General features: G+C 42.1%; 6 protein-coding genes and 1 pseudogene across 6 annotated transcripts; 6 read left to right on the top strand and 1 right to left on the bottom strand.

The window, feature by feature from the left end:
• Positions 1 to 19,647: 19,647 nt before the first annotated feature.
• Positions 19,648 to 32,798, top strand: Vnn1 (vanin 1). Its single transcript, XM_052169394.1, has 7 exons — positions 19,648 to 20,032; positions 22,112 to 22,242; positions 23,187 to 23,379; positions 24,643 to 24,934; positions 26,119 to 26,477; positions 30,068 to 30,238; positions 31,912 to 32,798. The coding sequence occupies exons 1-7, from the start codon at positions 19,817 to 19,819 to the stop codon at positions 32,086 to 32,088; spliced, it is 1,539 nt and encodes a 512-aa protein (XP_052025354.1). The 5' UTR covers positions 19,648 to 19,816; the 3' UTR covers positions 32,089 to 32,798.
• A 141-nt stretch (positions 32,799 to 32,939) lies between these two features.
• On the bottom strand, positions 32,940 to 36,915 carry LOC127673482 (voltage-dependent anion-selective channel protein 1-like; annotated as a pseudogene).
• A 9,198-nt stretch (positions 36,916 to 46,113) lies between these two features.
• Taar1 (trace amine associated receptor 1) lies at positions 46,114 to 47,112 on the top strand. The gene has a single exon (XM_052169214.1). It carries the CDS (start codon positions 46,114 to 46,116, stop codon positions 47,110 to 47,112), a length of 999 nt encoding a protein of 332 aa, XP_052025174.1.
• A 17,839-nt stretch (positions 47,113 to 64,951) lies between these two features.
• On the top strand, positions 64,952 to 67,982 carry LOC127674114 (trace amine-associated receptor 2). The gene is made up of 2 exons (XM_052169977.1): positions 64,952 to 64,975; positions 66,987 to 67,982. Exons 1-2 carry the CDS (start codon positions 64,952 to 64,954, stop codon positions 67,980 to 67,982), a joined length of 1,020 nt encoding a protein of 339 aa, XP_052025937.1.
• A 7,217-nt stretch (positions 67,983 to 75,199) lies between these two features.
• LOC127674056 (trace amine-associated receptor 3) lies at positions 75,200 to 76,231 on the top strand. Its single transcript, XM_052169896.1, has one exon. The coding sequence runs from the start codon at positions 75,200 to 75,202 to the stop codon at positions 76,229 to 76,231; it is 1,032 nt and encodes a 343-aa protein (XP_052025856.1).
• Positions 76,232 to 86,179: 9,948 nt separating this feature from the next.
• On the top strand, positions 86,180 to 87,223 carry LOC127674245 (trace amine-associated receptor 4). The gene has a single exon (XM_052170056.1). The coding sequence runs from the start codon at positions 86,180 to 86,182 to the stop codon at positions 87,221 to 87,223; it is 1,044 nt and encodes a 347-aa protein (XP_052026016.1).
• Positions 87,224 to 97,474: 10,251 nt separating this feature from the next.
• Taar5 (trace amine associated receptor 5) lies at positions 97,475 to 98,488 on the top strand. The gene has a single exon (XM_052169232.1). The coding sequence runs from the start codon at positions 97,475 to 97,477 to the stop codon at positions 98,486 to 98,488; it is 1,014 nt and encodes a 337-aa protein (XP_052025192.1).
• Positions 98,489 to 103,453: the final 4,965 nt, after the last annotated feature.

Raw genomic sequence — 103,453 nt, 5'->3', positions numbered from 1 at the left:
AATATGAGATTGCCTTGAAGGAGGGGCATGGGGAAGGCCCCTACAAATTTATTTATTATTTATTTATTTATTCTCTTTATATCCTGATCAGTGCTCCCCTTCCAGGTTACCCCCTCCCCTTCTCCTCTGAGAGAGTGGAAGACCCCGCCCCCCAGGTATCTCTCCCATCCTGACACATCAAATCTCTGCAAGGCTAGACGAATCCTCCCACACTGAGGACAGACAAGGCAGCGCAGTTAGAAGAACATATCCCATGTACAGACAATGGCTTTTGGGATAGACCCCCGCTCCAGTTGTTGGGGGGACCCCCATGAAGAGCTAGCAGCACATCTGCTATGTATGTTCAAGGGGCCTAGGTCCCGCCTGTGTGTGTTCTTTGGTTGGTGGTTCAGTCCCTGAGAGCCCCCCAGGGGACAGATTAGTTGACTCTGTTGCTCTTCCTGTGAAGCCCCTGTCCCCTTCAGGGCCCTCAGTCCTGCGGAAGAACTTTTCAAAGGGAAAAACCACAGGAAGACCTTCGATATCAGCAAGCAAAAACTGTTCTGTTCTGCTAAGTGGTTAGGCAACTCAAAACAATCTTTGGTTATATGCGTAAGCAAGTTACAGAAACAAAAAATCAGTTAGTCGTATCATCACAAGTAGATGGTCATCGTTGTACATCTGGGGCCGGTGTCACTGAATCAGGGTTACTGGGGACTTATCTTCCAGGGACTGGAGTCACAGACACAGGGCTGGTGGGAGCCAAGATGGACATCTAGCATAAAATGGAGCATCTTTAGCCATAAGAGTAGTCCCTTGTCTTCCACCTAGAACCATGAGCCAAAGTCAATATTTTCTTTATACTGTACCCAGTATACAACACTGTGTTGTGAGAAATGAAGGTGGGATACCATAGGCTAGGTGTCTACTCAGGATAGCATGAATTTGTTAATTGGAACTGCATTTGGCTTTTGTGTATGTATTCAGGTATATGTCAATATAGAACGTGGACTGCGTATTTAAGAAGAGGATTTCTTTTGTGGGAACTGCTCTGTTGTATACAAATAAGGATTCCATCAGGTGGAGGTTAAGTTCATGTTACCTTGATTAGACATCGATGCTCGGTGGGCTGATTAAACATTTCTGAGTATGTGATAGGGACCTTTCTGAAAGATAGTAGCATTAAAACCCGGTTGGTTGGTGCTGGAGAGATGGCTCAATGGTTAGGAACACTAAGTGCTCTTTTAAAGGGCACAGGTTCAATTTCCAGAACCCACATGGCAGCTCACAACCCCTTGTAACTCCTGTTCCTGGGGACCCGGCTCCCTCTCACATGCAGGCAAAATGCCAATGTACGTAAAACAAATGAATTACTTTTTAAAAATTGATGTATTAATCCTGGGTGAGGAAGTGCCCAGAGAGGCAGACACAGAGAGCAGGCGGCCCAGACACTCATGGGGCAAAGGTGCAGAGCCTAAGAAGAGTGCACACAAACCAGGCGTGCGATGGCTTTGCACCCGAGCCTGGAAGATGGACCTAGCTGTCCATTACTTACCTCTTGAGAGCCCAAGGATGCTGATGTTCCAAGCATTACACCCACAGCTCTATCCTTCCTTCTGGTTGGTTAGTTCTCAGAAGGCCTTGAACATATGAAGATAGAACTCTGCCTGTTCCGACGGGAGTGCTTGCTACAGTTGCTTCCCACTCTCCTGGCACCCTTGAGAGACACCCCTAACTAAAACAATTATTCCCAGTATGGGGTATGGGTGTGGGGGGCTCTGATCCAGGATTATCTTCTACACCATAGAATGCAAAACCAAATGTGGCCAGCAGAGGGCCCTAATACGCAAAGAAGTATAATGGTCTAGCAGATGTTAGATAAGTAGTGCTCAACCTGTGGGTCCCAACCCTTTTGGGGGTGTCATATCAGATATCCTGCACATCAGATATTTACATTATGGTTCATAATACAGCAAAGTTACAGTTTTGAAGTAGCAACCTTATCTTGTACCTGTCCTTGCCTGCATATAGACAGCAATCCTCAGGATGGGAGGCAGATTCGGTCAAACAAACACATTATGTGAAAGTATAAAATCCTCAAACAGTAAAAAAATATGAGAATCATCTTAAGAAAAAAATAGATCCAGTCTTCTATACCTCCATCTAGAGAACACCTACAGACTAAGAATCAATGGACAGAAAACAATCTATGAGGTAACCAGAAATTGAAAACAAGCTGTTAATGATGTTCTGTTGTATGATGAAATACACTAAAGCCAAAAGTACTTAGAAGACAATAAGAAAGCCAGTACATATAAACAAAGGCTTGTAACAATTGTAAATTGAAAAAAAACACCAATAATAAATAATGTCAGATAGGTCTGCATACAGTAATAGAGGGCTATTTTAATTCCAACTCTCATCTCTAGATATACATGCAAACTAAAAATCGAAAAAGAAAACTTAGAGCTAAACTGCATTGTACACTACAGAACCTTAATGATAGTTACATAATACATATGGATTATTTGTTATAGGCTATTCCATCCAATAGATACAGACTATGAATCTTCTCAGCAGCCCATGGAGTCTTCTTCAGAACAGAGAACATTTGAACTGACATTTTTTTGTTTTGTTTTTTTGTTTTTTGTTTTTTGTTTTTCGAGACAGGGTTTCTCTGTGTAGTCCTGGCTGTCCTGGAACTCACTTGTAGACTAGACTGGTCTCTAACTCAGAAATCCGCCTGCTTCTGCCTTCCAAGTGCTGGGATTACAGGCGTGCACCACCATGCCCAGCGACAAGTCAAGTCTTATCAGATACAGAAGAACTGAAATCACCACCTATTTTTATCAGATCACAGTACAATAGAACTAGAAATTATCATCAAAGCTACAGAAACTACACCTACACACAGAGGCTGAACAGTGGACCTTTAAAATAGATTTTTAAAGCAATTTAATGTGCTTGAATGTTTCTCCTGCATGTGTATATGGGTACCACGTGTATGCCTGGTGCCTTCAATGGCCAGAAGAGGGCATCAGATCCCCTGGAACTGGAATTAAGGATGGTTGTAAGCCACCATGTAGGTGCTGGGAACTGAACCTGGATCCTTGGCAAGAGAAGCAAGTGTTCTTAACAGCTGAGGCATCTCTCTAGTCCATGAGTGTCCGATGACCTCTTGAACGGCACTTGAGTCACTCAACATACAGGGAAGAAATTTTAAAGTTCTGTGACTCAAAATTACATGGCAGCCTAACCTACTGGCACTGTTGGAGAACATTAAGCTGTCCTCAGATGCTTACATTGAAACAATGGTGAAATCTCATATAAATAGCAATGCACTCCAAGGGCTAAACAAACAAGAACAGGGTAAAAGATGACAAGAAACAATAAAGATCAGCACAAAAATTAAATAAAGGCTTAAAAAAATAATACATGAAATTCATCAAAGACTGTGTTCTGTGTGAACAAAATTAACCAGTATCTGGTCAATAGACAAAAGAAACAGAGAAAAGATCCAAATTAATACAATTAGAGATGAAAAACAGTGAGATTACTATGGAAACCAGAGAAATACAGAAAAATGTTAGGCAGTACTGAAAGAAAGTATATATACATATATATTTTCTCACAGCAATGCAAAATATAAGAGTGCAATATGAATTATATGAGGGGCTTCACAGACCTAAAAGAACAGAGGCAGCTGCACTATGAGCCAGTTTTTTAAAAAGATACAAAGGCAGGCAGATTCTTGATTCAAGGTCAGCCTGGGACAGAGTGAATTTAGGCCTGGAGTGGTGGGAGTGATGATCTCAGAGCCAGATTCCACCCAGCTAGTTTATTGTCTGTGCTTACAAAGACAGGCAGATCTCTGAATCCATTCACAAGGGTAAGAAAAATATACTTGCTGTCTTTTCCTAGGAGGGGCTAAGGTCAAAAGATGATGACTTGTCCATGATCAGAAGAGAACCTGGAGTGAACAATTGAATTGATATGTAAATAAAAGACTGGGCTTTGGTCTTTGACATGTCTGGAGATCTCCAGAAAGATCAGCCTTGAGCAGAACACAGGCTGTCAGCTTGCACACACTATTTGACTTTGAGTCATTCCTTTTGCTCTCCCTGAACATCCCTTCCTCAGAACCTCTCTTCAAGCAGAGACTGGTCCTTGGCAGGTTGGATTCACTGTCAACACTTATCAAGATGTTTCATAAAATAGAAAGACTCATTCTGTGACACTTGACATGTGACACTCCATACTCAAACTGAGTAAGGGCAAAATAGGAAAGAAAACTGTAGACTATTTCCCCGATGAACATAGATGTTAATGTTCTCAATAAAACTCTAAGAAATTCAATTTAAGAACACATCAATAAACTCATATTATCATGATCAAGTTGGTTTCACTCAGGGAAACAAGATTAGCTCAATTCATATGCATTGCCACACAAATATAATTCAGCACATAAAACATGTAGGAACAGAAATCATGTGATCATTTCTCTAGTAGTGAGGAAAGGCCTTTGACATAATTACACAAACATCTGAAAAATACTAGGAATAAGCCGGGCGGTGGTGGCACACACGCCTTTAATCCCAGCACTCTGGGAGGCAGAGGCAGGCGGATTTCTGAGTTCAAGGCCAGCCTGGTCTACAGAGTGAGTTCCAGGACAGCCAGGGGCTATACAGAGAAACCCTGTCTCAAAAAAACCCAAATCCAACACCCCATTCCAAAAAATACTAGGAATAACAGGAACATATCTGAACATAATAAAAGGCTGTGTGTGGAAAACTCATAGTTGACATTATATACTAAGTGGGAGTAAGACTGAGAGAATTCCTTCTAAAATCTAGAATAAGATATGTTCCCCTTGTCTCAATTATTATTCAATATAGTGCTCTAGTCTTATCTGGATCAATAAAGGCAGAGGAATAAATAAAAGGGATATGAGTAGCTAAGGAAGACATTGAAATGCTCCTGTTTACAGATGGAATGTTCCTTTACTTAAAGAGCATAAGGGCTCCACCAGGAAACTCATGGACCTGATAAATACTTCCAGCAAAGAAGCAGATACAAAATCAATATACAAAAAAATAAGTAATTGGGTTTGGAGAGATGGCCCGGTGGACAAAGGGCTTGTGATGCAAGCATGAGAACCTGGTTTCACATCCCCAGCACCCAAGTAAAAGCCACACATGGCGATGTATGTCTGTAACCTTAGTGGAGGTGGGGGTGGGGGTGGGGGTGGGGTGGGGTGAAGACAGACAGATCCCAGAGGCTCACTGGCCAGTGGGCCTAGTCAAAGTGGTATAAGAGCAAATAAGACCATTATCAATGAGACTTCAATAATAGGTAGCACATGAAACTATCCCAAGAATGGGAAAATGGAACCATACAAAGTTATAAGAATTCTCCAAAGCAAAAGCCACAGTTGATAGGGTGACTAAAACAAACACAGAGATACAATCTCTGTATGTGACAGGGAGTAAATACCAGAGATATATAAAGAATTACAAAAGTCAAATACCCAAACCCCCAAATTATCCAATCAATAAATGGGCTAATGAATGGAATAGACAGCTCTCAGAAGAAGAAGAAACACAGGTAGCCAATACACTGGTAGTGTATTGAATATTGTTAGCCCTCAGTAGAAATTAAAACTGTTTGGAAAGGTAGGAAGGTTGGCATATGCCTTTAATCTTGTTGGGAAGGCAAAGGGGTCTTATGTAGTCATAAAGAAAAATGAGATCATGGCATTTGCAGGGAAACAGATGGATCTCTGGAAAGCAGATCCTGAGCAAAATTAGGCAAACTCAGAAAGACAAATACCACATGTTCTTTCATATATGTAGGTATATTTTTAAAAGTGAATGTTTTTCCTCTATTGTGTCTAGCTCCCAAATAAATGAGAAAGAGACTATAAGATTTATTTAATCAAGCTTTATGGTACAATATCTTTAAGGCACAGTTATTAATCTATTCCAATCCTCTGAATGAATCTGGCTACCTCCCAGCCAAAATTCCCAAGATACTTGAATTTTTATATTAATCTGGCGTTCTCTGTTCCAGGTGTGTTGTGGTGTGTCTTAGTCAGGGTTTCTATTCCTGCACAAACGCCATGACCAAGAAGCAAGTTGAGGAGGAAAGGGTTTATTGAGCTTACACTTCCACTTTGCAGTTCATCACCAAAGGAAGTCAGGACTGGAACTCAAGCAGGTCACGAAACAGGAGCTGATGCAGAGGCCAAGGAGGGATGTTTCTTACTGGCTTGCTTCCCCTGACTTGCTCAGCCTGCTCTTTTATAGAACCCAAGAGCACCAGCCCAAAGGTGGTACCACCCACAAGGGGCCCTCACCACTTGATCACTAACTGAGAAAATGCCCCCCAGCTGGATCTCATGGAGGCACTTCCCCAACTGAAGCTCCTTTCTCTGTGATAACTCCAGCCTGTGTCAAGTTGTCACACAAAACTAGCCAGTACATGGTGTTTCCTTGATTCTTACCTCAAGATGAATCTTCTCTTCCTCTCTTTCTCTTTTTCCTTCTCCTGATTGGACTGGAAATCCAGTCCTCTCTCCCCTAGCCAATGGCCAATCAACTCTTATTAACAAATCAGAGAATAAATGAGAAACAAATGTTTACACAACATTTGAGATGGGGCATTTTTTGTTGTTGTTGTTGTTGTTGTTGTTTTGGCTTTCTGAGACAGGGTTTCTCTGTGTAGCCCTGGTTGTTCTGGAACTCACACTGTAGACCAGGCTGGCCTTAAACTCAGAAATCCTTCTGCCTCTGCCTCCCAAGTGCTGGGATTAAAGGTGTTCGCCACCACTACCTGGTGAGACATTCTTAAAATAAGTATTACAATGCCATGTCTGGATTGCAACCAGATAGGGGCAGAGACATCATCATTTAAATAATAGAAGGATAATCCTTACACAGTGCACAATAACATTATGTCTACACATATTCATGTACTAAATTAAAAGGTGTCTGTGGGCTTGTGTACAGTTACAAAATTGTAAAGGGGATCGTGGAAGGGGAAAAAGATCTTAAGGAAAGGAGGGGTGTGATGAAAACTGGAGACTTGTAAAAAAAAAAAAAAGGAAGAGGGAGGGGCCAGTGGGGAAAGCCAGTGAACCAGGTTGAAGTAGGTAAGAGGGATTGGAGAGGAGAATGATTGAGGGCAAAGTATGGTGCTGCACACCAAGGAATATGCCCTTATGAAACCCAATAGAATCAGTGGGCTCACAAGTTCTAGCACTGGGAGGTAGGGGTAAGAGGATAAAGAGTTCAAGGGCATCCTCAGCTACATGGAGTAAGTTTGGGGCTGAGTAAGTTGAAGAACTGATAGGCTGAGTTAAGCAAGGGTCTACTTTAGGTAGATGCTGCGTTTGGGGTGTAAAATGCACCCCACCCCACCTTGTGTGTTTTAACTCAGTTCTCAGCAGGTGGCGATGTTTCGAGTGGTCATGGCACCATTAGGAGACAGGACGAGGATAACTGGGCTCCAGGATAGCACATTGGAAATGGGTGAGCCTGGAGGGTTACAGCCTTGGGGTGCATTTCTAGCCTGAGCCATCTTTGCTTTCTCGTCTGATGAGATGTGAGCAAAGTGGCCTCATGGTCCTGTCTTCCCAGCTATGATAGCTTCTAAACAGTGAGCGCAGGTAAACCTGGTCAACTAACAGTCAATCACAAATCAGTAGCTGGCATCCAGCCTCTGGAAGGCAGAGGAGTTGAAAACAGGTTTTTCTGCCTGTGTGAGCTGGTGCTTAGGCCTTCATATCTGGATTGAAGTCAACACCATGAACCTTACAGTTGCTAGGCCTTCAGACTGTGTCTTTGTCCTTCATTATCTCTAGCTGTCAGTAGATCATGATCCTTCAGAGTAGCCATAATTGTGTGTGCTACTATTTTATAATTAGGTCCCCTTCTCTTCCTTCCTTCCTTCCTTCCTTCCTTCCTTCCTTCCTTCCTTCCTTCCTTCCTTCCTTCCTTCTTTGCTTGCTTTCTTTTTCTTTCTTCCATCCTTTTGACTTATGACTGTCTTAATTAGGGTTTCTATTGTGGTTAAGAGGCACTGTGACCAAGGCAACTCTTACAAAGGACAATTAACTGGGGCTGGCTTACATTTCAGAGGTTCAGTCCATTATCCATGGTGGGAAGCATGGTAGCATTCAGGCAGACATAGTGCTGGAGAAGGAGATGAGAGGTCTACATCCACAGGTAGCAAGCAGGAAGAGAGAGTGAACCACTGGGCCTGGCCTGAGCTTCTGAGACCTCAAAGTCCACCCACTGTGACACACTTCCTCCAACAAGGCCACACCTGCAATAATGCCCCCCCTTGTAAGCCTGTGGGGGCCATTTTCATTTAAACCACCACAATTACCTCTCCTTTCCCCCTCCTTTCTTCCTTCCTTCCTTCCCACCTTCCTTCCTCCCTTCTTTCCCTCTCATGAATCCTAATAACCATCATTTATAAATATACAAGGTGAGTTTTGTATACACAAAGAGGCATTGACCTTAAAGAACAAGGCTATCTATCAGGTAACCATGAATACTTTACGGTTATACAAATGGTTCCAGTGTCTTGCTATTGTAGTCTATAAGTTAGTAATAAAGAAACAAATTGTCCCTTTCAGGACCCTTTCTTTTACTTTCTTTCTTTCTTTTTCTTCTGAAGCTACTGTAGTCCAAATGTACTGAATCCACCTTGAGCACTCAGGAATGTATTGTGACTTGTGTTCATCCAGAGCTTCCTGAAGGCCACCTCACCTTTCCTCTAGTTACCTTTAGCCAGTTTCACTTGGTCCTGAGAGTCCTTTTCCAGGTTGATCATTGATTAACTTAGAGAAGAATTATTGGTTTTGTTTTGGTTTTGGTTTTTTTTGTTTGTTTGTTTGTTTTTTTGTTTTTTGTTTTTTGTTTTTTTTTTTCAGCTGAGAACAGATGACTTCTCTGGGTTGTAGGACAACAGTTGAGGTTCATTGAATATAGAGACGGCTCTGATCCCTACAGAAAGTGACACACAATTTCTAGACTTTCTTAAGTGTTTTTTTTTTTCCTAATCCACTATAACTTACTTCAGTAACTAGAAGTCAGCAACAATCTGGGAAATAGACAATGCTTTCTGGTATGTCAAGTCCCATTATTCTTGAATTCTTTTTGCAGGAGATGTAGGATCCTCAGTTCTAAACATGGAAGGAAACTAAGTCTTTGGTTCCTTTGTCCATGTGAGTTATGGTCAAATTCCCTTCGTGTGGACTCATGGGAGTTCCTTCTAGACTCCTTTGGCTCCTAGACAATTAGCTGGAGTGCATCATGGTGACCTTAGCTTCCTCAATATTGTGTATCTTGTCACATACACAATTGTGCAGTATTTTATTAAAGAAGGCTTTAACCTCAGACTATAGAATCATTTCTCAGCTCTTTTTTAAATTTTTTTGGTGTGTAGGTTTGAATAAAAAAATGGTCTCCATAAGCCCACAGAGTAGGTGTAGCATTGTTGGAGGAGATGTGGTCTTATTGGAAAAGGTGTGGCCTTGTTGGAGGAGGTGTGGCATTGGAGGAGGTGTGGTTTTGTTGGAGGAGGCGTGGTCTTGGAGGAGGTGTGGGTTTGTTGAAGAAGGCGTGGTCTTGCTGGAGGAGGTGTGGCCTTATTGGAGGAGGCATGGCCTTGTTGGAGGAAGTAGCTTGCTGGGTGTGGGCTTTCTGCTTTCAAAAGCTGAAGCCAGGCCCAGTGTCACTCTCTTCTTTTTGCCTGTGGAACCAGATATACAACTCTCAGCTACTTCTCCAGCACCAGGTCTACCTGCATGACACCATGCCTTCTGCCATGATGACAATGGACTAAGTAAATCTCTGAAGTGCAAGCCTGCCTTAACTGTTTTCTTTTATATGAGTTGCATGGTCTCTTCACAGCAATAGAAACCCCAAGAGAGTTGATTATATTTTAGAAACAGAGTCTCACTACATAGCCTTAGATGGCTTGGAACTCACTATGTAGACCACCCAGGCCTTGAACTCATAGAAACCAGCCTACCTCTGTCTCCCAAACACTGGGAATAAAAGTGAGCGCCGCCATGCCTTGCCTCATTTCTTAGCTCTTGCTCTTCATGACAAAACAACTGAAATCTTGAAACTGCCTTGCTCCTTTCCCGTATGTTAAAAGCTGTAACCCATGCTTTTAATTATCTTTTACCTCTGCATCTCTACCAACACACCTCATCATACACACACACACACACACACACACACATACACACACTTGTGCCACTGTTAGGATTACCTCTGCAACTCCACCCCACCCCACCTCCAACACAGGCACGTATACCACAGTGAGGTTCACCTTTGCTCAGTACCCTACCCCACTACCAACACAGACCACAGTGAGGTTCACCTCTGCACTGCCACCCCACCCCCCTGCCCACACACACCACACCCAGCACGGTTAGGCCTTTCACTTTCTTTATCATGACTTACAAAGGAAGAGCTCTGCCAGGAGTGGTGGTTTATGCTTTGCATGCCATCACCAGAAAGGCAGCGCTGGTTGGATTTCTGTGAGTTCAAGGCCAGCCCGATCTGTACACTGAGTTCCAGAACAGCCAGAAGTACATACTGAGGGCCAGTTTCATCCGCTGTACCTATCCCCCCAAGTCAAGGAAAACAAACGAAAAGCAAATTGTCAGGCCTAGAGGAAACTACCATTCCCAATACTCCAAAAGGTGGTTCAAATATCCAGAAATGGGCTCAACAAAGACCATGGAGGATTTCTGGAGGTGAGACAAAAACCAGCGTTTCCCCTGGAACTGCAAGGCTGGTTCCACTCTACCAAAGAGTCATTTCCCTTATCTCTGGCAGTAGGGACCTATGGCTATCTTTGGTGCCTATTAGCCTGTCAGACCTCATGCTGGTCTCCAGGCTCCCTCAGTATCTCAAGTACCTGTTACTCATCTTGAACTCTATATTTTTTCTCACCTCCTCCCTAACTCTAAACTCCCTCCAGCTCAGAAGCTTCCTTTCCCCCCAGTTACCCATTCTTCACATGCCCTGCTTGCTCTCTCTGTCTCTCTGTATCTTTGTCTGTCTCCGTCTCTGTCTGTCTCTGTCTGTCTCTGCCTCTCTCTCTTTCTCTCTCCTATTGTGTTCTCTGTCTCATGTTATTCTCCCCCTCTCTCACAGATAGCTCTGGCCATGTTCAGTCTGCTGGCCATATTCAGTCCACTTCTTTCTCTCTTTGCTCTGAACTCTTCCAGATGCCCCAGATGTTGCCTTCCTCATATCTACAATAAAACCTTCTCCCTTGTGCTGGTTTGAATAGGAAAGGCCCCCATAGACTCATGTGTTTGAAGGCATGGCCCATAGGGAGTGGCATTATTTGTTGGTCTGACCTTCGCAGAGTAGGTGTGGCCTTGTTGGAGGAAATGTGTCACCGTGTGGGCGGGCTTTGAGGTATCACATGATCAAGCTATGCCTGGTGTGGCACACAGTGCCCTGCTGCCCACAGATTAGGATGTAGGACTCCCACCTCTCCAGCATCATGTCTACACATTGCCACACTCCTTGTTTCTTGACAAGATGATAAAGGAATAAACCTCTGAACTGTAGGCCAGCCCCAATTAAATGTCTTCCTTTATAAGAATTGCGGTGGTCAGGCTATCTCTTTGCAGCAATAAAACCCTACCTAAGACACTCTTTACTGTACCATGGAACACTCGATTCTCAGTTTGTATGCAAACGATGAGCTTTGAAACCGTCTGTTCACACAGTTGTGCCTCTCTCTCTTTCAGACCCTGTGAAGAACCAAAACCCATGACATCATCTACTATGCAGAATGTAACTTGCTAGTTAGAAGTTTTTATTTTTCCCTCATGCGAGCTAATTCAAGGTGTTAAATATAAAACCAATAGGACATTATTATCTGGGGATGAGGTTCTCTGCTCTGGGCTCCAATGAAATAAGACTGAAATCTTCCCTACAGAAGAGTCAGCCACCAAGGAGAAATTCCTCAGCTTTTCCTACAGATCCTTTGAAAGACAGAGTTATCGAGGTGACACCACTCATTGCTGGGTGTCAAACCCAGGAAAAGCGGCTGAGGTGCCCATTAACTATCAAAACGGATGGTGGCCTTCAGGATCTCCCTGCATCCCTCAGTCCCTACCTGTTATGGGGTGTGGCTGGCATACCCCACCCTCTACCCTAGATTCCTCCAGCCCAGGCTCAGGGCTGCCTTCTTCCACCTGTGCTTCCCTATACAATCCAGCCATTTTGGTCACCTGGTCTCTTTTGTCTATCCTCTTGGTCAATCTCCTTGTCCAGGCTACCCTCTTGGTTGACAGCTATTGTTCCCTCTCCTCTCACAAGGCACAGCTCAGTCTGGTCATGCTCACTGTATTAGTTTGGGTTTTCTAGAGTCACAGAATGTATGGGCAGTCTATATAGTTAGGGAATTTGTCGATGACTTACAGTCTATAGTCCAACTCCCCAACAATGGGCAGCAGCAGCTGTGGATGGCAGTCCAAGGATCTAGCAGTTGCTCACTCCCACGAGGCAAGGAAGAGTGAGTAAATCTTCCTTCTTCCAATGTCCTTATATATCTCCAGCAGAGGGTGTGGCCCAGATTAAAGGTGTGCCTCCATGCCTTTAATCCCAGATGATCTTGAACTCGGAGATCTCCTTGTCTTAATCTTCTGGAATTCATAGCCACTATGCTTCAAGATCTCCATGCCAAGATCCAGGTCAGAAACTTATATCTCTGAGCCTCCAAATTAGGATCATAGGTGAGCCTTCCAATTCTAGAGTGTAGTTCATTCCAGATATAGTCAAGTTAACAACCAGGAATAGCCACTACACTCACTCTGGACTCTCCCAGATGATCCTCTGATTATAATCTGCCACGTATAAATAAACCTCCTCCTCGTCCACCACACCTTGGAGCAGTTATGTCCTTCCCTTTGCAATTTCTGTTTTCATTCAGCAGGCCAGTTTCTCTTAACTCAGCAGGGACCAGTCCTCTGCTTTTACCCTTCTCTGAGAAGTCAATGGGGAGCAATCTCTGTTGGTTGAGCCCTTTCTCCTCCTCATTGCCTGTGTGCGTACCTATACCTCACGAGGAAAGCGACTCAGAAGGATTCCCTTTCTGATCTGATTTGCTCCATTTTGGCTAAGACTCCCCCCCTTCCCCCCCCCAGTTTTTTGAGACAGGGTTTTTCTGTATAGCCCTGGCTGTCCTGGAACTCACTTGGTAAACCAGGGTGGCCTCGAATTTAGAAATCCACCTACCTCTGCCTCCCAAGTGCTGGGATTAAAGGCGTGCACCACCACCGGCCTACTTGGCTAAAGACTCTTACTCGTGCTTTTGGATATGTTCCTTTCTCCTGAGCGACTTTCTCTTTTAACTCTCATGCTTAAATCTGTGAAAACCTGTTTTATTAAAGCCAGGCCTGGTGGCTCACACCGCTAATCCCAGCACTCAGGAGGCAGAGACATGATCTCTGTGAGTTTGAGGCCAACCTGGTCTACAGAGAGAATTTCAGAGCAGCCAGAACTACACAGAGAAACCATATCTCCGAAAAATAAAAACCAAACAAACACCAAAACCAAAAAGACATCTTTTATTAGTCTCCCAAACTGAGTGTTTGTACTCAGTCCACGAGAAGGTAAGTTTGGTTCATGAGATGAAGTTTTGACCAATTCTAGAACTGAAAATGCAATCAGCAAAGATCTTTAAACCAAACTTTGATTTTTGTCCCATGACAAAAACATTTAATTCTTAGTGGCAACACTAAAAATTATAAAGGTAGCCAGAGATGCAGATGAGTGGTTAGAAGACTTATAGAGTGTTCACGAGGCTCTGAGTTTGCTACACATCATCATTATAAAAGCAAAAATATGTTCTTCTATGACAAACAACTTTGTGGACTATAATAAAGTTAATCAGAGAATTGCTCTGAAGTTATGGCTAACATCTGTACATATTTAGCAGAAACGCAGAGGCCAACATCTAATCTTTCATCACGATCCTGTACACACCTGTACACATTGCTCCAAGTTCAGAGTGCAAGAGGCAGTGATAACCTATGTGGTTCTCATTCTCAACTTCTTTTCCCTAGTGTACGGTTTTGTCTGCTTACATGGTCAGAAATAATCGTTTTTCATGGGATCTCCTGCCTGGGTAAACACCATCACTGTTCTCTCAGCAAAGACCAGAGGAGTCTAAGTCTCTCCCTTTCCCTCTCCCTTTTTTCTCCCTCCCCTCTTTCTTTCTTAAAATTAATTAATTTTTATCAAACACTGCTCCCATGCCCTCAAAATGGAGATCCTCCATCTTTCCTCCCCTTCTCCTCTGAGAGGGTGGGGTACCCCTGGGCATTTCCTACTTTGGTGCATCAATTTCTGCCAGGGTAGGCACATCTCTCTCTCTCTCTCTCTCTCTCTCTCTCTCTCTCTCTCTCTCTCTCTCTCTCTGTCTTTCTGTTTTGTTTGTTTGTTTTGTTTTGTTTTGTTTTATTTTTGTATTTTATGCTTTTTGGACTTGGCTTTTTTGGAGACAGGGTTTCTCTGTGTAGCTCCGGCTGTTCTGGAGCTCACTCTGTAGACCAGGCTGGCCTCGAACTCAGAAATCTGCCTGCCTCTGCCTCCCAGAGTGCTAGGATTACAGGTGTGCGCCACCACCGCCGGCTTGTCTGTCTTTCTAAGTGGAGTTTGACCATGTACTTTAGATCATTCTCAAATTTTTGAGCCTCCTGCCTAAGTGCCTGGATGATTGGTGTCTGCCACTACTCCCTGACTAATGTGATCTTATCCCTTTTCTAGGGAGAGTTATGTCCATTTTCTCCTCAAAAATGAATGCACTCCATCCTTGTGAGTCAGTCTGGTAAAATCTGAAGGTTTCTATGAACACTTCTCAGCATTTAGAGCCTTTTTACTGGAGATACCACACCTAGAATGGTCTCTAAGAGCAAAGTGCCTATGTATTGCTACACATAGCTTAATAGGCTACAGAAGGATATATCCGAGAGGGTATCACAGACGTCACAGATCTGAAGACCCAGCAGACCAGTTCAGAAGAAGCTACCGGTGCCTCTGGTATTCAGGTCCAGCACGTGACATCCAAGAGTTGCAGCCTTTGAAGTCTAGTTATGTGTAGTAGTCCAGGAATGTTGGATGTTGGAGCGTAAGCTGGGGGCATGCAGGGCTGTGGGAAGCATTCTCTAGTCCTGTGGCGGGGCCTCAGCCTTTCACCAAGTCTCTCCTCAGCCTGCTGTGCTCTATATGAGCCTCCATTTTCCTTCTGTGGCTGAGACAAAAACCAGGCAGTGGAGGTGAGAGTCAGCATCCTCTTGCCACATTTAGAGGAGCTAGAGTTGTTTCCCCTCCCCCATGAGGATTAGGCTCTCGAGAAACATTATGTAGCCCTGACTGTTCTAGAATTTACTATATATTCCAGGCTGGCCTGACTCAAAGATCATCTTGCCTCTGCTCCCAAGTGCTTTGATTCAGGGCTTGTGTTTGGTTTTAGACCCCAGGACAAGGGACTGAGGTGCATATTTTATATATCAGAGAGGACGTGGCCTCCAGGTTCTCCCAGAATCCCTCAGTTCCTGCCTGGCACACACTGGTCCTAACCCTAAACTTTCCAGCCCATGGGCTGGGCTGCCCTTCCCCCAGAGGCTCTTCCCTATAGAGTCTAGACATCCCCCGTCCTCTGTCCTTTGTGCCTCTCTCCTCCCTCCCCCCCTCCCTCCTTCTCTCCCTCCCTTCTTTCCTCCCTCCCTCCTTCCCTTCCTCCCTTCCTCTCTCCCTGTTCTTCTCTCTTTGGGCTTGAGTCTTTTCTCTCTTTCTCTTCCTCCTTCACCCCCTGCTTCCTCCTGCTTCATTCTCTCCATGGTGACTTCCCTGCACAAGGTCCTTGGGGTCAGCGAAGTGTCACCAAAGAGCAGCTTCCCAATAAACCTGCCTTCCATAGATTCTATTCTGGCTCGAATTGGCTTATTTTACTGGTGGAGAAATAACCTATCAGAATGCGCCACCACACCAGGCTTTGCTGTTTTTGTTACGGAGAATAAAAATGGAAGATTCTGGGCTTTTTTGAAGGATGAGTTTATTACACCTTCTCGTCTCAGATCCCTATGGTGGGATTTTTAGGGATTTTTAGGGATTTTTAAAATCCATGTGTCACGAAAACCTAGTAGGGCTCCTCGGGATAAAATTCACACTGACAAAGGGATGAGACTCTTTAAGTCCCTGCAGAATTTTCACTCGTGAGAAAGTCCACAGCGTACTTTTGCCTGCTCACCCAACCTCCGGCAGTGCTGTTCCTGGAGGGGCCAGCTCCAGCATCCTGCTCTGTCCGGGTGGCTTTTGTCTCCTTTGTCTCTCTCCAGTTCAGGGGGTTACAGACTGTTCTATGACTGCATTCTCAAGTCACGTAGGGAGTTCTTTCTTGTGGTGAGATCCTTGGTAAACATCATACACTTTAGGAATTCAATGCGAGAGTCTCTGTAAAATATTTTGAGCCAGGTATGGTGGCGATAACCTTTGATCGCAGAGCTTGGGAGACAGAGGCAGGTGGATCACTGAATTTCAGGCCAGCCAAGGCTTGCTACATAGCGACACCATGCCTCAAAAAAAAAAAAAAAAAAAGCACATTTTTTTTTTAAACTTAGTATGTCTAGGAATCATCCTGGTTTAAAATTTTACCCCAGAGAATCCACTCAAACTGCTATGCAACAACTACTTGTAATATTTGCATGGTTTTCCACCTTCTGCCACTTCTCTGGGTCTCTCAGGAGGAGTGGTCGTGGCTATGCCCATGTGTTGGCTGTTTTTCTCCTCTCTCTTGCCTGGTGTGTAGTCTCCGGTCCACTGAGAAGGAGGGTATGCTGCAGAAGGTCACCACTTACTGAGCTGGCATTTAACTGCGACCAAAATTCATGCAAGCGTTCACATGGAGATAGTTTAATAACTTCAAAATTGTAAAGCTAGTTACTCTTTACACTACTTAGACATGTTGAAATTCTAAAACACAGGAGTTGCCAAAAAAAAAAAAAAGTCCTGTGTTGAAAGTCCTGTTCCTCAATATGTGACCACGTGCTCTGTTAAGCAATAGGATTCAGGATATCATTAGTTAAGATGAGGTCATCTTACTGGAGTAGCACATCTTCTATGTGGTGACTTTATTTTTTATTATTTATTTGTTTATTTATTTATTTGAGACAGGGTTTCTCTGTGTAGTCCTGGCTGTCCTGGAACTCACTCTGTAGACCAGAGTGGCCTCCAACTCAGAAATCCACCTGCCTCTGCCTACCAAGTCCTGGGATTAAAGTGATGTGCGCCACCACTGCCTGGCGTTTGGTGACTTTATGAAAAGAAGAAATCTGAACACACACATACTTATCATTTGGAGACACAGGAAGAAAGCAGTCAGGTACATGAGAGAGAGAAAGAGAGAGAGAGAGAGAGAGAGAGGAGCATGCCCCCTCTCACGGACTCCGCTAGATGGGCACTTTGCTACCAGGATCTCATGATGTTCTTCACATTGCTAACAGCAGGTAGCCAGGCAGCAGTCCTGAGTACTGCACACAGGGCTCCTCACTTGGTCCTCACCTGAGAGAGAAGCTCTTTTGTTCTCTTGGAACAATACGAGGATTCAATGTTGTCCTTCTTTCTTCTTTGGTTTTGCAGACAGATCTCACTGTGCAGCTCTGGCTGTTTCAAATCCTGAAACCCACTGTGTAGACCAGGCTGGCCTTGAACTCACAGAGCTCTGCCAGCCAGTGACTGCTGAGTGCTGGGATTAAAGATCTGCATCACTTGTTTATTTTGAGCTTTTGGGCCAACATGTGCTTATTAGTGAGTGCATACCATGTGTGTTCTTTTGTGATTGGGTTGCCTCGCTCAGGATGACACTTTCTAGCTCCATCCATTTGCCTAAGAATTTCATGAATTCATTGTTTTTAATAGCTGAGAAGTATTCCATTGTGTATATATACCATAATTTCTGTATCCATTCCTCTGTTGAGGGACATCTGGATTCTTTCCAGCTTCTGGCTATTATAAATAAGGCATCTATGAGCATAGTGGAGCATATATCCTTATTACATGTAGGAGCCCAGGAGTGGTATAGCTGGGTCCACAGGTCTAATTTTCTGAGGAATTGCCAAACTGATTTCCAGAGTGGTCTTACCAGCTTGCAATTCCACCAACAATGGAGAAGTGTTCCTTTTTCCCCACATCCTCTCCAGCATCTGCTGTCCCCTGAGTTTTTCATCTTAGCCATTCTTACTGGTGTAGGGTATAATCTCAGTGTTGTTTTGATTTGCATTTCCCTGATGGGGTCCCCAATGAAGGAGCTGGAGGATGGTTCAGAGGAGCTGAAGGTGTTTACAGCCCCATGGGAAGAACAATGATTTCGGCCACCCAGACGCCCCAAGACTCCCAGGGACTAAACCATCAACCAAGGAGCACACATGGTTCCAGCCAAAAATGTGGCAGAGGAAGGCCTTGTTGGGCATCAGTGGGAGGAGTGGTCTTTGGTCAGGTAAAGGTCCAACAGAGGCCCCAACAAAGGGAAACGAGGGGGGGGGCGAGGGAGTGTATTGGGTGGAGGGGCATAAACTTGGAGGCAGGGGCAAGGAGGAGGGGGAAGGGTTGGGCGTCTTAGGGAAGGGGGGAAATCGGGAAAGGTTTTACCATTGGCAATGTAAATGAAGACGATATTCAATTAAAAAGAGAGAGAGAGAGAGAGAGAGAGAGAGAGAGAGAGAGAGAGAGAGAGAGAAAAGGCCTGCATCATTACACCCAGTCTCAAAATGCTTTCTCACCTTTCTAAAACAAACAGAAAACCAAAACACAAAGACAGTTTTATTTGATTTTAAAGAAAACCCAGGGACAGGCAAACTGTAAATGTCAGAAGCTGCCTGGAGGAGACAAAACAACGAAGAAGCCAAAGAAGCCCTGTTGTTTTGAGTTAGGATTGGAGGTTGGATACAAATTGCCTCTGGCCAGGATCTGAAAGCAAGAGGAGGAGGAGGAGGAGGAGAAAGAGGAGGAGGAGGAGGAGGGGGAAGGGGAGGAGGAGGAGGAGGGGGAAGGGGAGGAGGAGAAAACAGAGAGACAGACAGAAAGACAGAGAATCTGAGAGAGAGACCTTTCTGAGCCAACAGAACCTTAAGATGGCTTAGGAGCAACTGCCCTCAGGGACAGGGGTGGGGGGCTCCGCATACTATTTTTTTAAGGGATGATTGTTCTCCCCGTCTCTTTAGCTTGGCTTGAAGTGAATTCACCTTTCTGAGGGGTGGCGCTTTGGCTAGGTGACTAACCTTCCCACGCCCAGATGCACTCTTAACTCTTATCTCTTGGGTAGTTTGGAATGTTAGGTATCCACCAAGCCAAAGAAATAGCTTTCCACAGAGGGCTTCCACAGAGCCCTAATCAAAGCTTCTGTAAGATTCCCCTCTGAGGGGATCATCATAAAATCTGTTCGGAGGTGGGCTGAAACTGGGAGATAGCTATAACACACCTTTACCCTGAAAATCTAAGGTCCCGAATCTTTCGCCAGACAGGGACTGGTCTTCTGTCCCACCCTCAGGTGTGGCCTCCAGGCCCTGGGTGGGGGCTGACTTAGGAGGAGTTAAGTAACCTCCCTTCCCTTCTGCGTTCCCGACCGGAGAACCAAGGACATTTCTGAAACTGTTGCTTTCAGGGACAAAGTTTTCTTAAAATTAACCTTTTAAATTTATTTTGAAGACACCAAGGTCTGGGAGCCACGTGACTCGAGCCTTGTTTATAAAAGTACCAAGCGAGGTTTTGGTTTTCCGCAGTCTTTGGACTTCAGCATGAGCACGTCTAGGTGGCTGGCGTGTGTCGCGGTGTTTTCTGTCTTCTGTGTCTTAAAAGCCAGCTCTCTGGACACTTTCCTCGCGGCTGTTTACGAGCATGCGGTGATCCAACCTAATGACACCCTGTTGCCGGTGTCTCACAGCGAGGCTCTGGCATTAATGAACCAGAATCTGGACATTCTGGAAGTAGCGATCGTGTCGGCGGCAAAGCTGGTATCCTCTCTCCTTCCTCCGCAGCACGGAGTCCCGAGGGTGGGGGAGGGGCCGGGTGGCAGGGGTAGGGGTGGCTCTCCGGGAAACCTGGTTCTTGTCTGGGTCAGTTCTGCTCACTGCATTAGCATAGCCAAGCTCTTGTTTTACAATCAGAATCCTTTCACCTTAAAAAGCTAGGGGAGGGGGGGGGTGGGGTGGGATAGGGGTCTTTTGGAGGGGAAACGAGGAAAAGGGATAACATTTGAAATGTAAATAAAAAAGTATCTAATAAAAATTATTAAACACTATTATTACACATCCTAACAAAGGGAGGGAACAGAGTTTGAAAATAACATCCTGCTCATTATTTCAGCAGGACTTTGAAAAACTAAATAGTCAGTATTTTGTTTTTTTCCCTTTCTGCTGTACATAAAGGGAACGCTATAAACACCACAGAGACCGTTTGCTATTCTCTTTTTGAAAAATGGTTATTTTATGTGTATGAGTGTTTTGCCTGAGAGTACATACCATAGGTGTGACTGGTACCCACAGAGGACAGAAGAAGGTATTGGATCTCCCGGAACTGTGCCAGGCCGTGTGGGTGCTGGGACTTGAATCTGTGTCCTCTGGAAGGGCAGCCAGTGATCTCAGTCAGGGAACCATCTCTCCAGTCATGCCCTTCCCCCTCCCCCTTCAGCTGCTTTTTTTTTTTTTTAAGACTGCAATAACTTCAGCATACTGTGTTTGGGTGAGTTTACCATTTGGCAAGATCTGGGGTGTTCAGAGTGTAAGACCACAGACATCCCTTACTGCCTGAAACACACTGGTTACACACTCCTTCCTTACACTATGTTTCGTAGTCAACCGTTCATTTTAATTGCACTATGTCTGCTAATGTCCGTGAGTTGGATGAAGTGTGAAGTTCAAAGCAAATTTTGCAATGTGAGTGTGGTTTAGATAGATGGGTTTAAGTAAGAACTCACAGGTCAATTATACACCAGGGACATGCAAAGTATGGTTAACAGTAACAAATATAAACCCGCCAGTATGGTCGGTATAGTAGCATATGCTTTTACTCCCAGGGCCTCAAAAGCAGGTGTGAGCCCAGGCCAACCAGGGTTATATACACAGTGAGACCCAGTCTCCAAGTAATATATATAAATATATATATATAATATTATATATTATATATATACATATACATATATATATGTATATACATATATATTATATTGTATATTATATATTATATATAATATTATTATATATATAATATTATATATTATATATATACATATACATATATATATATATACTATTACATGTTGATATTTCACCCTTAGTCCTACTGTTTCTTTAAAGGCCACAGCAATTTTCAATTTCCAATCCCCAAGAGCCTGCTGCCTCTAGGCAAGGCTAAGTGACCAGTGTATGGTGTCCTTCCTCCTGAGGAGCAGGAGAATTCTGAGGTACTAAATAGGGATAGAGTGATGCATCAATCCAGTTGAGCCAGGCACAACTGACCAAAGTTCAAAGAGGGGTTGATTTGGGGGGGGAACAAATGGGTTTATAATTAAGAGGAGGATGGGATTGCAGAGCTCTGAATGGCGTAGACAGCTGTTAGTGTGCATTAACAAGTCGCCGGTGTGGTAATGGTAGGATTAGAAAATGAAAGTGCTTGGGAGAGGCAGATGTACACACGTAATCTCAGCACTTGGAAGGTGGAGGCAGAAAGAGGAAGATCAGGACTGTAAGATAAGGAAGCTGTACTGTGGGTTTGAGGCCAGGGTGGACAACAAGAAATGCTGTCTCACAGCACAGCACAACAATACAAAACACAAGCAAACAGCTTGGGAAAAGAAAAAATGGAGAAAACTGAAGAATAAGATTGAAAAATACCCATCTCCCCCAACCTTGTCTTTTGCGACCTCTCTATGTCATCATGGCTGTCCTAGAGCTTGCTGTGTATTCTAGGCTAGCCTCGACTCACAGAGCTCCTCTACTATGCCCGTCCAACCACTTACTTAGTTTCTCAACTCTTGCAGCACACCTCTGAGAGTTAGTCTACCTGAGAAATGGTTTAACTCCTGTTTCTAACAGGGTGCGCACATCATTGTGACTCCAGAAGATGGTATATACGGCGTGCGTTTCACCAGGGATACTATCTACCCATATCTGGAGGATATCCCAGCCCCTGAAGTAAACTGGATACCCTGTGATAACCCGAAAAGGTAAACTAACAGTATACAGAGGGTATCAAGTGGGGCGGGGGGAACATGAGGAGGAGTTGTGGTGAGGGGGAGAGTAGACAGATATGGTCACATTACACTGTAGACATATAAGAAATTCTCAAGGACACAACAATAAAGAACAAACCCATGACCCCGTTCAGCTATGAACCTCTTCTGGTTTTACCGGGAAAAGGAATTGAAGACACTGAGCAGGTCCTGTATTGGTCAGGTCTCTGCTTCTATCATTGGATAGCAGAGATAACAGACTTCAAAGGGGATTCGGAGTCTCAGAAGTTTTAATCTGTGCTCATCTGTCCTAGTTCTTTAGACTTAGGGCAGCGTCATACATAATGGTGGTGAGATGTGGCAGAAAGAGCAGTCTTACTACAGGGTAGCTGGGGCTGGGAGGTGGGTAGCCACTGCTAATCAGAACAGAGTTGATGACTTGGGCCATTGACTGGGCAACAGATTTGCAGACCAGTCAGGACAGGTTCTGCAGTGCAGTCGGGTCTAGGAGACAGATTCCGGAGGGTTCTTTATTCTGCTATCTTCTGGCTTCCCTCCAGTTCTGAATTTTGAGTCATGAATTTGTTGCCTAGGATTTCCTAGTGTGTCTCCTATCAGGCCTTATTTCATGAACAGACCACAGAAGGATTCGCTTTAAATATTCAGAGTATGCTGCAGACATTCTAAAACAAACATACAATATGTATAATTACAAATTCGATACATATTGTGATTCGGAAATAAGTATGGATAGATTAACCCCAGAATATATCCCTACAGCCAAATTCCCACTCTTGGCTTCCTCTGAAGCCTTTTGTTGTCTTTTTCTTCCTACCCACCATTTTGAATTGTTATATATACCAAACCATAGATTTTTTTTTGTTAAAATCTAATCTAGATTTTTAAAAAAATTCTCTCCCAATGGAAATATGGACCAGATTTGGCTCTACCCCAGTGCAGGAGAGACTCAGCTGCTTGGCCAAGAACAACTTCATTTATGTCGTGGCGAACATGGGGGACAAGAAACCATGCAACACCAGTGACTCTAACTGTCCGCCTGATGGCCGATTCCAGTACAACACTAATGTGGTGTTTGATTCCCAGGGTAAACTGGTTGCGCGATACCATAAGGTACAGTTAATTAATTGATTAATTAACACTCATCAATATACATTAATATGCATCAGTGTAGATATTCATCAATATTAATTAGTCAAAATCAATCAACATACTAATTAATAACAATCAACATTAATGAATATTAATTAATCAATAGTTGTTAATAGTAATTAATATTCACTAATTAATCAAATAATTATTTACAATAATAAACATGTTTTATAGAGGAGTGGTGACAGCAGAGAGGGCAGTATTAAGATGTGATGAGTTCCTGTAAGGAGACCTAAGTCATTCCCAGTGTGTTCAGCAACCCAGGAGCAGGTCATCTGGGGTCGGTGACAGTCACCTGAAGCCACCTTCACTGAGCTACTCTGTTACCTTTTAGGCTTTGACTTTTAAAACTGTGCCTAGGTAATGGGTCAAAGGTGAGCTAAAAAGACCTTATGGAACAGATTTTGGCCTGAGAAAGGAGAGAAGGAAGGTCTTTGCACACTGCGAGGGTGAGGTGTGTCGTCAATAGTTGTCTGTTTCACTGTTACTTTTAAGATCGGAGACCGCATGTGTACACAAGTGCACGGTCCCACACCATCTGTACTGAGAAGGGAGTCATTGGTTCTGTTCTACTGGAGCCGTTCTGATGCTCTAAGGGGCTGCTGTTCCACAAAGACAGCGGCCATACATGAAGTGTTGAATGAATGTGGTTTATGTGTACAGAAACGTCTCAGGAAGTGACCAAACCAAGCCCGCTCAGTCAGTCAACAGGGTCTCCAGCACAGGAGTGAGGATTGAAAAGAAAGAGACAATTAGATAAAATTGCAGCACGACCCCGGTCAATTCTGAGACTGAAGGCAGGTTTAATAATTTCCAATCCACCTTTATACCAATTTAATTACATGCAGGAATTAAGATCAATAGTAGTACAATAAGGAGCAAGCAAGACAGTAAACACAAAATTGTCAAGGCAGTAAGCAAAGTCCCACATTCACTTTAGTGACAGTTGTTTCCAAGGGTGTGTAAGGATGTCCAAAACACCTGAGCCTGCTTCCTTGTCCAAGCCCAGAATCTCGCCTGAAGCTTGCTTCTCTTGTTCCACTCTAAGTTAAACATTCCTGCCATAACCTACGTCCCTATTATGCCCTAATGTCAGATTCCTGCCTGAAGCCCATGTCCTTGGTCAATGTCAAGTTCCTGCCAGACAGTGCAGGACCCCTTATTGGGCTCTCTACAAGGAAGCTTCCCAGACTTTGATTCCCCTGAATTGTTTGTTCATTACAGCAAAACCTCTTCATGGGAGAAGAGCAATTCAATGCCCCCGTGGAGCCTGAGACTGTGACTTTTGACACACCCTTTGGAAAGTTTGGCATCTTCACCTGTTTCGACATTCTCTTCCATGATCCTGCTGTCGCCCTGGTGACAGACTTCCACGTGGACACCATCATCTTCCCAACTGCCTGGATGGATGTTCTTCCTCACCTGGCAGCCATTGAGTTCCACTCTGCTTGGGCGATGGGCATGGGGGTCAATTTCCTAGCGGCTAACCTGCATAACCCCTTGAATAGGATGACAGGTGGGTAATACGGGGCCTTTAAACTTCAGTTAGAAAGGGCACCTGAAAAAAACAGGATGTGCGTCTTTTATTTTCTAACTCCTAAATTTTTAAAGCTAATGTAGTCTTTTAATAGAAACGATTTGTTCAACTATATATATATGTATATATATATATATATATATATATATATATATATATAATATGTTGTATGTAGTAAAGATATATATAGTATGTAATAAAGATATATGTGTATATATATATGTATGTATATATATATATATATATACTATGTAGTAAAGACATATATTAATCCAATATACTTATATATATGGATATGTGTGTGTGTGTATGTGTGTGTATTTTGCCTGCAAGTATATCTATGCAACAGATGTGTGCAGTAGCCTTTGAGTGCATCAGGTTTCTTGAAAGTGGAGTCACAAACAGTTGTGAGCCACCGTGTGAATGCTGGGACTCTAACTTAGGTCCTTAGGGCCTCTCAGTGGAAGAGCAGCCAGTGCTCTTAAACTGAGTCACCTCTGTAGCCCAACTCCTAGTTTTGAATATTTAGTTGGTGATATGCTGTCCATTCAGTCTCTAGGTAAACTATTTTTTGTCTCTGGGTAGGATACTGCACAGTTGTAATCCTAGGATTCAGAAGAATAAAGTAGGCCCTTTAGCCAGCCTGGGCTAAATAGTAAATTGAAGGCCAGCTTGAACTACATAGAGAGACCCTATCTCAAAAAGGAAAAAATAATCCAAAGGGAATAAAATAATAAGCATCAAAATAATACATACCTCCATTTGCTGGATTTATTTAATATTACTCAATTGGAAAGTGCACCTTTTCTTTATTGTCAAAATTCCAATGTATGTAAAATTCTTGCTTTAAAGGTGTTTTTATTGTCATGTCCTATTGGGTTTCATCTTGTCTATGTCCCTGGTCAGTATATTTTAAGGGAATTAATAAAATATACTGCTTAGAGGGAATGAAACCATGAGTTTTAGATTCCAGTGATGATCATGAAGTCTCTTTTTTGTTTGTTTGTTTGTTTGTTTTTTCGAGACAGGGTTTCGAGACCAGGCTGGCCTCGAGCTCAGAAATCAGCCTGCCTCTGCCTCCCAAGTGCTGGGATTAAAGGTGTGCACCACCACCACCCCGATATGAAGTCTCTTTATTTTCTCGTTTCCTACCGTATTTCCAGGAAGTGGAATCTATGCCCCTGATTCTCCAAGGGCCTTTCACTATGACAGGAAAACCCAGGAAGGAAAACTCCTCTTCACGCAGCTGGAGTCTCACCCGCGTCATTCCCCGGTGAACTGGACTTCCTATGCCAGCAGTGTAGAAGCGTCCCCAACCGAAAACCAGGAATTTCAGAGCACTGTCTTTTTTGATGAGTTTACCTTCGTGGAGCTGAGAGGGATCTCAGGAAATTACACCGTTTGCCAGAACGATCTCTGCTGTCACCTAAGCTACCAGATGTCTGAGAAGAGAGCCGACGAGGTCTATGCCCTTGGGGCATTTGACGGGCTGCACACGGTGGAGGGGCAGTATTATCTGCAGGTAATGTCAGCGCCAGAAGACGCCACACTGAGCAGGACTAAGTGTCGATGATAATCAATGGAGTTGGTCTTTAGTGTTGGATATGTACATCTTGCTTCAGGAAGTTAGGGTTTCTACTGATGAGACAAAACAGGTTGGTGCTGTCTTGGTCACTATTGCCATGAAGAGTCAGCACAACAATGGCAACTCATATAAAAGAAAGCTACAGTTGGTGCTTTCGTAGGGTCTCGGAGGTGTTGTCCTTTATCATTATGGTGGGGACAGTCAGCTCGCAGACAGACAGACAGACATGGTGCTGGAAGGGCAGCTGAGAGTTCCACATCTGGATCTGTGGGCAGCAGGAAAGGGGTCACTGCGCCTGGTTTGGGCTTTTGAAACCTCAAAGCTTGTAGGGGTAAATAATTAATACTGAGTACCCCGCCCCGCCAGGCCTCTGCACCAAGTCCAGGCGGGTTCAGCTCAGGGCGACTCTCACTGTCTGTCGCTTTCTGACAATCTCTTTCTGCTAGCTCTCACAGCATCCCAGCTGTGTTTCCTCTCTGCCATAGATTCTGTAAATGGTGGGAATCCCGCACTCCCGCCCCACACTCAAATACCCGGTAAAGCATGACTCTTAATCTTAATAGTTAACCAAATGTATTTATGTATATAAAACTCCCAATTACATAATGCCAATTTACAATGATAAAGGTCTTATCCCAATTTTCTAACCTCTACAAAACACCAGAAATATGTCTGAAGCCACCTGGATATCCGCATCTCCCTCTCTGCTCCGCTCCTCTAGTCCTCCCTCCACCACCCCCTCTGTCTCTCTGTCTCTGTCTGTCTGTCTGTCTGTCTGTCTGTCTCCCTTTCTCTCTCTCTGTCTCTCTCTCTGTCTGTCTCCCTTCTCTCTCTCTGTCTCTCTCTGTCTCTTTGTCTCTCTGTCTCTCTTTCCCCATACCTCACTTCCCTTAGCTCCTCCTCCCCCTCTCTCCCCTCCAATCACTGGCCTCTCACTGCCTCAATGTGAATGGAAAGGAAATATGTTGCAACAAAAGCTCACCCCCAGTGACACACTTCCTCCAAAAAGGCCACAACGCCTAAACCTTTCAAATAGTGTTTCTCCCTGGTGACCAAGCATCCAAAATCTACGAGCCTGTGTGGGGTATTTTTATTCAGACCACCTTGGGGAGGAAAGGTTTCTTGTTTTCCTTTGTTTTGTTTTATTTTGTTTTGTTTTCTGTTTTGTTTTTTTGGATTTTGCTATTTTTGCTCACACTTCCACATCAGTGCACATCATCTAAAGGAGTCCAGGCTGAAACTAGAGAGAGGAGCCGATGTAGAGGCAACAGCAATATTACAATTATTCACATTTCAGAGAAAGGACAATGTAGTACCTAGGATACATCCTGCCTGGACAAGTCTGGGGATTTTCTGTGTACGCCATCAATGCCTGTCTTCCTTTACAAAGAACTTAACACCAAGTGTGTACTCAGGGCTTCATACAGGTGGAGTTGCCCTGAGACTGTTTAGCAGAGTGGGTTACCCCTGAGGTACCCCTGAGGAGATACCTGAGGTACAGGTATCTCCCAGTCAGCAGGAAGAGCGAGGCTTAGATAGAGCCTGTGTTTTGATTCCTTAGTTGGGCTTTCAACCCATTTCTCTCAGAATATTGCAGTGTTCTCCTCACAGGGCTATCCACTGACAGTTTCTGCCATATCTATTCTAGTCTTCATACTACTGCAAAATAAATTACAATGCTTTTTCTGATTTTATGACTTTCTCGCTGAAAATTCCCCACTAAACGACTAATTGACAAATCCAATGCTTCAGGCAGGCAGAAGGGCTTGGTACGTGCTCCCTGTGCTGTGCTCCTTTGCACACACACTCTCAGCCTCAAGCTGTTATTTCTTTTCTAATGGTGGCTCCTGCCTGCTCACTGGTTGCTCCACTTCCGGTTGTGATCTTTGGCATGAAGGATACTGCCTGCATCTGCAGGCCCTCTGCCATCCCTCGGAGAGGTCAGCAACCTCATTGTATATTCCCAGAGCATCTCTGCTTGGCCTCATTAAAGCCCTACCAGGCTGCGTGAGTCGCGTACTTGGGGACTAACCGCTCTGCCTTGCTATAACTGTGCTTGCTAGCGACATATTGCTTACTGTGTAAACGGTAAACACGTCAGCCATGCTGCCTCATTTTCTGAGGACTAGGTGAACAAGGAGAGTGTATTGTCCACTTGAGAAACACTGCCCAGGGGAGTAGAGTGACAAGAGAGAGGGTAGTTCTGCAGGGGTGACACCTGAGAGAATGTCCTGTGTGTGTTTTGCTGGAAGAGTATCTAGTTGCTGAACTGAATCTAGTCTGGAGACCTAGGGAAATTTCTAGAACTGATGCTTGTGAGAAGAATGGTAGTATGGAGGTATTCTTCGTAGGTCTAAAATGTCTATAGCTGTTTCCTCTGACAGTGTATTACAGGAAGCACTGAGGACTGAAGTAATTTATAATTAAGTATATTGGTTATTGGGATTACTAATAATTTATAATTAAGTATATTAGTTATTGGGATTACTAATAACTAATGGTAGTTGCTGGGATTTGAACTCAGGACCTTCGGAAGAGCTGTCAGTGCTCTTAACCACTGAATGCGTTCTCCAGCCCAGAGGGAGTTTTCTAGAACAGAGTATTTCTTTTTTCTTTTCTTAAAATTTTATTGGATATTTTCTGTATTCATATTTCAAATGTTACCCCCCTTTCCCGGTTCCTCCCCCCCAATCCCTCTATCCCATCCTCCCTCCCCCTGTTTCTATAAGGGTGTTCTTTCACCCACCCCACTCCCACCTCCCTGCCCTTTATTCCCCTACACTGGCGCATCTATCAAACCTTCACAGGACCAAGGACCTCTCCTCCCACTGATGCCTGACAAGGCCATCCTCTGCTACATATGCAGCTGGAGCCATGTGTACTCCTTGGTTGATGGCTTAGTCCCTGGGAGCTCTGGGGGGTCTGGTTGGTTGATATTGTTGTTCTTCCTATGGGGTTGCAAACCTCTTCAGCTCCTTCAGTCCTTTCTCTAACTCTTCCATTGGGGGCACCGTGCTCAGTCCAATGGTTGGCTGCGAGAATCCACTTTTAGAGCAGAATATTTCAACTTCCTCCCTCCCTCCTCCCTTCCCTTCCTCCTTTCTTCCCTCTTTTCCTCCATCCTTCCCCTCATCCCTCCTTCCCTCCATCTCTTTCTCTTCATCTCTTCCCCCTCCCTCCTTCCCTTCCTTTTATTATTGTTATAAAAACAGGTTCCTGTTATCTGGTCCTGATTATAAAGTTCAGATTTGTCTCGAACTCACTCTTGGTTCTTCAGACTTGGTCTCCAGATTACTGAGATTACAGTCATACGTCACCATATCTAGCTTCTTTGATGATTTTAGTTTTTCAGAGTAGATAGTATCAAGTTAATGAGTGAATTAAAACATCTTCACACATGTTTAAGCTACAGCTAACATGGCCCATAGCACGGCATTTTGATCCATGGCAACACCGCAGAGGGATCCGAGGGAGCTGGTTCTACATTTGTCTTGTCTCTGACGTCTCCTTTTGTTCTCCTTGTCTAGATCTGCATTCTGCTTAAATGTAAAACTACCAGTTTAAGCACCTGCGGCAGTTCAGTGGACACGGCTTCTACCCGGTTCGAAATGTTCTCCCTCAGCGGCACGTTCGGGACCCAGTATGTCTTCCCGGAGGTGTTGCTGAGTGAAGTTCAGCTTGCACCTGGGGAGTTTCAGGTAACAATCTTTGCTTGTTATAGCCAATTAATTTAGTATAGGAAGCATTTTAAAAGATTTATTTATTTATTATATGTAAATACACTGTAGCTGTCTTCAGACACCAGAAGAGGGTACCAGATCTCTTTACAGATTGTTGTGAGCCACCATGTGGGTGCTGGGATTTGAACTCATGACCTTCAGAATAGCAGTCAGGTAAGGTGCCACCTCTCCAGTCCCCTAGGAGGCATTTGACATCAAAACTTAACCCAAATTCTTCCAAACATAAATATCCATCCCCATTTCAAAAGGGTAACATCATCTTTGAGGATCATGAAAAATACTGAGCTGACTGAATTTCTTGCCTGAAAATTAATATAATCAGCACGTCCTTTTTTTTTCTCTATCTCTCTTAACAATGAAGAAAGCTTCTTGGGCCATTGTATGATGGAGTCTGGGTTGTCCAAGGTGTGCTGAGTAGGAAGGAGATTCAGTGAGAGATGGATGGTTCAGGACTGGACTCAACAGAGAAGTCCCTTACTACCGCGGGGTTTAATGCTCAGTAAGATTACAGGAAAAAAGGAGGAAGAAAAGCTGAAGGAGAGAATTCAGGGGTGGTTATTGTTTGCAAGAAGGAAAACCTCCAAATCCCAGAAATAGTGGCTTGGTCCATAACCCAAGATGTCTTCCCAGCAGGGTTCTTTCTTGACTGCAAAAGTCTCACTCTCAGTCCCCTTTCCCAATAGAAGTGATTGCAGGGGTGAAGGTGTACCATGGGAGGTTCCCAAAAGAAGTGATTGCAGGGGTGAGGGTTCACCATGGGAGGTTCCAGATAGAACTGATTGCAGGGGTGAGGGTACGTCATGGGAGGTTCCAGATAGAACTGATTGCAGGGGTGAGGCTGCATCATGGGAGGTTCCCAATTGAAGTGATTGCAGGGGTGAAGGCACATCATAGGAGGTTTCCAATTGAAGTGATTGCAGGGGTGAAGGTTCACCATGGGAGGTTCCAGATAGAAGTGATTGCAGGGGTGAGGGTGCATCATGGGAGGTTCCCAATTGAAGTGATTGCAGGGGTGAGGGTGCCTCATGGGAGGTTCATTATAGAAGTGATTGCAGGGGTGAGGGTGCATCATGGGAGGTTCCCAATTGAAGTGATTGCAGGGGTGAGGGTGCCTCATGGGAGGTTCATTATAGAAGTGATTGCAGGGGTGAGGGTGCATCATGGGAGGTTCCCAATTGAAGTGATTGCAGGGGTGAGGGCGCATCATGGGAGGTTCTTTATAGAAGTGATTGCAGGGGTGAGGGTGCACCATGGGAGGCTAGAGATAGTGGGAAACCAGTGACAGAGTAATAGATGTGGTGTAACCCCCACCTCGGTCCACTGCTACTGACTATTTGTGGTGGCCTTAACGAGTCTGAATGGACTGGATTACAAACTGCCACCTCTGATTATTTTTATGCTTATTAATTCCTGGGGATGCTTCCTCAGACAAGTATATTATTAGGCACTGATTATGTGTATTAAATAATAAATGACCCAATGTCAAATTTTCTTATACCCTGCAACATTTTTAAATATCCAAAGAACGAAATTGGGTCATTACTTTAAACTATCTTCTTTTGTTTATTAAAAGCACTACGGGATTTTTGTAACTTAAATGGACCTTATGTACTTTACTGTGTTTTAATCAGGTGTCAAGTGATGGGCGCCTGGTTAGCCTGAAGCCGACGTCTGGGCCTGTGTTAACAGTCGGTCTCTTTGGGAGGTTGTATGACAAGGACTGGGCATCGAATGCGTCCTCAGACCTCCTAGCACACTCGCTGATAATAATGCTCATTGTGACACCTATTCTACATTACTTGTGTTGATGTGATTTTTTTACATTTTTTAAAAATTTTATTTAGAAAATTTAAAATTGGTGGATGCAGAAAAAAAAATACCTGCTTGCCTACGGTGGACTAGGGTGTAAGCAAATAAAGTCCCCCTTCTTTAGAGAAACATATACACACCAGATACATTTCAGGATAAACAATAAAACCTTGAGCGTTGGTCTGTCTTGGAACTGAGATGAAGAGCCAAATGAAAGCCACACGTGTTTTATTCAGAAGAAATAAAAATTACAGTTAAAAGGCACTTCAAAATATCTTAATATTGATTTGCAAGAGCTTTGAATCTATTATACATCTTACTCAGTAATGCTTAAAATTTCCAATGTGTTTGTTCATTTGGGCTATTAAGTATTTATCTCAACAATACATTTCCATTCTCTCATGGAACAAATCCTGTAGCTTTAATTAAGTTCAAGTCCCAGTTTCCACAACCTCAGAATGTGACTGCCTTGGTATCTTGGGCCATAAAGACTCAAGTGGTGTCATTAGCATGGACTTTAATCCAATATGACTGATATCCTCAGAAGAAATCAGGACAAAGGCAAGCGTCAAGTGAAGCCCTTGTGAACACAGAAAAAGATGGTCATCTACCACAAGGAAAGGGGCCTCAGGAGAAAGCAAACCTGCTTTCAACGTGTCAGACGTCCAGGCTCCCAGAATCACGAGGCAATAAATTTCTCTTTTAAACAGTCCAGTCTTTGGCTCTCTGTTATAGCAATCCAAACATACAAACAACAGCGACAAGACCAACACAGAGAGTCTTTTCTTCTTGGTCCCATTATCAAATCTAAAGATTTGAACGAAATGGTCTACTCATTCAGAGTGTCCAGCTAGTCTCGTCCCCAAGACTCCTGCAACTCTGGAGAAGATGGCTCCTGCATTGATGGCACAGCCACCAGATCACTGACAATCTCCTAGAATTAGGAAACAAGAAAGCCACATTTTTGAAAATGGTGTGTTTAATCTCACACTACACGTTCTCTGTCAGTGACAGTAAAATATTTAGATATTACACCACTTAGCAAAGTATAGGGCAAATTTTAAATAAAAATGTGCACACCCAAGAGAATTCATGTGTGTGCCCATTCTTGGTCTTTTTGGAATGGAATGACCATAAGTAGAGGTCAGAGGACAACCTTGGGTTCATCCTTACCCTTCACCTACTTGGAGACAAGGTCAGCTCATTGTTGGAATTACAAGACTGTGTAGCCACCAAGCTTCTAGAGAACCTTTTGTCTCTACCCCCATCTCGCTACAGGAGAACTGGTATTACAGAACACATGATCCAGTTTCTGGCTTTTTTGTGGGTTTTGGGATTCTGAATATAGGTCATCAGGCTCACGTAGCAGTGCTTTATCCTCTGGGCCATCTCCCCACCCAAAGGATACTGATTGCTTGTCTAGTGGTTATTAATGTGCTAGCACAGTTGCATCTTTGCCTTTATAAGAGAGATAGGTTACATTCCTCATCATCAGAGTATAGGAGACTAAGAGAAAGTATATAATTATGTACACATCTATAATTATGTACATCTATGTACACCTATGTCCTAGAAAAAAGTTCAAAGTGGATTGATCACATCTGTGGATCTGTCACAGAGAATGAAATCTGGAGGTATGGAGAAAAAAAAAACGTTAACATGAAGAAAGGAAAGGTTTCAGGTCTGGAAGGTCACTTTATAATGATCAGTGAACAGTCAGTAAACAAAAAGCATCGTGAGCCTGCTTGCATGCTAGTTCATTCCCCTGCTCTGTGTGTGTGTCTGTGCATGCGTGTGTGTGTGTGTGTGTCTGTCTGTCTCTCTCTCTTTCTGTGTGTGTGTGTGTGTGTGTGTGTATGTGTGTGTTCAGTGCACATGTGCATGTTTATGTGCAGGTCAGAGATCAATGTGAGATATTTTCCTCAATCGTTCTCCATCTTGATTTTGGAGGCAGGGCATCTCCTTTAACAGGAGCTCACTGAACCCATTAGCCTGGCTGGAAAGCTCACTCTGCCTTTTCAGTGCTGAGACTGTAGGCACACCCCACCACACCTCGCTCTTCCCGTATAGTGCAGCCCACCCTCATCAGATCCTCATGTTATTGGGTCCTCACGTTTGAGTAGCTTTGGCTGACAGAGCCATCTCCCCTCCGTAAGAGTGCACTCTTCTAATTTTCTGTTCTGAAATTGTTCTTTCCGGCGGAAGAATCACATGGATAGCAAACATGGCTATCATCTTGAACAGCTTTAGACATCAATACTTTCTATAAACTTTGACACCATGCCAAAGCAAAGAGGACCTGCTTGCCACTGTGGTAGTAAATTATCTCATACATAGCTAATGTCTGGGCAAAGTGCATGTAGATGTGTTAATAGACTAAACTTTGAATTGAGTTATGGAAATATCAGTGTCACAGATTAGGTGTTAATTTAATGAAATTTGTGGTAAGCCAGATGGCATCTTTCTTCCCATCTATCGTAAAATTTTCTTTTTTTTGAAATCAAAATAAATAATTGAGGGTTTATTTGCTGTTACAACATAAGTGAAACTGAATCAAAATCCTGCTGTTATGTGCACTTAGTACTAGGAAAGAAGGCATTGTAAAAAATTAATTATAAAAACACCATAATGAGAAAATAACTGGATAGTCTGGAATTAGCTTTTATTCTTTCTTTTTTTTTTCAGTATTTTATTCAAGTTTTATTTTAAGTGATGTTAATTACAGTATTTGAAGGGGAGGAGTGAATGCCACACAAAATGGAAGACTCTATAATGTACCTATTAAACTGCTAAAAAAAAAATAGTGGTGAGGTTACAAGAGGAGTCAGTTGAGATCCCTAGTGTTGTCAGGGGTGTGACCACAATCACCTGCCCAGCTCAGAGCCGGAAAACCCGGAAGCTATTTCATACTCTGGTGCTATGGCAGAAGAAGGAATCAAAAGGAGGAGGAGGGGGGAGGAGGAGGAGGGAGAGGGGGGAGGGGGGAAGAGGAAGAGAAAGAGGAAGGGGTAGGAAGAGGAGGGGGAGAAGGGGTTAAGGAGAAGGAGGAAGGGGAGGAGAGAGGGGAAGGAGGAGGAAGGGAAGGGAGGAGGAGGGGAAGGGGGGAAAGGAGGAAGAGGGGGAGGGAGGAGGGGGAAGAGGAAGAGAAGGAGGAGAGGGTAGGATGAGGAGGGGGATGGAGGAGGAGGGGAGGAGGAAGGGGGAGTGAGGAGGAGGGAGGGCGAGGGGAGGGGCAGGGGAGAGGGGTAGGAGGAGGAAGGGGGAGTGTGGAGAAGGGGGGGGGAGGGGGATGGGCAGGGAGGAGGGGAGGAGGGGAGAGGAGGAGGAAGAGGAAGGAGGAGGGGGGAGGGGAAGGAGGGGGAGGGGGAGAAGAAGAAGAAGAAGAAGAAGAAGAAGAAGAAGAAGAAGAAGAAGACAGCGACAAGGAAGAATTAAATCCTGAGTGACTGGCTGCATCATGTCTACTCTCTCCACCCTAAAACGGCACAAAAGAAATAACTAACCATACCCTAAAGACTACTTTTGGTATAAAACAGGTAACTGATGGGCTAGGGCATGATGGGAGCAGGGCGTGACGATCTGTCTAAAAACATCCCTTTCCCATAGTTGTGTACATGCTTCCAAGCAGATAGGATCCAGACACCAGGGTTCGATGCTCAGGAAGTCACAATTTCATCTGGAACTGGATACAGATTTACAAAGAGTCCACACATTCCCAGCTTCCGCTTGCAGCCTGACATCTCTAGAGAGCCTCCTCCACAACCCACACCTACAGCTAAAAAGGACCCTTCTGGAATGAGGTTTCTGCTGTACCCCTGAAATGGTAAACACCTTAAAGCCAAGTCATCCTTAGCCTCGAGGTCTAATGTGGTATTTATGAACTCTTGCATCCCCACCATACAACATTACAAGGTATACTAAATTCTGAAGATAGCTATGCTGCAAAATAGTTTAAAATTAAACGATTGTACAATATTCATTGATGCTTGAAATTCCAGTCCTAGACTATGCTTGTGGTCGCCACGCTGACATTCTTGCTATCCAGCAGGGCTGACAGCGTGAGGGTGACAGTTTGATACCTGGTTTTAGGGTCTGAGTGTACCCTAAGCCAAGCAGGCTGGAGTTGTTTACTTTGGCCGAAAAACAGGCATCAGGGTCGACCTGATACTTGCCTGCTATTCAAAACGAGTGTTAGCTGTTTCCTGAAATTCTGGCGAGATTGACGGCAGTCTCCAACTTCTTGTTTACCTTCTGGTAAATGGAGCCACCAAACTTTGTCCCGTCGTTCACATTAGTATGAAACCGGAATTTTGTCCGGTAGCCAAATGCGAAGTTGCTCTGGGTCACTCAGGACTTCGAGGTCTCAAAATTCATCTGGTAGCCAGCCAGTCAACCCTCATAGCCAAGCACCAGAGCGCCCCAGATTGAGGGGCCAGCGTTGTCGAAGTCCATGTCACAGCCCAGGTAGATGCTCTTTCTTACCCCGTATTGATTTTAAGCATTTTTTTCCCTCAGTGTTAGGCAAGAAAGATGAATCAAAGGTCAGCTTCAGCTGGTCTTCCACAGTGATCTCAGTGCCCAGGGCGTCGTCTGTGTTCCACGTCTCTGTAAAGTTAGCCCATACTCAGTCCAACTGTGCTTGGTTTCCAGACTGCCGTTCGCTTTGGTGATTTCTGTGTTGGCAGAACCTGAGCTGGTAAATTCCAATCCATTCTAGGACTTTGTTTTTAAATCAAGAATTAGTAAGCCAAAGCCACAGGTAGCCCTCGGTGAAGACATCTCCAGGTGGACTTGCGGAGATCAGCATGTGTGGGAGGTCCAGCCATGTTCTCGGAGGTGGAGATGGAAGGGTTTCGGCGTGGAGGCTGAAGCACCGCGAATAGGCTGGAATTAGCTTTGCAAGAACACATGTAGCAATAGAAATATGTAACATTGCCTTCAAAGACTGCCACGGAAATACATTACAGTACTTTTAGTGATTAGGATAATTTTAGTACTATTTTGTAATGAAAACGATACCATTTCATCTCATTTGCTGTTAACACCTACTTCATAAGAATCTCCCACTTGACCAAATATGGAGACCCACGATGGGGCAATGTGCAGCAAGGAGAAACTTTGGAACACTCGGTCCTAAATGGGATGTCTCCCTTAAATTCCTCCCCCTCAGGGGTCAGGGAGCCCTGTGGAAGAGGAGGCAGAAAGATTGTAAGAGCTAAGGGATGGAGGATCTAATCACGGCGGAACCAATGCACAGAGGAACTCCAGAGACTGTATCATCACGTGACGGGCTTTGTCCTAGGTTCTTACTGCTGTGAACAGACACCATGACCAACACAAGTCTTATAAAGGACAACATTTAACTGAGGTTGGCTTACAGCTTCAGAGGTTTGGTCCAGTATCATCAAGACATGGCATCATCCAGGCAGGAATGGTGCAGGAGGAGCTGAGAGATTTTTGTTTTGTTTTGTTTTGTTTTGTTTTGTTTTCCAAGACAGGGTTTCTCTGTGTAGCCTTGGTTGGCCTGGAACTCCCTCCGTAGACCAGGCTGGCCTCGAACTCAGAAATCTGCCTGCCTCTGCCTCCCAAGGGCTGGGATTACAGGCATGTGCCAGCACTGCCCGGAGCTGAGTTCTACATCTTCAACTGAAGGTTGTTAACAGAATACTGACTACTGGGAAGCTAGAACAAGGGTCTTAAATCCACACATATTCAAACCATGACAGATCTACACAGGTCTGAACTGACACAGAGAGGCGACCTTGAACACAGCCCCCTCATCTCTAACCCAGAAGCTATTTCCGCTTGACAAATACTTGCAGAGGAAAACATAGCTTCTCCTTGGGAGTCTCACTGTGTAGACAAATCTCCCTTAAGGGCAGGCCTCCCTTCCAGATTGTCAACTCAAAGGCATTTTTAGAGGATTTTTGTCTCTTAATTTTTTCATGCTTTCTGTTTGTTTTTTAAACCTTGCAGGTTAATCCTAAGATAAAACTCACAATACAAAGCTACTTGAAAACCCAACAAAATAAATCTACTACTTGGTCAGCCACTTTTAAAATCAAAGCGAAGAGATTTTGTCTTTCTCTGGAATGTTTTTCAGAAGACCACAGTGGGTTTCTTTCTTTCTTTCTTTCTTTTCTTTCTTTCTTTCTCTTTCTTTCTTTCTTTCTTTCTTTCTTTCTTTCTTTCTTTCTTTCTTTCTTTCTTTCTTTCTTTCTTCTCTCTCTCTCTCTCTCTTTCTTTCTCTCTTTCTTTCTTTCTTTTTTTCTTTTTCTTTTTTTTTTTTTTGAGACAGGGTTTCTTTGTGTAGCCCTGACTGTCCTGGAACTCACTCTGTAGACCAGGCTGGCCTTGAACTCAGAAATCCACCTGCCTCTGCCTCCCAGAGGGCTGGGATTACAGGCGTGTGCCTCCATTGCCCGGCTCACAGTGGGTTTCTTGACAGTTTGGTTTAGAAATGACCATATGCGTGTGTCCTGTTTGAAGGAGAATGCAGCTGTGGACAGTGCAGGGTCCACTCTACAACATCACAGAGTTGAAATCTCTTAACCAAGACCTTTCTCTGACCAGCCTAAACCTGTACTGACTGGGACATTTTCTCAAGTATTGTACACTTCATGATTTTCTTATGTTCTTTAGTGACAAATAGTCCTGGGCACAGTCATCCTCATTAATCTTGAAAATGCAGGGCCTTGGACATCATTGTCTTTGTATGAAAACTGGAGCTCACGCATGGAGGGAAGTGAAAATCCAAAGAGAAGGTGGTGACCTTTCCTTTTAGGGTTAAACCTTCTCCCTGAGCATCATCTCCATGTTTTCCTGCTTCATGGGAGAAGTCAGTGTTTTTATTTGTTTTTTCAGTGACAGCCTTTTTGATTGGAGTCACATGGGATCTTGGTTTATAGTTTGTGTATTCTTGTGTGGGGTTAGCATTCTCACATAGAGTGCATGAGGCTCTAATGTCTAATCGCAGTTTCTCGTTCATTTTCACAATGTCAGGGGTGGGTTCCATGCAATGGGCCTGGCCTTGCATCCTATTTTTAAAAGTGATTGGGTTAGGGTTAGGGTTAGGGTTAGGGTTAGGGTTAGGGTTAGGGTTAGGATCAGGGTTAGGGTTAAGTTAGGATCAGGGTTAGGGTTAGGGTTAAGGCTAGAGTTAGGGTTAGGGTTAAATTAGGATTAGGGTTAGAGTTAGGGCTATACTTAAATCAGTATTAGGGTTAGGGTTAGGGTTAGGGCTAGGGTTAGTGTTTGTTAGGATTAGAATTAAGGTTACGGTTAGGGTAAGGGTTATTGTTACGGTTAGGGTTAGGATAAGGGTTATTGTTAGCGTTAGTGTTACTTTTTGGATAAGATCCATCTATTTTTGTGCCAGTCTTGTATAATTGTATGCTTTAGAGCATTTCCTGTTGTCTGTCTCAGGTTTTGTTGCTGGCTTATATGATTGCCTTTCTTTTCTGATCATGTACTGAGAATTTTCTTGCACTCTGAACAGTAGTTTTTAGGGTTAAACCTTCTCCCTGAGCATCATCTCCATGTTTTCCTGCTTCATGGGAGAAGTCAGTGTTTTTATTTGTTTTTTCAGTGACAGCCTTTTTGATTGGAGTCACATGGGATCTTGAAGTAGTTTTAATTCATATTTTTCCCTAAGGCTTTTTCACGCTTGAGTTGGGTTTTTTTTTTTGTTGTTGTTTCATATCCTGAGCTCCTCATTCTGTCTATTATTACTTCATTTCTCACTTCTTTCCCTGCTGTGTGTTCAAAAGATTTATTCACCTGACTGCCTCTTTTTTTGATCCAGTCCTGTTTGAAGCAGGTCTTGAATAGCTGTAACCTTTAGCCCTCGCCCATTCATGGCCACCACACTCCCTTTTGGTGACAGCTAAACCTGTCTCCTGACATTTGACATTACTAAATGCTCCCCATACTCTGACAGATCAGGGACCTTAGTCTTTCTTATCTTATGCACTGGAGAGTCTCCCCCACCCCCTCCACCCTGAGACAGAGCTTCTCTGTGTAGCCCTGGCTGTCCTGGAACTCATTTTGTAGACTAGGCTGGCCTCAAACTCAGAAATCCGCCTGCCTCTGCCTCCCGAGTGATGGGATTAAAGGCGTGTGCCACCAACGCTGGGCTCACTGGAGAGTCTTATCCTCAATTTTCTTACAGATCTTTTGTTTTACATAACAAAATGTGAACAAAATAAAATAAAACAACTAAGAATAGCTCTCTTCACTTAATTCTCATTTATTCCATCCATTTTAATAAAATTTCTATTATTTAAGAGGGCGTATGAGACTATAGTAACCCCCCGCCTCTTTCTTTTTTAAATACCCTTTCCCACACTTATTTGGGAGTCCAAGGACACATAGAGCCTAGGCTAGTCTCAAATTTTCTATGTAGCTAAGAATGACTTAAATTTCTGATTTTCCTGTCTCTGCTTCCCACACAATAAATTACAGCCATGAACTGCCATGGACAATTTTATGAGGGTCTGGGGATAGAGCTCAGAGCTTCCCTCATGCCAGGCAGGTATACCAGTGAATCACATGTGCAAACTCCACAGCGTCTTTTCAATTATCTACTGCTAAACACACTCAGAAGCTGGCCTCTGAAAGTACAGAATCATTTCTAACGGCACACATTTGTACATTGGACACACAGATACCCGATTCTCAGTCTGTCCCATAACTGGACATTTATAGGATATTGGAAAAGCCATTTGTTTAAGCTTTCCCTACTTCCTGTAGTTTGTAGAGAAGTAAAAAGTTACCAAGAAATATATCCAAAACTTCCTACTTAATTAGCATTTATACTGAACAATTAAAAACCTTTATCAATAGCAATTCTGTCTTAAAATTTTGTTTTTATTCCATTATTCGTTTCCTCCATGGATGCATTCTGAGTACATTCAAATTATATTCTGTCAGAAACACAATTAATCCATTTAGTCATTGCTATGATTACTTATTAATGAATTGCCAGAAAAACTGGTAGCGCAAAGCAACAGTGTCTTCGTTAACTTGACTGGACTTCATGACGATCTTAGCAGGGCCACAGCAGCAGGCAGGATGGACTGGTTCTGAGAAGTAGCTAAGAGCTTAAATCTTTATTGGGATGTAAAGAGGCAGAGGGACCTAACTGGAAATAGCATGAACATTTGAAGCCTCAAAGTCTCTCTCCAATGACACACTTCCTCCAATGAAGCCACACCCCCAATCCTTCCCAAATAGGTCTATCAACGAGGGACCAAGCATTCAAACGTGTGTCTGTGGGGACGGTCTCATTCAAACCACCAGAAGCAGCAACTTACACTTGTAAGCTGCTAGGGAGGCTGCGCTATGAACTGTCTCTCTTCATGACTCCATGTCTTCCGCATGTCTCTGATCCTCTTTGGACAGTGGACAAGGTGGGGTGATTATATAGAAGACATTCAGAAACCCAAGCACTCCTGCGGGCAAGGTTTCAAATGGAAAAAAAAAAAACAACTCTATTTCTGTCTACATTTTACAAATAAAATACCAAAGCTCCAAACTCAAAAGCTGTTGCAGGGAATAGAGAGATGGCTTAGTGGTTAAGAGCACTGGACTCAGAGGTCGAGAGAACTGGACTCTTCCGAGGAGGATCTCTTTGTTTTCCAGCACTGACAGAGTGGCTCACACCTTTCCAAAACTCCTGTCTCTGGGGATCCATCGCCCTCTTCTGGCTTCCTCAGGCACTGCACACATGTGGTGTGTGCCTACACGTGGTGCACAAAATGTGTGTAGGCAAAATACCCATAGATATAAAATAAGATCAAACTCAAAGGGTGGGGATGTGCCTCTCGCCCACAATAAAGCAGAGACAAGGTGTGAATGTTAAGAACTTAAAGAGCTGGGAGTATAAATCAGTCGTTTTGAGCATGTATTGGCTGGTTTTGTGTGTCAACTTGACACAGGCTGAAGTTATCACAGAGAAAGGAGCTTCAGTTGGGGAAGTGCCTCCATGAGATCCAGCTGTGGGGCATTTTCTCAATTAGTGATCAAGGGTTGGAGGGCCCCTGTGGGTGGCACCATCCCTGGGCTGGTGCTCTTGGGTTCTGTAAGAGAGCAGGCTGAGCAAGCCAGGGGAAGCAAGCCAGTAAGGAACATCCCTCCATGGCCTCTGCATCTGCTCCTGCTTCCTAACCTGCTTGAGTTCCAGTCCTGACTTCCTTTAGTGATGAACATCAATGTGGAAGTGTAAGCTCAATAAACCCTTTCCTCCCCAACTTGCTTCTTGGTCATGGTGTTTGTGCAGGAATAGAAACCCTGACTAAGACATACCCTCGCATGCTTCCCACATAACAGTACCGAGTTGGGTGAGAGGCCCCGCTTGCAGCTGTTCTGTTTACCTTCAGTCAATGCAGCAGCTCCATGAGTGACTAAGGGATCCGTTTGGAAATTGTGTATATAGGAATGAGTATAAAGTGATAGGTAAAATATTTGTGATCATATAACCACAAAGACAAGATTGTTCTCTAAATAGTGCTTAAAAAAAAATAAGCCTGAAATGCAGGCCATGGTGGCCCACACACTGGGGAGGCAGAGGCAGGTGGATGGATCCCTATGAGTTCAAAGCCAGCCTGCTCTAAAATCCAGGACAGCCAGGGCTACACAGAGAAACCCTGTTTCAACAAACAAACAAACACACCCCTTACAAAATCCAAGAAACAAACTAAAACAAAACAAACCTAAAAAAAAAAAACAAAACAGCAAATACCAGAGAGGATTAAACAGAGCGGAGACGTTTTCCTAAAGTCTTTTCTCCATCACTTTTTGCTTTTACCTTTATCTGTACTGGGTCAGGATATATAAAAAAAAATTTCTTTCTAGCTTTAAAGTCAATGCTTCAAATTATTATTATTATTATTATTATTATTACTACTACCACCACCACCACCACTACTACTACTACTACATAAGAAAACTGTTACTTTGTGGGATTTTCTAACTGTAAGATATTTTAGGTTTCAGTTTATTCTGTGTACCTAACATCTGCTCCTGTAATGAATAAGTTTCTGAGTACTGGCTGTTTCCTTTGTACCAGTGTGTAATAGAGAAGTCCTTTGCTTTCAGATCAATCAACAATTAAGGCAGGTAAAAGGGATATGTGTTTTCATTTATATTCTGTTAACGCTGATGGCTGTGATTATGGGTGGCCCATCCCTGGGGTTATTTTTAAAGTCGTGGTAATATTTACCCTGGCTATTTAGCTTGCTCACAGCGCACTTCCGGATGGTGGTTTAGGATTCAAGCGCCTTCCTGCTGGATTGATAGCTCACAGGTACCTTGTTTCAGAGAGATTTATTATCAGCTTGTCCGTTTCAGATTTTAATATTCGTGGCATTCTGTGTGTGCTAGCTATCTGCTGTCATAAACCAGTAGCAGGCTCTCACCAGTAGCAGGTGGATAGGGGCAGAGGAAGGCAACCTGGTTCCAAAGGCAGGATCTCTGCTGTTGGCTTCTGCATGGGCTCTGCTCATTGTTTCCATAGAAGATACGTCTGCAGACACTCAGCAGCTGAAGCAGACCCTAGAGACCCTCCCTCCTGAGTGCTGGAGAGAATTTGTGGAGACAACGACAAAGGTAATGGGACCCAGCAGTGGCTTGGTGCTTACTCAGAAACTAGTTGCTAGTTTGAACTTATTCAGATGATTTCACAGATTATTTTTAGACATTTTGAAGTTAAAACACATCATACCATCATCCTATACTAAACTATGGAACTAAATTATTAAAGTACTAATTGAGATATTTATAATGCTAGTATTATTTTGAGAGAAAATGTTGGCATATTTTCAAATTACCTCAAGTGTGCATGTATGTGTGTGTGTGGGTGTGTATGTATGTGTACACTAATTCAAAAACCTTTTCCCTACAGAAGTATCAGCTGACACCCCTTACGTACCTCATGTATGTTAGAATAGCAGGAACTCATTCACTATAATCTAAGGAGGATTGTTTTTAATTTTTTCTGTTGTTCTGTGTTGATGGTGAGGACTCTTGTGGGTTTTGCTGCCTGTTTTGTTTCACGCAGTGGGATGGTTTGATTCTGGTCATGTTCCTTCTCAAGCACGATGACGTCAGCATCTGGGAAGGCTGCCTCCCCTGCCCCTTGTTTCTTTCCTCCTTTAAAAATAAGATTTTTGTCCAAAATACTTTCGGCATTTGAAGAAAAGACACAGGATGAAATGCAGAGCTATAAAATATTTTATAATAGAATTATTAGTAAATCCATAACTAATTTTATTTGAGAATTTGTCTAGTGGAAAACCAGACATGAGCTGAGCTTAGAAATGTAGCAAAATTGTGACTTAAATATAAAGGTAAAAGGACAAACACTTCACAAAAAGAAGTATTCAGGCAAAAGAAACAGGTAATTGGAGTTTGTTAATAACAAGTCATAGGCAATATGTTTTAGACTATTCAGTATCTTTGACTGGATATGGTAGTAAAGAATTCATAGTAGGAACTGTGAATTCGAAAAAGAAGAAAGAGGCCTAGGGAAATCTATGGCTAACTTTGGTGTTAGTACCTTTTTTGTTATTATGGTTTTATCTGGGCAGTTTCAGTTTTACCATCCCGAGTCAAACAGTACTGTGAACTTAGATCACACAACACAATGACTATTTTCATGCTTGTTCAAAAGCATATTAAATATGTTGTATATAAACTACTATAAGTGAACTTAGCCTGTGGAGTTTTGAAACATCCTAATAACAGAGAAAAAAATGTTGCAATATTTTTTATTTATTTTAAAAGATATTCCACTTTTAGATAAATGAACTAGCCCTTTATACTGAACATTTTATTGAATATACACCATACATATCTAATGATACATATTTGAAATAAAGTCAAACTATTTCAGATACTTTTGTTGCTTTCAAAGCTATTACAATGAACATTTACTGACTTTACAATATGAACATTTTAAATTTTAAAATAATACTAATAAAACCAGGTGTCTGGGTATCCATTCATCCAGGACTGGGATCCGGTACTCCCAAGCTGGAGCTCATATTTCCAAGACATTCAGGTCAGAGAAAGGGTAAGATTTGGGCAAATGATGAAAAAGAGACAGAGAGCCGACCTAGACATTAAGAGTGATATCTTCCAGCAAGCAGAGACTATTACTCTGGAGTTTCGAGGAAGATGAAGGCAGACCTTGTATTAGACTTGTTGGCATGTAGATTACACAAGCCCAGGAGAAACTGTCTGAAGAGAAGGTGCAGAAGGGAACCAGGGTGTGTGTGTGTGTGTGTGTGTGTGTGTGTGGTAGTGGTGGTAGTGGTGGGGTGATGGATGCATCAGCTTGTCAGGGTGCCAGACTTGTAAGGGGTGCTGACTCAGAAGCCAGAGGAAGGATCTATCGGAAACCTCGACAAGATCCCAGACAAAATGTCATCGGAAGACTTACTACTGAGCTTGGTAATCTAGTAGTAAATTGGCTAAGAACAACTTTGATAGAGTATAGATGGAAAATGTCTCACCTGGATATACTTAAAGGCTATTTTAAATCTATCTTCTGCCCAGGTAGATCTGACATGTAGAGAGTAAACCTTCCAACTAGATTCTGTCTTCCTTTAGACAAAAACTATTTCCCTTGATGGAAATATAAAATAATCATCACTTGATTTTCTTTGGCTTGTGAATGTGGAGGTTTTATGCCCTGACTTTATTTCGAGCTTTATATTTTAGCACAATGTCCAGCTCCAACCAGGTGTTAAACATATTTTAAACTGGAGCATTATTCTGACCTTGTAAATAAAATTTCCAAAGCAGCTATTCTTCAACAAGAACGTGGAAATATGGTATAAAAGACTGAGTTAGGTGCTGACTGCTTCCTCATTTTTCTTCTTTTCCCACCTCTCAGGTTTCAGGGACAGTTACCTGTCCATAAAAATGAAAGGAGGTGGAGTTCTAACCTGACTATGAGTTCTGGAGAAGTATTGCTCACCTGCCAAAGGGAAAACCCAGCCTGTGTCTAGTTCTCTGCAGTGATGCATCTTTGCCACGCCATCACTAATATTTCCGAAATGAACAGCGACTGGTCACGAGACGCCCGCGCTTCCCTGTATAGCCTAATGTCACTCATAATCCTGGCTACTCTGGTTGGCAACTTAATAGTAATAGTTTCCATATCCCATTTCAAGCAACTTCACACCCCCACGAATTGGCTCCTTCATTCCATGGCCGTTGTCGACTTCCTGCTGGGCTGTCTGGTGATGCCCTACAGCATGGTGAGAACCATTGAGCATTGCTGGTATTTCGGGGAAATCTTCTGTAAAGTTCACACGAGCATCGATATCACGCTGAGTTCCGCATCCATTTTCCACTTAGCCTTCATTTCCATTGACCGCTACTGTGCGGTGTATGACCCTTTGAGATACAGAGCCAAGATCAACGTCTCCACTATTTTTGTGATGATCCTCGTTAGCTGGAGCCTTCCTGCTGTTTTTGCATTCGGGATGATCTTCCTGGAGCTGAACTTAAAAGGAGTCGAAGAGCTGTATTACAACCAGGTCGGCTCCCTGGGCGGCTGTTCTCTCTTCTTTAGTAAAGTATCCGGGGTACTGGCGTTCATCACTTCTTTCTATATACCTGGATCTGTTATGTTGTTTGTTTACTATAGAATATATTTCATAGCTAAAGCACAAGCAAGGTCAATTAATCGGAGAAATCTTCAAGTTGGAGTGGAAAGGAAAAGTCGAGCGCCACCGAGCAAGGAAACAAAAGCCGCGAAGACCTTAGGGATCATGATGGGCGTTTTCCTCGCATGCTGGTGCCCGTTCTTTTTCTGCATGGTCCTGAATCCTTTCCTGGGCTATGTTATGCCGCCCTCTCTGAGTGACGCACTGACTTGGTTTGGGTACTTGAATTCTGCCCTCAATCCGATGGTTTATGCCTTTTTCTATCCCTGGTTCAGAAGAGCATTGAAGATGGTTCTCTTTGGTAAAATTTTCCAAAAAGACTCATCTAGGTCTAAGTTATTTTTGTAATGCAACCTATGAAACCCGTGGATTTTACAGTTTTGAAAAGCAGTTGGTGACTGGGGACTGGAGAGATGGCTCAGCTGTTAAGAGCACTGACTGTTCTGCTAGCTGTCCTGAGGTCAATTCCCAGCAACCACATGGTGGCTCACAACCATCTGTCATGGGATCTAATGCCCTCTTCTTGTGTATCTGAAGATAGCTTCAGTATACTCATATACATAAACTAAATAAGAAACAGTTGGTGGTTATATTTATGAACATAGTGAGCCAACTATAGGCACCAAGTTCATGGGCTTTTAGCATCAGTTATTTGAGTTAAAATATACATGGTAAGTTACACTTTAGTGTTTGTATATGATCTGCTATTTGACACAGAATAGATATGATCATGAACATTATTGGGATGTAGGTTTAATTGTGGTAAAGACTTACATGTAAAAATTTTTCCCTAAAAATTTTTTCCCCTGTTCTTAGATGACCTTTTGTGAGCTGAAGCTGATTGTTCATTCAGAAATTGAGATCACAAGACTGAATTTAGAGTACAAATGAGAAGGAATTTGTCATATATGAGTGTGGATATATGTGTACGTGTGTCTCTCTCTCTCTCTCTATATATATATATATAGACACACACACACAGTGTGTGTATGAACACATAAATGTTATTTTTGTAATGCAATCCATGAAACCATTATATTTTACTGTTTTTTTAAAGTTTGGGATTAAATGTGTGAAAATGGTGAGCCAACCATGGTTTTCAATATATGAAAACAGGGGCAGACATAGAGGTTTCCAATAATATACCCTAATAGGATGTAGGAAAATATTATCAATTATATTCATTAATTTGCAATTAAGGTATTTCTCAAATAGATCTTACAGAATTAGTTTCAAGTGAAGTATCATGAGAAATTTAGATTTATTTAGTGACAGTGACATTTTCATGACCAAATTAAAGAAAGATAGCCAATTAAAATGCACATTCCAGTATCTGTTCATAAACCTGAAGATCTTCTAAAGATGTAGTAAATCCTTCCATCCTCAGGCATAGTGGCTCAGATCTGCAATCTCAGTACTGGTGAGGCAGAGGCAGAGGCAGAGGCAGAGGCAGAGGCAGAGGCAGAGGCAGAGGCAGAGGCAGAGGCAGAGGCAGAGGCAGAGGCAGAGGCAGAGGCAGAGGCAGAGGCAGAGGCAGAGGCAGAGGCAGAGGCATTGAAGGCCAGTTTGGGAAACAGTAAATTCCAGGCCAGGCAGAGTTACTTAGTAAGACCCTGTCTCAAAACAAACAAACTAGTAATAGCTACAAAATCCTTCCTTCTGTTACAATCCATTTCAGGATTAGGTTGTCTTATTGATTGGGCTAGATTTTGCTCTAGCATACTTTTAAGAACAGTAAACTGGCATCTGACAATTTTTTTATTGAAATACAAGTTGTCTCTATTCAGTCTGAGACACTATTTTGAATTCCTTCACCCACGAGACCAATTTGTCAAATTTCAAAAAGGGAACGTGCATTTTTGGACAATCATCTATACTTTACAGTGAGTTTCTGTGGCTTTATTCATTTCAAGATGTTCCTTACAGATTATTTCGAGATGTTGTGTACATCTTTTAAAAACTGTGATACTGATTTACATGAGGGAAAAAGGCTCTGGAAATGAAGGGCCAAAGATCCAGAAACAACTGCCTGGGCTCATGAGCAGTTGTGTAGACGTGTGATCAGAGGACAGTAAGGTACAGTCTAAGGGGACTGAGTGAACTGGAAAAAGACTACATTTTAGCACAATCATTGTTGCCACTATTATATGTTATGTTATGTTATATGAACAATGTTATGTATAAACAATAAAGTTTATATTATATTTTCACTTGTTTCATTTTCCATTTTATAATGAATAAGCATTAGCCTTAATATTGTTTTGACTTTTTAAAAACAATTACTAATTTTTTTTTAGACAGGGTCTTAGTATGCAGCTTGACTTAGCCTAGAACTTTTTATGAAGTCTCAAACTCATAGAGATTTGCCTTCCTCTGCAGCCCAAGTGCTGAGATTTAAAGTATGTGCCACTATATCCAGTCATTAAGGATTGTACATAAATTACATCTAGTCATTAAGGTTTTTATATATACCACATCCAGATATTAAGGTTTTAAAGTATATGTTCATTTCTTACTCTGTCAGTCAGAATTTCTAGAACAACTTTGATGTTAATGACGAATCATTATTACACAGGTTTTTATTAAACCTGTATTATTCTAATTTTCTTTGAACACACTCATGAGTTTCATAAATCTACATTTTTTTTACTTAGTCCCTTAAGCCCTTACCATTTATCTTTTTTTGTAGGCTCTGTTTTATTATCATGAGAGATAGTCAAGCTGTTTGGCCAGACAGGAGGGGTCCACACTCACAGCTTTTCAATAGCCTGCGTTTTTTCAGGCAGAAGCCACTTTTGTTTTGCTTGTCTAGTCCCCAGCTGAAAACCAGTAAACTTACCGTGGGGTTTTTCATTTCAACTGGACTGAATCTCTTCTAATTGTCACCCTGCCCCTGGCCTCTGGCCTTCCTCTTTAACTCCACAGATAAGTGCATGACCTCCTTTAAGATTTTCAGAAGAATTTTCTCCAGAATCTTTATAAATGTAAGCAAGCAGTGATCCTTCACGTTGTCATTAGCAGGAAACAGCCAAAGGATGTGGAGTTCCAGTTTCTGCAAGGTCATGGTCAGACTGCTCCATCTCTGTCCATTTCCAAAGTGAGTTATGCAACCCCTTACAGAGTTCACGAGTCCCAGGCTGCCTTCCAGGAATAGTTTTTAGTTATATTGATGGAAAAGATGGAATCTTTTTGTTAGAAGAAAACAATTACAAAAACATCAATATTTATTTCTAAGTCAATTCATGACAAAATTAATTTCATTTTCTATTTTCTACAGCAAATATTCATATAAATGTTCATTCCATATCAAATAGTAGTGTGTTAGTCAGGACGTTTTGTGGAAATGGATCATTAACAATGGTGCTGTCTTAAGAGGTTAGTGAGGTGGGAGGTTCCATTATGATTTTAGACTACATCTGGAAATCAACAATCCAGTCTTGGCAAAGTTACACATATTTGTCAGAAAGTAGGACAAAGTGGGTAATCTCTGATCCACTGAGGATTTTGGTAAGTTACAGTTTCTGTTTAGTGGAATCAGTGTCACTAAGAGCTTGAATATTAAGTGTAGAAAGATGAGTGAAGAATGGTTGATTAGGTTTTTCTTTTTCATTTCATTTCTTTCTTTTCTTTTTTCTTTTTCTTTTTCTTTCTTTCTTTCTTTCTTTCTTTCTTTCTTTCTTTCTTTCTTTCTTTCTTTCTTTCTTTCTTTCTTTCTTTTTTTTTTTTTTGTTGTTGTTTTGAGACAGGGTTTCTCTGTGTAGCTCTGGCTGTCCTGGAACTCACTCTGTAGACCAGGCTGTCCTGGAACTCAGAAATCTGCCTGCCTCTGCCTCCCAAATACTGATAAAGGCATGCACCACCACTGCCTGGCAATTTGGTCTTGTTTTCTTTCTTTCGTTCTTTCTTTCATTCTTTCTTTCTTTCTTTCTTTCTTTCTTTCTTTCTTTCTTTCTTTCTTTCTTTCTTTCTTTCTTTCTGTCTTCCTTCCTTCCTTCCTTCCTTCCTTCCTTCCTTCCTTCCTTTCTTTCTTTCTTTCTTTCTTTCTTTCTTTCTTTCTTTCTTTCTTTCTTTCTTTCTTTCTTTCTTTCTTTCTTTCTTTCTTTCTTTCTTGTTTTTGTTTTTTTGAAAACAGGGTTTCTTTGTGTAGCCCTGGCTGTCCTGGAACTCACTCTGTAGACCAGGCTGGCCTGGAACTCAGAAATCCTCCTGCCTCTGCCTTCCAAGTGATGGGATTACAGGCGTGTGACACTACTGCCTGGCTTGATTTAGTTTTTCTTAAACAGTTTGTTTTTAATATTTATTTTAGCCATTTTAAAATCATGGTGTGTGTGTGTGTGTGTGTGTGTGTGTGTGTGTGTGTGTGTGTGTATGCACACATAAGTGCATGTGCCAGAAGAGGAATTTCAATCCTCTGTAGCTAGAATTACAGGCAGACTTGAATTGCTGACATGATTACTAAGACCTGAATCTGGGTCCTCAGTAAGAACACTTAGCTCTCTCCATCACAAAGAGTTGGACCTATTGAAGTGGCTTTTAAAATGTTTGTGTGTCATGGCATGTGATGGGTGTGCTCCTCTCTGTCAATCTCTATCTTGTTCCATTGAGACAGGTTTTCTCACTGAAACGAGCCGTACTGATGACCAGCAAGCCCTCTCAATCCTCCCGTTTCTGCCTGTTACCACTCTAGCATTCAGGCACACAAATGGTCATCAGGTACCGGTGATGCAACCTGGGTCCTCATAGCTGTGCAGCAAGCGCTTGTGCTCGGAGGCGTCCTCTGAGCTCCCATTTTTGTTTGTTTTGAGCCAAGGTCTCACTGTGTAACCCTGGCTGGCCTGGGACTCATTCTGTAATCAGGCTTTGAGCTCTCAGGGATCCTTCTGCCTCCTCCGCCTCCTGAGGGCTGGGATTTAAGGTGTGCACCACCCTCCCTCCCCCTTAGTACGGTTTAATGGAGATTTTAAGCACCAGCACCAACAGAAAGGCACTCAGAAATAAAGACACACCTGGAAGCACGGATGGGGGCTTCTCTGAGTCACTCTTGATTTTGAAGATTTAGTAGACAGCAATGTATAACAACACGGTTCTTTAGCAGTTGAGGAGGACACGCAGACCACTCACACAATCCAGGAACCAGAGTGCCATTATCTCTCTGTCATTTTTTAATTTTAATTCTATTGCTTTGCTTCTTTTGGTGGTATCAGGGATCCCACCTCAGGCTCTGCACGTTGAACAGACACTGTAGCGCTGAACAAGGTCCACAACAATCCTCTCGGTCTTAAGAAAGGAAGATGAAGATGCTATTTTCAGAACATTTGACCATAGCTCACTGAATATATAAACAGTTGTAAAAACAGACAAAGAATGCACTTTTTTTTTGACAGATCCTTGCTATTCTTTTCTCTCATATCTTCTTTTTCTAAAATGCCTTCCAAAGGTTTCAAACTGCCAGTGAATTTATGACTCTTTCCCTCGGTGGATCACCCTTCTTCGGGCTAGTTCTACAGTGAGTCATTTTAGCCTCTAAGCCTAGTTTGTATCTGTCTTTGATTTTTCCTAAGAGGAAACTATTGTTGACTCATGAATTTTTTTTTTTTAAAAAAGAAAGTGTCATAGGGTTTCCATTGCTGTGGAAGACACCATGACATTTAATTGGGACTGTCTTACAGTTCAGGGGCTTAGTTTCTTATCTTCACGGTGGGGAGCACAGGGGCATGCAGACAGACATGATGCTGGAGAACAAACTGAGAGTTCTGCACCTGGAGGACAGGCAGTAGGAAGAAACAGTGAGGCACTGGGATTGGCGTGAGCTTCTGAGACCTCAAAGTCCCTCTCCAGTGACATACTTCCTCCAACAAAGCCACACCTCCTAATAGTGCCACTCCCTATGGGCCCGTGGAGGCTATTTTCATTCAAACACCACAGCCAGTGACATGGAGATTTAAAGTTGGTTCACCCACAATAGTGGGTTAATGTCAGTAAGTCTTCTGGATAAGTGGATCCATAGGTTTGCAGCAACTGACCTGATCCTTTCTACATTTTGCTCATTAATCAGTGGGGTTTGCAATGTGGTGCAGCCAAGTAATGCTTTTGATCCCTGGCTGTCATAGGAGCACTTAAAAATAGAGTAGGCACTCAGACCCAAGTCAAGATGATCTACCTAAAGGGCCTGACAGTCATTGCTTTTCTTGAGTCTGTGACAAATTACAGACAGCTATTAGTTATCTATTTCTGTAAGGAGATGGACTAGAAACTGTAATCACTTGAGCGCACTAACACACAGCACAACCCAGAAGCACATGGCAGAGAAGAGTGTCCTTAGACTTTGAAAACAGACAGGTATGGGCCCCAACGCCAGCTTTCCTTTAACGGTCAGTTCTCTCTCCCTTTATGCTCTTACTTCAGCAGCTCTGTCCACCTGAAACATCTCTTCCCCATGCCCATTTTGTAACTGGGTAATATCTAAGCAGTCCTCGTGGGAATTAGCTGTATATAGAACCTCAAAGTCAGGTAAGCATCTTTCTCCAAACTCCCAATATACTTCACACAGTATTTGGTGCCCTCACTATGTGCCTGCACTGGCTATGTGCACACGCTGGCTATGTGCACTCACTGGCTATGTGCACACACTGGCTATGTGCACTCACTGGCTATGTGCACACACTGGCTATGTGCACTCACTGGCTATGTGAACACACTGGTTATGTGCATTCATTGGCTATGTGCACACACTGGTTATGTGCACTCACTGGCTATGTGCACTCACTGGCTATGTGCACACACTGGCTATGTGCACTCACTGGCTATGTGCACACACTGGCTATGTGCACTCACTGGCTATGTGCACTCACTGGCTATGTGCACACACTGGCTATGTGAACTCACTGGCTATGTGCGCTCACTGGCTATGTGAACACACTGGCTATGTGAACACACTGGTTATGTGCATTCATTGGCTATGTGCACACACTGGTTATGTGCACTCTCTGGCTATGTGCACTCACTGGCTATGTGCACTCACTGGTTATGTGCATTCATTGACTATGTGCACACACTGGTTATGTGCACTCACTGGCTATGTGCACTCACTGGCTATGTGCACTCACTGGTTATGTGCATTCACTGGTTATGTGCACTCATTGGCTATGTGCACACACTGGTTATGTGCACTCACTGGCTGTGTGCACTCACTGGCTATGTGCACACACTGGTTATGTGCACTCACTGGCTATGTACATACACTGACTGTGCTATGACACCCTTTATCCCCTGGACCTCACAATCTTATTCCTCTTTGTGCTCTTGTGATCTTGGTTACCAGGATTCAAAGGACATTTTATTTGTCCAGGATTTTACCTGGACGTTTTATTTTACCAGGATTCAGATGGATTCCAGGATTTTATTTTAGATCAGTGTTGTAGTCATTCTTCTGTTGCTGCGAAGTTGTGCCATGACCAAGGCAACTCTTATGAAAGAAAATATTTAATTGGAGGCTCACTGACAGTTTTAGAGGTTCAGCCCATTATCATCATGGTTGGGAATGTAGCAACATGCAGGAAGACAGTGGAGCAGTAGTTGAGAGCTACATCATGATACAGAGGCAGAGAGAGAAAGGGAGAGAGAGAGAGAGAGAGAGAGAGAGAGAGAGAGAGAGACAAAGAGAGACAGACAGAGACAGACAGAGACACAGAGAGAGATAGAGAGACATAAGACAGACAGAGACACACAGAGAGAGATAGAGAGAAAGACAGAGAGACAGATGGGGATGGGGTGGGGGTGGGTCTGGTGTGGAATTTTGAAACCTCAAAATCTACCCTCAGTGACACAGTTACTCTGACAAGGCCACCACTGTTAAGCCTTATAATCCTTTGAAATAGTACCACTCCCTGATGTCTGGGCATTCGATGTATATGAGCCTATAGGGGTAGTTTTTATTTAAATCTCCACAATCAGAAACACAGAGTTGCAGCAGAAACAGATAAAGTTTATCAAGAAAAGATTATGCATTTCAATATAGAATAACACAATCAAAATAATGTAGTGACCTTTTCAAAATGTAATTTTTTTTCAGTAGAATAAATGTTTGTCTAAGATTATATTTCTACTAAATTTCAGTATTACAATGTTCTTATTAATGCAGAAATGATAATGACAAGCAAGAGGCTTTTTAATTTGAAATTTTATTTTTCTCATTTTTAATTATATGTATATGTATAAGCAAATGTGTGTGTGTGTGTGTGTATGTGCGCGTGCGCGCGCCTGAGTACAGTGGCTTGCAGAAGCCAGAGTGTCAGATCTCCCTGGAGCTGGAGATACAGATAGTTGTCAGCTATTTGTGGTGGGCACAAATTCAGGTCCTCTGGAAGAACAGTATGTGTTCTTCACCACTGACCCATCTCTCCAGCCCCAGCAGAAAGGTTTTTTTAAATTCTCTTATTTGACAAACCTGTTTGTTTTTCAATTAAAACCTTTGTGAACTCTCTCAACCTATTGTGTCAGCCTGTTAGAATAAAAAGTCAACCTGATAGAATGAAAAAGTGAGTATAAAACACACCGAGGAGAATATAGTTTGCAGATAAATAGTCAGAAAGAATGCTAAGAACTCTCAGTGAGTTCCCTGGGAAGAACGTTACCAAGACAACAGGCAAACACAATCAAAACATTCCTAAACCTTCCCTGTAATGTGCCAATGCTCTGCCTGGCAGAAAAATTTACATTTGGTGCATGCAATGTTATGCATGTTATGCATGCATACATGTTGTGCATGTTATGCATTTCAAAATAGAAATTATTTAAGAGCAAAGAAAGTAGATATTTAGCTGAGGACTTTCTTACAGCCAAGCAGGGTTGAGGTCAGCCCAGTGCTTTCCAGACACTTCTGAAATTGCCCACATGGGGGACAAGTTTTGCTCCCAATCCCTGCTCTGTGAGCACCTTTGCATCAGAAATGACAGGTGAACAGTAACTGCTTTGCAGTGTTTGCATCAGCTAAAGTTTTCGTTCTTGGTTTTACACTTGGACTTCACTTAATAGTTTGAGAATTCCCCTAGGCACTCAGTAGTTTCTCAAATGAAGTCCTGTGACAAACATTTTCCCATCCCTATTAAGGGCAAGGACTTGCCCAGGGACTTAGAAGATGAAAATGTTTTCCTTCAAGATGACACCAAACAGAAGTGTTAATGTATACCCACTGGTCTGTATTTACTCAGAAGTTTAGCAAATGAGAAGGTACTGCCACATAGACTTGTCTCTTTGGACTAAACTGTGGTTGCAGAGTGTGAACTGGTAAATAAAGTGCAGTGGGTATTGGTAAATAGCCAATCAACACATTTAATTACTCTTATTAGCAATTCTCTCAAGATGGCATTGAGCATGCAGACAATGACATCATATGCTTGGAAGAAAAGAATAGCTTCCTTTTAAATTTGTAAACTTTTTAATATGCTTGGTCCATCTCCTAGATACAGAAAAAAACATGGAAAGTTTGGTCAGCCAGGAAAATCTTGTAGATTGTTAGTTGCGTTTTTCATTCACACTTCATATGACTAGGAACAGTAAAATAAAATCAATAAGGAGAAGCTGAAAAAAAATCACAATAGTAACTCGTGTGTGTGTGTGTGTGTGTGTGTGTGTGTGTGTGTGTGTGTTGTTGTGTGTGCAGGCACACATGCGTGGAAGCCAGATGTTGACATCAGGGACACAGTGTTCTCTGTTGTTTCCCACCTTTTGAGACAGGTCTCACTGAATCCAGAAGTGACTTTTGTGGCTGGAGTCGTTGACTAGCACCAATGTGGGGATTACAGGCAGCCCGCAAGGCAAGTGCATGTTCCTACACTTGATCTTAGCCAAAAGGCCGAGAAGCGATGCACATGTTCCTATCTGACCCAGCTCTCCATCTTACCTAACACATTCCCATCTGTAAAATGGACACTGCATTTACAGGGTTCTCCTAAAGATTTGTCCATCATCATTCATGTGACACACATTCATGGGCCAACAATTGTTTTATCTGTATTCTACAAACACAGATGTAGGACCATCAAGGTTCCTATGTCTCTAGAATGTGTATAAAAGGAGTGTTTAACTTCAGCATTCTGGAGGTGAAATAAGGTTAGATTCATCAAATGTTTGAATAATGTTCAGGAGCACATGGTTCATAGCATTCAGATTCATTTGAGTGAGCATTCTCAACTCAAATCCTCTTTGTCCTAAGACTAAATTCACTTTAAGGTTGTCAACCATTGCTGCACAGATGGAATTTTAAGAAGCATTCCCGTCACGTTTGAGCTCAGATTACTGCACTCCAGACTACTGCCCTTTCTTTTTGACTGGCTGACCTCAGAGGCCATTGTGATCAAACTCTGCATTACCTTCTAGCTTCTCTTTTGTGTGTCCAAGGGTATACAACAAGGCAGTATTTTTACCTATTGGGTTTAATCTATTGACAGATATTTACATTTTTGGGGGTGCTCGACAATGAAATCTCCAAGCTGTGCTACTCTGGTGGAACAACACCAGGATGCTGTAATTGCTCCACTTAGGAATTTAAAGTTGATTCTGCTTCCCACCTCACATACCATGTCACACATGGGGCATGTATGCAGTCCAAGTGTTCCCTCCTGTGGATTCTGAATCAATCCCACAGCTGGCTTGTGTTCTGTAGGTGATGTGATCATTCTGGTCTGTTCTCCACTATGAAGTCACAGATTTATCTGAAATTCAACCTGGGTGTTGAAGAGCCGCATGTGACTGAATTTCTCTTGTTGTATTACAGCATAACGATCTACATTTTCTGGCTAACTTGAAAGTCCTTCAGTTGCCCTGCCCACTTTCTGTCTGAGCCCTCTACCCTTCTTCCTATCACATTTCAGACAAGCCAACTTACCTAAACTGTCTGAACCCTCTCTCTTTGTCAGAACTCTTGGTCTGGAACAAGCTGCCCCTCATCTTTAGGATGCTTCCCATCCAGCTCACTTGCTTGTTCTATAAGCTTGCTCTAAGCATCATCACTCTTTATGGACTCGCCAGGACCTGCCTGGCACAGGTCCCGTCATCTCCCAGACTGATTCCAGTCCAGACTTAGGATTGGATATCATGATGATGACATTGTAATAATTTGTCTTTAAAGAAGTATTTTTTCCTATTTAAATCTCTTGCTTTTGGTTTCAATTGAAATAATATGTTCCTTGTTACTGTATTTCCTGTGTATTTTCAGCACCATCCCACTGTTGGATGGATAGATTTCTCTCCCTTCAGTAGAGTGTCTTCCACACTGTTTCTTGCCTCTTTTGTCATGCTTTTTAGTTTGCTATAGTCTCATCTGTGTGTTTATGCCTTTGGTTTAGTGGATTTGAGGTCATGTAAAAAAAAAGTTGCTCAGGCTAAAGTCATAACCCTTCCTCACTGTATTTTATTGTTTTTGATAAATGCTCTTAATCTTGTTACATAAACTGCCTCTTCTTTTAGTTTGTGCAGAGGTCTTATTGAACAGTATAAATGGATTTTAATTTTACCATGTTCCTATTGAAATAATCAAATAATTATTCTTCCTTAATTTGATATTAAGTTATATCCTAATGTCAAACTCTTAAGCCATGCTTCTGTCCTTGGGATAATCCAATAAAGACAACCTTTTCCATTTTTTCCATGAATAGTTCATGAGTTTAGACACCTTTAGATTCATGTTTCTGAATAAAATTGAACTTTAATTTTCCTATTTTGTTGATTCTTGCCAGGCTTTGTATCAGGTGTATGTCATATGTCAGCTTCATAAAGGTAATTGGAAAATCGACCATTTTTCTGTCTCTTGAGCAGTTTGTCTTTATAGAGTCAGTAGAACTTGCCATTTGTATTATCTATAAGTCGACTGCCATTTTCATTACATGAACAATCTTTTGTAAGCTAATACAAATAACAAGACAGGAAAATAAAAAATGCAAATAATGATGATAAGAAACCTAGGAATAAAGCTGTTAAAACTGGAACAAGAGGAGATAGGGTGATGATGGCTCACTCAGTCAAGTGCCTGCCGTGAGCATGAGCTTGTATCTCTAGCACCTGTGCATGAGCATGGTAATGAATGTCTGGAATCCCCGGGTCCGAGGCAGAGGCAGGTCCATCTCCAGTTTGTTGGCCAGTCAATCTAGTCCTGAGTTTTGTGGGAGACCCTGTCTCAAAAGATAAAGCAGAACAATAGCAAAAGATAGTAACATCAAATTCCGGCCTCCACAAGCACACACACACACACACACACACACACACACACACACACACATACACACGTATCTGTGTGTATACATGCACATACGCACTACATGTGCACCCAGAAACATATGTAGCAGTATCTGATTAATGCTACTCAAATCAATCCCTACAGTGGCAGTATGGTCCTTGGTACACACTCCAATGTCTTTGGTTCCTGAATGGAAGATACATGCACACACAGCCTTTATGGTTTTTTATGTCTTATACAGTTCAATGACTGTTTAAGACCTCCACATGGCTAATCTACTTCCATCTGATCAAAGAGGGGGTTCTTTGGTTCCTCTGAGAAAGGGAACAAAATACTCACAGGGGCAATTATGGAAACAAAGTGTGGAACAGAGACTGAAGGAAAGGACACTCAGAGACTGTCCTAGCTGGGGATTCATCCTATAAACAGTCACCAAACCCTGACACTACTATAGATGACAAGAAGTGGCATACCAAATGGAGCCTGTTATGGTTGTCTCCGGAGGGGCCCTGCCAGAGCCTTACAGATACAGAGGCAGATGCTAGCAGCCAACCTTTGGACTGAGCACGGGGTCCCCAATGGAGGAGTTGGAGGGTGGTCTGGAGGAGCTAAAAAGGTTTGCAGCCCCATAAGAAGAACGACGATGTTGGCCAACCAGACGCCTCAGAGCTCCCAGGGACTAAGCCATCAACCAAGGGGTACACATGGTTCCAGCCAAAAGAGTGGCAGAGGAATGCTTTGTCAGGCATCGGTGGGAGGAGAGGTCCTTGGTCAGATGAAGGCTCAATAGAGGCCCCAGGATGGGGAATCGAGGGGGGGGGAGGTGGGAATGGGTTGGGTGGAGGGGCATATTCTTGGAGGCAGGGTGTGGGAGGACGGGTTGGAGGTTTTGGGGGAAGGGGGGAACTGGGAAAGGATATAACATTTGAAATGTAAATGAAGACTATATTCAATAAAGAAGAAAAACAGATATTCTCAAGTTATTACTTACTAAAATCTATATTCATCTTTGCTGCTCTAGACCTAGTGTGCATGTGCCCATGTGTGCGTGCATGCCTGTGTGCGCGTGCTCACGCACGCACGTGTGTGTGTGTGTGTGTGTGTGTGTGTGTGTGCCCTCTTGGAGCTGCTCCTCCCTGGCTCCTACATGGTGGCTGAGCTCGCTGTCCTACACCTTCTCAAGCATAATTTCTTCTTTCTCCCACCTTCCCCCAGCATGGCCGATCTCCGTCTTCCCCCTCCTTTCTCCAGTCCTTTACCCGGGAATCCTAAAAGTCCTGCCTCTGTCTCCCTGCCCAGCCGTTGGCCACTGGCAACTTTATTTACCAACCAAAACCACCTGGGGGCAGGGTTCCCTCTGTGCCTGACATGTGAATGAGTGGATTCTCATGCAGTTTTGGGGACCCAGATTGACACAAGAAGAATTAGACCAAACCCATAACAAACATACACAAATATGTACAAGTGATGAAGATAGAGTTCTAGAACTGAATATATAAACAAGCATATGTATAAGACATGTTTGTATAGTATGTCACAAAGTTTATTGGAAGAGAGTTAGAGAAGACCAGGTAAATATGGAGTCCATCCATGTTATTGAAGGGGAAGATGTTATACAGATATCGCTGTGGTCTGCTAAAAATGCAACATAGCTTTCGCAGAACCTGGAAAATGATGATTATCTAAATGATCAGAAAGAGCCAGGTCACTTTAGGAAGAGGAAGGAGAGGAGGAAGAGGAAGAGGTCTTGCTCTGTTAAGTATGAAAACAGCGTGAGGCTCTGATAGCTAAGGCAACATGGTATTTATCTGTTATTGAATAAGACGGTAAGTGAAATTAGAGAGCTCAGAAATATTTATGAGCTCCGATGTTCTGCATATCTGCATGCCAGATCTATGGAGAAAAGTCAGGTCATTCGAGAGAAGTAGATAAAGAAGATTTACAAGAAAAAAATTGAGTTGCAGATATTTTGTTAGAAATATCATACTTAAACCAGTATAGTCACTTGGAATACAGTCCTAATTAGCTTTGGTTATCAACTTGACACAGTCCAGAGTCATCTAAAGTAGTCAGTAAGGGTGGGGTTGCCCAGATCAGGTTGCCTGCGAGCAGGTCTGTAGTGAACCTTCTCGACTGTTCAATGATTGGCCTTACATGGCCCAGCCCACTGTGGGCGGTGCCTTCCCTAGGAATGAGCCAGTAAGCTGCATTCTTCCTCCGCCGCTGCTTCAGTTTCTGCTTGTACGGAGATCCTGCCCTGAGTTCCCGACCTGACATCTCACAGACAGACTCTAATCTGGAAGTGAAAGCTAAAACAAACCCTTTTCTCTCCAAAGTTGATTTTGGTCACAGTATTTCCCATGGGCATAGAAAGCAAACTAGAACAAATACTATTTGTTTTTATATTGTGCAAGATGAGTATCTACATTCTTTCTGTCTTTGCAATTACTTTTCCATGTATATTTATGAAAAAACCCGGTCATAAATATATGCTACAGCAGACTTGCCCTAGAGTGTTCCAGAAAGCATGCATGATTCATATTAGCAAAAGAATTGGAAATAAGTCAAATACTTAAAATTCATTAATAAGAGAACAGATTATGATAATGAAATGAATGAATTACAGATAAAAATAAGAAATAACAAAATAAGGGGAAAATGTTTCCACAGACAACAAACCCCATTTATAAGGAGTTCTAAAAAGTCTATATGCTGATTGAGCTTGGTGTTTTTTCACTTACTAAAGAATAAAAATGATTATTATAAAATTGAAGGGAGTATTTGCCTGAGGTTATAAGCATACAGATGTATGGAAGCTAGTATCATTCCAGGTCACAACCAAGGGTGTTTATTATGCTGCTAACAAATGAGTAAGGTGTGTGTACTGGTTGGTTTTGCATGTCAACTTGACACAGGCTGGAGTTATCACAAAGAAAGGAGCTTCAGTTGGGGAAGTGCCTCCATGAGATCCAGCTGTGGGCATTTTCTCAATTAGTAATCAAGGGGGGGGGGGCTTTGTTGGTGGTGCCATCCCTGGGCTGTTGGTCCTGGGTTCTATAAGAGAGCAGGCTGAGCAAGCCAGGGGAAGCAAGCCAGTAAGAAACATCCCTCCATGGCCTCTGCATCAGCTCCTGCTTCCTGATCTGCTTGAGTTCCAGTCCTGACTTCCTTTAGTGATGAACAGCATTGTTGAAGTGTAAGCTTAATAAACCTTTTCCTTTTTTTTTTAATTCGATATATTTTTTATTTACATTTCAAATGATTTCCCCTTTTCTAGCCCCCCACTCCATGAAAGTCCCATAAGCCCCCTTCTCTCCCCCTGTCCTCCCACCCACTCCTTCCCACTTCCCCGTTCTGGTTTTGCCCTATACTTCTTCACTGAGTCTTTCTAGAACAAGGGGCCACTCCTCCTTTCTTCTTGTACCTCATTTGATGTATGGATTATGTTTGGGGTATTCCAGTTTTCTAGGTTAATATCCACTTATTAGTGAGTGCATACCATGAGCCACCTTTTGAGTCTGGGTTACCTCACTTAGTATGATGTTTTCTAGCTCCATCCATTAAAAATAAATAAATAAATAAATAAATAAATAAATAAACCTTTTCCTCCCCAACTTGCTTCATGGTCATGATGTTTGTACAGGAATAGAAACCCTGACTAAGACAGTGTGTGTCACAATTAATTGCAATTAATTTGAATTCTATATGCCTACATATAGATGTTTACTATATATAAATGTTTACATTCATTAAAATGTAAACATTTATATTAATGATTTACTTCTAGCTTAAGTTACAAAATTTGTCCATATTTTCTTGCAGAATTTATGTTTGCATTTTTCTTTATTTCTCCTCTTTTGGTTATAATCTCTAGGAACTAAATCCAAGCATTAAGTTTTCCTAGGCTGCGTGAGGTGTTAAGAACAGACAGTCACTCATCCCGAGAAGGCAGATTCACCTTCCTCTGTGTATAGGAGCACAAACTTGGGCTATGAGGCTTGGGGTGGGAGCAGCTCTGCTTCCTAGGGGGGTAAAAGAGAAAGTGAGTTGGGGTCTATTACATTTATGGCCAGCTCCGTAATGCTATTTGTAAATCTCATTCTGAGTGTCTTGTATATTTGATGGGCAGGTTCAGAAGAGTTTCTTCAGGACATGTATTTATTGGGGTTCAGCCACGTTGCTGTCAAGTTTTGACACTGACTCTGTTTCATTTTTCCTTTTCCGGCCCTGTCAAGATCTATCCACCCAAGACTAGTGTCCAAGCTGAAATGACACATAACTGCATTTTGTTTATGGAAGGTACAAGGTCTGTCAGTAAGTGCTTGTAGTTGCAGATAGTACCAAACCTGATATACACTTTGATTTTCTCTACATTTGCACCCCTGTGATAAACTTTAACAAAATTAGGCACAACAAAATTTTAATGGTAACTTAACAATGAAACAGAACGATTATAAAAAAACTATGTGACTTCTCATTTTAAATTTTACTACATTTTACATACTACATGACAAACACACTTTATCATGATGTGGGGTGATATGTGGTGAGATGAAGAAAGACAGATAATATGGGCATTGTAGTTCAGCATTGGGGTACAGTATTATGGCTATAAGGGATAACTGAACAAAAGCACCAGAATACTTCAGCAGTAGTCCTGATGATGATGATGATGATGATGATGATGATGATGATGATGATAACGACAACAACGATGACAATGGAAATAATAATAATGATTCTTAATGCTGGAGATTGAGTGTAGGGCCTCCTTCAAACTAGGCAGGCTCTCTATCACTGAGCTATATCTAATATTTGCATAGCTCCTTATAGAGCCAAGAAAGATATCAGAAACTTTTGAATAGCAATGCTGTCTGCTAAATATTAAAAATTAATTCCTAACTTCATAATCATTTGGGCTGATATATGTACTTAGAACGTTTCTTTAAAAATATAAATTTTCTGAGTATGTTATAATATAATTGCATTGCTCTGAATTCCTAAGTGGGTGATTTTTATCTTTCTCCTTTATATAAAGCTAACAAGAAAGGTCAAATTGAGTCATTTATATAGTTTGCAGGGACCAAAACAAGTGAAAATGCAGAGTTCTTTGCTAAAATCTCACTGAGATCTTCCAGAAGGAGACAGAAAAGCAGAAGTCTTCTAAAGCCCTTCAAAGCTCTGTTTCCCCACTTGGCTATCCGAGTTTCATAATCCAAAGTAGCTATAGCCAAGGTCACTGACAACAGACATAGCTAAAAACCCAAGCAGGAACCTGGTGTCATATAATGATCAGTGTAGTCTAGCAGTGGAAAGTGAACTTTCTCATATCAAAAGAAGAAGCACAAAACTACAGACATCCATGACTAGATGTAAACTGATTTAAAGATGTGATGTCATGGAGTCACTTAAGGCAGTGATGACTGTGTGTAACTCCTCCAGTGTTAGGAACATTGAGCTGCACCCTAGCCAAACACAGGAGAACAGTGCATGAGAAAACCCTGTGAGTATAAAATATGATGTAAAGTATGGACTGTGCTGCTTCATTCTGATCATCCTACAGAGGCAGGCAACACCTGTCTCATCTACTTCCCTCCTTGGATTCTATCTATATCTAACCAGATTGAGAGCCTCCGATAACTGAAGGAGTTCCTCCTAACTGTTATAGCCTTTCCAGGATAGCGGTCTTAGAGTGTTCATATAGTGCTGCGGGTGATGAAAATTTAGGCAAGCAGAGATTCCTAAGAGGACATAGGGGTAGGTCAGGGTCACTTAAGCTGTTAAACTTCAGGATGACAAGGGCCCTCCCCTTCTCCCCAATGCACATCCAATCCCCTTGAGACTAATTGTTAAATTATAAAGTAGCACAGCTAACATAGTTCATGTCTTATGGTTCAACATCAGCGTTTACAGTCAGCAGAGAAGTGACAGTGATTCTTCCACACAGCGGCTACAATGACTTCATTTGAAGCACAGCAGGTATGTGGGGAAGGGATGAGAAGGGGAAGATTGGAAGATTTGTGTTTTCTCTTCTGCGCGTACTAAGTAAATGTCTCCACTGGAAAGCAGTAATGTTGTTTGTCCTTGCTTTCTTCTGTTCACATGCAGAGAGAATAAATAAGATTATAGACTGTCAGAGATTCAGTCAGGGCTTACTGTAAATTTGCAATGAAAGGCAGTTCAGTTTAAGCGCAGAAACAAAGCAATTTTCTACCTTTTGACAACATGTCTTGTTTCCTGAGATGAATATTTACCACCCCAGAAAAGAATGGTTTTTTATTTTTAATAAGGACCAACTGATTTGTTTGGTACAGGTATTCCCCTAGGTGAGGCAGAAGGACCTCAGGAGCAGAATGTGTGCTCATTGTGAACAAGGCGCTAGGCTGAATCCCCACTTCACAAAAGAAAGACAAGGGGAAAAGCATAGTAAATCCAAAGGAAATTTGATTGCCTTATTTTAAAATCACTTTACTTAGAAAATAAAGAGTTGTCTGGGTGGGGGATCTGCTACTCTCTCTCTCTCTCTCTCTCTCTCTCTCTCTCCTGTCTATCTATTATCATCTTGTATCTACTCTATCTATATCTTGATCCCTTCCTGTGGTTTTTATTTTTTTAATTACTGAACTAATATAAACACTTATTTTTAGATACTAAAAATAAGTACAATTTGAGAACTGATTATATATATATACTTCACAAATGTATGGGGAAAAGATTTTAATGAAAGCACTCCAAGATGATCATGGAAGAAGAGGCAGGGAGATTTTAAGAGTCAGAGGTGGTGAATCACTACAGTGAAACAGTGCTTTCCAGACAGGACTGGGACATTCCACGTATGAATTCAAGGTTCTTGCAAGTACAAGATGAGGTCAGACAAAACTGCAACATGGATGAAGGGACCTCCTGGGCTCTAGTTCATCTATGTGAAGGCTGGCAGTACTATGTGGGCTCAGAGGGTTAAAACCAGAGAGAGTACACAAGGCTGGGAGGACAGAGTGGTGGGGGAGGGTTTGGAGGTTAAGGACAGGGGGATGGACTTGATCAAAACATATTACATGCAGGTAAGAAAGTTTCAAACAAATGAGCAAAAATTGCACTTCCAGGCTGGGCATTGTGGAGCACACTTATAATCCCAACACTCCAGAAATGGTGGAAGAAGGATCAAGAGTTCAAGGCCAACCTGGCCCATATGAGACCTATCTCAAAAACCAAACACTGAAGCCAAGCCAACTAACCACCACTACCACCTATTGGGAATAGATTGGTTTTCTGTAAATACCATCTAAGGCATTAGCTGGCATAGATCTTAAGTGTAATTTGGTGATACTCCTGCCTGTAGTGTCTACATACCCAGTTCCTTCCTCCACTTTAATCCACTGTGAAAGCACAATGCCCTCACAGACTCCATTTCTTCTCTGCAGATGGACCTGGAGTCTCAAAGTAGGAAGAACGAGGAATAAATCTGCCCTGGAGCCATCCCTCAGTATCAGTTGCTGGTTTAGTTGTTTCAATTAAAAATAATCCCTACAAGCCAGATGCTCAGAGTTCTATCCTCAGGACCCATCTAGTGGAAGAAGAGAACGAACTTTTGAAAGTTGTCCACTGACCCTTTGATGTACCTGTTCTGTGATACTTGCTAATACTTGAGGATTTGCTAGAGAGGATAGTTCTACCAAATAATTAAAGATTCTTCAGTAATTCTTCTATTTAAAATCTTCACCCACTGACCAACCTTCTTATTCTCTCCATGGCCATCACTATAAAGTGACAATTAAAGCTATAAAGTAAACAATTTTAACCTACTCTATTAGAATTCTATAAATCATAAAGTTAACGAGAAAGACATAGAGTCATAGTTACATATTTCAGTATAGTTATCTTCCCCGGGGCCTTCTGTATTTTTTCTCGAATCTGTCTGTGAAAGAAGAGATAAAATGTAGAGTGTTTGTCTATTCTCTGATAAGTCCCGTGCGTTCTTATTTTTATATAGGAAACCTTTGATTGTTCAGAATATGGGAATGGATCTTGCCCGGAGAATGAGAGGTCTCTAGGGGTCCGAGCCGCCATGTACTCACTGATGGCAGGAGCCATCTTCATCACGGTCTTCGGCAACCTGGCCATGATCATTTCCATTTCCTACTTCAAGCAGCTTCACACGCCGACCAACCTCCTCATTCTCTCCATGGCTGTCACGGACTTCCTTCTGGGATTCACCATTATGCCGTACAGTATGGTCAGGTCGGTGGAAAACTGCTGGTATTTTGGGCTTACATTCTGCAAGATCCATTACAGCTTTGACCTGATGCTTAGCATAACGTCCATTTTCCACCTTTGCTCGGTGGCCGTCGATAGATTCTATGCCATCTGTCACCCTTTGCACTACTGCTCCAAAATGACCATTCCGGTTGTTAAGCGGCTGCTGCTCATCTGCTGGTCAGTCCCTGGGGCGTTTGCCTTTGGGGTGGTCTTCTCAGAGGCGTACGCTGTTGGAATTGAAGGCTATGACATTTTGGTTGCCTGTTCCAGTTCCTGCCCAGTCATGTTCAACAAGCTATGGGGGACAACCTTGTTTGTGGCGGGCTTTTTCACTCCTAGCTCGATGATGGTGGGTATTTATGGCAAGATTTTTGCTGTATCCAAAAAACATGCTCGTGCGATTGACAACTTGCCAGAAAATCAAAATAATCAAATGAGGAAGGACAAAAAAGCAGCCAAAACTTTAGGGATAGTGATGGGCGTTTTCTTACTGTGTTGGTTTCCATGTTTCTTCACGATCCTGTTAGATCCGTTTCTGAATTTCTCTACACCTGCAGTTCTGTTTGATGCCTTGACATGGTTTGGTTATTTTAATTCCACATGTAATCCCTTAATTTATGGTTTCTTCTACCCTTGGTTTCGCAGAGCGCTCAAGTACATTTTGCTGGGTAAAATTTTCAGCTCGCATTTTCATAATACTAATTTGTTTACTCAGAAAGAAACAGAATAGACTTGATCTGTACTAGTCATCAAAGATGGGCACTCAAAGAACGAAATTCCTTCAAGGGTGCTTAGGAGACTGAGGAGGACTGGCAAAGAAGGGTTGACATGGTCAGGGTATGGAGCGAAGGGGATGAAAAACAAAGGAAATATATGTGTGTGAATATATATGTATATACATATATATATGAAAATATATACATATATATGAAAATATATAATGTGGAACAGAAACTAAATAACAAAGACAACAAATGAGATATATGTAGGGAAATGAGGACTCTGAATAGTGAATATGGTAATGTAAAAGTTAATAATAAAAAACAATAAAGAATACGAAAACACAGATATATGCACTAATTGCTTCTAATTCTTTAGCACAGAATGGTGACCATTGGTTAAAACACATATACTAAAATTCAAAAGGATCTGAAAAGAATGAAGTTACCAATACTTGAAAATGGTTGAAGTAATGGAGATGATTCTCACTCTGATTTGATCTCAGCTTACTGTGTACATATCCCGGATCACCATAATATACTTTAAGAAATGCACAAATTGTGGAAAAGAAAAAGAGAAAAAAAATAAAGTTGCTCAAAGTGTATGTCTGTGTGTGTGTGTGTGTGTGTGTGTGTGTGAGAGAGAGAGAGAGAGAGAGAGAGAGAGAGAGAAACAGAGAGAGAAACAGAGAAACAGAGACACATGAGAGAAACACAGAGACACACAGACACAATCACAGACACACACACATACATACACAAAGAGTGGGAGTGAGAGTGAGAGAGAGCAAGAGAGAGCGAGAAGAGGGGAGAGATGTTGACTAGCATAGAAGGATCTTGGTTTCTAGTATGTAAGGGGGGAAACTAATTGCTCTTTGTACCCATCTCCTGTTTAACTCATTGGTTGTATAATCCTAGTAAGGAGAAAAGAAAAAATAGAAAGGAAAAATTCAGGAATAAAAAAAGATGTGCAAACACATTTTGAAAACCAGGCTTTTATTTATTTTATTCCATGTGAACAGGTGTTTTATTTACAAGTGTATGTCATGTGCATGCAGTGCCCATGGTGACCAGAGGAGGGTGTTGGACCTGCTGGAACTGGAGCTCCAGATGGTTGTGAGATGCTGTGTGGGTGCTGGGAACTGAATCCCCATCCTCAGAAGAGCAACCAGTGCTCCTGAGCTTCGAGGCATCGTTAGCCCTGCCCGGATTTCTTTTACTCTCTAGAAGGATCAGAGTGCAGCTGAACTTGAGAAATCCTTTGTGCTGCCACCGCCACACATCTTGTGTGACATTGCCCTTTAATGTTTCTTTCTTAATGTCTAAGTGTATCTTTCATAATTTTGAAATATGTGTAAGTAAAAATTGTTGGTAATTAAAGACCAAGGACCATCATTCTGGCAGAAAACAGCAATTCATTAGATGAGGGTGAGACTTTTACGAGATTTTACTGTGATGAAATTACATGTATTTTTTTTTTTTAAATAAAGAATTTTCCATCTGCTGAGATGGCTCGGTGGATGAAAATACTTACCACAAAGTTTGAGTTCAATTCCCAGGGCTCATGGGGTAGAAGGAGAGAACCAGTCTTTGAATAAATTTTCCTTTCATCTCAACACAAATACCATGGAATGTGTACATACATGTGCATGCACACACACAAATAAATAACACACAAGAAAAGAGAACAGAAACATTCAACAAAATATCACCTTGTGACTGCAGTTGGCTGTCCTCTACAGAAGAACTCTCTTTGATGACTTCCATGTTCCTCAGGCCTGTGAACAGCTGTATTGAATCGGATGTGTTGATAATTCATAAACGTAATACTAAATATGTTGTGTTTTGAATCCATTGTTTTTGATGGATATCTATACCTATTGAGCATTAGAGTATTAAGAAGAAAAGCAAAAATAATCTTAATATTTAAATGGAAGATCAAGGGTTAGCGACTTTATATTTGGTGTTTACTGCTTTTCTTTTTCTTTTTTTCCCCTGCGTGTTGAGACTCGTGAATGCTGCTGAGTGGGCTACAGTCAGTGATGTGCCGGCAAATGTTCCATCTCCTCAGGAGAAAAAATATCATTTAAAGTTTGATACTTTCTGTGCCGTATGCCCAATAGCCCCCGATATCCATACATTGGATTCCAAGCCATGAATGCAATGCCAATACTCCTGAAAATGTTCTTTAAATCTATTCTTTAAAGAGGGCAGCAGTGATCGTGGCACTTACACTGCAAGCAATGTTCTCAGTGAAAAGCCAGTTGGAAGAGAAGGCGATCGATACTAGCATTCCCGACAGAACTGAAAGTATGGCCTTACGAAACTTTAACTTCAGAGCTGTTTGTGTGCATGTGGGGGTGTGATATATCTGTAAATCCTCTACTGATGAATCGCTTTTGTTTCATTTCTTTATTTTTTTGCCATAGCAATTAAAAATTAACATTATAAATAATAGTTAATGACTTTGCCTTGATTTTGGCTCATCCCAGGCATTAAAATGAGACAACGACCGTTAAATTGTCAGATTAAGTATTAGTCTTGCTGAAATGCAGCTCAAAAATGGCCCTGTGAGTTTTCTGTAGACCAGCGGCTGCTTGTGCACTGTGGACCTGTGGCTGCGTGTGCATTGTCCTGATGATGGGCTGATTTCTCACTGCCTGAAGGATATAGAAAATGGCAGTTTTGTGAACATGGTCAAGGAGACTAACACACACACACACACACACACACACACACATACTCACATGCACACACATACAAACCAAACACACATGTACACACAAAGACAAACCAGCCACATACACACACACCAAACACACACACACAAACACAGACACACACACACACTCACATGCACACACATACACACACATACAAACCAAACACACATGTACACACAAAGACAAACCAGCCACACACACACACACACACACCCCAAATGCACATATACACACAAACGAAACCAAACAGACCAGCCATAGACACAACAAACACACACACACACACAAACACACACACACACACACACACACACACACACACAAGAAAACTATTATACTAGAGCCTGAGATGATATAGTCATTTTTTCTTTTTAATTATTATTATTCTTTGACAGTTTCATATACAAACATATTTTTGGTCATTTCTTCCTATTTCCAGTAACACCCTCTTCTCAGCAAGATTTTCTCCATTTTCCTCTCTTTTTAGTTTTTTAAATTGTGCTCTCTCTCTCTGTCTTTTTGTCTCTCTGTCTCTCTCTGTCTCTCTCTGTCCCTGTCTCTCCCTGTCTCCGTCTCTCTCTCTGTCTCTCTCTCTCTCCCTTTGTGTGTGTGTGTGTGTGTGTGTGTGTGTGTGTGTGTGTGAATGTGTTACCTACTGGGTGCATGCACGGTGGTCCTCACCTCTCCCCCTCCCCCCCCCACATAGCCAGCAGCTGTCTATATCTATTCTGGGATGAGTGGGGCCTCATGGACCTCATCTCCTGATCACTTTATAAAATAAAATGATCTGATATATTCTCCTCCTCCTACCTCTTCATCCCCAATGCCCTGACACTTACTTTATCCAAACACTGAAGTAAAAGCAAATCCTTCCCACATCAATGTCTACTCATTCAGAGGGAAAACAAAAACCTTTCACAGTTAAGACAATTATTCTTGCCTTGGATATTAGCCAATATTTGGTTTAGTTTCCCTGTCTATGAATTGTTAGTATGTGTCAGTTTTGGTATCTTCTCTTTCTGGAACAAAAGCCAAAATAACCAAGAACTCAGAACTGAAATTATTGCCTTTCATTTGGAAAAAAAAAAGAAATTGAAATTTCCTGGGACACTGACATACACAGAATATTTTAATGTCCTCAAGGGAAGAAAATTAAATGGTGATTCCATAGGGGATGCGCAGTCAGGTCTTCTCTCAGGATCCGGGATCTGCATTCAGTGCCAGCCCTCTTGAGAGCAGAGACAAACCTATATCTGAGGTATGCTGAGTCTCTGCAATGAATTCTCCAGAACTTCCTGCAGCACTCCCACCAAGCCACCGGAAGAGATGCTCCTGGTCAAACTGGCATTCTAAGAAACAAAAGGTACGGCATTATAAAAAGAACGGGAAACATAATGACCATCTTTCCATGATACAAATGTTTGGAGATTAGGATGTGTTACACGTGGATTATAACAGAAAAGGTGGAGCTTTGTTTCCCTAATTGGAAAATAATTATTATGGTATTCTCCTGAAAGGCCTTTTATCATTTCCATCAAAATTTGTTTGGCAGGGCTTATAAGTTTCTATGTGGCATATAAGAATGCTTTTACAAAGTACAAAGATTATATAAAGCATGCCTCAATAATTGCAAGGGATTTCAGTAATGCTAAAGTGCATTTTGATATTGTATCAACAAAACTAACATTATTTTTATTATATTGTTTAAATCGCTTCCAGATGCCACATGTTATTTTAACATTTTCCTATGCAAGCAGCATTTATTTAAGATTTCTCCTGCTGTTGGCTTGTCAAACCTGCTTCCTCATTCCAAGCACCTGGAATGCCCACACCGGAAACGCTGCATCTCTATGAGCTAAGAGTTCTTGTTCATTCCATGAACAAGCATTGTGAAGCATTGTGAAGACGCGTCTTTAGGGGATGGTCTGATTTCTCACTTCAAACCCATTTCCAGGAAATGAGAACAGGGCTGGCCTACAGATTAATTCTAATAGGCTAGTCTGAGGCCATAAATACTTGTGCTGCCCAGGTAAATCAGCAATATATTGCAGACAGAAAGGGATGAAGGAGGTTCAGTGGAACGGGGGCCAGGAGAGCTGGAGCTTAATACTGCTCTCAGCGTATAGTTGCAGTGGTCACTTCAATATCTGAGGTATTTCATATATATGGAATAGCTGGACCATGCGATGAAACAATCACGAGTTTGGCACACTGGGTGTGATGTGCTGTGTCCGTAATCTCAGCATTTGCAAGGCTGAAGAAGGAGGGCAGCTGTGGCATCTGGGCCAGTCTTGGTTACAGAGTGAGACCCTGTCTCAAAAAGCGAAATAGAAAAATATAAAAGAACATTTTGGTGTAAATAGTTTTGAAACTTTCAGATATCTAGCATTTTTACTGTTATCTGCGTTTTGCTTGCATTCCGGGAGGGGGAGAAGGAGGAAAGGGTTTACCTGCTGCTTCTTAAACAGCATTTCCTATTTCCTTATTATCTTAAACATTTCGAAGACAGATGAAAGAATGCCAGGAGACAGAGTGCTTTACTAATTAGGTTTCAGTGATGCGTTGGAGCTAACGACTTACTATTTAACAATGATTGCTACAGATGGCTTTGTATTATGTCATCAACTTTAGCAAATAAATGGGATACTATGTCACTTCTCAAGAAATTTACATTAAGAGAAAGCTCAGTGCTAGAAGGACAATAGTGTTTGAAACAGCTTCTAATTGCTTTGGTTGTATCAATTATTTTGTAAGATTTATTCCAACTGGGAGAGTTTTTAAAACAAGCTTCTAACCCAAGCCTTTAATTCCAGCATTTGGAAGGCAGAGGTAGGAAGACTTCTGAGTTTGAGAGCAGCCTGGCCTATACAGATAGTTTTAGGAGAGTCAGGGTTACCCAGAGAAACGCTGCCTTGAAACTAACTAACTAACTAACTAGTTAACTAACTAGCTAACTAGGCTTCTGGAAGATAATATTAATTTTTTCTGAGTCTGAAACATCACGGTGAGTTGGCCTGGTTGTTGGACAGGAGAACAGGAGCTGCTCAGGCATGAAGCAGACATTTTTAGGACAGCATGGTGACCACCATTAAACGTGCAGCATGGGGATGGAAGGGAGGGGAGCCTACATCAGGGTTTCCATAGAAACGGATGCTGAATATACATTGATATACCTGCAGGGCCATATATTGACCTGCCAGTCAGGGTGTGTTTCCCAGACTCTCTCCTCCCATCGACCTCAGAAGGCAAACGTGGTCCTTAGGAAGGGTGCATTTCAATTGATTCCGTGCTACCAGCTCCGCCTCTCACGCAGTGTCCCGTGCTTAGTTTTGGTAGATCCTTTCTGTTCGACTAATTCCCCAATAAAGCAGCATCTAATGTAAATTATAAGAAGGGCTCATCCTAATTCTTGTTCAGCTTTCTGTCCTGCTCAAGCTGTTCTCGCTGTCCCATGTAAGCATCAACCACCTAACAATACTTAGCCTATCTAACAATATTTGCCTGCTTCTCGGGAGATAGCATTCAAAAAATACATCCCCGCCCGTTGTCAACGTACAGGAATCATTTAAGACCTGGCTGTTGTCGCTGCTTATAATTTTTGATGCTATTAGTGTGAACTGCCCATGTACTTACAAAGTAAATTCTTAGGGGAAATATTTTTCCCCACCTTAGTTTTTAGTGAGACCCTTGGGTATGGTCTTCCTACTGCCAGCCTTGCAATGGTCTCCAAGTAGTCTTTCCTGCTGCAGTCCTAAATGATGACTATTAGTGAGGGAAACAGGAAATACCTAGTCACAAATTCTACTAAATGTACTTTATTTTTCCTAGTGCAGCCCATGTCATTTATACTTTATAATAAATTCTACTCTATTTTATGAAATTACTTATGTGGTTCTACCACCCAAAGAATGGCTCGGAGTCTTTACAAACAATTTGAATTTGAGAATTTATGCTTAAAGATGATTACTTATATGTTTGGATATTTGTTTGTCTCCCTTACTTGTTGGAACTCACCATGTGACCCAGGCAGGTCTGAGATTCTGACAATCTTCCAGCCTCAGCCTCCTGAGTGCTGGAGTGAGCTGCCATTTTATCCTCTGAGATGATTCTTCAGTGAACTGTATAGAACTCACCTTATTTTCTGACCTGTGGAACTAGACAGAGACCCATAGGTAGTTTTAGACCCTAAAATTGGACATAGTTAGGTTAAGAGAATGGTGGTATCTGTATTACTCAGTAACGTGCACAAAGAGGGCATCGGGGCATTTTATAGATGGTTGTGAGCCATCTCATGGTTGCTTGGAATTGGACCGGTGTTCTTAACCACTGAGCTATTTCACCAGCCCCTGGTTTTGAATTTTTTACTTAATGGTATTTAGTGTGGATTTAAGGCAAATGACTTTGAACATTAATGGACTCTCGACAGGAGAAGTTCACTGGGACCATTTGAAGGAAAGAACAAACTCTGACTTCCTCCTGCAAAGGAACTTGAAGGATAAAGCACCATGGATCTAATATACATTCCCGAAGACTTATCCGGCTGTCCAAAGTTTGGTAATAAATCCTGCCCTCCCACCAATCGATCTTTCCGTGTCCGCATGATAATGTATCTGTTTATGACCGGAGCCATGGTTATCACCATCTTTGGAAACTTGGTGATAATCATTTCCATATCGCATTTCAAACAGCTCCACTCTCCCACCAACTTCCTGATCCTCTCCATGGCCACCACGGATTTCCTCCTGGGTTTTGTCATCATGCCTTACAGTATGGTGAGATCAGTGGAGAGTTGCTGGCATTTCGGAGACAGCTTTTGCAAATTCCACGCGAGCTTCGACATGATGTTAAGCCTGACCTCCATATTCCACCTGTGCTCCATCGCGATTGACCGGTTTTATGCAGTGTGTGACCCTTTGCATTACACCACCACCATGACGGTGTCCACCATCAAGAGACTGCTGGCTTTTTGTTGGGCAGCCCCAGCTCTCTTTTCTTTTGGTTTAGTTCTGTCAGAGGCCAATGTTGCTGGTATGCAGAGCTACGTGATTCTCGTCGCTTGCTTCAAGTTCTGTGCGCTCACGTTCAACAAATTTTGGGGGACCATACTGTTCACTACCTGTTTCTTTACTCCTGGCTCCATCATGGTTGGTATTTATGGCAAAATTTTTATTGTTTCCAGGCGACACGCTCGAGCCCTCAGCAATATGCCTGAGAACACAAAAGGAGCAGTAGGAAAAAACCTGTCTAAGAAAAAGGACCGGAAAGCAGCTAAGACGCTCGGCATAGTCATGGGGGTGTTTCTAGCCTGCTGGCTGCCTTGCTTTCTGGCTGTTTTGATTGATCCATATTTAGACTACTCCACGCCCATCATAGTGCTCGATCTTCTGGTATGGCTCGGGTACTTCAACTCTACTTGCAACCCTCTCATCCATGGCTTTTTTTATCCGTGGTTTCGCAAAGCTCTTCAATTTATAGTGTCAGGAAAAATATTTCGCTCCAATTCAGACACTGCAAATCTTTTTCTTGAAGCGCATTAAGGAGACAAACAAAACAAAACAAACCCGAATGAGTATAAATAGGACTCTAACACAGAAAGTAAAAGACACTATTTTGACCCTTAGGAACCCAGGAGTGGGGGTTTAAATGAGAACAGCGTTGGCATTTGTTTGACTATGTGACCACATCGCTATCTTTCTGCAAATCGGCCCCAGGCTGGCTGCGGTTTTCAGAAAAGGCCATCTGCTGCCCACACAGCCCAGACACCTGTGGAAATTCCTTGACTGTACCCTCCACTAGCAAGAGTGTTGATCTAGCAAGAGTGCCAAACTGCCGCTGGACTGGGGGACCAGGCTCTCTCTTGTCGCTTTCGGCTTTGTAAATAATCCCTTTGTTAAGTGTGTCTCTCAGACTGCTGGGCGGCAGTGCTCTCTGTTCCCTGTGGAGCATCTCATGAACAGCTTTCCAATGTTCCAAGGAAGAGGTTTGAGAGTCCGCTCACAGGTGGGCAGTTCTGTGCGCAGACTCCACCTTTGCCTATGTTCTCATCCTCTGAGCAATCCTTGCTTCCCTGAAAGTCTGTCCCGTTTGCGAACCCTTCAACCTTCCTTTTACTTACTGTGACTTTCTTCATTTTGAAGATCAGTTTACAGATTGAATTCTTCAATATTCCTGCTGTTCAAATAAAGATTCTTCAAGATAATATCAGCTTGTAAAGTTAAGACTTCATTTATAAAATAATATTAGAAAATGTTTTTCCTTAAAATTTTTATTTATAACTTTAGGTTATATATAGAACTTATCTTTGTAGATTTGTGATTTTCTTTTTCTTTTTTTTTAAAATGATTTATTTAGTTTTTATATGTAAGTACACCACAGCTGTCTTTAGACACTTTTTCTTCTTACTTGGGCCCAAAGATGTATTTATTTATTATATATAAGTACACTGTAGCTGTCTTCAGACACCCCAGAAGAGGACATCTGATCTCATTATGGATGGTTGTGAGTCATCATGTGGTTGCTGAGATTTGAACTCAGGACCTTTGGAAGAGCAGTCAGTGCCTTAACTGCTGAGCCATCTCTCCAGCCCCATTTGCAATTTTCAAGAACCTCTCTTAAGTATATTCACAGCGTAGTTGCTGCCTTAACATTGTGTTTGTATTTTTGAGATTAAAATGTTTACATTCTGGTTTTGATTATTTAATTAGCAGACTAGTATATTATAACCCCATTTTCAAACTTATATAATGCCTTTTGAACTGATGACTTACAAATGTTCTGTTTTAAGATTTTTAATGATTATAATAATCTACAGGTTTTGGGACTTCAAGATCTATGCTTTTCCTGGTACTTGGTCATCTTTGCACTGACTTGAAGTCTCCACAAACTTGAATAGATTCTTTAGATCTATTAATAGGTTCTTTAGGTAGAGCTTATAACTATAAAATTTTAAATTAAAGTAAACTTGGTTTAAATTAATAAAAATATTAAAAATAAATCTTTACCAAAAATATGTGATGATTCTTTTTTTTTTTTTTTGAAATCTAATATATAAACATTGAAAGGTCTAAGATGAGTGGAGTCTACCCTGAAAAGGACATCTGCCTGTTATCTTTGTGTGCTGATTCTTCAGACATCTTCCTCAGAGGTACACACACCTCACTGTTACATAATAAATGGAGGGATAGCCATAAGCCATCACTATGTAAATATTGCTCCCACATTTACAGAATGGCTAAATATTATTTACTTTGTTCTTCATCTTGGTTGTCCCACAGTGTCTTATGTCTCAAAGATTTATTATATGTCAATAAACACAAATCTGTTTTAAAACTATATAATGTTCTTTTTTTTTAAGTCTCATATTTTATTTCACTGCTTATAGTTTCTGATCTTTTGCTTGCATATATCTCCAAGGCATCTCATCAGCCAGTGCTTTGGAAGTTTGGTTTTTGAAAATTATTTTGCTTGCATTCTCTAATGATACTGCATTGCTGCCCTTTCTGTGTAATAAGATTGTTTTTTGTTTTTTGTTTGTTTTGTTTTGTTTTGTTTTTTCCTTTTCCAAGACAGGGTTTCTCTGTGTAGCCCTGGCTATCCTGGAACTCACTCTCTAGACCAAGCTGGCCTTGAACTCAGAAATTCACCTGCCTCTGCTTCCCAAGTGCTGGGATTAAAGGCCTGTGCCACCACTGCCCAGCAATAAGATTGATTTGATCCATTGAAAATTTGTATGCAATTTGTATCTGTTTAGTAAGATCTTGAGACAGATCTTACTAAAATTTCCAGTATTTGGTTTCTAGATACCTGGTGGTATGGAGTCTGAATATTTTTTTTTAAATTATACTTTACCTGAACTTTTTGTTTTAATTTTATTCCACATATCTTTATTTATTATTTCTTCCACTTGAATTAATTTTTATTTATACTTTGTCATTATTTTTTGTTCCTTAATTTTGGAGGGAAGATCAACAATTAAGAAGAGTTTATTGGTTACAGACATGAAAAGGAAAAACAGTAGTTCTTAATAAATCTCAAAGCAGGCATATATTGAATATGCCTTATCAAAAATGTTTAGGACAGAGGTGATTTTATTTTTATTTTTAGAATTTTTTTGTCCATTTAGTATTGTTTTTATGTTTATGATTTCAGGGTTGACCACTTGGCATTGTGTAACCAATTAAGAGGCTCATCCTTCAATAAGTTGAATTCTCTTTCTCTCAGTAGTAAGTGGCTTGTATTATTTTTAGGATATTTACATGGGTGTAATAAGACATTTTGGAAATGAGCTATAAATCTAAGTATGAAATTTAATTGTTTCACATATATATTATACATACAGCTTAAAGGTAATTTTAGGAAATCTTTTCAGTAAGCCTGCATTTAACTTTTAAAAATTATTTATTTACTTATTTGCACAGGTGCATGTGTGTGTCCTGTGTGTGTGTGTCACGGCACACAGGTTGAGTCAGAGGACAACTTGTAATAGTTGGCTCCCCTTCCAGTTGAGCTCAGATTGTCAGGTTTCCTAGTGAGCCACCTCAGCGACCGGTGTACCTGCATTTTTACTCTGTACCTATTCATGACATCAGGCAGGACATTTTTCTACTTTTGGTGACCTGTTTGCTAAAGTGTTTGGATTTTGTAGTGTTTGGTATCTTATTGTTCCACCTCTAATTACTTTTCCTTTTGCAAACTAACCTTCTTTTAAAATATTTTTTCCATTAATGAATTTATTTATTCATTTTACATCCCAATCGCCGGACCCCAGGGGACACCCCCAACCCCCATGCCAAGCACATCAGGTCTCTGCAAGGCTAGGCACATCCTCTCCCATTGAGACTAGAGGAGGCAGCCCAGTTAGGAGAATGGATTCCATGGGCAGGCTTTAGGGATAGCCCACGCTACCATTGTTGGGGGACCCACATGAAGACCGAGGTGTTTATCTGCTACTTATGTGTGTGGGGTGGGGGTGGGGTGTTGGTCCAGCTCATGTGTGTTCTTTGGTTGGTGGTTTATTCCTACTTTTAGAAATACTGGGACTCCAAAAGTGGTTTGGCCCTGAAAAGCTCCAGCCCAGCAGACCTTTTGTTTTGTTTCATTAACATGGAAACCTTTGAGTTCTTCCCTGCATCAGCATTTAAAGCCATTAATAAATGAGATGGGGGTAGAGGGAGGGAGGAAAGGAGGGAAAGAGAGAAAGGGGGAAAGAGAGAGAGAGACAGAGAGACAGAGAGAGACAGGCAGACAGAGAGAGAGAGGGGGGGGGATTTAAACCATTGTTAGAATGTACCAGCAGTTTTGTTAACATAATGTATACAAAAGTAACAATAGCAACAACTATTGGATAACAAGAACTGACCTTCACAGAGGGTGGCTTCCAAGCTCCAGAGGAACCAGAAGCAGCCAGCTAGCAGCCTCATCTCAGAACTTGGAGAAACTGAGGGGCCTGCGCTGGCGTGCTTCTAGATTCTGTAATCCCACCAGTGTCCTAGTTTTCCAGCCCCAGGAGGGAGATGGACCGCCCGTACTGGGAATGCTTGTTTTACTTTGGTTTTGCTGTTTATATCCTCTAATAGACCTTAAAACACTTCATAGGCTTACCGTCCATTAAAACCTTATCTTTCCTTTACGTTTTCATGACCGCACGCTACTGAAAATGTCAAAATTAATAACACGGGGGCTAAGAGACGGCTCTGTGTAAAAGTACTTGCTACACAAGTCCAGATTGGATCCCCAGAACCAGAGTAAAAGCCACATGGGGTAGCTCAGTGGTCTTGCAGGAAATGGGAGACAGAGACAGGAGGATCTCCAAGAGGCCAGCGGTCAGCCAACCAAGAGCCCTGCCTTACACAAGTGGGAAGGTGAAGGTGGACACTGAAGATTGCCCTCTGACCTGCACAGGATGCAGTGCCACCAGCCTGCATCCACACACACCCGCATACATGTTCACGCATCTCTCTTACAAACATGTAACATTAAAATGACCAAACACCCACATACACATTCACGCATCTCTCTTACAAACATGTAACATTAAAATGACCAAACACCCGCATACACGTTCATGCATCTCTCTTACAAACATGACCAAACACATGCTCTACATTTATGTGTTCTCCATCTAGAAAGTTTGGAAAAAGGAGTCCTGCCCTTCCAAGCGAGCATAAAATCAAATCTCAACATCTCCAGCTATGCCATCTTTATTCATCAGAGTGTTTCCTTTCATGAATGAATCCCTCAGAGCAGGCAATCAAGTTAGTTTTCCAACAAGATGATTTAGATATGAGCAATTGGATTTTTGTTGTTGAAATACGTTGGCTGAGTTTTAATACATTTTTGGCTTTAGTGAATGATAAGAATGATCTGATATGGTGTATCAAACTGTAATAGAGGCACAATATCCAGCAACCTTAGAGCTATTTGCAATATGATGGGCTTGTCCCATTCCATTTGTGTCCTTGTAAGAGCGTGTGGGAACCAGACTCAGGGCCTTCTTCTTCCTCCTCTGTTTTTTTTTTTTTTTTTTTTTTGTTGTTGCTGTTTTATTTTGTTTTGTTTTTCTGATTTTTTTCTTTCAAAAGATATTAGTTTTGTTATGTTGCCCAGGCTGAAAATTGTTGCAATCCTCTTATGCCTGCTTCCTGAAGGCTAGCATGACATACATATTAAAAACACCCAGCTACATAATGTTTATAGAGTAAATTCCTTAGTGAAGAATTTTCTGTTATATTTTCTGTTGCGGCTAAGATAAGTGCCAGTCCACTCTGCTTAGCAACTCTCAGGCCAGCCAGGACTGCACAGCCACACCCTATTTCAAAAAGGCAAATAGAGGCTGAAGAGATGGTGTGGCCTGGGGATTAGGAGAGTACTGCTCAGAGGACCCTAGTTCAGTATGCTCACTCTTGCCTTTAACTCCGGCTCCAGGGGGGGACTCCACGTCTCTGGCCTCTGTGGACACCTGCACTCACGTGCACGCACCAGTCTTCCTTCTACTCCCACCCAGACACATAATTAAGAATAAAATAAAATCAAGTAACAAAATTACTAAATACAGTTTGTTTAAAATAAAAGCAAAGTAAGAAATTATTAAACGTAAATCTTCCAAAGGACCGATAGTCTAGCATCCAGTAAGAGATAAGTCAATATTTGATGAATTACATTTTCTTCTTCTCTGTCTCATCCCATCTTTCTCGGGTCCTTTTCTCCCCCCCCCCCACTTCACACTTTCCCACCTTTGACCTAGTGCAAGACAAATCTGTGTTGTCTCTGAGGTCACAGCCACAGGATCACAAAGGTAGTTTGCTCTCTGGAGCCCAGTCTCTGGTGGCTTCCCGTGATCTTAACTGGTGGCACAGTGCAGGTTGAGGAATATTCTCCTGCAAACTGCAGGATGCAGGAAATGCAGCCTCAAGAGGCATGGGTTGTGTTTAAATACAGAGGATGGAGCGGCCTGCCAGGAGCCTCCCCAGGAGCATGGACCTATGTCCTACCACAGAGGGAGGAATGAGCGGGAGCAGAAGACAGGGTGACACAAGTGTCCCTTGCCTGGTAAGAGACCCACACACTAGCTACTCTTGGCTCAATAACTGCTGCTCTAAATTACCTTCTAGGAAACCAAATCCTGGTAAAATATGGAGACTGAATTATGAAAGGGAAAATAAATTCAGACTGGTTTTGGGTACAGTTGTTTTTGTTATTGGTCTATCGAGGGGAACCACACTTAGAATACTGGCCTGTATAAACAAACCTGGAACACTTCAAACAGATCACTGTAATTCTAACGAGGCCGGGAGAGGAAGATACCAGCAAATCTCACCTGTGTTCCCTTACCTAAGAAACTGCAGGATGGGTCAGATGTGTGGAGGTAGGAAGGAACCAAGATTTCTGCAGATAGTCTTCAAAGTGGGGTGTTTATGAATTAACCATTAAAATAAAATGTCTTATCTGGTAAAGCTGATATGATATGTCTTCTAGTTCTTTTTCCACATATTTATATCACTGAGTTGTTGAATATTATCTCTCTATTTGAGAGCAATACATACACATTGATATAATTTAGGCATTTAGTATCTGAAACGTTAACACATTGACTTCTTTCTCATTTATTTCTGGTTTGGAGCAATATGTTGTTTCTTTCTAGCTTTTAGAGACAGGGTCTTGCTGTATCACCTAGGCTGGCCTCCAGTTGGTAGTCCTCCTGCCTCCACCACCAGGATGCTAGAATTATAATCTTGCACACCAAGTATAGCGTGGATTTTCAGAATCTGTATTCCATGGTTCTTGTGTCTCTTTCATTGGTTTGTAATCTTTTCCCACAGGGAACTAACCTTGAACCAGGTAGTTAAAATTCTCTTGCTTCAGAATAATTAGCAAGTATTTCTTCCCATTTCCTAAAAGAAATAACCAAGAGTTTCCCAGGTTCTCTCTCTCTCTCTCTCTCTCTCTCTCTCTCTCTCTCTCTCTCTCTCTCTCTCTCTCTCTCTCTTGTTTTGTTTTTTCAAGACAGGGTTTCTCTGTGTAGCCCTGGATGTCCTGGAACTCACTCTGTATACCAGGCTGGCCTCAAACTCAGAAATCTAACTGCTTCTCCCTCCCAAGTGCTGGGATTAAAGGTGTGCGCCACCACCGCCAGGCTCCCAGGTTCTCTTGAATGATGATGGAAATACAGTGATTAACTTACCCCTCTGCTGCTCAAGTTTGGGGGAAATATAATGGGTTAAGGAAAAAAAGAGAGCAAGACAACAACAGCTTCTTATTATAAAAGACAGACACCATGAAGAATTTTACATTTTATTGTTTTAAAAACTTACTGTAGAGATTTTTTTTTTTTTTTTTTTTAGAATTCGAAGGCAAACCTCCAAAAAGGGGGCGGGGTGGGATCTTTTAGCATGCCAAGCTTTAAAATTGCTCACAAAAATTCATCTCTGTTCCCTTCCCTGACAGTTTCCTTAGAACAGGAAAGCATCCAGCAGTCAGATTTGTGTGTGCAGCTGTTGGCCAGGAGGTCAGGAAAGGGATTTAAGCATCTTTGTCATGACCTGAACTATTCTTCTGGGTGATCATCTTAATACAATGTGTGTTTTATGTATCTCCTATCTTCAGCTAATGTTTACTATTTACCTCCCAAGTATATGTAACTATATTTTACTCTATTTTCTTACTCTAACCTTTAACTCTCTTTCTATACTTGTAACTATGAGACAAGAATGAGAGAAGATACTGAAAATCACTAGAAGTGCTTCCTTCCGAGTTTTAAGCAAGGTGGGGGTATAGCTCCCTGTTAGAGTTCTTGCATCACGTGCTTACTGCTTGGGTTCCCAGTTCCTCTCCCAAAATATACTTTACAAACTCAGGGTAAGTGCAATTTTCTGAATCATTAGCTTGGCGAAACTGAAACTTAAAACATTATTATCCATAGAGCAGCATATCTCAGACTGTACAGTTTTATTTACGGAATGTGATTTTTGTGAACAACTAGTAGCAAAAAATGCCTGAGTAATTCTCTGGTGATTCTTCTTCTCTTTAAAGTTAGGTAGAAATTTAATTTATTAAATGAGGTCATTAGGTGCTTAGGATTTCATTGTCTTTAGTGTCATAGCTAAGGACCCAAAATGATACATAATCACCTTGAATATTTGTAATGTGATGGAGCCTTGTAAATGTTTTTCTTGTCTTCTGTACAGCTTAGGTTCTTATGCTCACTTTAATCGAAATGCTAGTTGATACAAAAAAGAAAAATACTAACCTTAAGTATTAAATCTCTATATCTAAAGCCAATAAAATATACTATAGTGTTGCGATTTCAAATAATCCACAGACATTGGAAACAGTTATTGCGGTATTGCAGCTGATGATAGAAATACTGTTTTCAAAGGCACTGCATTCTCAGTATTTTCTTCTTCATGTAAATCTCCTTCAGGATGCACCATGCATTCATTTTCGCAAGGGGTTCAATGAGTTTTAGATTGTTCTCAGGCCAAAGTCCATTGCTCCAAACTGGCTCTCAATTTCACAAATATTTGCCATTGGCTATGAGAAAGACATGTCCAGACTCAGCATTGGAAAAACAAACCCATGACAAAGCCGGGGTGAGTCTGTCCCATTGTTTTCAGCTTATTCATGTTACAAATGACAGGTTAAATAATATACAGCTGTATATCAAATTCGATAGCAATATAAAGCGTGGACTCTCTGTTCCTGTACACCCTCAACCACAACTCTGCTTCCTAAATGCAGATGCTAAATGGAATAAGAGTCCATGAGACTTATGGAGTCCATCATTTCAACTGTTTTTCTTCATTTTGAACATGACTTCTATACACTCTTGTAATCTTGGGCATGATCTTACTCTAAATTCTGTAGACTGTGTTTTTCAGATTGCAAGGATAAATGCTTCTGAGACAGTAGAGACAGCAGCATTATTGGTCGTTGATAGAAAAGATCATTTTGTAAAAATAGCAGTACGGCTTCAGATTTTAGTCATCCTTTAATTTAATTAGCAATTCCATTGTTCATGATCATTCTTGAGTGGATTTTAATCCAGGAAATTGGCTAATAGAACTGGACAAGAGAAATGCTTGATCAATGTAGGGAGCCAGAGCTACAAATTAATGTGATGGTATATGCTTCTACTGGGGATACTTGGATGCTGGGTAACATTTCAATCTGTGGATGCTGAGTAACAGTATCAATCTGTGGACACTGTGCAACAGTATCAATCTGTGGACACTGTGTAACAGTATCAATCTGTGGACACTGTGTAACAGTATCAATCTGTGGACACTGTGCAACAGTATCAATCTGTGGACACTGTGTAACAGTATCAATCTGTGGACACTGTGCAACAGTATCAATCTGTGGACACTGTGCAACAGTATCAATCTGTGGACACTGTGCAACAGTATCAATCTGTGGACACTGTGTAACAGTATCAATCTGTGGACACTGTGTAACAGTATCAATCTGTGGACACTGTGCAGCAGTATCAATCTGTGGACACTGTGCAACAGTATCAATCTGTGGACATTGTGTAACAGTATCAATCTGTGGACACTGTGTAACACTATCAATCTGTGGACACTGTGTAACAGTATCAATCTGTGGATGCTGGGTAACAGTATCAGTCTGTGGATGCTGAGTAACAGTATCAATTCAGGTTTTTTTCAGGTACCTTCCTATTCAAGGTATGGTCTCAGACTAACATTCTTGTCCTCCCTCAAGAGATTGTAGGAATGCAAATTTGTAGCCTCTGATGTCAGAAATCCGAATCCAAGCTTTAGAAAGTTCCACGGGTGATTTATATGCAGATGAAGTTTGGGGAAAACAAATTCCTGGTCTGTAGGGACTTCCAATTTGGTTCAGACTCAGACCTAAGCAAGATTCAATGGACAATTGCCCTGCCAGATTTTATTGTTCATTCTCTTCTTTCACAGAAAGGAACACAGCTCTTTTGAAAAGGACTCAAGAGTACCCACAAGACAAAGATAATGAATTTACCTGACCTCTGGAACTCCACAGAAGTACAGTTTTGCTTTGCTGCTGCAAACAATTCTTGCCCGAGGAAGGCGAGGCCTACGCTTGTTGTCTGTGCCATGTACCTCATCATGATCGCGGCGATAGTGATGACCATGCTGGGGAACATGGTTGTGATCATCTCTATCGCCCATTTCAAGCAGCTCCACTCCCCAACCAACTTCCTTATTCTCTCCATGGCTACCACAGACTTCCTGCTGAGCTGTGTGGTCATGCCCTTCAGTATGATCCGGTCCATCGAGTCCTGTTGGTACTTCGGAGACCTCTTTTGCAAAGTTCACAGCTGCTGTGACATCATGCTCTGTACCACATCCATTTTCCATCTCTGCTTCATCTCGGTTGACCGTCACTATGCCGTCTGTGACCCTTTGCATTATGTCACCCAAATCACCACGGGGGTCATAGGGATCTTTCTACTTATCAGTTGGTCTGTTCCCATCTTTTTTGCCTTTGGCTTGGTATTCTCAGAATTAAATTTGATCGGTGCTGAGGATTTTGTTGCAGCCATTGACTGTACGGGTTTGTGTGTGTTGATATTTAACAAGCTCTGGGGAGTGCTGGCTTCCTTCATAGCTTTCTTTCTGCCTGGGACAGTCATGGTGGGGATTTACATACACATTTTCACAGTTGCCCGGAAACATGCCAGGCAGATTGGTACAGGTCCTGGGACAAAACAGGCCCTTTCGGAAAGCAAAATGAAGGTCACATCCAGAAAAGAAAGCAAGGCCACCAAGACTTTAAGCATAGTCATGGGAGTATTTGTGTTGTGTTGGCTACCCTTTTTCATCTTGACAATCACAGACCCTTTCATTGATTTTACAACCCCTGAAGATTTGTATAATGTTTTCCTCTGGCTCGGTTATTTTAATTCCACTTTCAATCCCATCATATATGGCATGTTCTACCCTTGGTTTCGAAAGGCCCTGAAAATGATAGCTACAGGAGCGATCTTCCGCTCTGACTCTTCTACCTCAAGCCTGCATCCTGCACATTCTTAGGGAATGACCCCCTTTAGCCAAGATTCTTTTTAAAGAAAGGATCTTGGATGCCCTTTCTCTCCGGGGAAAAAGGGATGGGCTGGTTAGACAAGAACAAATTTCCAGCAGACACAATGGCAACCTGAGAAAGCACTAGATCTAGTGAGCTTTGCTGCTGCTGCTGTTGGTGGTGTTGTTGCTGCTGCTGCTGTGGCTGGTAGTGGTGTGTGCCAAACCTCACAGAGTAGTTTATTTCTGGGTGCTACATAAGGCACTCATGTGAACGATGGAGGAAACAAAACCAACTTCCTCCAAAGGCTGGTGAGTCTTGAAATATGAGGTTTGGTGTTTTAACTACTTTGGCTTAGATTTAATGACTATCCTCATCTGAACTTGGAACATCAGAAGAGGAAGCATAGAGACCCTCTACAATCACAGTTGGCCGTGTAGTGCAGCTGAATTTATCCAAATCTCTGTTGAGTCCATTACTGTTTTTATAGGGGGTTGAGAAGGAGCGTGAGCCCATCAGAAGCCTGAACTGAGGAATATGGAACAAGAGCAGGTAAAGTGAAGCAAACAGCTACTGATACTTTCAGATTTAACTCTCCACTAGAGAGGAATTGCTAAAGGATTTATAATATCATTGAATGCTCAGTAATGAAAAAAGAAGAGTTTTAGGAAAATGTTTTCTTTTTTTCTTCTGACACACATCTTTACTGTCTATCTATCTATCTATCTATCTATCTATCTATCTATCTATCTATCTATTTATCTATCTATCCTGTGAGCATATGTACTGACATGTATGTGGGTGGGGGTAGGTGGGGTGGGAGTATGTGTCTGTGTTGTGTGTTGTGTTGTGTGTGTACACTAATTCTTAATCAAGATTGAACTTTATTTGCAAAATTGAGCTATTTTCTCTTCCCATACTTTTGGGACATCATTGTTTCACTAAATGTCATTTTTCCATGTCCTTCCTCATCTCATACATGTATTTCATTAAATTTTGTCCCTCACTGTCTTGTTTTCTCCTTTTGCAATTCTAGCAGGAATATCAGAATACTTGATTAAGTAGATTCTCCTTATCTAGTCACTTGGCCAAATGTTGTCACAATCTGCTGTAAGATATTGTGACCTTGGCATTTTACAAATCTTAAGTGAGCCTTTAGGAGCCTGTTTGCATCTCTGAATCTAACCTGGGCCCAACATCTATACTGGCCACTTACTCTTCTGTAAATAGACCTCCAAGGGAACATTTCTGTTCCCATCTTGATCTCTTGACTTGCATGTTCTTCTTTCAGAGGTCAGGATTTGCTCATCTGAATAGAGTACCCTCAAAGGTATCGAGAAAGTTCTGTGAATTATTTTTACTATTACAGGAAAATATTTGAAGTGAAAGTTTGATTTTGAAGGGCTTGGCCACAGTTTATGTCTTGTGGCTGAAGTCATTTAATCCTTTGGATAGTCTTTACCCTGAAATCTGGTGGCAGCATACAGAGGCTGTGGTGTTCTTTGTTTTCAAAGAGCCAAAGAAGCAGGAGAGTACCTCAGGGCTGAACCCTGGGCCAAGTTTTGAAGGCACAAGATGCCTCCTTGTAATTAATTGCAGGCACAGCCTAGGAATCCTCTCAAGGGTTGGCCTCCTTCCTTCTGGGAGCTTAACGAGGCCCTTTGCACTGCTGAATCTGAGCGACTGCATGGGGTGGGTGGCATTCGTTCATCACAAACTCATTTTCTCTATCAAGCCTCAAAAGCTCGAAAGGACACACAACCTGTGACAATCCCAAGACCTGGGGTCCATGGTCTTCTCACAGGTCAGCATTTTCTACAAATAAAGGAAAACGAAGGAGCTGGTGGAAGTCTACTGAGGTCAAAATCATTCCTTATGTTAAGGAATTCTACAGTTTACAAAAGTGTCTGAGAATGTTAACTGAACTGTCCTTCTGGTCCACTCTTCCTGAGGCAGCTCACGCAGGAATGAAACATCCCACCACACACCCCTCAGCTCTCTTTCTCGGATGCTCTAGGCTGGACAGAGCAACCATTAATCCAGGAAGCTGGTGACTTCCATCGACCCTTGGCTCTGAACCAAAATGCATTTGGGTTAATAAACATTTGTCTGATCTCTGTTTGCTCTTGCTGCCCTGTGTGTTCATTTTCCAGAGGTGAGACAAATCCCATTTTCAAGAGGCCACCACCCCATAGGGGGAGGAAGTGTCACTCCCCAGGACTGAAGGGTCGTGTAAATGAGTAATCCAGACATAAGAAGCTTTGAGAGCATCGAGGGGGAACACTTAGCCTCATTTAAATAGAGTGGAGACTGTGGACTTTGTAACTCAAGGAGACATACCAAGTTCAGTAAGAGAGGCAGCATCTCTATTAGAATTGGGATAAATGTTAGGGAAGGTAACTAGAGCATCAGAGAAAGCCCACTGGGCTATCTCATGACCCTTTGAGGAAGCAGGATGGTGTGGGGGTGGGTGCATGGGGGGTGGGGGGTAGGGGGCTGGCAGGCACTGAAGTGGGACTGCAACATGAGCTGTAAAGAGAGTGGTAGGTCACCATCTGTGGATACCTAGTGCTTTGCAGCCCAGGCTCATGAGTTTTATGTCAAACCCAGGGCCACTGGTGCCTTGCAGTGCCAGCTGTCAGGAGGGGGTGCTGCTAAGCTGTAGTCCCTCAGTTCCTTCTCTTCAGCATCGTATCAACTTATGCGTAAGTGCAGAATGATGGCCACCGCTTGCCTTGATCTTTAAAGTCCTCTTGAGTGTCGAGAGCATCCTGTATGTGATCCTTTAACTTGGGATCATGTCCAGAATGAGACTTTGGGAGGTGCAGTTTCCAGCTGAAGCTGCCACAGCATGGCTTGTCACAGGAAAGAAGATGAGAGAAGGGAACAGCAGACGGTGCTGGTGAAGAGTCGGTTCAGCCAGCCAGTGAAGACAGGCTGAGCTGCAAGGGAGTGAGTCAAGAGTTGGGTAGCCCCGCATGCAACCTGCTAGGGAACTGCATCCATTAGGTGAGTTGGAAGCCTTTAAATGCGAAGAAATTTCAACTACTACATTTCCACATTTTTCTCTATACGCCACGAAGATATTTAGGATCTGTGTAGCTCAGGCTGGTCTGTGTCTCAATCCTCCTGCCTCAGCCTCTTGGGTGCTAAACAAAAGGTCTGTATCTCTATTACAAACTAGCTGTGATTCTTTCCTAGATGGATATATGAATGAAGATTAAAAACCAAGTTATTTGGTGTGAAGATAATATGTGATATTATTCTCACTCGGGCCTATTCCCAGGTTGGGGAAGCTCCTCCACAGAACCTGTGCTAGCTGCTTCAGTGTCTCACCACATGTGAGCTCTGAAATGATCTTCTGAGGGGGAACACACTTGCTTATGGAGAGAGAAGGGAGGAAAACACAAGATGGGGTTCTGAAGCAATCCCTGTAGTGGTCTACACTTGGGAGAATTTTGAGGTCCAGCTCATGGAAACATCTTAGTATTATTGTCTAGATCACCACCCCACTGCTCTGAGGTGTAGGCTGCTGAAGGTTCAGTTCTGGTAAGATAAAGCTTATTCTTAAATCCCCACTATCTCAGAGAGCAAAGCAAGGAAATGAGAAAAGATGAGAGAAGGGAACAGCAGACCGTGAAATGAGACTTGAATCTCCTGTTATGTAACTTGTCTTTTATGCCCATAGTCATTACCTGCCATTATATAAAAAACATAATAAAATTATATTCTTCCCTGTGATGTCTCTCCCCGCTCTTGTTCACCTAGGAAGGGTCTGGGGCACACAGTAGGATCTGTTCATGAGTAGAGGGGATGGATTTGTTGCAGACATGGAGTAGTGGTCATTCAAGGCTTCTGCCATTTTGCAAAGGACAAGTTAATGAAGAAGGCACAGTTAGAGAGCAGGACAGGCCACACTGGCTCGGCCAGTTCCTTCTGAGTAATCTTGGACTAATCCCTTTAATCTTGAGTAATCCCTTTGCCTTTGTAAACCTTTAGTTTCTATCCTGTATACAAACCCAGCAACAGTCTTCCTGCTTAATGGGACCAATGGCCTCACAATTAAGACACACGCAATAATTTCTTATCATTACTAACCATTTTTCTTTTAAAACTTTATGGATTCTTACTTCAATGGGAGAGATTTTCTTTACAAAAGTAGCTGGCGAGAAGGCTCACTTCCCACATTTTCCTCCCACTAAATCCATCCAGTACAACTCAAGGAAGAGGTTAAGTCATTTATTATTAGGTCAGAGTCCCAATGATGTAATTACTTCTGTAAATACCTCCCAGGTGTATTTTCTTAATCGCCTAGGTGTTTCTCATTTCTATCAAATTAAGACTGAAGATTAGCCATCATTTTTACTAACAAGGTCATGAACATATTGGCCAGTAATTGTAAAACTGTATCAAGTTTTAAAGAAGTTTTTATTTATTCCTTGACACTTTAATGTATAAAATAGAGTATATTTTGACCATATTACTACCCTTTTCTTCTTTCATGCCTCTCCTACCTTTTTTCTCTCCACCAAGTCTCTCTTCTATTTTAAAAAATGATCTACTAAGTTTGACTTGGAATGCATTCATAAGGGTTGCTCTGGGATGGGCAACTTACCAGTGGCTACTACTGAAGAAAATTCCTACTTTTACCTCAGGAGCCATTAGCTACAATTAACTATTAATCTTGAAATGGGGCCCCATGAGTCCCTCTCTTGTTTATGCTGGAATATTGACAGGTTTGGTCTTGCACATGTCTCACATAGGCAACTTCAGTTGGTACGAGATCATGAATACAATGGTTAAGTCATGTCCAGAAGACAGTATTCACAGCACTCCTCCCATTCTCTGCCTCTTATGTCCTGACCCCCACCTTCCATGATATTCCACGAACCAGGGTGTACTGGCTGGTTTTGTGTGTCAGCTGCAATTATCACAGAGAAAGGAGCTTCAGTTGGGGAAGTGCCTCCATGAGATCCAGCTGTGGGGCATTTTCTCAATTAGTGATCAAGTGGGGAGGGCCCCTTGTGGGTGGTGCCATTCCTGGGCTGGTGTTCTTGGGTTCTATAAGAGAGCAAGCTGAGCAAGCCAGGGGAAGCAAGCCAGTAAGAAACATCCCTCCATGGCCTCTGCATCAGCTCCTGCTTCCTGACCTGCTTGAGTTCCAGTCCTGACTTCCTTTGGTGATGAACAGCTGTGTGGAAGTGTAATCAGAATAAACCCTTTCCTCCCCATCTTTCTTCTTGGTCATGATGTTTGTGCAGGAATAGAAACCCTGACTAAGACACACAGTGAGCAGATGTTACAGGAATTCCAATTTAGAGTTGAACACAAAACCACAGTCAGTCCTTTAGTCTCAGTGCTGTGACCAGTTCTGACTCTGCACCTTCACTGGCTGCTTAAAAACGCTTCTCTAACCAAGCTCAGAGCAACACAAACCCTTGGGAACGACAATAAGTCTACAAAATGCAGTTGGACAACGTGACCATTCAGCAAAAGGACAGCAGTAAGTTCATCCTTAGGGCCTACATTTTCTCCAGCCATGGGCTTTTGATCAGGTTTATAGTAACATATATACATTCCCTCCTGTGGAGCAGTCCTCAAATCCAATCAGAAAGTGGCTGGTTACCTAACATTCCTGCCATTGTTGCATTGGTGGGGACATACTATGTAATTAGGTTTAGTGATGGAAAGATACATTGTTGCAGGAATTATACTACAGTGTAATTTTTAATGGTGTTTGCTTAATCCATCCTCTGAGACCCGCAGGTTATTTCCAGTCATTGTTACTATTCGCAGTGATCTGTAGTCTATACACAGTTCATATTTGTATGGTCATCTTTCTGAGATACAGTCCTTGAATTATTACTGCTGCTTCAAGAATTCATGATCACTAGCTACCCCTACACCTTGTTCTAGAAAGGACTTAAGAAAATCTTCAATGAACTCACATAAGGAGGAGACATGGCAGGAAAAGAAAATGATGTGGGAGGTGACACTGGCCACAGCAAGATGAAGGTCTACCACCAACAGTAGTTCCACAGAGCACAGTCAAGTAAAGTTATAGTACAAATCCTAACCACGGTCTCCTGTTCTTCCCCATGTCTCACTGCCATCCTTCTGTACCTTTGAAACCCTTTGTCTTAGATAGGGTTTACTGCTGTGAAGAGATACCATGACCAAAGCAACTCTTGTAAGGACAGCATTTAACTGGGGCTGGCTTACAGGTTCAGAGGTTCAGTCCAAAATCATCAAGGAGGAAGCATGACAGCACCCAGGCAGGCATGGTGCAGGAGGAGCTGAGAGTTCTACCTCTTCATCTAAAGGCTGCTAGTAGAATACTGGCTTCCAGGCAGTTAGGATGAGGGTCTTCAAGGTCACAGACACAGTGACACATCTACCGCAACAGGGTCACATCTTCTAATAATGCCACTCCCTGGGCAGAGCATATACAAACCATCACATCTTTAATGTGCCACCTGTGAAGGCTTGTGGACCCTTACAGCCAACACGGCTTTCCCATAGCAGCAGCAGCAGCAGTGGCAGCAACTAGTGGCAGCAGTAGTGGCAGCAGCGGCAGCAGCAGCAGCAGCAAACTTCTAAGCTGAGTTGTGCATTGTGATCTCACAATGGTGCCTGAGTGGTGGAGTAAAAACTTCACTGCTGAGTGCTATTCACAGAATTCTCACCATGTGAGCTAGTCCATATCCCATTACATTGGACCCACATTTCCTTGTGTGGCTGATGTACACCAGGTACTGGGAGAGACTTTAAGCTCAGTTCCCTGTTCATGAAGATTTGATGTGTACCCTGAAAAAGACAAGAATATACAATCAAAATATACAAGTCCTATGTAAGAAGAACAAAGAATCGTTAAAAAAATATGAGTAGGGCTTGTAGCCCAGTCTATTGGAATCAAGGAATAATTATGTAACAATGTATACAGTACAGAGGAGGCAAAATGCAGTGGGCACATTTGAAAGACATCAGAAAGTTGACCATGTTGATGACATTTGCCAGCATGCTGCAATAAAACGTAAGTTTCTTAAGAACAAAAAGTACCGTACCACCAAGCAAAGAACATATATGGGCCTCCTGGCACATATGCAGATGTGCAGCTTGGCCTTCAGGTGGGTCCCAAACAACTGGAGCAGTCCTATCCTAAAAGCTGTTGCCTGTCTGTGGGATGTGTCTTCTAGCTGGGCTGCCTTGTCTGGCCTCAGTAGGAGAGGAAGTGCCTAGCCTCACAGAGACTCGATGTGCCAGGGTGGGGGATATCCAGGGGCCCCCACTCTCTCAGAGGAGAAGGGGAGGGAGGCTGTGGGAAGGATTGTGGGGGGGGGGCAGGAAGAAGAGGAACAGTGAAAGGGATGGAAAGTGAATATGTAAAAAAAAAGTACTCCAAAAGTCACACGAAGAAGAAACTTAAGCAAATTCCTCATAGAATAAATGTAGGGAGTATGCAAAGTAGCAAGAGAAAATAAATTTTTGATCACCTACTATGCCCTAGGACAGTGATACAATGCATTTAATTTAATTTTCCAAATATTTTAAACACAGTGGATTAGAACTTCTTGTTCACAACCCCAAGACCGCAGGGCTCAAGTGTTAGAAGTGATATTTAAAGAAGATTTAACTCTCTCTATTTGTGTTCTATGGCTTACCAGACCTTCCTGCTTACTGGATTTAGCATCTGAGGCACTACTAAACGTGGCCTGTTTTGTAGTCCATAATCACATCTGGTATTGTCACCCCTAAATGAGAAATCCCTCCACCCAAGGATAATGGAAGCCTCTGGAAGGGGCTGAAAGAGTGTACAAGCCAGAGGCAATGGAGGACACGGGGAGAACAAGGCCCTCTAAATTAACCTGATCAAAGCTCATGTGAACTCACAGAGGAGGAAAACAGAGTACATGCACGGTCCACACCAGGTCCACCATCTGTATACTATGGCTTCCAGTTCAGTGCTATAATGGAGACTTGAGTGTGCGAAGGAGTGAGTCTCTGTCCAATTCTGATATGTTAGTTTTTGTTTTATCTTATGGTATTTCATTATTATCCTTTAGAAGCCGGTTTGTTTTCTAATGTGAGGCAGAAAGGAAATGGATCCTGATGGGAAAAGAAGGGGAAGGGGAGAAATGGGAGGAAGAGAAATCATAATCAGGATGTACAGAGGGGGAAAATCCATTTTCAGTAAAAGAAAAGAGAATGAATTCTTAAAACCTTATTATCTGGCTGTTTCTAATACTGCTCAGTAAGTTTCTTTAGAGTCCTAGGCTTTTTCTGTAGAATAGCTTCAAATAGTCTCTCTGTCATGCCGACCTTCAGAGAAGTTAAGAATTTACTTCTTTTTATTTATTTGTGTTCTTACTGTTCAGACTGGCCTCAATCTTCCAGACTGAGGGGTTTCCAGGTGTACAGCACCTCTGTTCAGGTAATTAATCAGGGCTGTTTCTCAGGTCAGTAGAAATGAACAAAGGGACTCCTGGAGCAGAAAGGCTTTATGAAACTTTCAAAAACCCCTCTGAAATTCAGTAAAGCATATTATAAATTAATTGTAATTGTCTACAAAGGAATAACTTTGTGACTAGCCCCAAACACAGGAGTATAAAGAATCTAAAATCTCAATGCATTTAAATTGCAGTTCTAATTAACCGCCATTATTGGAAAGGAAAAGAAACAATGGAGATTTGTGAGCGGGCGAGCTGGGTCCCTTGGCACCCTTACACTGTTGGTGTGTATCAACTCACATGGCCAGAGCCGGTTCTTCTGAGAATATAAAATCTCCCCTGACCTCCTGCCTGTCACGTTTGTGGCTAGAGAAGTCCCCTGCACGTCTGTGTATACCTGGGACAGGCACTTGTTTTATGGGGTGACTATTTTCTGCCTGAGTAAGTAGTCTGGAAACCTCAGTTTATCTTTAAACTTTTTCTTTTTTCTTTTCCTTCTTTCCTTCCTTTTTTCTTTCCTTCCTTTCTTCCTTTCTTCCTTCCTTCCTTTTTCTTCTCCTACTTCTCCTTCTCCCCTCCCTCTCCCTCTCCCTCTCTCTCCCTTCCTTCCTTCTTCTCTCTCTCTCCCCCCCTCTCTTTCTCCCTCTCAGACAGGTCTGATGTATCGCAGACTAGTTTTGAACTTGCTGAGGGGCCAAGGTTGGTCCTGGACTCAGGATTCTCCTACCTTCATGCCCCAAGTGCTGAGATTACAGGTGTGTGCTACCACGGCCAGTTTATATGCAGACAGAGATCAAGCCCAGGGCTTTGGGACACTGGGAAAGTGCTCTATATACATTCAGATTCAGCTGTATCCTCAGTTCCTTCGTATCACTAGTTTCATAGCCTACAGGTTAGTGTTGGATAGGTATTTTCTCATCTCAGAGGGTTTTATCCTGTGCATTATATTTAAAAATGTGCTATGCAAAAAAAAATAACATTAAGGAGAAATTTGTCTTTTTATTTATTTGTCTGTGGAATTCTTCTTTGGGGATGAATTGATAAAATTTAAAACTTTACTAACTTTTTGCCAATTTACTTAATTATTGAAGGAGAAGATTAGCTATTCTCTCTCAAGAATCAATTTGTTCACAGTTGTCATTTGTCACTTGGGTTCAGACTCAGAACTTTAAATCTCACTTTGCATTTGGCAAGAGCCTTATCGAGAAGGAGAATGCTTTATTATTTTTATACCGAATTCTAAGACACACTTTTTTTGAAGAAACATTTAGCCTACATCCTTCTTTTCTTCTTTTAAGGATATTGTCTGCAGTATTTTTATTTATTTATTTATTTTTAAAGAAAGTGGTTTTTTTTTTAAAGATTTATTTATTTATTATATGTAAGTACACAGACACCAGATGAGGGCATCAGATCTCTTTACGGATGGTTGTGAGCCACTATGTGCTGGGATTTGAACTCATGACCTTTGGAAGAGCAGTCAGTGCTCTTACACTCTGAGCCATCTCTCCAGTCCTCTGCAGTAGTTTTAAAAGAGCTTCGTGTGACAGACTGTCTAGCAGAGTTGGCTCTGTCCCTCTACTTCAGTGTTGCCCTTGATTTTCAGGGTATATTTGATCCAGTACTCAGGGATCGATTATTTCAATCACCCTTCACTTTTCTCTTCGTATCATTCTGTGATTGAGAAAAAGTATTATTATTATTATTATTATTACATCATCATTATTACTATTATTATGATTATTATTACAATATTATTATTATTGTCGAAAAGGTGACCAGTTCCCAGAGAAAGCTGAAGAACAGAACCTATAAATGAGAGCCGTCCTCCTCGCGGGCTCTGGAGAGCAGCCTGCAGCGTTCTGCTACCAGGTGAATGGGTCGTGCCCCAGGACAGTGCACCCACTGGCCATCCAGGTCATCATCTACGTAGCCTGCGCACTAGGTGTGCTGATCACAGTCCTGGGGAATTTGTTTGTGGTGTTTGCAGTGTCCTACTTTAAAGTGCTCCACACGCCCACCAACTTCCTGCTGCTCTCTCTGGCGCTGGCAGACATGCTGCTGGGTCTGCTGGTGCTGCCCCTGAGCACCGTCCGCTCCGTGGAGAGCTGCTGGTTCTTTGGAGACTTCCTGTGCCGTCTGCACACCTACCTGGACACTCTGTTCTGCCTCACCTCCATCTTCCATCTCTGTTTTATTTCCATCGATCGTCATTGTGCCATCTGTGACCCCCTGCTCTACCCCTCCAAGTTCACAGTCAGGACAGCCCTCCGCTACATCCTGGCAGGCTGGGGGATACCAGCAGCCTACACCGCCTTCTTTCTCTACACGGACGTGGTAGAGAGAGCGCTCAGCCAGTGGCTAGAAGAGATGCCTTGTGTGGGCAGCTGCCAGCTGTTGTTCAATAAGTTCTGGGGGTGGTTAAACTTCCCCGCCTTTTTTGTCCCCTGCCTCATCATGATCAGCTTGTACCTGAAGATCTTCGTGGTCGCTTCCAGGCAGGCTCAGCAGATCAGAACTCTGAGCCAAAGCTTGGCTGGGGCTGTCAAGCGGGAAAGAAAAGCTGCCAAGACGCTGGGCATTGCCGTGGGCATCTACCTTGTGTGCTGGCTTCCCTTCACCGTCGACACGCTGGCGGACAGCCTTCTTAACTTCATTACCCCACCCCTGGTCTTTGACATCTTTATCTGGTTTGCTTATTTCAATTCAGCCTGTAACCCCATCATCTATGTCTTCTCCTATCGGTGGTTTAGAAAGGCACTGAAACTCCTCCTGAGCAGGGAGATCCTCTCACCACGGACACCGACTGTTGATTTGTACCATGACTGATTCCAGCAGGATCAGAAGGACGGCGGTAAAGCCACAGACTATAGCCTTTCCCTAGTTTGTAGGCAGCTTGGAGGGCTTAAGTGGGGGAGGAAAAATACGTTATTTAGTCAGCAAAGAAGTAAAGCACAGCTCCCATTCAGTATTCTCATAAAAGAAAGTAGGGAGAGGGCTGAGAGTCTTCTAAGTACTTCAGAGTACCCAGTGGGTAAGCAAGCATTCTGGGAAATAGGAGCCTCTAAGTCATTGCTTCTTAGAAACTGAGAAGCACAGAGGAGGTCGGAGAAGTCTGGGGTTTGATCTCTAAGTTCCTCCCTGCATCTGCTCAGTGGACAGGTCAGGCGAGAAAACGCCCAGCGGCCATTGTTCTCCCACTAAAAAAAAAAAAAAAAAGAAAGAAAAAAAATCAAACTCACACGAAATAAAATACTGTCTAATCCAATTTTGGGAAACTTGCCTGAGTTATAGTTTCATGTTGTTGTCAAGCAGGCTCCAACACTTTGAATATGCTTTTCTTAAAACGTTCATTTTAAAATTCTTTTCTCCTTAGTACCTGACTGTTTAAAAATCTGGAAGCCACATCTGACCCTGTCAATGTGGGGGTAATTTTATACTATTAAAGGAATATTTTATTCCTAAAAAACCTAAAATAAAAGAAACCTAAAATATGTGGTATCTTTTGTGATAATTACCCACAGCTTACCATTTAATATTCTCCTTTACATTTGCACCACAGACACTAAACCTACTGTTCCCACGGGCCCAGTGCAGGATTGGCAGAGGGAAAACTAGTACCTGAGCCCCACAGACAGATTGAAACAAATATCCATTAGCACTTGTTACTATGAGGAGGGTGCATCCTGCTTCTGTTTTTTCTTTAATATTTCCCAAAGCCTCTGGTGCCCCCCCCCCCCATGTTTTACACTGGCTCTGTTTGCGAATGAATAATTGATTCTTTGTAAAATTTCTTTGTAAATTAATTTGAAGCCTCTGGAGTCCATATGTTATTTATAGGTGTGTATATATGTTTATGGTTTTACTAATCCCAATAAACAAACCATGGGTGGATACATGCATTTCTGAAACAACTTCAGTGTTAAAACTCACAAAGAATCTACCATTAAGCAGTTTAAGTAAAACAATCACATTCAGATAACAATCTTTAAGGAGGTAAATGTCAACCAAAGATTCTATTTTCTCTTCTATGTGGAACCCAGCTTTAAAATCATTTATCTCTCTGTGTGTATTTGTACAGTGTGTGTGTGTGTGTGTGTGAGTGTGTGTGTGTGTGTGTGCATATGGATAAAAGTAGGTCACGAAACAAGGAGACCGTAGGGGGAGGGGTGACCCCTAAGAAGGTGGGGAATGAGAAGGCACTGGAATTCAGGAGTAAAGCAGAACCAGGACTCACTGCAGAAAGTGAAGAGAAGCAGCCAGAGGGGTAAGAGGCTTGGGGGACAATGGTGAGGGGAAGGACCGAGAGCAAACTAGTCATGGGCACACACTGAGGAGCTGAGATGAAGACCCGTACTTTGCATACTAACCAGAAACACAGTAACTAAAAAATTGCCTTGTCTGCTTGCTATAAAAAAAAAGTAAAAATTTTATTTGACCAATAAAGCTAATTAAAATTGGCTTATTCCATTTATCATATACAAACAAGATATATTTTAAGCACATACATGGAGAGAGGGAGAAGGAGGAAGGGAGGGAGGGAAAGAGAGAGAGAGGGAGGAGAGAGAGAGCTCTAATGGCCCCAAACTTAAAAATTTACTTATAACATATTTTCTTTTTTTTATTTTTTTATTTTTTAATTTTATTCAATATATTTTTTATTTACATTTCAAATGATTTCCCCTTTTCTGGTCCCCAACTCCCCAAAAGTCACATAAGCCCCCTTCCCTCCCCCTGTTCTCCCACCCATCCCTTCCGACTTCCCCGTTCTGGTTTTGTCTTATACTGCTACACTGAACCAGGGGCCACTCCTCCATTCTTCTTGAACCTCATGTGATGTGTTGATTATGTTTTGAGTATTCCAGTTTTCCAGGCTAATATCCACTTATTAGTGAGTGCATACCGTGACTGATCTTTTGAGACTGGGTTACCTCACTTAGTATGATGTTCTCCAGCTCCATCCATTTGCCTAAGAATTTCATGAATTGATTGTTTCTAATAGCTGAATAGTACTCCATTGTGTATATATACCACATTTTTTGCATCCATTCTTCTGTTGAGGGATACCTGGGTTCTTTCTAGCTTCTGGCTATTATAAATAGGGCTGCTATAAACATAGTGGAGCATATATCCTTATTACATGCTGGGGAATCCTCTGGGTATATGCCCAGGAGTGGTATAACAGGATATTTTGGAAGTGACATGCCCAGTTTTCTGAGGAACCGCCAGACCGATTTCCAGAGTAGTTGTACTAATTTGCAACCCCACCAGCAGTGGAGGAGTGTTCCTCTTTCTCCACATCCTTGCCAGCAGCTGCTGTCTCCTGAGTTTTTAATCTTAGCCATTCTGACTGGTGTAAGGTGAAATCTCAGGGTTGTTTTGATTTGCATTTCCCTGATGACTAGTGAAGTTGAGAATTTTTTAAGATGTTTCTCCGCCATCCGAAGTTCTTCAGGTGAGAATTCTTTGTTTAACTCTGTACCCCATTTTTAATAGGGTTATTTGGTTTTCTGGGGTCTAACTTCTTGAGTTCTTTGTATATATTGGATATTAGCCCTCTATCTGATGTAGGGTTGGTGAAGATCTTTTCCCAATTTGTTGGTTGCCGATTTGTCCTTTTGATGGTGTCCTTTGCTTTACAGAAACTTTGTAATTTTATGAGGTCCCATTTGTCAATTCTTGATCTTAAAGCATATGCTATTGCTGTTCTGTTCAGAAACTTTCCCCCTGTACAGATGTCCTCAAGGGTCTTCCCCAGTTTCTTTTCTATTAGCTTCAGAGTGTCTGGCTTTATATGGAGGTCCTTGATCCATTTGGAGTTGAGCTTAGTACAAGGAGACAAGGATGGATCAATTCGCATTCTTCTGCATGCTGACCTCCAGTTGAACCTGCACCATTTGTTGAAAAGGCTATATTTTTTCCATTGGATATTTTCAGCCCCTTTGTCGAGGATCAAGTGGCCATAGGTGTGTGGGTTCATTTCTTGATCTTCAATCCTGTTCCATTGACCAGCCTGCCTGTCACTATACCAATACCTTGCAGTTTTTAACACTATTTCTCAGCAATATTGCTTGGGGTCAGGGATACTGATTCCCCCAGAATTTCTTTTGTTGTTGAGAATAGTTTTAGCTATCCTGGGTTTTTTTCTTATCCCAGATGAATTTGAGAATTGCTCTTTCTAACTCTATGAAGAATTGAGTTGGGATTTTGATGGGTATTGCATTGAATCTGTATATTGCTTTTGGCAAAATGGCCATTTTAACTATATTAATCCTGCTGATCCATGAGCATGGGAGATTTTTCCATTTTTTGAGGTCTTCCTCTATTTCCTTCTTCAGAGTCTTGAAGTTCTTGTCATACAGATCTTTCACCTGTTTAGTAAGAGTCACCCCAAGGTACTTTATACTGTTTGTGGCTATTGTGAAGGGGGTCATTTCCCTAATTTCTTTCTCAGCCTGCTTATCCTTTGAGTATAGGAAGGCTACTGATTTGCTTGAGTTGATTTTATAACCTACCACTTTGCTGAAGTTGTTTATCAGCTGTAGGAGTTCTCTAGTGGAGTTTTTTGGGTCACTTAGGTAGACTATCCTATCATCTGCAAATAATGATAGTTTGACTTCTTCCTTTCCAATTTGTATCCCTTTGACCTTTTTATGTTGTCTAATTGCCAGAGCTAGTACCTCAAGTACCACATTGAAAAGATAAGGAGAAAGGGGGAAGCCCTGTCTAGTCCCTGATTTTAGTGGGATTGCTTCAAGTTTCTCTCCATTTAGTTTGATGCTGGCTACCGGTTTGCTGTATATTGCTTTAATGATGTTTAGGTATGGGCCTTGAATTCCTGTTCTTTCCAAGACTTTAAGCATGAAAGGATGCTGAATTTTGTCAAATGCTTTTTCAGCATCCAATGAGATGACCATGTGGTTTTTTTCTTTGAGTTTGTTTATGTAGTGGATTGCATTGATGGATTTCTGTATATTGAACCAACCCTGCATCCCTGGAATAAAGCCTACTTGATTATGGTGGATGATCGTTTTTTATGTGTTCTTGGATTTGGTTGGCAAGAATTTTAATGAGTATTTTTGCATCAATGTTCATAAGGGAAATTGGTCTGACGTTCTCTTTCTTTGTTGGATCTTTGTGTGGTTTTGGTATTAGCGTAATTGTGGCTTCGTAGAAGGAATTGGGTAGTGTTCCTTCTGTTTCTATTTTGTGGAATAGTTTGAAGAGTATTGGTGTTAGGTCTTCTTTGAAGGTCTGATAGAATTCTGCACTGAAGCCATCTGGTCCTGTGCTTTTTTTGGTTGGAAGGCTTTCTATGACCCCTTCTATTTCTTTAGGGGTTATGGGACTGTTTAGATGATCTATTTGGTCCTGATTTAATTTTGGTATTTGGTATCTGTCAAGGAAATTGTCCATTTCCTCCAGATTCTCCAGTTGTGTTGAGTATAGGCTATTGTAGTAGGATCTGATGATTTTTTTGAATTTCCTCAGTTTTTGTTGTTATGTCCCCTTTCTCATTTCTAATTTTGTTAATTTGGATACTTTCTCTCTGCCCTTTGGTCAGTCCAGCTAAGGGTCTATTTATCTTGTTGATTTTCTCAAAAAAAAAAAAAAACAGCTTCTGGATTCATTGATTCTTTGTATGGTTCTCTTTGTTTCCACTTGACTGATTTCAGCCCTGAGTTTGATGATTTCCTGTCTTCTACTCCTCCTGGGGGAATTGGCTTCTTTTTGTTCCAGGGCTTTCAGGTGTGTTGTTAAGCTGCTAGTGAATGCTCTCTCCATTTTCTTTTT

The sequence above is a fragment of the Apodemus sylvaticus genome, chromosome 23, assembly GCF_947179515.1.
Source record: "Apodemus sylvaticus chromosome 23, mApoSyl1.1, whole genome shotgun sequence".
Lineage (NCBI taxonomy): Eukaryota > Metazoa > Chordata > Mammalia > Rodentia > Muridae > Apodemus > Apodemus sylvaticus.
This window is presented reverse-complemented; position numbering and strand designations above follow the sequence as displayed.

Excerpts from the sequence above, each read along its gene's own strand:
- Taar5 (XM_052169232.1), top strand. The coding sequence starts at position 97,475 with ATGAGAGCCGTCCTCCTCGCGGGCTCTGGAGAGCAGCCTGCAGCGTTC.
- LOC127674245 (XM_052170056.1), top strand. The coding sequence starts at position 86,180 with ATGAATTTACCTGACCTCTGGAACTCCACAGAAGTACAGTTTTGCTTT.
- LOC127674114 (XM_052169977.1), top strand. The coding sequence starts at position 64,952 with ATGACTTCATTTGAAGCACAGCAG. Across the intron at positions 64,976-66,986 it reads CTTCATTTGAAGCACAGCAG|GAAACCTTTGATTGTTCAGA; the intron begins GTATGTGGGGAA and ends ATTTTTATATAG.
- LOC127674056 (XM_052169896.1), top strand. The coding sequence starts at position 75,200 with ATGGATCTAATATACATTCCCGAAGACTTATCCGGCTGTCCAAAGTTT.
- Vnn1 (XM_052169394.1), top strand. The coding sequence starts at position 19,817 with ATGAGCACGTCTAGGTGGCTGGCGTGTGTCGCGGTGTTTTCTGTCTTC. Across the intron at positions 20,033-22,111 it reads TCGTGTCGGCGGCAAAGCTG|GGTGCGCACATCATTGTGAC; the intron begins GTATCCTCTCTC and ends TGTTTCTAACAG. Across the intron at positions 23,380-24,642 it reads TGGTTGCGCGATACCATAAG|CAAAACCTCTTCATGGGAGA; the intron begins GTACAGTTAATT and ends TGTTCATTACAG.
- Taar1 (XM_052169214.1), top strand. The coding sequence starts at position 46,114 with ATGCATCTTTGCCACGCCATCACTAATATTTCCGAAATGAACAGCGAC.